We start from the raw sequence: 144,179 nt of genomic DNA, 5'->3' as shown, positions 1-144,179 counted from the left end.
CTGTTTAAATATTTCAAGAGGAAATTGTTGTCTACATTGAAATCCGTTTTCAAAATGGTCGTTTTTCTGGGGGATTATATGTTGAAAAGAATATGAAAGATTTCAAATCATTAATTGACAAAGCATTTCGGAAGACAAAGTAGGATAAGAAAGACATTTTTTTCCGAAAATATAAATTTGTTCTAAAAAGTAAAATCACAAAAATATTGAACTAAGATGGAAAATCATTTCGGAAAGTCCATAATCACATAGCAAAATCACATAACAAAACGCATAAAAAACGTCGGATTTGACAAGAATTGTCATATAACTAATTGAAACTAGTAAACTATATTTCAGATATTTTGAATACGGCACAGATTTGATCGTTGTTTAATTAATTTATCAAGAAAACATTGGTATATATCATATATGTATTTCATATTATACATCTAACTTATTTGGTTTAAGTAATTTTTCGTGTTAGTTATTATTCAACACGACATGTTGTACTCTTTGTATGCATGTAAAACAATCGTACCACACTTGAGGTAAATAGGTGTCTAAAAATTATAATCCTTGTTTTTGTTATTCGAAATAAAGGTCAATGGTGTCAGATTTTGCATAATAAAAAGAAAATTACACATTAGAATTTTAAGATAAACTATGAGAAAATGCTTCTAATAGTAAGGTTAGAGAAGGAAAAATGTGGTCGTTTTCGTGCTACTTTATAAAATAGGTAAATTCACAACAATTCAATTATGAAAATTTCTTTATCTGCGTTATCTCCTTCTGTGGCCATTTTTTTGGTAAATGAATTAAGCAATAATATTCTGGTTTTGTTTGTATAAAGTACGGTCGTAAAGTTTATACATAAAACAAGAAGATGAGGTATGAATGCCAATGAGACAACTCCCATTCCAAGTCACAATTTGTAATTTAAATCATTACTAGAACACAGCCGCGAAAATGTGTGAAATAGAGCGTTTGTAAACTGTAAATAAAATCATAACTGGAGAATTCCAGGAGAGGTATAAAAAGTCAAAGGTACTTGGGAGCTGGGCACATTTATTTGGCCCTCCCCCTTTTTTCCAAATACCGATTTTTATTTTTTCTTGTTTTTTTTGGGGTATACTATGAACATACACAAATATATATATATATTATACTATAATTACTTTATAAAACGTTCACTGATCTCTTAAAAGGCACCCCATTCAGTGAACTATTGGAATTTATAGAAAATTATAGCATGTATACAATTTATTCATAGTATACGTTTTTAAAACGGCTGTATCCGCCCCTAATAGTATACAGAAAAACGCAAAAAAAATATTGTTCTGTCCCAAGTTCTTATGCAAATTATGTTTACTTTCAAAACAGGCCTAAAGGGCAGCGGAAGTCTTTTATAATTCTCAAAAAGTCAGTCCGATGACGGAAACAATATATGTACGCCTATATTTTCATTTTTTCCCCAAAATAACCCAAACTGAAATATTTTAAGCAAGGATGGTAAATGCTAGAACATAGCGGGCTTCCACCAGAGCGTAGCTGTAAGTGTTGTAGGATAAATTTTTTGTAAACATAATAATAACTGGATAATTTCAGGAAAGGTTCTAAAAGTTATTGGTACTTGGGGGGACAGGACAATTGTTCCCAAAACTTCCAATTTTTTGTTTTCTATATATTTCAATATGAACATACGTTTAGTATATTATGAACATATACTATAAATAGAGTGTATTTGCTATTTATTATCAATTTTCAGTTAAGTAATCAATCCACGGTGGTCATTGATATATTTATAGACCCTCTCTATTTAATATACGTAGTGACCAGATGTATTTTTGTAAAATATTTTATGAATAAAGAATTTCAGAAAAGGTATCAAAAGTTATAAGCATTTTGGGATATGAAAATTGTTTTTCTAGCCCGACTCCTAATTTTTTTACCTCCAAAACTCCTATCATTTCTGTTCTATTGATTTTGATAATGGTAGCGTTAATATACTATAAATAGAGTGTATTTGCTTTTAACTATCAACTCTCAATTTACTAATCGATCCGCGGCGGTCATTGAAATATTATATAGACCCTCTCTATTTAATAAACTCAGTGACCGCCGTGGATAGTAAATTTGAAAAAATGATAGTAAATAGCAAACACACGTTATTCAAAGTCTTTGGTATGTACTTCAAAGTACAGAAAAAACGCAAACCGGATGTCTAGTATGACTTACAATTTCGTCCAATGACGGAAAAATGCCCGGATGCTTTTTTTTCGTTCTTCGCCCAAAATAACCCAAACTGAATAATCAAAAGAATGGGTGACAAATGCAACAATACATTGTACATATAGGACACCGAGGCATGATGATTAATTCATTGTGGAAGGAAGAGAAGCGACACGCAAAATGAGGTTTAATAGTATAGAGAGGTCAAGTTCGGGTTTCTCCACGGAGCTCTAGCTCATACATCAAGCTATAAAAACCCAAAAACACTAGACTAGTGTAACACTATTCAAACGTAAAAACAAACAGTCTAATCTATATAAAAATACACACTTATGAACCACATCAACAAACGACAACTACTAAACATCAGTTTCCTGACTTAGGACAGGTGTTAACAAATGCAACGGGTTTAAACGTTTTAATAGGTACCTAAAATCATCCTTATTTGAAGCAATAATGCAACATCACAACATAGAAAGACACACTATATTATATCAATTGAAATGCCTTAACTCAATCAAAAGACATATTAACACTAGTGAACATATACTGAATGAAAGAGGGACGAAAGATATCAAAGGGACAGTCAAACTCGTAAATCTCAAACAAACTGACAACGCCATAGCTAAAAATGAAAAAGACAAACAGAAAAACAATAGTACACATGACACAACATAGAAAACTAAAGAATAAACAACACGAACCCCACCAAAAACTAGGGGTGATCTCAGGTGCTCCGGAAGGGTAAGCAGATCCTTCTCCACATGCGGCACCCGTCGTGTTGCTTATGTGATTACAAATCCGGTAAATAGTCTAATTCGGTAGGTCAAATTCATGAAAGGGAAGGGGATTGTAGTTACGACGTAAGGAACATATCCGATATCATTTTTGAAACATTTGATATATGATACATTGCAAATACACAATGAATACAACCAGGGTAGAATAAATAAAGACAACAGTTGTATATTGCATTGAGTTGTTTCACAATTTAAAAAAAATAACCTTTAACAAAAAAACGTCGTATGCAATCATATACACACGTAAATGGAAATTATATATTTTGTGGTAAGGTATACCAGTTAAATGAAGAATATAGTACAAAAAAGTGAAAATGTATAGTAATACCAAACCATTATCAAGCCGATGTATACACGAGATATAACTCCGAATAAGTCAAAATAAGATTACAAAATTACAAATTAACAAGAAAGTACAATTTAGGAGTGCTTGCAGTTACTGACAGCTAGCTAAAATCCAAAACATGTACTAATAAATAATTATGCTTTAGAGACTACAGCACAAACATTCTATATTAATAGGAAAAATCTCTCACATGAATTACATTCTACTCTCCAAATTGGTTTATTGCATTAATGATCTAGATCGATTGTTACCTGCTATTTCAAAATCTAAGATTGAGGAAGACACCTCAGTTCCTTGCCGACCATGCGGTGGCTTTTTACCCAGTCAAGGTCGTAACAACCCCGATAAGTAAGTAAACTACTTGAACAGCAGCAAATGAAATCGCCGGTGTAAACTACATATAAACTTAGAAAATATCTACTATGAACAAAGAATCTTGTGCCATTATAAATAAGATGGTTGATTGAAAGTACGGATGGTGTACGTTATGCATTTTCTGAGGTTTTATTTACATTCATAATATCGTTTGAGTGGTTGTTTTTCAAATAAATACCAATTAAGAGATGGTTTGTAAATGTCAAAGAGTCAGCAACGTTACACAATAGTTGATTTAAGAGAGAATGCTTTTAAACTTTTAAAAATGTCAGTCATTATTTATTTCGAGTTCTTTCCAGTTATTCTGATATTCATGTATTTCTAATTTTTATTTGGAAGATAGTTGGGATAGAATTCTACTATCTTTTTAAATGTTGGAAGTTAAATTATGAACAAAAATATTTGAAACTTTTTTTATCTAAGTAAACCAACACATATTGCACTTTCATGATTAAATGAATACTAGAAGGCATTTGCAAACTGGAAAATCTTTTTATAGTTGCAGGTCATATATATGTATTAATTGTGGTAATATGATTTAATATCAATATTTATAATGTCTCTGTACCATGAAATTATGATAATAAAAATATATGCAAGACGGAACTTGATATCTCATGCTCATATTAGCCTTTGGCTAGATGAACACACAAACTTATAATTGACAAATCAATAATTAAGAAGCAGACTTGATCAATCAACGTGTATAGTTCTGTTTCACTGAGTAACAATAAAAAAGGGGAAAATATACATTAAATCGAATTGTTCATTCAACATTCACTTCCGAATAATCAATAACTAGTGGATGGGGTGTATTTAAATGCCATCTGTAAAAGCTAGCAAAGTATTTATTATAGATGCGGACATTTAAATATACACATCACATACACATTCTAATTATTAAAATACATGATTGATTTTATACGATCGGTAAATTAAATGAGCTGTAGTTGTTTTTAAAACTGAAAAGCATCTTCTAAATATGGAGGCGATTATTTGTGACCTGGATTATCATAATTTTGATAATTATATAACAATATGTCTTGGGTTGCATTTCTTTACTATTGGAGTATATGATTTCGTGCTCGATAAAATAAAAACTGAACATAACAAATTGTACAAGGTATGTGCAAGTGGTGTGTGTACGAAACAGAACTGTAGTAAAAACTTAAGGATGTTTAGAGATTGGTGCAAAAATTGCAGTGACTGGAAATCAGAACTACAAAAATTAAAAAGCAATGAATTTCGCCATTGGAAAGATATAAAATGGTCGCAATTAAGTTCTTCGGACTGGCCGCAATCAATAGATGAAATGGCGAAAGTATTTGTGAAGAACACTAGTATTGATTATAGGCACGGCATATTTTACGATTTCGGGGCCGTTATGTCTATATTAATAAATATGAATATATTTACGTTCGATAAAATAACACTGCAGGAACTCCTAAGAATAAGAAACGATTACTATGGTCATAATTATAAAACTAGTATTGACAACTCCGAAAAAAATATGTTCTTTAAGAAATTGTTGCATTTTATTAAACTTCCAACCGTGTGTAAATACCAAAGTGCTCAGAATTCTATTCTTGCTTTGGAAGAGCTACAAAATACTGAACATCTCTCGCAGAAACTACTAAAGAGGCTCCTGGATAAGGATGTTTTAAACAATGTTCATGATATTATTATGCATAATGTCCAACGTTACGTTTCATCCGAAAAAGCGATAGTTGTTCGAGACGAAATGACTGCAAATACCAAATTATATGCAGATTTCGAAAGTCATTTAGACGAACTTATAGTTCAAGACGTAAAAACAGATTGGAGTGGCGGACATTTATTTCGAATACTGAATAAATTCAAAATAAGACACAATCACATGTTTCGTTTACTGTTGTTAACCACGCTATTTGTTGTGTTGATGAGACCGACAACTGATCCAAAAGGTATTTAAAACGTGCTAAATAATCATGCTCTAAAATGTTGCGTTTGATATTATGCAGCTAGATCAAAGTTAGTGAGTATAATAAAGCTGTACATAACATTTATCTCTTTTGAAATTGTAAAATGTTTATTTTATGCTTTTTTTCAAAATGCACTTCTTATTTGTAATTTATATAAGTGGGTTTACAGAATAAACCAGAAGTTTGACAGTGAACGGCTCCCAATAATATGCTTACGTCGTTCTTCAAAGCAGAAGAAAAGTGTGCACTCAACAAAACAAAGCAGGTTGAAATCCAAAATAAAAAAAAACAAAAATTGACTTTACAGGTAAAGAAGGTATAAATTGCGACGTTGGTATATTAAATAGTTTACGAATGTTTTCTATGGTCTTTAAAAATTATATGGAGATGCATAATTTAGTTTCTTTCTTGCACCTTAATATACTGTTGTTTTCAGTTTTCCTTGTACTGAATATTTATTCTAAAGAAGTTAAATTAATGATTTTATTTTAACGTTTGCACTATTGAAGATGTCCGTTAAATATGAACTGCTTTCAAAAGAGTGGCGAAAAATACCAGAGAGACATTCAAACTCATAAATCGACCATAAAGTGATATTGCCAAAGCTAAGAAAATACAAACAAACAGTAAAACAATAAAACAATAATACACAAAACACAACATAGAAAATAAAGAGTAAGCAACACGAACAGCACCAAAAACTTGTGGTGATCACAGGTATCCGGAAGAGTTAGCTTATCATGCTTGCTCCACATGTGGTACCTACCGTGTCGCTCATGTTAGTACAAACCCGGTAAAAAGTATAATTCGGTCAAACGTACTTCATTAAAGGTAATAGGATTCGAGTAACGTCATAAGGAACATATAAGGAACACAACATTTCTATATTGCTATGAATCTCAGTGTATGACCAAACTCAGTAAAGACCCATCATTGTTATATTTGGTTGATACATTCAAAAATACCTACCGTTATCTGGATGATATTTTTCCATTGAATAGTCCAGAATAATTCAGTTACGAATAAGTTATCAAGGTGTATTATTAATTAATATCTAGAAAGTATCGAACATTTCATTTCTAAATAGCTCTTTGTAGTTTGGCATACATTTGTATTGTTCACAAATTGCTCAACGAGCTTTGTTTTCTTTTGAAGGATGTATGAGTATGCGATTTCATCATTACTGGATGAGCGCAATAGATTTCGATTTTCATATAAGAGAACTGAACAGAAGCAGTAAAATAGACCGTGTGTGGTTAGAACCGCTTATAACGTTAAATCTAAAAGCACAGAAGCATGTGTTATTATCAGCAAATCTTGGCTATGGAAAGACCACTATTGTTTCACAGATATTGTGTGCAGAGTTGTATTCACCTTGGCATAACCTTAGAAAAATGACTGTTGCCTATCATATGTGCCGCTTTAATTATAAAGACTCGACTCAGTCTTCTAATTTCATTCGCAATCTTGCAGGAAAAATTGTAAATGATGTCCCTGAACTTGGTAACGCTATATTAGCTGATGTGTATGCACTTGACTATTTAGGTTTCAAATGTGAAAAAGATCCATTTTCATGTTTAGAAATTGTTATATTTGCTCCTTTAAAACATATACAAACTGATAAAAAGTATGTTATAGTTATTGATGCATTAGACGAATGCGACACACCAATGGGAAACGATCTATATGACTTACTATCTAAAACATTATCTGGTTTTCCATCGTTCTTTCTGTTTCATTTTACATCCAGGAAAATTAATAGAGTACTTTATGAATTCAATACACTTCAAAATGTGAGGGAAATCGACTTGGAAAGTTACATAGAAAGGAATATGATCGATGCACAGAGAGTCATTGAAATAACATCTAATTCAACCGAAGAAATGACATTTCAACTTCTGAATGTATCTGATGGAAATTTACTTCATATAAATAAATATATTGGCTCCTGCGGTACAAATATATCGTGTGATTTTTCAAAAGTACCTTTAACTCTGGAAAATATCTACCACATGAATCTACAAAGAATTATAGGAACAACTAGTACATCGTTTGAAGAGTGGAATGCCTTGTTTGAGGTGCTATGCTCTGCAGCAAACCCTTTAGATCTTAATGAACTCTTCTTGATTGCAGGATTAGACGATGGTAAACGAAGAACATTTTCAATACTTCTGGATAACGAATTGGGTCACTTCCTTGAGTATTCTAACGGTAAAATCTCTTTTAAACATAAAACATTTAAAGGTTTTTTGACAAACGGTTCGAGAAAACATATGTTATTTTATACAAACAAAACAAAAGGACACACTTATTTCAGCCATTATTATCTAGATATAGGAAGATGTGGTGTGAGTGCCAATGAGACAACTCTCCATCCAAATAACAATTTAAAAATTAAACCATTATAGGTTAAAGTACGGCCTTCAACACGGAGCCTTGGCTCACACCGAACAACAAGCTATAAAGGGCCCCAAAATTACTAGTGTAAAACCATTCAAACGGGAAAACCAACGGTCTAATTCTACATATAAACACGTCACAAAATCAAATTGATATGAAGGTTTCATTAGATATTGCATATCATGTTGCCTTGACATACAACAAACAGATTGTTGATGATTTTCCTCAGTGTAACAGGGCACGTGTGAATGACTGTGAAATTTTGAACATGATCGCACGCGATGTTAACTGTTATGAAACAGCAAGTTTAGTAATTCAGTTGGTTAACCAGTCTGGTTTAGACAGTTCAAATATGCCAAGTGCTGAATTTATTTCCTCTGCAAATGGCAATCACGAAACATTGAGAGCATTGCTCGAAAACAAAGTGCACTTCATGTCAAAGTACAACCATGTTGTTGAACATACAATGAAAGGGGCTGAATTAGTGAATATGTGTAAATTTGTGGTTTTCTGTGGCTATAATATATATATTCCATATTGCAGCCCAGAGAAGATATGTTGAAATAGTGAAGTATTTACTGAAAAAAAATACCCATACATGCTTTATGAGCAAAACAACATTCAGATAAATGCATTTCAACTTGCTGCAGAAAACGGACATGATATAAATTCATCTCTTGCGGATCCTCATTCTTTATATTACGCGTCAAAACAAGGACATGATGAAATTGTTTCAGTCTTGCTAAACTATGTTAACGATACATGTTTACCATGTAACGAGACTATGTATTGGCTACCCACCTTATCAATCAGAACACAATTAAATGTAACATTACAAGTTGAGGCGTTGGATACTAATTCAGTTTACTTTAGGACTCTAGACTTGATAAAATTTGATGAAATGAGTCGTAGTACAATACTCGTGGACGATTGGCGGTTACTTACTTGTGAAAGTGCTTTAAACGCAGCTGTAAGGAATGGCCACTTAAGAATAGTCAAATTATTATTAAAGGAAAAGGTAAATGCGTTATATTGTACAATATTTGATGGGAGTACACCCTTAATGACAGCAGCGAAGTTTGATCAAGCAGAAGTATTTAGATATTTACATGATAACGGTGCTATTCTCTCTGGTCGATGTAAGAATAACTTTTCATATGAAGACAAATTATTTATGTATGTGCCTGTCCCAAGTCAGGAGCCTGTAATTCAGTGGTTGTCGTTTGTTTATGTGTTACATATTTGTTTTTCGTTCATTTTTTTACATAAATAAGGCCGTTAGTTTTCTCGTTTGAATTGTTTTACATTGTCTTATCGGGGCCTTTTATAGCTGACTATGCGGTATGGGCTTTGCTCATTGTTGAAGGCCGTACGGTGACCTATAGTTGTTAATGTTTGTGTCATTTTGAGTTTTTTGTGGATAGTTGTCTCATTGGCAATCATACCACATCTTCTTTTTTATAAAATCGAAAAACTGAATTGGCTTTATTAAAGGTGAAGACGTGCCCAGAAAATGGGAACCTTGCACATTTGTTGGCAATTTACAACAGCTATGGTATTATCAAATATTTGCTAAGGAAAGGTTTTGAAGATTGGGAAACATGCGACATCAATGGACTAACCTCTTCGCACTATGTATTTTGTTGCAATATCAATAATTTTATAAAACTTGTAGCGTTTACTGATAAATACCAAGTGCACTCAGATCTAAAACTCAAAGTCAGCTAATGAGTCTACTCCCTATCATTCTGCTGCAATCTGTAAATCACTTATTCTATCTCATTATGTTGATACGACAGTCAGGAGGCTTCCCGACAAAACAGATAACAGCAACCGCAGTATTATACACTACGGATTAATGCCTCCAGTTAGTCAGGAAGATGCAATAAGAATTGATCGAGTTGGAAAGGATTATTTTTCTGATTTGCTGTTAAGAGTAGCTTTAAACAATAAGCATGACTTTATGAGAAAAGACAACGATGGAAGAAATGTATTGCACTATGCAGCATCCGGTGGTAACTACTGGGTATTCTTGAAAATATTACAAATTTTGAGTAAAGAAGACATTAGAGCACTTCTATATTGTAAAGACAAAAGTCGAAATACTCCCCTTAAAGAAGCATTCAATTCGTTAACACCTAGACAAGCGTTTGAATCGCTGCAGATACCAGTCAACTGTAGTCTAAGCGAACTATTCTCCACTACATGTAAGACTAATTTGTCGGTTATTCTTTCTCCACATGAATATTTTATATTTACTGTTTCAAAATATCTTGTTTCTACAAACTACTTTACATCACATAATGTAAAAGACTGTACGATTCTTGCTATAAATAAGTCACGTATATATCCAATTTTAATCTTGAAGGCCATACGCAACGCAAGAATTCAACCTAATTGTGTCATCATCTATCGAAATACCTGCCATGTTTGCCAAATCAGACATACATATAATAGCTGAGTATATATTTAATGCTAATAATTCATTACGGTGCAATGAAACTGAAAGTCCGCTGCACCAGTTAGTTTTTAATGCAATGAGTGGCTAGGTTATTTTACCGTTACATTTATTTCTTATTCATTTGTTTAAGAAATTTCCGTCTCAGTATTTATATGAATGTTATGATAAAAATGGATACAACTTATTACATAGAGCCGCAATGGGAGGCAACCTTCAAACAGTTGAACTACTGTCGAGAAAAGGAATGAACGTTTCCTATCCATCAAAGAATGACGATAATACTATTGAATTATGTATTTCCTCTTCTCCATTCTTAGGGAATGGGCGGGTTCCTTCATATCATGTTAGTGGTCCTAGATTCCATGTCATAGAATATGTTTTTCAATCAGAGACCTTGAATGTATCTTTTGACCGAAAACGGAATATTGACTTTGATAGTACTGCCGAATTTTTAGTGAGCACAATGTCAACGTATTTGGAGAATAATAAGCTCAAACAAAAACTATGTGACAGAATAAATATTGGTCTTTTGCATACTGGAGCAGCTAAAGGTCACTTAAAATTTCTGAAGCGCGTACATTCAATCTTTGGTAAGAGCATTCTGCATTGTAGAGATAGGTTCAATGTTTCATTATATTACCTTGCTGATATATACGGCCAGACAGACATAGTGAAATGGATGAAAAATATACAAATTAGGTTTGATACACCTGCAAAGGTTGTTCAAAACATACTTATTTACAATTTAGTTTCGAATTACTTACCTGTATCAAGGCATGATTGGACTTGTCTTCAGGATTACACATTCAAATACCGTGCACTTATAAGAAACCAAGCAATGAAATGCCTTAGTCAAGTTTCCACGAAGAAGATACTGTTTACAAATCATTATTTTAGGAATATTAGTGAATTTCTATACCGTAGAACTTTCTTCGATTTTACACAGGTGAGTGAATATATGACTGGCAAACAATACAGGCATTTGGTAGATATTATAAAAAACAAGTATCCCACAACCAATGTTGACTTTAAACAGCTATTTACTTTAAGTCGCATGACCAAAATGGTTAATATAATTCGGAGACAATTGCTTCTTTTTAATGTAGATGATGGAGAATTTTTCTACCGCTATTTACAGACGAAGGGTAAGGACACTGGAAAGCCATCAAGTAATAATGAAATATACGAACTTTATCACACTGTCATTAGTAAAACGTACCATGAATTTAAAAAGTTACAAGTAAAGAGGGAGTATCACACAGAGTGGCTTCATGCATTAATTACAGAACAAATAGGAACTTACTTTGATTTTCTTGGGTTTCATCAGTTTATTACAAAGCGCTTTGAAATCATTTTTCATCAGTTTAATGATGCTATACAATTGGGATTACAACGCTTTTTGGAACGTGTCATATTTGAAGAACCTTCGATTAATATGAATGCGTTTACTATCAAAGAAGAATGTTATCTAGTATTTTCTTACGTTCTTAAAATGTTATCTGCAAACGATAATTCAAGGCATTTATCCTTGAAAATATTGTTTCGTGATTATACTCAAAAAGAGGTTGTTGCATATGTAAAAGGCTTTTTCGAAATAGTCTTGTATCAAGGGGATGATATGTTTACACAGGAAATGGAAGATTTTAAACCTTTAGTCGATAGAGCACTTGAAACCAAAAACTGGAAGAAGGGAGACTATCTTTCAAGTTCTTTCCATTTTGTTCTTACTAAAATTCGTGACCTTTACATAAGGTATTTTGAAAAAGGGATAGCTTTCAACATTGTTTTGTGATATGTCTAAAAAAGTGTCTTATATATTTAAATAAAAGATCGTTATATCACTGTTTTTTAAAAAGAACACAAACCAATGCGTTTCTTTGTTACGCTTGAGGTCCTCGCCTTAAAAAAAGAAGGAGAAAAAACAAACGCTCATCTAAAAACCCTTGGTCAAATAAAAACAGACATTTAAAAAAATACTAATGCAGACAAATAAACAACAATAACAAACATTCAATAAAACAACACGAACCCATAAAAACTTGGGTCAAAAGCAGAAACTGACAGACAACAGGTTCGTGCAGCTTCGGAGCTTTTTTTATTCCTTCTAACTTAAACTGCGATTTTAAGACATAATATTTTGAAAAAGTCATGGCCTATTGCTTGGTCTTGTGATATATGTTATAGATGTTGTTGTTTGGGTTTTTTTTTCTTGTTTTTTTTATCCAAATAAATGATTTTGTTTTCGTATTAATTCTACAGTTTTGTGAGTATTATGTGGTCTGGAATTATATGTTGATAGCATTGACAGTTGTATACATATTCATGATCGCATAGCGCTACGACATAAGCAAAATTTAAATTTAAAAATCTAATTGTTTTCCTTACTTAGTTTTTGTGTGATGATTTGTGCACATAAATGTAAGATGGCGATCATCGGATCAGGAATTTAATGCATACTTTAACCGCACACCTACATCTATTGGTTATTCTTATTCAAAACAAAAAGTGTATACACATATACGATTGCTGGAATCTGCTTTGAATGGAAGAGTGTATTGTTTTTACCTAGAACATTTGGCTTTTAGAAAATATGTTTGACTTTCGTTACTAACAGGAAGATATTACTGTATTAAATTATAAGTCTGGTACATTTGAACTATTTACTGCACATCCTGTGACTGGTGAGGTCTTCTTGTTACCGAAGGGAATACCTTATCGTATCTCGTATGATTAATTTTCTTTCTTGTTATGTTTCTTTATCGGTCATATTCCGAAACACCTTCAAGAAATGTTATATTCTCTACTGTTTGGAGCATCGGTGTTCCAGATGAAAGTTGGTTGAAAGCTCACACATGCCGTAACCCAACAATTCGTTATGTACCACTTCAAATTCGTAATCATGTAATCAAAGGTTTTCTTTTGTATGCTATCGATTCGTCATGCGTGTTTTTCGGTTTTTGTTGAAACATAAATCAGACTGCTGGTTTTCTATTTTGAATTATTTCTGATTTTGTCATCCCGGTGAGTTTTATAGCTACGACATTATACGATATGGAAATTGTTAATTGTGGAGGACATGTATTTGTTTGAATTTTTGTCCTTATGATTATGGTGGATAATTTTTCTCTTTTTTTAATAACTTCAAGTCATTAGGAATCATTACATATCTCCCTTTTGATGAATAATTCGGAATCGACATAGCGGACACAACTATCTTTTATTGCGGAGTGTTCGTTCCGAGAGTATGAAATCTGGTAGTCAGTTACCTAACACAGAAGCAATACTTGATTAATGAAAACAGAAAAAAATATATGTTCTCTGACACACGATTATAATTTGAATTATTTCAACGTATTTCGATAAGAGATCCGCATACGGCATCACACAGCATAACTCGAACAATGAGCTGAATACAAACCAATGATCGTCTTAAAACCAGACCACGAAAAGGTCACCGTAAACATTATCTTTCCATCATATAAGGGATAAACGCAGAGTTCCATATTTCGTTTTTTTAATGTTTTTGTGCAGTAAAAATATTTTGACTTGTTTTGACGAATATGCATTACAGTGATGTCACACTTTATAGACAGACATAAGGTATGATTCCCGTTTATTTACTGTGGGTTCGTTATTTTTCATAGGATATCAAGTTGAGTGGATGTTGGTGATATACAAAATGTAGATAAACCACGAACTAAAATGATCAACGAAGTACAAATTATTTATACGCTCTTATATATGCAGACTTTTTCCAAACCTTGAAATCAAAAATCTTAAATTCGAACATACAAATATTCCATAATATAAGAAAATGAGTACCCATTCAAAAAGAATCTACAGTTTTACTTTTGTACTTTGAATGTAATTGAAGGTATAACTATTTTCTATTAAGAGAAGTTGTAGTTTCTACACCGTTAAAGGTATCTTTTTAAAGCATTAATTTGCATCTATGTCATCGACAACCGTTTTTTGGCGAAATCCTAAATACGGGAAATAATATTTCCGAAAACAGAAAGTCGGATAAAACTTTGTTACATCAAGCTTGTATGAGTTAACTGTTTTGTCTTGTAAATATGTAAAGCAGAAATATTTTAAACATCATTTTGTTTCAGATTCTATTATTTTCATATATTTTATTATTCATTGAAAAAATTATTTAGAAAATATACATACTCTTTCCAAATGGATTGAAAGAAGAGAGCAGATATCAAAGGTCAAGAAAAAGATTATGACTAGACTGATCATCATGAGCTCCGAGAAAATTCCACTAAAGCAAAATAACTGTTTGAAGATCTAGTTGTTTAATGTGAAATAACAGTAGTTTACTGATAGTTGAAACTTGTGAAACCATTTCAAATATATGAACCAAATCAAACAAAGAAATTATTGCATACCAGCCACGAATATTGATACCTTAAGGTCGTTTTTATGTATAAACCTCGTTATGGAACTTACTTGACAATAGGTATGAATATTGTGAAAATGGTTTTAAAAACCTAATTATACCATATTATCAATATTAACATTTGTAAATGAAAACACTCATATGTTTGTTTTATGTATAAAGGCAAGAAGCGTATTTTTGTTTAATTTATATGAGGCTTCATACAGAAACTTCTTAGGAAGAAAGAAAAGAAGTTAGCAGTATCTTAAATTTCTCATTCCGCGATATAGATGATGTTCTCTCATTACATATTTCACAATTTGGTGACTACGCTGAACGCATCTATTCAATCGACTTGCGATGAAGGATACAACAGATACAGTTAAGTCTGCTTCATAACTTGACTTACAACTAGAAATTGACAATAAAGGTCGACAAAAGAGATAATTTCAGTTTCCTAATTGTGAACTTTCAATTTCTATGTAGCAACATTCCAGCAGCGCCTGCATACGGAGTATATATCTTCTTGTTAATACAATATTCCAGGGCTTGTCTTTCCTGTCATGATTTTCTTGATATAAGGTACTGCTCACAAGGAAGCTATTTAACCAAAAGTTCGAAGTGGTGAAGTTGAAATCATCGCTATGTAAATTTACGGACGCCATCACGAGATGGTTGGCCGTTAAGAAATATCTGTTTCACAGATGACGACTGATAACCTTAGATGGGTTTGGCTTATTTGTATTGTCTTTTTTTAAAGCCCTTCAACTGTTTCGGTACTTACACATCCTCGGCTTTCAAATATTCGACTTTGAGCGTTCCTGATGAAGGTAAATCCAGAAAGAGCTTCGAACACATGGAATTAATAAACGTGTTGTTTTCATTGTTTCCAACTACATTATCGTCCCTTTCCCCAAATGAGGCCACCGTATTAAACATATAAACGGGTTTGTACTTACATTACGTGTGCAACTGGAGCAGGATCTGCTTACTCTTCCGGAGCACCAGCGAACACCACCAGTTTATTATGGGGTTCTTGTTGCTCAGTCTTAGGTTTTTCTATGTTGTTTTGTGAACTGTTGTCTGTCTGTTTGTCTTTTTTTGCCATGGCGTTGACAGTTTACTCTCGTCTTATGTGTTTAAATGTTTCTTTGGTATCATTCGCCTCTTTTACTGTGATGCTACCTACTCTACTGGTTTCGTGAATCAGCATTGAATTCTAGAAAGCTTCAAAGTGTTGTCATAATAACTCTAATCCGTCTCATATATTGCCTAGGCAATGTGACGTATTCCAGAGGCACGTCCTATCACCTTGTATGTAAGAAGTTCACTCTAAGCAGAATTCATGCAATCAAAAAAACACTGCTATTACAGTAGTATGAACTAAATCATCATTCTCTTAAATATTCCTTATTCTAAACTCAAACAGACAAATAGAATTACTTCTATTTTTTTTCAACATTTTAGTCAACATAAATACAAAATATATTGTTAAAGAACGAGACAACTATTTCTTTTTAAAAACGTAAAAGTTCTCCGAAAGGTACAACATCGAAATTTTATTTGATTGCAACTGTCCTTTGAACTAACAATTAAGGAGACCACAAGTACAACTCGGTGTTTTTCTTACCTTAGCAACAGTGAGAGCCTATTGAGAACAATTAAACAGTACGATGCGACTCTTAGTGTTTAATTTTTTTGAATTTTTCATTTTATATAGCAACATTCCATTACCAATGAAATATGCAACACAAGTCACATGACGTTGGTGTTTCCTGTAAGTATACCATGAAGGTACTTTATAAGCTTTATTTAAAGTCGGCAAGGTATATACACAGAGACCACATAAGCTCTAATGAGCTTTTAACCGATTTGCTCATTTCCACGTGTATGACTCATCAAGAACGACTGGTCACTGGATTTTTTTTATACCTTTTATGAACAACAAGACTGGGGCCACTTTAAAAACAATATATATGAAAGCCTCTACAGGATCTGCGTTCCTATAGGTTTTTGTGGGAGTTAGTGATGTTCAGCCTTTATTTGAGTAAGCAATGTGTCTTCAAACTTTGAGTATATTTTCTATTTTCCCATTTTGAACTATGACCAAGTTTTTCTTTGACTTAGATTTGAGATTGTGAAATGTAAAACAATGTAATACATGTAGGTTAAAGTTGTCTTTTTGACATAGAAACATCTTTTTTATTTATATTGTTTCATAGATCAAACTTATTCGTTCAGTGTATATTTACTTGTTTTTGTGTATTGTCTTTTTGATCAAGTTAAGCCATTTCAATTGATATGTTATTGTGTGTCTTTTTATGTTGTTATCTTAAAACACTTTGTCAGATTAGGATGAAGATTGGCGCCTGTTAAAATGTTAAAATCCGCTGCATTGTTATGCAAGTGAGCTTGAGTCAAGTGACTTTTTCTCATCACGTTGGCGTTCGTCATCCGTCGTCCTTTAACTTTTACAAAAATCTTCTCCTCTGAAACTACTGGGTTAAATTTACCCTAATCTTTGCCATAATCATCACTGGGGTATCTAGTTTTAAAAATGAGTCCGATGACCTCGCATACCAACCAAATTGGCCAACATTGCTAAAAGTAGAACATAAGGGTAAAATGCCAGTTTTTGGAACCGTTATCAAGAGAAAATCTGAAAGGAGCAAAAATTTTCAGAATAATGAGCTCTGCCAATTGTCCATTATACATTTAAACTGTTTGACAAACTCTTATAGGCGTTATTGCCCAAAAATGACCTTTTGTTTTAATCATTTATACCTATTATAATGAAAACTATTATATTTATAGAGAAATGTTTTCCCCGTTATGCCTTGTATGATTTAGATTATTATAGATAAATATTGAAACACTTTCAATCACAAAATTGATAAGCAAGGCAAGATCTATTTAAAAGTCAAATTTTGCCGATATAGTTGGCAGACTGCCACTCTTAAGCTTCATAGGAGTGATTAACATTACATAAGGATTTTTTACCCTCTTGTGTTTTGAGCAAAAACTAAAGAAGATAGGGAGAAACTAAACAGACAAAAGATATGTAATACAAGATCAACTAAAGAGAGATTTTTGTCATGAAGTCTATTCTCGTCTACAATGTTGGAGAGTGTCCTTGATATGCACATGGGCAATGTAAAACAAGGTGAGGGACATAGGCTCTTTATGAAAAGGACCAGACGTTCTTTAACATAACCCTGGCTCATCATCTTTCTAATCTGACATTGTTGACGTTTTATAAAGTCTGAATAGCAGCTGCAAGCTCTTGAATACCGAATGAGTTGGGAAATGTATATCTCATATGCAGTTGAAGTTGGTAATCTCTATTGGTGCTAGGTTGTTGAAGTTTTTCTTCGATTTATGAGTTTTGAATGTGTCATTGATAGCTTTCACCTCTTTGATACTGCAAATTTGAATTTGGTTGATTGAAGGATTATTTCATCAAATGGAAACTTGGAATAAAACAAGCAAATGTACACTGGAACCAAACCTACGATACGGCTAACATGTGATGAAAGTAACAGGTTTGAAAAAACTTATTTGTAGCAATATAATTCATTTCTTATGACTAAATAATATTATTTTTACAACTAATTTGACACAATAATATGGCTTCCATGACATAAGTAGTTGCATTTTCCAGATATATATATACATGTATGCCTATCAAGAATCGTAAAATATACAAAACAACCTTGATATAATACTTTGAAGATATACAAAGAAAAGAGCATTGGATTAAAATATAAATCAAACGAAATGACCTGTTAATTGATAGATGTTGTTCCCTTACTATAACCCAACTATAATAATTGCGTAAACAGAAAGTTGAGTGATGGATAGCAAGTTCACATAAGTGCATGTACATAATCTAGATATATTTAATTTACCACTGATTAGTAGTTCTTGAGTTAAATAGAAAAAAAACGGAGGGGATGTAATAACAGTGATTGTTTGACTTATATATGACAAAAAAGTGATTTTTCAAACATTTCAATATCGTGTTAATTTGACTGATTAATAAACAGATGATATATCAGTGTAGAGGGGCCACTGTTGACCGATGTAGCTTCGATGTGATAAATAGGCATAGTTTACCTACTTGAGATGTTCAATAACACATAGATTTAGTGCACTTGAGATATTGGCCAAAACTTTAACCCCAAAAATACTTAACACAAGAACATCTTTGTAAAATATCCCTTTTTGTTAAGCCTGTACTAATATCAAAATATCAATTACAATATCTCAAAATGAGGTTATTTTTTGCATTTTTTTGCATTACATTTGAAGGACTTTGAAACCTTAATGCAAAAATTTAAGACAAAGTAAACGAATATTGATATTAATGCACGACAGATCAATAACCGATGAACATCTAAATGATGTTATTTGCCTTATGTGAAATGTCCCAATTAAACAAAATCACAAGATGCCAAGTAGTAAAAAGGGAAGAAAAATTACAAAAAGCTACTTACAAATTTAGATACAATATTTGGTCAAATTTATGAAAAGTATATTCCCAAAAAGAAATTGTAGGCAACAGAACCAGACCAAATATTTCATGATTATTTGATTAATTGATAATCTAGGACTGTAATTTTGATTATTTGATTATCTTGTTTTATAAACAAACAAACAAACAAACAAATAATTTATTAGAGTCTCACCTCTTTAAAACATTTGATATAAAACACAATATAATATTAACAATTTATAAAAGAGCCACTCTAAAAAGAGTTATGAGAGACTATAAACACACAGATTAAAATACATTTATATTACATCTATAACATATATCACTATATCTTAGCATAAAACACCATACTATTAAAAACAATTTATACAAAAGAAAACCAACAACATTATATACACTTATTACGAGTATAAAATACACTTCCTCTTAAAAAGTACTTCATGGCAGATTTCGGCTGTAAAATAACAAACTCTATCATGATCATGAAACATAAATAAAAACTTTTCGTCATTACTTAAATGACTAAAACTTCTTTCTATATTACATACACTGTTAAAAAACATCGTTTGAAAATCTGCATATTCTGGGCATTCTATTAAAACATGTTTTTCATCTTCAGTTATATTCAAATCATTTTTTCTACAATTAAAACAAAACCTTTCATTTACATCTATACCTTCATATCTGCCAGTTTCAATTTTAATCGGAGCAACACCTGCTCTAAATTTAGCATATGCACTTCTATATTTACCGGGCATAGTAATACTTAAATATTTTTCTGTACAATAGTTTGATTTAAATAACCTGTAAGTACGCAATTTACTGCTTTCATTAGCTAGTAAAAAATGCCAATTATTTTGGTACATAATAAATAGTTTGTTTTCAATATCTTTAATAACAGACTTGCTCAAAATACATTCAATATTACAATACTGATTAAGCTCAAGTTCTTTAAACTTTGTATTTACTCTACAGTTCCAATTTTTTACTTTATTAAAACTGATATTATTACTCCAAAAATATTTTTTTTATTAAGTCTACAATTAGACATCTTCTTAAATCGTGACCATGTCCTAAATATGGAAGACCATTGTTTAACAATACATGGTTTCCATCCCATATCTCCATAAAGTGCTAAGTTCGGGGTAAATCTACCCACTCCCATAAAAAATGTCATAGCCTTATGTTTAACAGCGTTTATACACGAAAATTCTTTAGTACACCAAGTAGAGGCACCATAGTCAATCACTGACCATACAATTAAATTGAACAATTTTGTAAATACATCATATTGAAAACCACCATGAGCTTTACATTTTGCTATTTGTAACTCTAATGTCCTACTGGCAGATTTGGCAACTGCTTTTGCCATATCCTCATAACTCAAATGTTCGGTTAATAATAAATCTAAATCTGTATAATTTGATACTTTATCAACACATTTTCCATTAAAAACAAAAGGAAAATTAGTACATGGCACAGAAGGTGTTCTAAAATGCATAACGTTTGATTTTTCTAAATTAACCTTTATCATGTTTCTATCACACCAACATTCTAAAGTATTCAAAATGATTTGTAATTCACTTTCACTTTCTGTTAAGAAAACTACATCGTCTGCATATAACATTATACACACTTTTTCTTCACCTATGCTAATACCAACATTTAACTTTTTGACTTCATCAATTAAATCATAAATGAAAAAATTAAACAATAATGGTGAAATTACACACCCTTGTTTCAAACCAGTATTAACAGGGAACCAGTCAGATAAAATACCATTTAACTTAATACAAGACTGAACATTATTATACAAAGATTTAAATGCCTTTATCATTTTAGAACAAACACCAAGTAACTCTAATTTGCTAAATAACAATGCTCTATTTATAGTATCGTACGCCTTTTAAAAGTCAATAAAAGTAGCATATGTAGACTGTTTACGTAGTTTTCTAGACTATATTATACTAGTTATAAACAAAAGGTGATCAATGGTGTTACGATCTTTTCGGAAACCATTCTGCTCATCATGGATAATGTCTGATGCATCAAACTTTTCCCGTAACCGACAGACAAGAACACCACAGTACAACTTGTATTAAAGTAGCTGGAGCTAAAGTAATTCCACGATATGAAAGAGGGTCTCTGGGGTCAGACGACGAACATTTCGGTACTGGTACAATAACACCGTTGGCCCATAGAACAGGGACCTTTCCCGTATTGTAACACACATTAAACAAACGAACTAAAAATGATAACGCAGTTTGGTTTTTCAACATTTCTACTGATAGCTCATCAAGACCTGGCGCCTTCCCATTTTTAGCCTTTTTATTACATTAAATATTTCCTCACTCGTAATTTCGCAATCCAATAAATAATCACATTTATCTTGATCTTTAGAGTCGACATTTTCAGAAGGCTGTATACAATTTTCTACATTTAACATTGAAGAAAAATCATTTTCCCATTTATTCAAAACTGAAATTGGATCTGTTGATACCGAACCATCTTCTAATTTTATTTCCATCGGTATGTTACGTTGCCTTTCTGCACCAATGCCTATCTTTCCAATTTGCGCCAAATTTCTTTCGGATTATCCCATGAACTGGGCAAATCATCCTGCATTTTATACCAATAACGACGTTTTGCCTGTTGTACATTTTTGTCAAATAATTTCCTGTTTTGACAATATAAATGGCGCAACTGTTTTTTAGAATGACAACTTTTGGTTTTAAAATACATAGTTTCCGATTTGCAAACCTCTTTCCAAAGGTCTGTTAATTTTAGATCTGTACTCCACCAAGGTTTCTTGATTCTCCGATGCTTATTACTGGAACCGTTGCTAATATGAATGATCTTATTAGGGATTTTTCCCGACATTTTCGATTTGATACTATTAACAAAGCTTTCATATGTTTTGTCAATATCACACTGGTTAGCTTCAGACTCTTCTTATATACCTAGTATACGATCTATATCCGATATAAATGATTCACTATTTAACCAGTCATCGGGTATTATCCCAAGGTCATATTTGGTTTTAACGCTAGCAGCGCTGGCTTTTGGTCCAGTGTTTTCATCAACAGGAAAGTTCAAGTGCATTGACCAACTTAGTAAAGAATGGTCTGGCATACACCGTGTCGGGTCTACTATACCGATAATATCCACATCTTCAATAAGCGCAGAAACGCGCCTGACATCAAACCTATCAAAAGATTTCAACATTTCGTATGGCACGATACAATAGTCGAAAACACTTAATCCTCTTGTCGATACATAAGTATAGTCATTGTGACTTTTATTCCTACCGTTCAACATACAACAGTTAATGTCCGCTAAAAATTCACAGAAAATGCTGCCGTATTTATTAGTTTTAAAATCAACTACTTGTCTCTCTGGCAAGGTAGCTATACCTTCAACAAAGTCATTTAAATCACCACATCTTGAATTAAAATCTCCACATAAATAAAACTGATTACCCTTTGGAATCGTATACATTTGTGACATTAGCGATTCTACAAATTCATGTACGTACATTCACGGCACGCGTTGAATTTTCTGGTGGTAAATAAACTACACATGCATAGAAAATATTGTCCAAATTTAACTTATCCTCGAACTTTAGCCAACATATACCGTCTATTGAGTCTTCCACAACTATAACGTTAAAAAGCTCCATCAGATCATTTCGAACCAAAAATCCTACTCCGCCAGAGCCAGCCTTTGCGCGTATATGAATGCCTATTCGGTTATGACCAAACCCACTTTATCAAACCACGTATATCCATCAACACTAGTTGTATTGTTCTTAACCAGATGTGTTTCTGCGATACCCAGAATATGCAGCTCTTTATTATTTAAACATGCACATAAAAATTTATCACTGTTCCTGTCACAATTCCTTCCGTTCACATTCCAAAATCCGCATGTAACCTATTGGAATTTTTTACCACGCCCTCTTCCGCGTCAACCTCCTCTGATATTTCCACGATTGCTGTATCCTTGTCGTTGGCCGTTGTTTCCTTCATTCTGTGATTACATAGGCAAAAATGGCAAAAGAAAAATATGTGATTATGTGAAAACTTGGATACCCCATAGGGTGTCTCTTTGTCAAGCCCACTGACCCGTAGAATTAACTGACGCATACACCACACTTCCGTAATAGAAAGATAGGCGTATACACATTTGAAACGTAAGTAATCTCTTTAAATTGTAAATACGCCATTTCTAAGTTAAAAACGATACTCAAATGATCTGATTTTTTTTCAAATGCAAACAAGAAAACCATTTTTGTATTTTCAACTTTATAATTAAAGCACTACATTTATGTAAATATGAAAGTAGATTTGCGGAAATAGGTTAGGGATTTTTTGAAAATGTCACTATTTTGATCTGAGCGTCACTGATGAGTATTATGTAGACGAAACGCGCGTCTGGCGTATAAAATTATAATCCTGGTACTTTTGAGAACTATCAAAGCATACAACGATTGTATTTATATTTTCAATTTTAATTACCATGATTAACGAAAGCCCTAAATCAGAAATTCAGATATCTTTATTGTCCCTTTTTTAGTGATTACAATGTGGACAATGTAGAATGAAGAACATTTTTTTTATATATTTATAATGTAATATTGATCAATTTTCACCTTTAATCACTCATAACGTTTGACTAGTCCAGACAAAGATATCTTTATTTTTTGTTATCATCGTATGCTATTTAAAGAATAACATTTGATAAGGGTATATGTCGATTTATATTTTTAAAGGTCACTCATTATCGGCGTGAAAGCAACATATTAGAAAAAAGCCTTCAAAGACATTGAGTGTACGAGGCGCTGCAGATGTTAATAGTTATCAAAGGTACCAGGATTAAATGATAAATTTTTGGAATACAACAAACAGGCTGATATCCATTTGAAATAACAACTCTTTATTTATAGAGAAAGTAAAAACGCCCCTAATGCAAGTTGGTATAGTTGTATATTGTTTTGCATGTTTCTATGGGCTTCACAAGACATAATGCATCTTGAATACGTGTTTTGAAATTATAGTATGGAGTTTCGAGATATTGGAAAACTTCTAAACTCATAGTTTAAATCAAAGACAAATTTTACAATAATTTCCGAAAAACGGTCGCCGCATACTTTCATATCTTTCGGTGGAATTATTTTCTTTTTTTTCACAAAAAAGATCCACATGTATTTGCACCTACATCAATCGACTGTTATGTGAAAATCTGTCATTATTTTTAAAGTGTACAAATATCTCGAAGATTCATACTATATAATCATTAATTATGCACCTACCGTCGCGTTAATATTTTAAAGCCCATAGAAACAGATGTAAACAATTCAAATATACCAATTTAGCCTTTTTACCTTCCCTTATAAGGTGAAAAATAAAAAAGAGTTCCATTTTTTTTTTTTTTCATTTCAACTGAATATCTGCCTGAGTAGATATAGTTGAATAACAAACTTTTATTGAAAGCACTTAACGAAGTTTTTTTTTGTGCATAAATAGAAAATAAAAAAAAATTGTGTGAGTTATATAGGGTAATTAGTATTTTTAAATCTCTGAACATTTTTAGTCTGCCCTTCCACGCAATATTTAAATATATTTGTTTTTAGTGTTTTTGAACTTTTGAAAATTCAGCCAGACAACCGATCAGGGAATATTTTAAATGTAACAGAAGGCCTAATAAAAAGAAGACTAAATTATGCTTAATAGCTAGTAGATACATTTGTCATTTAAAATACAATTGTCATATATGGATCGTAATGATGCTATGTGGAAAATTTTGATATCCATCTCACTCGTAATAAAAGCCATAATTAACTAATAGTTTTTTTGAAATTTCGTTTTATTTTAAAGGATTTACATGACAATGAGTGTGTCAGGACCTGACGTTGGTTTCACAGACTTTACAGATCTTGGTAAGGGACATAGAGGATATGCCCATCAACTAACATCATTATTTAACCAATGTGACTTTGGTACAGTGGAAACCCATCGTCACACTATTAGCTTCAAAGAAGCATCGAAGAGACTCAGGAAGCAAATGACGGAATCTTTTGAATATATAGAAATACAAACAAGTAGGATGGTTAAAGAATTTAATATTGGAAAAACACATGTTTACTCGCAGTATGCAGTTGATTTCAACCCAACACAGCCATCCACTTGGGCTACCTATGGAGGATTACCTGTGAGTTGGGAAAATTATAAAAAGAAAGGATTTGACGGAATGATCGCGTTGGGTTGTGTTATAAAGGATATTATTCCCACAGTTATTCGCGAAACCAATAAAGCCTTGGAAATGAATTCTCATAGTTATGCAGCTGGATTAGCACAGTCCTTAGTACAGTATTACCTTCTACAAAATCCTGATGACAGGTTACGAAGTGTGACGGTCGAGGATCTGGGAAACAAGAGTGGAAAAGACGAACTTGGTTCCCCAGCTAGTGTAATATATGTAGCATATAAACTAGAACCTAAGACCACCAATGCGGTAAGTCAGAACTTAGTTCCCCAGCTAGTGTAATATATGTAGCATATAAACTAGAACCTAAGCCCACCAATTCGGTAAGTCAGAATTTGAATGTTTTAGCTTTATAATAAAAAAAACCCAAAGGATATGGGGTACAGATTCATGATACATGCAAAGAAAAACAACCCAAAACAAACAAACAAAAGAACAAACAAATACCAAAGGAACAGAACTTTTATTGCTGTTCTTCATCTCAAAGTCACTGTGAGCCCTTCAACATGGAGCAAAGAATCTCACACACCCAGCTTATGCCTTTATTTGTTTTTAAAGCTGTCGTTATTCAGCTAATTTATCTATTCTTTTTTATTATGTAGTAATAATTTTGATAAATTTAGGATTTCTTGTCTATTGTGAAAGCTTTTCGGCTGCGAAGAAGCGATTATGTTTTTAGATTTGAAGTGATAGTTGAACAGTATTACAAAATGCATATTCGCAAATATTACGATAATCAATATATGCATTCATGCTATATTATAAATGATATCAGAGATCATTCTTTTTCAAAATAAAAAAATTACATAAATTACTGATTATATTCACTATAGAGCAACTTTCAGTAGGTACTCTTTGACACATTCCCCTTTTGCATTCTCTATACATTCACCAAAAATAAAGGTTTGCTTTTGGCAAACGACATCCTGAGTTATATAGTTCTTAATTGGACAATATTTGAACAGGATTTTAATCTTCTAGAACAACACCATGACCCTATTCTCTAAAAACTAACACATTCAAAGATACAGAGAATGCCATGCAAAAATATTTAATAAGGAAGTCTAAACAAGTGAGAAATCTACGACAGATCCATCCATTGAATCACCAGTGAAGGTGATATTCGGCCGAAAACAAATGTTTTATTAATAATATCTCTAAATATCAGCACAACAATCTTAAATATGCAAATACAATAATCGCTGCTAAGGTGGTGGTACTATACAAACTTATTTATTACTCAGTGAGGATTTCCAGAATTGTACAAAGTAAGGAGACAAAAAAAAGCGAAAAAAACCCAAAAACCAATAAATATGATAAATGTGGTTCTAGCCACAAGAACCAATTAAAGAAACTACATACTTGAAGAGCAAAGTATATTTATCATACATTGTATTTGTGTTTGGTCAGCAGTATTTTTAACCAAATGTTGTTTGACTAGCCAGAAGGTTCTTGCTTCAAAGAATTTCCCAAAATAAGTTTTATAACACAGGTAATAGAACATACATTCATACTTTTTATTTATGGTATTTAGCTGCGTTTAGTATGTAACCCTGCTTGAGATAATAAACCCATAATAATGGAATTGCTCCAGGTCAGGAAAATCAGATATCATATAAATAATACGATGTGGTATGAGTGCCAATGAGAAAACTCTCCATCTAACGCTTACTTTTATTTTTGTTTTTCTAGTATTGGAAATTATCTGAGGACATAAATTTAACCAAACGTTAGTTTGACTCAGGTTGATCTTTCCAAACCCGGGTTGATCTAACAAGCTTGGAGTTCAGGAATTTGTAAAGGTGCTGGACAAACATGACATTCGTCTGTTGTTCAAAACCGTATGATTACTTTACCTATAGGTGTCAAACTTATATCACCACATCTCCTACTCTTCAAACAAAAACAAAAAAAACATCTGAAAGGAAGCCAATAATCCATTTATTTTTCTCTTTACTCTCAGTCTGATACTTTTTTGTGATTAGATTACAGAAAATAGCAATTGTAATTATGAAAAATAAACGATGTATTTATTATGCATATTTGTATATTTAGCTTCAGGAGCTTGAAATGAAAGTCGAACCTGATGGTAAGGTTTAAAGTTGCCATAAGTCAATATATTTACTGCATGTTGTGTTGTTGGCCTTTTTCAGCTTCCAAAATGTACATTCGAATCAATCAAGTTTGCGGTGACAACCTCATGTAATTAATTCAATTACAATAACGAATTAAAATTTCTAAAAATGTGAAAGTATTTAGGTGTAATACCACCACTGATTTTTCCTATTAAACTTTGTTGAATTTGCACTTTTCAAAACAAATTGTGCAGAATTTAACTTTGTTTTAAATAAAAAAATACTTGGCATGAGTAAAGTTTTATCCTGTCCAGTATTATAGACAAAAAATTCACATAACATTTCATTGTGTATAAGAAAATAACATTCACTGAAAGTTAACCAATCAAATTTTCACCTCTTTTTTTTTATCTGTATACTCGCTTTAGTAACCCTGTAACCTCAAGTTACAAAAATATTCTAAAGAAACACCAAATAAAAAATCAATGGCACTTCGAAACACCCAAGATAATATTTGTTAATGACTCAGAATTTTATTGTAATAAAATGTAGGATTAATTTCCTACATCTGTCAAATTCAAGGGAATATTTCTTTTCGTCCCTTTTTCGTATGAAATCAGATGTGATTTGGTGGTATACTACCTTTACTATTAGTAATTTAAGACGGTAACATTGATGGGTTGATCCTGGTTTAATGGCTAGCCTTAACCAAAAAACAGTATTCAGAGCAACAATTTGAAAGTAGTTTCCCCCGTATTTTAATGATAAATGGACTGAGTTTTTTTTTAAACAATTAACCAGTAGATACAGTCTTATGTCAAAGTTTTTCAGTCATGAACTTTGTAAAACCTCCATGGAATTATATGAAATAGAACAGAAGCTTGTTCATGATCAAAACTACAGAATCCATAACGATTTTTTTAAAATAGCTATTTGCTGCATTTTGCGCCTGTCCTAAGTCAAAAACCTCTGGCCTTTGTTACTCTTGTATTTTTTTTTTAATTTTTGGTTTATTTATATCTTTCGAAGTTTATGTTTAGTTGTTAGCGCCAGCTCCGGTTATCAGATTTTCTCGTTGTGTTGACCCATTGGAAGCCTTTGGGTTGTTTTCTAGCACTTTGGTCGGGTTGTCTCTTTGACACATTCCCCATTTCATTTTCTATTTTATTATTTATCGTATTTTACTGATAAAAGTTTGTTTTACAGCGGACAATTAGATACAGTCTTTGATTAGGTTTTTAGTCATCAATAACTTAATCGAACCTTCGTGGAATTTTAGGAAATTTGAACAGAGGCTTGGTTTGACCAATCTACAGTATTCCGAGCAAAATCTTTAAAATATTTATTTTCACTTTTCCGTATTTAACTGAGAAATTACTTATGTTTTAACATTTATCAAATAGATACAGTCTTGAGTTTAAAGTTTTTCAGTCATCAATAATTTTGTTAAACCTTCATGAAATTTGAACAGCAACTTAGTTAAGACCAAAGTATAGTATTCAGAGCAAAATTTATAATATATTTATTTTCATTTTTTCCATATTTAATTGGAGACAAACATATAAATTACATAAAAATTATCGTGATTGCCTATTGCTTACCTCTGACTTAAAACGGTTTCAATTAAACGTTTACCTTTATTCTTTTATTATATTGATTAGAATTATCTTGTACTTTGATTGGTTACCTTGATAGGGTATTTGAGACTTTATTTCTGCGGGAAAACAAAATTATAATGATAAACCATGTTAAGAATCAGGGTACATTTGCACGTGGTATATGGGCTATATATATATGTTCAAACTCTTTTAGGTCATTTTTTAGTAGCAAAAAACAAAAAAACTATCTTAATTGGACATGCTTTGATACTATATATGCCCTTGAATATTTACTAGATAACATTTTTGTTCGCTTGGGGGATTCCGTATATCTTCAGATTATCGGAATTCCAATGGGGACTAACTGTGCACCACTTATTGCGGACCTCTTTTTGTATTGTTATGAGTTACAATTTATGACAAAAATAAGCAAAGACCCATCAAAACAACATCTGATAAACAAATTTAATAATACTTTTAGATATTTGGATGATATTTTGGCTCTCAATAATGACGACTTCAGTATGTATATTAATGAAATTTATCCTGCTGAACTTACTTTAAATAAAGCTAATACTAACAATGACCACTGCCCTTTCCTCGATCTTGATATCTATATCACTAACGGAAAGCTGAATACTAAAATTTATGATAAAAGGGATGATTTTTCATTTCCTATCGTTAATTATCCGTTTTTAGATGGTGACGTTCTCTTGTCACCATCTTACGGTGTTTATATATCTCAACTTGTACGATTCGCTCGTGTATGTAACAATGTTTTAGATTTTAACGAGAGAAATTTATGTATTACTGAAAAATTATTACACCAGGGTTTTCGATATCACAAACTAGTCAAAACATTTACTAAATTTTATCATCGGTATAAAGACATCATTCGTAAATATAGCTCAACATGCAGACTTCTTATACGTTCAGGTATTTCACATCCAATTGTTTATGGAAATATTCTTTATAAAGCACAAAGGTGTCAGTATTCACCTCAGACACTTACAAAACCTTTGAATAGACTTATTAAGAAGGGATATAATTACGATACTGTTGTCAAGTCATTAAAGATTGCATATTTTGGCGTTGATATTGAGTCACTGATAAGGTCTTTGCGTCGGAACTAAACACATTTATTCTAAAAACAGTTGTTGGTATGACACGGGATATGTTCTTCTCATATATGTTATGATGGTATGACACTAAACCCCTAACGGGAAGGATTGTGCCTGATGTTCATATGATGAAATCATAATCTTTCAGTCAGTTTAATTGAAGTCTGGAGCTGGCATGTCAGTTAACTGCTAGTAATCTGTTGTTATTTATGTACTATTGTCATTTTGTTTATTTTCTTTGGTTACATCTTCTGACATCAGACTCGGACTTCTCTTGAACTGAATTTTAATGTGCGCATTGTTATGCGTTTACTTTTCTACATTCGTTAGAGGTATAGGGAAGGGTTGAGATCTCACAAACATGTTAAACCCCGTCGCATTTTTGCGCCTGTCCCAAGTCAGGAGCCTCTGGCCTTTGTTAGTCTTGTATTATTTTAATTTTAGTTTCTTGTGTACAATTTGGAAATTAGTATGGCGTTCATTATCACTGAACTAGTATATATATGTTTAAGGGTCTGCTGAAGGACGCCTCCGGGTGCGGGAATTTCTCGCTACATTGAAGACCTGTTGGTGACCTTCTGCTGTTGTTTTTTTATTTGGTCGGGTTGTTGTCTCTTTGACATATTCCCCATTTCCATTCTCAATTTTATCATATAACCTGACAATGCTGTATATCAAATTCACTTGCCGACTCAGGGGATATGAAATTTGATAAGGAGTATGACCTCAAACTGAAGTTATATCCGCTTCGAAGATCTCTGACGGTTCATTGAATATAAATTTGTCAAGAAACATAAGCCAATATCCTTTATTGAGATCCCCTAAAAAAAAAACAATATTTTCACATAAACCTAAATAATCTGCCGGCAATGTTGAACTATTCAACAAATAAAAAATTCGGCTAATGAAATTCCGAGGTGTTGCACTACACTCTGGAAATGGTTTTTTTTTTGCAATAACAAGGACCTTAAATTTACATTTAGCGTGAAATAAGAAATCCTCTTAAATCACATACATTCTCACAGTATAACTTTCAATTAATCTTAATCTTAAAGTTCCATGCTACAAAATCAATGAGCGACTTATTACAAAATGCACTTTCTGCTTTGATTTTGAAGATTTCATAGTTAGTCAGTCAGCTATAGATCTATTACAAACGAAACTGTCAGGTGAAGGATTAAACTTCCGTGGTGAGATATCAAATGATGGAAACTCGTTTTTCCGATCATGCAGTGACCAACTTGAAAGATTAGACATGCCGTCCATGGACCATACTGAACTAAGACAGAAGATTGCTCAGCAGTTAAGAGGGATGCCTAGAGTAAGTTGTTTTACGTGATACTAACTTGATCAAAATTACGTTGTTGATTTGGTTAGCTTTGTTTATTCCTGTAAAGTAATAACGGACTTTATGGAGAGGCAAATTGCTATTAAAGAATAAAAGCATTAACCCCGCCACTTCTAAATATGCATGTGCACCACTTATTGCGGACCTGTTTTTGTATTGCTATGAGTTACAATTTATGACAAAAATAAGCAAAGACCCATCGAAACAACATCTGATAAACAAATTTAATAATACTTTTAGATATTTGGATGATATTTTGGCTCTCAATAATGACGACTTCAGTATTTATACTAAAGAAATTTATCCTGTTGAACTTACTTTAAATAAAGCTAATACCAACAATGACCACTGCCCTTTCCTCGATCTTGATATCTATATCACTAACGGAAAGCTGAATACTAAAATTTATGATAAAAGAGATGATTTTTCATTTCCTATCGTTAATTATCCATTTTAGATGGTGACGTTCCCTTGTCACCATCTTATGGTGTTTATATATCTCAACTTGTACGATTCGCTCGTGTATGTAACAATGTTTTAGATTTTAACGAGAAAAATTTATGTATTACTGAAAAATTATTACACCAGGCTTTTCGATATCACAAACTAGTCAAAACATTTACTAAATTTTATCATCGGTATAAGGACATCATTCGTAAATATAGCTCAACATGCAGACTTCTTATACGTTCAGGTATTTCACATCCAATTTTTTATGGAAATATTCTTTATAAAGCACAAAGGTGTCAGTATTCACCTCAGACACTTACAAAACCTTTGAATAGACTTATTAAGAAGGGATAAAGTTACGATACTGTTGTCAGGTCATTAAAGATTGCATATTTTGGCGTTAATATTGATTCACTTATAGGGTCTTTGCATCGGAACTAAACACATTTATTCAAAAACCAGTTGTTGGCATGACACGGGTTATGTTCTTCTCGTATATGTTATGATGGTATGATACTAAACCCCTAACGGGAAGTATTGTGCCTGATGTTCATATGATGAAATCATAATCTTTCAGTCAGTTTATTTGAAGTCTGGAGCTGGCATGTCAGTTAACTGCTAGTAGTCTGTTGATATTTATGTATTATTGTCATTTTGTTTATTTTCTTTGGTTACATCTTCTGACATCAGACTCGGACTTCTCTTGAACTGAATTTTAATGTGCGTATTGTTATGCGTTTACTTTTCTACATTGGCTAGAGGTATAGGGGGAGGGTTGAGATCTCACAAACATGTTAAACCCCGTCGCATTTTTGCGCCTGTCCCAAGTCAGGAGCCTCTGGCCTTTGTTAGTCTTGTATTATTTTAAATTTAGTTTCTTGTGTACAATTTGGAAATTAGTATGGCGTTCATTATCACTGAACTAGTATATATTTGTTTAGGGGCCAGCTGAAGGACGCCTCCGGGTGCGGGAATTTCTCGCAACATTGAAGACCTGTTGGTGACCTTCTGCTGTTGCTAAACATAATGAGCCTCCAATGACTTCAGGACAATTAGATCAATTAATAAAGAAATTTTTTTAAACCGTTGTTTTCTGCAGATTATAATGGTCTATAACTCTGGAATATGTATATTCACGAAAGAGTTATACGAGACATTATTACATATTTGTAGCAACACATTAGGTTCTGCATATGTAATATTCGCAGATACACTAATAAGTAAAATATACTTGCCCGGGCAAATAAACGCCTAGTTCTGAAATCTTTTGTCTGAAATTAGTTCTATCAAATATTTGATTTTTCAACTCTGTATACCACCACTTCTCATGTGAAGTGGGAAAATCGTCTAAAAAATAATCCACAATGCTTTTCGACATAAAAATGGTAGCATCCACAATAAATTTAAACTTTGGGATACCATATATCATATTTTGTTAATAGTGATCAAAAAGGTAAAATTGTCTTTTGATTGAGTTAAGCCATTTCAATTAATATTTTACAATGTGTCATTTTTTATGTCGAGATGTGACACTTTTCAGAAGATTGGTATTAAAACGTTTAAATCCGCTGCATTTGTTTGCACCTGTCCAAAGACAGGAATCTGAGGTCTAGTAGTTGTCGTTTGTTGATGTGGTTCATAAGTGTTTCTCATTTTTTTATATAGATTAGACCGTTGGTTTTCCCGTTTGAATGGTTTTACACATGCTATTTTTTGGGGCCCTTTATAGCTTGTTGTTCGGTGTGAGCCAAGGCTCCGTGTTAAAGACCGTACTTTGGCCCCTAATGGGTTACTTTTACAAAGTAGATTAGAGAGTTGTTTCATTGGCACTACTACCACATCTTTTATATTTATACACAGAGGAACAAGTGATCAGTATACTGGAGTTTCTTATTGACACCATATTTGTTGAATTTGGAAGTAGACTTTTCCAACAATTTGTCGGCATTCCTATGGGCACGAACTGTGCACCTCTTCTTGCCGATCTCTTCTTATTTTCATATGAATCGGAGTTCCTTCCGACATTTGTCCAAAAAAAAAGATCAAAGAAGCAAGGTCATTTAATTTCACTTTCAGATATATTGATGATGTTCTTTCAATTAACATTCTCAACTTTTCTGATTGGGTTCCATTAATTTATCGCCTCATCTATAGACTTATACCTCGAATTTGACATGCAAGGTCATATGAGTACCAGAACCTATTACAAACGAAACGATTGTAATATTGAAATTATCAATTTCCCCCCACCTTAGGAGCAATAAACCAACTTCTTATGGGATATCCATTCCACAACTCATTCGGTATTCAAGAGTTTGAGCTCCTACTGAGAATTGTAAAACGTCACCAGTGTCTGAGCAGAAAATTGAAGAACCATAGGTATGTCAAATAACGTCTCGTCCTTTTTCTCAAAAGGTTCATCGGAATGTACTAAGGCCTTGTTTATATATTTGCCGTATCAACTTTACAAATAATACATGATTGCCTTGTAGTATAACTACAACTAACGTTGTTTATCATCATAATAACGTGTTATAGTATTCTTTTATTTGTCCTTATGAATATTACTTTTACTGTTTAGTCTGTTTTTGGTGATATCTACTTGATGTGGCTCTGCATCCGTCATTGTGTTATTGTTCTATGGTAAACAAGATTTATTCTTGACTTTCATTTTTATACAATTTTTTTAGAAATTAGGGGTCAAAAAGGGCCCAAATAAGCATTTTTCTTGGTTTTTGCACAATAACTTCAGTATAAGTAAACAGAAATCTATGAAATTTAAAAACAAGATTTATGACACAAAAGGAAGGTTGGGATTGATTTGGGGAGTTTTGGTCCCAACAGTTTAGGAATTAGGGGCCAAAAGGGTCCAAAATTAAACTTTCGTGATTTCATCAAAAATTGAATTATTGGGTTTCTTTGATATGCCGAATCTAACCGTGTATTTAGATTCTAAATTTTTGGTCCCGTTTTTAAATTGGTCTACCTTAAGGTCCAAAGGGCCTAGTTTTCAAGTTGGTCCAAAACGGGGTCCAAAATTAAACTTTGTTTGATTTCAACAAAAATTGAATTATTGGGGTTCTTCGATATGCTGAATCTAACCATATATTTAGATTTTTGATATTTGGGCCCGGTTATCAAATTGGTCCACATTGAGGTCTAAAGGGTCCAAAATTAAGATCGTCTCGTTTGTCATAGATTCTGGAATTGAGATGATCGGTTTTGTCAAATCCGAGGTATAACTCTAAAAATGAGGCAGAGGTAGCCGTGTCTGTTTCTTTAATTTTAAATTCTGTTGATATATTAATGGAACCCGATCAGAAAGGATTGTAAATTGGAAGAACATTAATATATCTGAATGTAGAATTAAAGTATCTGGCTTCATTCGTCTTCTTGTTTGTGACAAGTGTCTGAAGGATCTCCGACTAATATAAAATTATAAGAGGTCGGCAAAACCCATATCGGCCCTCTTCTGGTTTGGAAATTCATGACCAATTCGTGAAAAAAATATTTCTGAAATCCTGCCGGAAATAAAACTATGTGACAGATCAACGTTATTAAGTTTAAGATGACCAGATGTTTTTATGTGAAATAATATTGAGGAATAACTGGAGAATACATAAATAAATAAATAAATAACCCCCGAAAAAAAATAAAAATACATTCGAGAACGTCAAATTAAAACAAAGAAATTAAATATACAAACTGTGTTTATTGAATTGTTTTATTCTATTTTTCTCGTTTCAAAGTATATGCTATACACATAGATCATTACATGACATCATCGGCATGACATTTTCCATATCGGTCATTGTGTCATCCCTTGGCCCTATTTATTCCATGCGCTAAAACCGTCGGTCCGATAAGATCAAGAGATTTTATTTCGAATCTGAAAAATTTCATGTTTTAATCTAATATAGCTTACCGCGTAATACTCAACGACGACCTGACCGTACACTACTGTAATGTTTATTCTGATTGTTAATTTAGTATGGAAAGCGTTGTATATCTATCTGATGAATTATAATCATTTTGTCAAATAACTCAACTCGTAATTTGCACTTGTATATCGCTCCAGGATCAAATTCATGATGCACACTTTACTGATGAAGGATGGATCGTATTTCTTAAGAAGATTGCCGAAGACGGAGAACACATTGAAGAAATTGTTGTGGAACAAATGGCAATGATATTAAAAAAGAAAATAGTCATATATTCACTATCCTATGACAATGAAATTAGTAAAAAGTCAATTAATGACGAGGCATCCGGGACTCCTTTATTACTTGGAAAGGAGAAAAGTTATTACACAAGTCTTGAAGGAGGTCAGGGTCCTTCACCTGTCAGTAAGGACAAACAGAAAGCATGTCAAAGTAAGTTGAATTGTTATCTTTCATTGAAGAATTAAATGATTCTTTTGGTAAATTCATTGGGGTGTAAAAGCGTTGACCTAAGTACATTTTGTATGAAGCGCTAAAATATGTGCACGTTCAACGCCTTAACAACCCTATGAAATAACCTTCTAATAACATTTTTTCGCTATAATCTTTAAAATGAAGTGTTTTTCTTTTATTTACCTGTGCACTTTATTGTAGAACCACGTGTCAACATGAATGTTACAATTCATTTTAAAATGCAGTTGATTAAGGAATAACGAAAAATTGCAGTTAGCCAATCAGAATAACGTATTATAATGAAACATACTTCTAATGTAATTATATGGTTTGATTTTATCATTTCGATAAATCTTGCTGGATTTTGGTTAGCACTTAACTGGCAAACAGAATACAATATATTCTAAGAATCTATAAAAAAAGACTTTTGTGATAAAGCATACTTCATGAAATCGCAGTTTAACAAACTGTGAACCTCCATTTAGTATATTTAGCATTTACAAGATGAGGAAATGACAAATTATTTCCTTTGTTTACATTGAATCTAATGAAGGCGTTGTGTGTTACATTACAATAAAAAGCTTACCATCTCTTTACATTAAATTTAATGAAGGCGTTGGGTGTTACATTACAATAAAAAGCTTACCACCCCACAAAAAAAAACTAAAACAACACAACCACAAGAAAGAAACACAAACACATAAAACAGCATCGTTTTTAACCAGAAAAATTCCAAACTTTTACAATAGTATGTATGTTATTTCAGTTTTGTTCACATATCTAAATAATTAAAGTTTGCACCGTATTGAAACTAAACAAAAATATGTGATGAGTATACACATATGAGAGGGTCTGAATGGAGGTTTACAAAATAGACATTAATGAGCAAACAATATAAAGAATAGAAAAAAATATACAGAAGTATGAGGTTCAGTTTTTACTTTTAAATTTATTATGTAGAAATTTGTATGAATTTGAATTCGAAGATGCATTTGTAAATAAAGCAGTCCTGATGTGCTGTGTATTATAAGTAAGAAACTGTTAGAATTATAAGCATTTAAATAAACATCTGTTGTTCTTGTGTTTCCCAGAGAGACCAGCAAAGAATGTTCAATTTGCTCCCGATGTGTCACTTGCTAAACAACCAAAACAAGAAAAGGAAGTAGACAGGTATGATTTCAAGTTATATATACCCAACATATCCTTGATATTTATTTTCTCTGTTTACAATATATCTGTTTTTCTGCACAATCATACATCGCATTTGTTTTCATTGGACTGACAGTTGTATCATCATCATCATCTTCTTCCAATAATGTTCAGGAGTCGTAGACGACTACAAATATTTACCATGTGATCGGACAAATGCATATGGTTAATCGAACAGCCATAGCAAGAAATTAAATGTAAGAAGCGTTAAACATGTTGGTTATCATAGTAAGTTCTACTTTCCTCACAAATGTTCTTTTTTGGAAGTTCTTGATTTGCCAGAGATAGAAAAAAAATGCATGTACCCAAAGTATTCTTAATTTTGTAAAACAGAGTATTCCTTAAATATTGTTTGATTTCAAGCCTTAGATAAATCGTATCAGTAAACAATAATCGAATCATTCAACCACATATTCGTTACAGAGGTGGACTGATAAAACCATTATTGACTGGCAATTTACTTTTTTTTTTTTTTTTTTAAAGCAAAGTCATATTTAAATATGGTAAGATAACAAGCCTTGTATAGCAATAAATCAAATTAGTAATTGATCGTATAGTTTTCTTTTCAATTTAACAACCAACAAATATATCAACCACTGATAATTGAAAGAGGTGGTCAAAACACTTCAGTGACAATCAAAGTCTTCTTTAATGTATACAGACATTAAATTTGTCACGGTCCAATCTTGGTTGCTGGTTTTGATTTTTGTGTTTTCTTTTTAGTCAAATCTTCCTCCTACATGAATTTTTATTTTTATTCATTCTCGATTTTATTTTATCTTATTTGAAAAATTGGCAACAATAAATTCCTCGTAAAATTGTGCATCTTGCATTATTTGTTAATACATTGTTTATTTTAATAAATTGAATTATATATCGGAGAAACAAGGGAAAAAATTACATGCTACAACTATGTTTTTTGTTTTTTGTTTAAATCATCGTTGATTATGTAAAATTGTAATTAATTGTCACACTTGATATCCACAGGAACGCAGAAGTGGCATCTAGTGGAAAAGTTAAACCAGACAAGGACTCTCACAAGTCTACACCAGTGAAGATACTACAAGCGGGACCATCAACTGAAGGAGCGTCAACTAAAACAAACACAAAACAAGTCAATACACCAATAAAGAAAATGACAAAAGATGAAAAGTTACTGATACTACGCTGTTACCATGCATTAGAGGTGAAAGACTGGGATAAATTGGTTGAAATGGTGTACAACAAAAGACACGAAAAATTATCACGTGAAATAGTTCATCATTATGAACAAAATTTAGATCTGAAGACAACACTAAAGAGCAGAATAAAAGATTACGTAACGAGAGTAAAAAAAGACAAAGGAAAAAACGAGAAGGACCCAGACGTAAAGGCTTTAATACAGCTGATTTGATTGCTCACTTATGAATTTCGTATACAGAAAATATTCATTCAATACGCCTTATATATGTATATGCATAGACAATCTTCCGAAACATTATATCCTGATAAATTTTCGGAACGATATTTAATTCACCAATGTGTTCAATTCCTTGAGGTGTTTCATTTTTATAGAACTCATGATTGTTTCGTTTTAGTTAAGTTCAGTGTATTTTTTTTGCATAGTGTTGTAATATTGCATAGATTCATTTATGTCATGCAAGTTCAAATTGCTTGCATTTTTTTTGTAATTTTATATGATTCTTGTTTCTTAATTCATCATTTTAGTTAATGTCATTGTTTCGCATTTTTAAAACTTTATATAATATATAGTTTAGTTAATTTGATTAGTTCGCTTTGTATATCTTTTAATATCATTCATGTTTATTATTTACTATCGTTGATTAAGCTTATTTGTTTGCATCGCTTTGTATGTTCATATAGTTCATAATATCGATATGTAACACACCAAATATTTAATAAAAAAAAGTTGAGAGAGATTTCTATAAAATTTTGTTATATATATACATACATTAAAGGACACATTTGAAGAACATCACCACAGTTAGCACATGCTTCTTATATAAATAATACACATTTGAAATTGATTTATTCATTGGTTGATATATGACGCTACTTAATCGGAACTACTCGGCCTTTCTAGATCTGGTTGCACGAAGAAATGTCGAATATGGCCGAGTAGTTACGATTTTTACGCTACTTTGAGTCCTATTTCCTACATCGGAATGAACCCTGAGAAAATAACCGGATATATGACCAAAACATCAAAATATTTGTTCAAAGACGCAGTTGTTGAATGCTAAATAACTATAGTTAACAAATGTTTAAAAGTCGTTAAAAATTATTAGAATATATGAACCTAAATTAAAAAAATAGATGATTACATAACCGCCGTTTATAATAAAAATTTAATAGCGCTATTCTGTACAAACTTCGTTAGAAAACTAACTTGACAAAATTAGAAAAAAAAAGTTTTAAAACGTAATCAATACCACATATTTTTTGTGTTAACATATCAGCAAGATGCAAATTTTCCTTCATTATAAAAAATATACCCAAAACATATTTCTGCCCAAACAAAATTATGTAATAAATATTGCTTTGTCTGTTATCAGTAAAACACTTAATATTTCTAAAGTTCTTTAATAAAAACGGTTATGATGAATTCCTGTGAATCTCCCTTTTCTACTTGTTTTGTAATTCAGAACAAGATGGTACAAAACTTTAAGGAGTCGTTATTACATAAGCAAACAAAGTTCAACTTCTATTGAAATGGTATGAACACTAATTTTGAATCATTATTCTCAAACAGATAAATGAAATGATTTTGACTTGGTTTTTGTCAACACAATAGTCAATTTAGATACACATATATTGTTGAAGAACGAGTTAATTCTTTCTTTGTAAAACGTTCTCCGAAAGGGACAACATAAACATGTTATTTTATTTCCAACCAGCCTTAAAATTTGCAATTTAGGACACCACAAGTACAAATCAGTGTTTTCTTACATTTCCATTCCCCAAAGAGCAGTGATGGTCAATTGAAAACATCTTTTTGTTTCATTAACCTGATTCCCGAAAGAAATATCGACTTCATAACAGTATCCTTTCCTAGGGGCGTGCAATTACGTACACTTCGCCTTAAATTTTACGGAAGCAATCATGAGTTGGTTGACCGTTATGGAATATCCGTTATACAGATGATATCGGATATGTTCATTATGTCGTAGCTACAGTCCCATTCTCTTTTCACGAATGTGACCTAACAAATTGGACTATTTACCGGCTTCGTAATATAATGAGCAACACGATGGGCGCCACACATGGAGCAGGATCTGCTTACCCTTCCGGATCATCTGAAATCATCCCCAGTTTTTAGTGGGTTTCGTGTTGCTGTTATACACCTATTTTTTGACGTTTTTGACTATTGTGTCTGTTTTGGTATTACCAGCCCAGTTGTCAGCACTTCAGTGTTCACATGAATATCAATTATGAGGGTCTGGATGGGGGGGGGGGGTTCTGTTATTCTGTAAACATTTAATTTCCACCCCTTTTTTTCTAATCTTCAAGGATTTAACCCCTTTTTTCTCTAATCTTCAAAAAATTAACCACTTTTTTCTCTAATCTTCATTTTTTTTGCCCGTTATTCTCTAATCTTCATTTTTTTTTTGCCCGTTATTCTCTAATCTTCATTTTTTAAGGGCATTATTCTTTAATCATTTAACCCCATCTAAACCCTCAATTATGTGGTCATTTTTATGAATTTCCTGTTTACAAAACTTTGAATTTTTCGAAAAAAACTAAGGATTTTCTTATCCCAGGAATAGATTACCTTAGACGTATTTGACACAACTTTAGGGAATTTTGGATCCTCAATGCTTTTCAACTTCGTACTTGTTTGGCTCAAAGTGATAAATATTTTGATATGAGCGTCACTGATGAGTCTTATGTAGACGAAACGCGCGTCTGGCGTACTAAATTTTAATCCTGGTACCTTTGATAACTATTGTTGTCATTGTTCACGCATCGTTATTATACAAGACTGTCACACAAGTGAGAGGTTCAGCTCTTTCAACCAGGTTCAATCCATCATTTTTTTACACTTTGAAACTGCCCGTAACAAGTAAGAAATATGACAAGTGTCGTTCATTCGTTTGAAGTGTTTTATCATTTGATTTTGCCATTTGGTTAGGGACTTTCAGTCATGAATTTTCCTCGGAGTTCAGTATTTTTGAGATTTTATTTTTTGTAAGAAGGCTTTCAAAATGATGTGAAAAAAAAATATTGTTAAAATGAAAAATGATATAGGAAGATGTGGTATGAGTGCCAATGAGATAACTCTCCATCCAAATAACAGTTTATAAAAGTAAATCATTATAGTAGTGATTTGACCGAAATAAAAGTAGGATAGAAAAATAAGCCTACGTCATTTACACAAGATTCAAATTCTACCATTGGACTGGTGAATAATAGGGCACTCAAAATAAAAAGCACTGATGGATTGTCATCAGACAAGCATATTTTTATTAAAATAATTATGGTCTATAAGCAGTTTAATTAATTTCATGTTTGAAGCGGTTCAAATTTGTTTAATTCAATTTGACTTTTATCAAAAAAAGCATTTTAGCAAAGGGGAAGAATAATGGTGGTCAGAATTGTTTTCCTTAGGTTAAATGGGTAGTGGATTGTAATGCGCATTTTATCGTTCATTAAAACGTTTTTATGATTCATTTAAGGTGATTCTAAGTTCTTTGCGAGGAACCAAAATCGGAGACGCCAGAAAATTATCAAGAACTCGTAACTTGAAAACTATTATGATGCAACTTAAGGGGGAAATAAGACCGATCTACGAACAACCTGAGGGAGCTTTGATTTACACTCTTTGAATGATCTTAGAATGATCTTATCTTCCCCTTAATTCAATACTTAAGACCTCTCTTAATAAAATTTCTTGTTACCGGCCCCAGGTCTCCAAATTGATAAAAGAATTCCGAAATTCCGAAATTGGTCATGTCCCCAGGTTAATGACATAAGGTCACAATGTAATAAATACCCTTATATGTAATATTTACTTTCGCTTGTTTAAAAAAAAATCCACTTCAAAGTGTCATGAGTACTTGATAACAATAATTAATCGTTTTTGTATAAACAGCAATACATACCCATTAGCCCCGATTAGGTTACTATAAAGACTAATATCCAGTGACTTAGTAATCAAAGCTAATTCTGCATTTTTTTCAAGCAAGTTTTGAGATTTCAATTGAAAATAAGAAAAAGTATTATCAAAAACGCTTAAATTTAATAAAGTTAAATTTTTCAGTGACAATAGACGGGTCATTTGACATGAACTTTTATCCAGCTAGATGTGGTAAACGAACGCTAGTGACCACCATGTCCCAGAAAAAAGGCAGTGTAGTTTTACAAATGAGGGCCCTCATGGGGTTTTTGATTATGTGATTACTTGGCCGTTTTTTTAATGATTATTTGATTATTAAGCCAAATATTTCATGATTATTTGATTACCTAGGACTGTATTTTTAGTTTATGATTATTTGATTACTAAAGATAAGCAAATATTTAATGATTATGCGATTATATTGGCAAAAAAATTGTGATTATGTGATTACTAGGACCCCCCCCCCCCCCCTCCCCATGAGGGGCCTCACAAATATGAATATACCTGTACAATTTAGTCATAATCAGCTGTATAATCTAAATGATATGTATAACTTAAATAGTGATACATTTAATAATGAAAATACCCACATACGTAAATGTAAGTACGTCACACTAATTTGCTACTAGCAATAACAGTATAGACATTATAGTTCAAGCGTATCGTTTTCAGAGGTTATTATAACACTCTAGTCGACTCTGGATATGCTGTTGAAGGTTAGTGTCACAGTTACAGTATTAGTGCTATAATATTCATTTATTTGTATTCTTTTTAAAATCCGATATTTACGGTTCGGTGCATGTAACTCATTTACAATACAGCGGGCTGCAGACAAGAAAACACACATTTCTGGAACTCATTGGCAGGCACTTGTCTCTAAGCTGCACTCTATAACATGTCTAAGAACTTAAACTTAGACATACAGGTATTTTTTTTCAGAGATTAGGGACTGTGATAAACCCCATGTTGTACCTCACTACATAACTGATTAACCCAAAGAAAACATAACGGTTACCTGTGTTTATTAATCTAGGTTTTTTTTCGTAGGATTGAGGATTTGATCAGTCACATTATAATGATTATAACCCGATGAAAATAGGATCCATTGTACGAGTAAACACACACACACACACACATGTAATAGACAAGGTAAGTGCTATATATGTGTAACTTAATTAATAGTTTATGGTACATTGTAATGTTAGGAAAATATGCTGCTTCTTGTAGAACGTTGTATACATATACAGATTTTTTCATTACTTCATTATCCGTGTTGTGAAATGTGTGCGCTTTCAGCATGTTCAGTTCGACTCATTATCGTTGTTATATATCGTATGTATGTATACGTCATAACTTACTTCCGCATTCTCCATATTTAAAGCATTTTGGCATCATATGTATAGGGTTGGATTCACAAGCACTTGTCTCAGAAAAAATTTCCTATGTACCTTATTATAACGTTATATTAAGGTATATAGGACAAAATTTTCTGAGACAAGTGCCTGTGGTTGGATTCTCATTCAATGTTCGATTTTTAAAAACTTATATTAAAGACCTGTAAGACTTAATCAAGAAAATTCAAGAATGAAACATTAGTCTACGGAGACTCTCCACTATTTAAAAAAATAGGTTACAAGGCACCGAAAACGTTTTGGGAAGTATTTTAAAATACTTATTGCTATCATGCATGGCTAACGAACCGCGGCGTGTACTGTTGTATTCATAGTGAAGTTTAATCCAATGCATCGTAAATTGAGAATGCAACGCCATCCAGTCAATCGAGGGTACAAGTCAAATCGGCACCTGATCAAATCGGCACCCATAGAAAAAGTCAAATCGGAACCTAGTTGAATCGGCATCTAGTCAAATCGGCACCTATTTAAAGTCAATTCGGCATCCAGTAATATTTGATATGATAGAGTGGAATATGGGGGACACAATTTCGCCGTTTTATGATTTTGAGGTGTAAAAACTTCGAAGGATGGCTGAAATTGAAGATATATACCGGTAAATGATATTGAATAATAAATATGGTTATTTTTTTAAACTGAGACATATTGCGGTACCTACTGAAAAGGACCGAACAACGGACAACGATTTTCGGCCAATTTCCTGAAGAAAAAACACGAATTCAAAGAAGTATTTCTAAGTATTTCTTTAACCGAATGCCCTAAATTTCAGTTCTTTTAAAACACCTTTGAAATGTCTGCTATTCATCTATAAATCAATGTTGTTTAAAGCTGCGGTTATTTGGTTTTAAATAGATGTGTTAAAACGGCGAATATGTGTCCCCCATTGACAAAAAATCAGGAAATTTCAAACACCCTTTAATCTTACTTTTCAGATGATCATATTCAAACAAATACGTTATCAAGCTTAAGAATATTTTGCATTTGAAGTTATCTTCATATATATATCAGTATACTTCAAAAACATATAGACCTGAACATAATAGTCAATTGTCCCTGCATACAAAATTCCTGTCCCTATCAAACATATTTCAATTTTCCGTTTGCGGTCGAATTTCCAGCTCTTCATCGCAATCTATACAAAACTTCTTTTTTGCTTTTTGCATTAAAAAGTAATTTGTTTTCATCCTGAAGACGTGTACAATACTTGCCACTGGACAATAAGCTAAAACAATCAAATTTGAGAAATAGTAGTTAATGGTTCATTTTTTTTATTCATCAATGACTGGCCGAACATGATGAAGTAGGTATATATTGCATGTGTCACCATTCTTAAGACTTATAAAAATAAACTAGCAGAGAGTATTTGGGATGTTTAAAATTGTAACTAAAATCATGGTAGATTTCAATAATTCGATCATTGATAGCCAATGTGATGATCTTGTTTTCTACTCTCCAGATCACCACTGATCACATGATCACTAGCTAGTTAACTGTTGCGATTCTGGTCCTTCCTCTACATGTGCTGTAACTATAAGCTCACAAAGATTAACATTGAAAAAAAATGTACAATTGTAAGCCTAATCATGCTTATATCAATGACAGTAGATGTTGTAAGGCTGTTATGTACAAAGACCTAAACATTCACAGCTAAATATACGACCTTCAACAATAAGTGAACCCAATACCGTATAGTTAGCTGTAAAAAGCCTGATTGACAACATATGAAAACAATTATTTAAATAAAAACCAACCTGTCTAAATTATACTATTGACAAGAACGAAAAACAAACATAGCTGACAACATAAAGGCCCACTGTCGACTTAGTTTTTAGTCTTTAAAAAAAAGTCTGTAATTTCATCAAATAATATTATTATTATCAGCCTTTAAAACAGTATATTTTTTTTATTAAAGAAGCTATGTCAATGATGCAGCATTGAAGCAAAAACGTACTCATAACCAAAGTACATCATTTATCTAGAGGCCAACTCACTATCTTTTACACTAATTCAGCAACTGACATTGTGTCCAAAACAGTTTTCATTTAATTAACAGTAACTTTTGAATATCTGCAATTAAATGCCCAAATAAATCTTAAAACCCCAATGACTGATATTCTTGGCATGGCGTAGGCACATATTTGAACTATTCCTATCTAATATCACTGTTTTCGTTTCGTCCTCAATAATTAATAGCACCAGACCAGCAGTCAGCACAGATACAATTTCAATTATATGGTCATTTTTATAGATTTCCTGTTTACAAAAGAATAAATTTTCCGAAATAACTAAGGAATTTTTTATCCCAGGCATAGGTATATTGTGAACTTTCCATTTCTAAGTAGCAACATTCCAGCAGCACCTGCATACGGGGTATATATCTCTCAATTGATACGATATTCCCGTGCTTGCATTTCCTATCATGATTTTCTTGATAGAGGGTTACTGCTCACAAGGAAGCTATTAAATCAAGAGTTCCAAATGGTGAAGTTGAAATCATCCCTTCGTAAATTTTACGGACGCCATCACGAGTTGGTTGACCGTTATGGAATAACCATTTCACAAATGATATCGGATATGTTCCTTACGTCGTAACTACAATCAACTTCCCTTTCATGAATTTGACCTACCGAATTAGACTATTTACCGGATTTGTAATCACATAAGCAACACGACGGGTGCCGCATGTGGAGCAGGATCTGCTTACCCTTCCGGAGCACCTGAGATCACCCCTAGTTTTTGGTGGGGTTCGTGTTGTTTATTCTTTAGTTTTCTATGTTGTGTCATGTGTACTATTGTTTTTCTGTTTGTCTTTTTCATTTTTAGCCATGGCGTTGTCAGTTTGTTTTAGATTTATGAGTTTGACTGTCCCTTTGGTATCTTTCGTCCCTCTCTTATATTGCACAACTTTGGGGAATTTTGAATGCTCAATGCTCTTCAAATTTGTACTTGTTTGGCTCAGTTTATAACTATTTTGATCCGAGTGTCACTGGTGAGTATTCTTGTTTGAATGGTTTTACACTAGTAATTTTGGGGCCCTTTATAGCTTATTGTTCGGTGTGAGCCAAGGCTCCGTGTTGAATGCCGTACATAGACCTATAATGGTTTACTTTCATAAATTGTTATTTGGAAGGAGAGTTGTCTCATTGGCACTCACACCACATCTTCCTATATCTATATAATGTAGACGAAACGTTGGCGTATTAAATTGCAACCCTGGTACCTTTAATAACTTATTATAGATACTTGCATAAAGGAAAAAGGTAGTTTTGATAAAAAGTTATGAACATTCGATAAACCAAATTGTTTCTCGTTTTTTATAGATAAACGGTAACCGTTTGTTTTCCTGTTTGAATTGTTTTACACTATTCATTTGGGGAGCCGTATAGCTTGATGTTCGGTATGTGCCAAAGCTCCGTGTTGGAGGCCGTAGTTGGACCTACATGTATTATCATGATAATTGTTCTTTTTACACATCATATATATAGTGTGACTTGGATGAAGAGTTATCTCATTGGCTCTCGTACGACATTTTCTAATCTCTACTAAATACGTTAAACAAAGGATTTTTCATTTTACATATATACAAGTTCTATAAGCAATGACATCAAGAGATAACTTGTACAAAAGGCAAAAATCGTTGAAGAACAGTCACGTATTGTCAGTCAAAAAATAGTAAAAATAGTAACTTCAGAAATGAATATTTTTCGCAAGCACGACAAACCTTCATCGATAAAATCGGGGAAAATGTTTAAAAGGGGTTTTCCAAAAAGATCTAATCAGAATAGTCAAAACAGTCATCGAACAATGACGTTGCAAACCAACTTCTATAAGGTTATAACAATTATGGACTAGATCATTATCTATAGATTAAATTGCTTAAATTAGTCAATGGCAGTATGTAACATAGTTTATATTTGTTTATTTCCAGTCCCCACATGGCTTCAAATAACTTTTGTGGACCTTGCAGCAGAAAGGAGACTTCGTCTACTGCTCTGTCTTGGTGTAGCGATTGTGAAGAACCGTTGTGCAAAGAATGTGTTGATGCTCATCGCGTTATAAAAGTATCGGCTGCGCATCACGTGGTTGACTTGGAACATGCGCTGTCTGTTCCTGGAGCTATAACTACCTCTCAGCAATATTGCGATAATCACACAGATCTATTTTTAGATTTATTTTGTACGTATCACGATGCTTTATGTTGCCGAGCATGTATGACTGAATACCATAGAAACTGTGAAACAATTGTGCCAATTGATATTGCATCAAAAGACATCAAAGATTCGACTCTGCTGACTGACTTAAGCGAAGAGTTGGATAATATTATTACTTCTTCTAAACAGATCGCAAACGTACGCAAGAAGCATAGCGATGGTATTTTAGAACAAGAGAACACACTCAAGCAAACAATCAGGAAAGCCAAGGATAATGTTATCGCATATGTAGAGAAGTTAGAACGTTCATTGCTTAACGACCTAAAAGAAAGGAAGGATGCGCAGCAGGCAGAATTACAAGCTGAGAAAGAAGCCATGTTGAATATGGAGAAAGAAGCAGAAGAACTTCAACGGCAGATTTCTTATACGACAACTAATGGCTCTAAAAAACAGGTGTTCTTGCTTCTTCATAAAGTAAAGACTGGCAGTGCAAACATGGACCAACGGATAGAAAAGACAATACGAACAATGCACAAACCAATATTACAGTTCAAAGAATCTAATAGTGGGTTTACCTTCAGGGAACAATTAGGAAATATACAATTAAGGAACGATACGTGTTCAATCACATATAATTCACCAAAACTCAGATTTGCTCAAGTCTTGCCAGATCCAAGCAACACATTTAGCACCTTAGAATTCGAAAACAAATTCGATGTTGATACTAGTCCTCAGATGCAAATAACTGGTATGACAGCAACAAAGGATGGTAAATTGTTGTTGTGCAATTACAGAAATAATAGCATCTTAGAGTATGACATGAGCGGGACATTCAGTTCGAGTTGCCCATTGTTCGGTGCTCCTTGGGACATTACCACAATTCCAGATGAAAAAGCACAAGCCGTTACTACTATGCCGAAAAGTAGTTCTATTCGTTTTATCAATGCGGAAAATCTAAAACCCGGAAAAGCTGTTGAGTTACCGGGAAACTGTTACGGCATAGTGGCATCTAAAGACAAGATTTTGGTCGGTGGCATCAATGAATTTTATATATTAACCACAGAAGGAACTCATCAAACTACAGTTAAAGTTAAGAAGCCGACAAGAATGTGGTACATGAATGTAGTCAACGACAATCTTATCTATTCAGATCAGAACAAAGTAGTCTGTGTTAATCTTGATGGTCAGGAAATATTTGTTTATAGTTCACCCGGTCTTTCTAGACCAATGGCAATCGCCATGGACAACAAGAGTAACCTATACATACCCGGATGTCACTCAAATAATATTCATCGTGTAAGTTCAAGTGGTTCATACGTGGATACTGTTCTTGGGCAAATCGATAATATTTCGAATCCTTGGGCAATATGTTTCGATCAAATCTCAGGAAAACTAGTCTTTGCCAACGACGACGGCAAAACAATTTGCGTCTTTAAGTGCAAATAAACATGTTTCAATTAATGGTAATTGTTTCTTTATATAAATTTTCATGACGTATGAAAAATACTAAACAACTGGTTTTTTTTTAGGTTTTCATTTGCATTTATGGTATTTCTCTCTTATTTGTGATGAACATTGTAACAGTTGCCTATGATTTCCAGAACACAAATGTTAGGTGTGATCAACATACGTAATTGTTTTATTTACCTTAAAAAAATTCGAAAAGCGGTCATGCTACGAAATTGATATTTTTAAATGCAAATTTGTAATCAGTATAGTTTTAATGTAACAGCTGTATAGAGTTGCATAGTTTAAAACAAATTTATTTATAGCGGATTTGAAAACAAGTTATTGCAACTTGTATCAATCCCTTCTCACTTTGCGGGTGTGAGTGCTGCCTTGTAGCGTCATTAGTCTGCTCTTCTGATTTCGAAATCTACAAGGAGTGTGTTTTTAACGTGCAAGAGATATGACTCTCTCGTTACACGGATCAGCCATTTATAGTTGCATAAGCGTATGGTCCAAAAACTTATGGTCAGGAACATTCAATGATTGTCACAAAAATTTGACATGCACTTAAAACACTCACAAGAGAGGAACAACTCTTCCATTGTCGTTGTCAAGCTCAGTGATGTTTGTTTGGTTGAAGATGTCTTTTCGTATTGTTTTACAAAACAGTAATTTGCTATCCAAATATTCTACTTTCACCACAATGATACCATTCAACGAAAAACAATCGCAATGATACTGAAAATCGATAACAGCTGTCAGAAGAGAATATCTGCCATAATCATACATTTCTTAGTTTGTTAATTTCGTAATTTGTAACATAAATAAAGGCAACAGTAGTATAACGCTGTTCGAAATTCATAAATCGACTGAGAGAAAAAAAAACAAATCTGGATATCAAACAAAAACTGAGGGAAACAGATCAAATATTAGAGGAGAACTACGACACAAAAGAAACACAACTAAAATGTAACACAAAAACGAACTATAATATAACAATGGCCATTTTCCTGAATAAATACACGACATTTTAAGAAGAAAAAAATGGTGGGTTGAACCTGGTTTTGTGGCTAGCCAAACCTCCCACTTAATGGCAATGTTAAATATAACACTAAAATGACACCATTACATGACAAAAATACAGTACAAACAAATGCATGAATATTCAGACCGAGAATTACGCAAATAAACAATACAATATAGTACATTTCAACAACGAAGCAACAGAAACACTGAAGTGAACAAAAATAAAACTACAATGCAACACACACAGAAACAAACTATATTTACTCATTTCCCATTTCCATTCTCAATTTTATACGATAACAATTGTCATTTTCCTGACTTGTACATGACATTTTCTTTTACAAAAAGTTGGATTAAACCTGGTTTTGCGGCTAGCAAACCCTTCCACTTAAATGGCAATAATAAATATAACACCAAAATGACAAGACCACATGATAGGATCAAAGCACAAACAAATGCAGGAACACCAAGGACAATTTGTAAAATGATTGTTTTTATTTGTAACCTGTTATTTTATATCTGATACATGAATTCCTACATTTCATGATTTATGAAATGTAGCTTTTTATCGTGTAATTGCAAATTTGTCTTAATTTGTTAACAGATTTTTGTTTTCATTCGTTACATGCAACTCTATATTTGTTAATTTATGAAATGTAATTTCTTTGAGTCATGTTTTAATTGTTTTGGGGCACTCCGGTTTGCGCACTATTTTCGTTGTGGTTTATAAATCTAATGAATATATCAATTATAAATAGATTTTAGTTTAAACATATTTATTTATAGTGGATTGGGAAACAAGTTTTAAACTTCGTGTAGTTTGAAACTAGTGGAAAATAGTAAAGAAATCATCAACGCTGTATCCAGAAAAATCTGCTTATTTCCGTTACACTCATATTAGAACTATTTCCCTAATACTATGCATAAGGAGGGCTGAACTTATTTTCGTTCAAGTTTTTGAAGGGTCATAATTAGGTCAAAATAAAGACACTCAGATTAATCTGACACTACTTAGTGTAAATAAATATATATATTTGAAAAAAAAGCCAAATATTTACATGGACACAAATATAAAACTTAACTTTGTAGTCTGTTAACCCATTGCTTTCTTTGAGTTAATTGTAGCCGCTAGGGTTATATCAGCGCAGTCAAAAACAAAAGAATAAAGTAGAACGTAATAGAAGAGAAACCTATTTTCCAAGGTGTCTGTGTAAAAAGATTTGTTTGACTTTTTAAGCGATTGTCGACTGATGCCAAATGATGAGAAAGGGCATGTAAAACAACAATTTATAAATTTCATTGAAATTTGTCAGATACAGTTTATTGTATGATATCGGAAAACTTTTATTCTTATTTTATAAAGTCTAACTTCAATCTTAGGATGACTTAAAATCAACATCCTTTCAGCACTTGTATGCGCATATACCAAAGATAAAGAAGTATACTCTTACTTTTGGTCCTTGTTCTAAATCATAACATTTTTAATGATTAAACTATGAGTCATGACTCATGGTCAATATACCATTTTCAGATTATTCTCAAATTTAATAAAAGTGACTGCACAAACAATAGATCAATGATCATCAATGGCTATATATAGATGTGCGTACTTTAATGAAAGACGAAATTTAAAAGCAACCGACCACATTTTTCTTATTTTCACCAATTAAAAATGATTGATTGTTGGTTGCTTAACGTCCAATGGCAAATATTTCATGCATATTCAGGACGAGAACAAGTTCACAATAAATACAATATGTAGGTCTTGTCATAATAGAGGCAATTTAATTAAAGTCCGTTGCCCTTATGCATACATATAGAATGCTTATCGCAAAAGCAGCAAACAGCCTAATTTGTCCAGTTAGAAATCAACCAAATGACCTCCCACATGTTATACCAAGAGACCAACAAAAAGATTTCGAGGACAGGGGAAGATGACACAACACATATGAAATAAAGCAAGCCAGTTTTCCCGCCTTTTTACAATTTATATTATGTCAATTATTCTTGTAAATATTAAAGCATTTTAAGTGTTTAAATGTAACTGACGGAACTTGACTCTAAGAGGTATGAATATTATATATAACCAGGACGGAACAAGATTAAAATAAACTTGACACGTCGCCAAGTTTTTAAGCTGTAAGCACTTTGTGTGTTTGAATGATACATCCACATAAACAACGTTTAGTCATAGATGCATTATAACAAAAACGATCAGTTCCCATTTTATTGCTTTAACTTCTAATATTCTGAGTATTATTGGACGCAATTGTATAAAAAAGAAGATGTGGTATGATTGCCAATGAGACAACTATCCACAAAAGACCAAAATGACACAAACATTTACAATTATATGTGTATCTTTTGGCGCATAGACAGTTTGAATGATTGGCATTTTTGATTTGTTCTATGATCATAGACGCAAAATGATGAGTAATATAATTTCAACTCGTCTATAAACAAGAACGTGCACCTTACTGACTTGGAGATCAAAATATAAAAACAATCTTCAATTATTATACCTTACAATGAATCAAAGTAAACGCGACTATCTATCAGCGAGACAGAAACTCCACAACAAAAATAACCAAACATATCTGTCGACAATCTCGAATAAGTAATCCTTCAAAATGTAAACGGTCAACAACCGCAAATGCGCCAAGTGACACGCAATGCCTACCATGCCATGCAATTATTTTTTCAGTCCCGTGATCGATTCTTGGATTGCACCCTCCCTCACAGTAGACTTTGTGAACACTAATGGTCCGGACCATCGTTATTGTTATGTATTAAAAATGTATTTGTAGAAAAAGTGATCGATTGTGCTTTCTGGTAATCTTGTTTTTGTTAAACTGTTGAAAAATACGTAGTAAATATTAATATATAATTACAAGAACATACCTTCAAATACCCACTCTGGACCAAGTGCTCTGGACCTGGTAATGTTTACCCACTCTGGACCAAGTGCTCTGGACCTGGTGCTCTGGACCTGGTAATGTTGATGGACCTGGTAATGTTGATGGACCTGGTAATGTTGATGGACCTGGTGCTCTGGACCTGGTTGATTTTCTGACATGAAATCTCATTCAAGGAGGTTGTGATGAAATAAAACCACAACACAACCAGTTTGAATAAGGACACATGTTCATGTTTCTTTTCTATAGGGCATGTCTAGTCCACACAATCTTGACAAGCTGTAACTGGTGTACAAAATACAAGCGTCTATTCTGATGGCAGCAAGATCACAATGACTATTTCATCCGTTTGACCTTCAAGAAACACATGCGTTTCTAACTATTCCATTCTTTTGACCTTCAAGGAACACATGCGTATCTGGGTAGGAGGATGCAACTGAAACCGCAGCACCTCATTCAAGCAGGTTGTGACCCAATCTTTTTGTCTCAACCAGGTTGAACAAGGGGCAGCAACTACATGTATGTTTAAGCAGGGTCCACATGGCACGTGCAGCAAAGGTTATAAATAAAATATATTTTTTTACTGAATCCAGATTAGAATGGATGAACAATAAGAGACACAGTTTGTATCAAACACATGCATGACTTTATCTGAATATAACTATTTTCCAAAACATTTGAATACATATAAAGTTTGATTATAGTTCGCAAAGCATACTGATTGAGTAAATAGGATTAAGAAGAGTGTGGAACTTACATCGCATTACATTTCTTGTCCACCAAAAAAAATATGCACCGGAATTTATTTTCACTAGTACAGCTATAAAATAAAAGGCAAAAATTATGATAAAGAGCATGCGACGTGCAATTTAATACATATAATAGATTTCTAGAACTAAAATTGAGATTGTTAATTGAGAATGAGTCAAAGAGACAACAACCCGACCAAAGAGCCGAAAACAATCGAAGGCCACTAACGAGTCTTTAAACACAACAAAAAAATCCCTCACCCGGAGGTGGCTGTCTAGAAGTAAGGTTGCAATATTTAATAATTATTTAACATAAAAGAGGTTTACGAAAACGTGATTTTTTTGTGTGCAGTTCATGATTTGAAACAACAGTTCTATGATATAATATCAACTCTGTTTTTCGGTGGATACTTATGAGAGTATATTGATTAAAAGAAGTAGGTAAAATATGTTAAAGCGATCAAATTATCAATGAAAAAACTGTTCCTGCTTAAATTTGAAAATCAAAGGAATTCAAATTATAAAAATTAAAGAAAAAACGGATCAGTCTGAACAATAGTTTTGCAACATTTCACGAATTATATATAAAATATGCAAAGGCAATATTTTGCTTCTTTTGAGAATTCAGTTTTAATTTCAAGCAGCTAATACTGCGTCTAAATGAGACACAATTGAATTTGTTTTAAATGTATCAGTTCTCAATAAACTTTGTAAAACTATACTAAATAAAGTGTAAGAAAAAGAAATAATTAACATTATTTTGAGGAAAAAAATAAATCAGAATCTAATCATGCCTATACTTACATTACCGTGATGTATTCAGATTTGGTCGGGTTGTATATTTTCAATATGGACACTCATTCAAGGAGGTTGTGATGATTATTTTTCAACACCACAACCAGTTTGGATAAGTGCTCACGCTGAAGACTTTTCTCGTAATGAATATTTCCCGCTCTTACCAGCAAGACATCGATCAAGTGATGAAAATCATCCGCGCCGCAGCACCTCATTCAAGCAGGTTGTGACGTATCAAGACCCGTCATCAACCGATTTGAATCAGGACCCGCAACACAGTCAACCACAAGTTAAAATGTCTCTTTTAAAATCCCAATGTTAGTAAAAATACACAAAAGAAATGAACAAATCCAAATCAAATTGTGAACTGATACAAGTTGTTGGTCGAACGCAACTTTTATATATTTTCCGGACAATTTAAAACACGTAATCCGATTGGAGAGCTTAAATTTTCGTAAGTCAGGCTTTCTCTACAAACTAGAATATTCTACATCCGCTATTGTAATATCAACTAAATCCAGACATTTCGCCAGAGTATCAATACATCCGCCGGCAGTATAGTCTATCCGGCTTGTCAATACATGTACTAGTTTTGACGTACATAAATCTACTTAACATTTTTAAGTGTTGCGGAAACTGGATGAAATGCGATGTTGTTGTACTCAAGTGAAAGATTCACATATAGTATAGTCCACGTAAAATAAAATTGTTTTACACACACTTGTGTTATATTTTTTTGCAATTTAATGTCCTAGATAAAAGATTGATACACACCAATTAAAAAAAAACAGTTTACATCATGAAAACCTAACAATATCGCATCATGACTTAATTTCTTTTCGTAGATGGCCGTCTATTATTTATAGCAGTCTTAATATGTCTCTTATGCTGTAATATCTGAGATGTTTTGTGTTCAGTTACTGTCTTGCTCAGAATTTTACAGATGACAGTTGTTAATTTGATGCTTTGTCCAGATGCATATCATCGTCTTTGCAAAGAATAACGAAACTGCAAAAAATGAAAAAATACAAGTCCACAAAAGGTCAACATTAGCCTGACCTTTTTTTATTTTGAAAACGTTATTTACCATACAATTTTTGTAAGGGGTAACATTCATGATATCAAAAGGTTTATAACTTATTAAGGTTTCAGGGTTTATAGGGTGTTCCTCGTCCTGCAATATGTCTTTTAATTTCGTATTGCAACTTTTATTAGTTCTTATAAATAAAATACTAATTCTCCCTTTAAAGGCATACGCAAAGTTTGATTTGATTGGGTTTTATTTGTTTTATATTTTGAAAGGGGAAAAAGGGGGGGGGGGGGGGGGCTTTTCCAAATTTGTATTCTATCGATTACTTTTCTAAAATTTTATTTAATGATTTATTTTCTTAACTAAAATGACATATCAACCTCCTTAGGAAAAGTTTATTATAAATGTACAAATAAAAATGCCATTGTGGCCTTAAATTCTGACATCATCTGCTGTTGCCTGTACTATGGTCGGGTTGTTGTCTCTTTGACACATTCACCATTTCCATTAACAATTTATTTTTTTGGTATATCATTTCGGGTAACGTGTGAAGACGAAGCGCTGAATCTGTATCATAACTCGAAAACATTTATTTTGAAGAATCAAATAAAAAATTGGAAAAGTGTCCAAGGAACCTACTTTATTTAAGCTAATAAATGTTTAGGGACTTTAACTGCAGATTGTATTTAATGTTTACTAGAAGAATTATATGTACTTAATTAAGTAACATTCGGAAAAGAAGGAAATATATTTTTACAAAATTTCCTCCTAGGTACTATCTTTTGTTCATATATATATATACAAGCTTTTGCACTTGTTTTGATTGTAATCGAGGATACATTGTAGTTTCAGTGGCGGATCTAGGGAGTGGTTGGAATCCCTTTTTTTGGACGATAAATGCATTTGAATGGAAACATATAGTTGGAACCCCCACACCACCCTAAACTCTGGGTTGGGAACCCCCCTTTTTAAAATGGCTGGATCCGCAACTGAGTTTAAGAAAGTTATCAAAATTTCAAAAACTTTAACCACAGAGTGAAAGTAATGTTAACTGGCAGAAAAACTAAGTCCATGTATTAGGAAAATACGGATGAAGACGATTTTTTTTTTACAAAACTTATTTCTGAATACTATCTTATGATCATAAGCAAGCTTCTGTCAAAGTTTGGTAGTTCTAGTTTTAGTTTAAACATATTTATTTATAGTGGATTGGGAAACAAGTTTTGCAACTTATATTTATCCCTTTCCACTTTGCGGGTGCGAGTGCTGCCTTGTAGCGGCATTAGCCTACTCTTTTTCGAAATCTGCAAGGGTGTCTTTAACGTGCAAGAGATATGGCTCTCTCTTAACACGGGTCAGTCATTTATCGTCCCCGTCCGACGGACTATCATCGTCTCCTCAAGACCATACTCGCAAATGGTGTCAAGGGAGAACCGAAAATTGAGTTCCTGAAATTTTCATCCCAAACGGGAATCGAACCAGGAACCTTTGTGTTAGTATAGTCCGATGCACTAACCACTACACCAAGTTTGGTAGAACTCAAGGATAGTGATAAAGAAATATACCAAAACTTTAACCAGAGTGAATATTTGTGGACGCCGGCGACGACACCGACGACGGGATGGCTATGTCTGGCTTTTATGACAAAAGTCGAAGGCTCGACAAAAATCATTAAAACCGAAGAAAAAGTAATACTTTTATTATAACGGAAAATCAAAATTGTCCATCAGTTATATTTTCAAAATGGTATATGATCTAAACAAAATTTTGTATGATAAGAAAGAAATAAAAAAATCGCAAATGGTTATACAGAACACTATGTTACGGGGGCGTTGGCTGCTGATAGTTTAAGTTTGAGATTGGCTGCTTTTTATTAAAAAACTATACATAATTTTTTTTAAAGAGTTTTGGAGCCGCTGAAGGCCCAAGAAGCTACTGAACAAATGGTTCAAAATCATGCTTTCTTGATGTTCCGAAGACCCTTTCATCATTTTAAAATGCAAGTTTTGGTCTCAAAGCAAAATTTATAAATTCAGTGTAAGACTTAAGTTTGTTGGGAAGTGTTTCCCGATTGTTTTTGGGGGAGAAAAGATGAATTTATAAAGAATCTGGTGCCATCTCATACTTGTGATTAGACCTGCTGAGTTATTTATTTTCAATACATTGCAAGTCAGGTAATTTATTTTCAAACTACCACAGAACAAACCATTCATTTTTGTTATTATCAAGGGTGACTTATTTATTTTCAAAATCCTCCTCCCCCTCTAGAATATCAAATGGTCGTCCCCTTATTGATAAAAGACTGAAAACGAAAAAAGAATGAGTTCTGCATTTGTTTATTTGTTTTTCTTTGCGCCAAAATAAATTTCTTTAATTCCATTACTAATGCATTTGTGCAAAACCCCAACTGCATAGCAAGCTATAAAGGACCCCGAAAGACAACATTTAACAATTCCAACAAAAAATGTCTATTATTTACTTTTTGTCAATTTCTCATTTTTTTTTTTTAACTTTTTGCTCATTATTTTTATTCTGTTTATCCGACCTAGACATTTATATTTGATGCTGTTACCGAAAGAAATTATCAATTTACGTTATCAACGAAACAGAATGTATAAAACAGAGAAAATTTGGGACCTATTCATTTAAATATACTGATAAATAGATATTTCAGGATATTTTATTTCAATGAGACAAAAGAAATCTATGGACTCTAAGATGGTAGGATTAAATTCTTATTTGGGGCAGATTTTTTTCGAAGAAAATCTGTAACTGATTTTGTTTTAAGACAACAACAGTGTTTCTGCTAATATAGTTATAATACATATCAAATTTATTTCTTTTGAAAGTTCGACTTATAGAAATCACCAAAGAAGTCTCATTAATTAAAAACATAAATATCGTCCAATTCTTAAAAAATAAATATTTGAACAAAAATAATTACATATTTGTAATAAAACTATTGTTTACAGTCAGGATTCGGATATCATCAAGTTTTTGGGCGGAAACAATAGATCGATCACATTTCCTATCAAAACAGTCGTGTCTCGAGAGATTTATTCGATAGTTTAAAATTATATAAAATTAGAAAGGATTAATTTCAAGATGAATATAATCATTTGCGGAAGCGTTCTATCCACTTCCTACTTCTAGAAATGTACTATTTCCTACTTGTATATAATTCTATGAATAAAGCTGTAACGACAGATTTGCTGATGTCTGAACTCGATTAATCCGGCGTCATTTATTTATGTGTAATGTATGATGAGTTTTTTCTCCTATTTTAAAATATTTCATTTTCATGTTTTATTTCTTTATTAGCGTTTTTTTTTTATTCTTTGTTTTGTGGTGATTCGTTCGTAATAACAACTTTAAGGTATAATATTTATGTTAAGCTGGATTGCGATGCAACCGAATAAAAGCACCAATAGACAGTGTAAAAATTATTTGCTTGTATAAATATGTAAATTACATAGCTTTTAATTCTAATCACATTAAATAATAATTATATGTACAAATAAAAACATTTCATCATCATTTTACAAAATCATTCGCATGCATAGGAATTTAGAATTTCGATACCACGAAACTGATACAGAAGAATAAATATCTTATGCTCATGACGCTCTCCATTAAAATAATGATACGAAGTATTATATTGTATCGAAAAATATATGGTTGCCACTAAAATAAATATCGATACCTTCCACAGTCTAAATGACATGGATGTAAGTAACAAAGGTCGATGGTCTACAGTGCCTCTAACGATTAGTAAAATATCCGTATAGTCGGCTACGAAAGTGAAATGTTCAAACAAAAGAACAACGACTGGATTTATTACAAAACATAAGTGAAGAACAATGACAGACAACAATCAACAATCAACTCATGATTTTGACCATGCACATACAATTTATATCTTGTAGTGTGTCTTTCTATGTTGTGATGTTACACTATTGTTTCAGCTAAGATGGATGGTTGGTATACCTATAAAACGTTTAAACCCGCCGCTGCATTTGCGTTTCTCGTTTTCTTATATAGACAAGACAGTTGTTTCTTTCTGTTTGAATGGTTTTACACTAGTAATTTTTGGGACCCTTTATAATGTTGTGTGTGTGTGTGTGTGTGTGTGGGTAATGTTCTGTGGCCACAAAGGGTCCTTAATGAAACAACAAATATTCGTTCAATTCCCCCCTAGACAGTTGTCTAACATGAGAACAAAGTTCAACAGTTAACATCATTTGCAAACGGTTGTACTCATACGATTGACAGAAGCATATTAACAACAATAAAGACAACAGACAAATAGACACTCAATATCAATCTAAGAGGACTCGCAATTCCTGAAGTCAAGTCACAATATTTTTTTAGTTTGCTGTGTAGATTAGATCGTTGGTTTTCCTGTTTGTGTGTTTTACAGTAGTCATTTGGATCTTTTATAGTTCGCAGTTCGGTGTGAGAAAAAGTTTTCGTTTAGAAGGCCTTAATTTGACGTATAGTTGTTTACTTTTTATACATTGCTGTAGCTTGGATGGAGTGTTTAATTGCCTCTTATTCTTAAAACTATCATACAAAGTCAGGGAGTTTTGGTCTGCTATTGTCCTTGTCATGCAGTAACATGTTACCAACGATTTTTTTTCGAAGGGCCCTATTTGCAACAGCATTTTCATGAAATAGTATTAAAGTTTATAAACTGTTCCAAGCTACATAAACCATACACACATATATGATTACGAGCTAGAATTGACATAGATAAATGATTTTTTTTGTGATTGTATTATGAGAAATCCCATAGATTGTTACCAATTTAAGACATACTGATATTGCATGTACAGACTACATATCATTCAATTCTTGATACCGATGTCAAGTTCTTGGTGTACGCACTACGTGTGAACAATTCAATTATGTCCTTGAAGCTTGAAAAGAGATCTAAGATATGGGTGTGTTTTCATGAATTGACACCAAAGTTCCGGAAGTAAGATATAAGCACTTCTCAAATTTAATCTGCAAACTGATAACACAAACATGAAACTTTCGAAAGGAAATCTTTGTTGTTGGTGGGAGGATGGGTTTTAATTATCTTTTTATTCATCATTTTGCCTCTTAGGGGATTGATATATACATGTATATGGTATGGCAAGCCGTTTTGCTATTTATTCTTACTTCAAGATATCTTATATAGTTTACAAGATATCTCATATAGTTTATAAGATATCTTATATAGTTTATCAGATATCTTATATAATTGTCTTTATAAGATATCTCATAAACTATGCAAGATATCTTATAAACTATATGAGATATCTTATAAACTTTATAAGATATCTTATAACCTATATAAGATATCTTATAAATTATATAAGATATTTTATATACTTTATAAGATACCTTATACACTTTATAAAATACCTTATAAACTTTAGAAGATATCTTATATAACATTTAAGATATTTCATATAACATTAAAGATATCTTTATAATATAAGAATGAAATTATATAAGATATCTTATATATTAAAGGAGATATCCTATATATCATATAAGATATCTTATATATTAAAGGAGATATCTTGAAATTCGAATAAATAGTAAAACGGCTTGCCATAATATGGTAGCATTAATCTTCAAATCCTTCATCATCATTATCCATTATGCAATTTTTTATTTCAAACAAGAACACGTATATTTTTTTGAAATTGAATGTTATACTCCCATTCACATTAATTTCCAATGCATACAAATTTATTCATTAACATCCCTTATAAAACCAGTTATTTTTTTTCTCCAAAAAAATTATTTAAGAAATAATTCATGGGGGCTTGAATATATCGTTATTTTACCACGGGTTGGCCCTTTATGACAACTATTTTACCCTGAGCGATAGCATAGGCATAAAGGGACAACCCGTGGTAAAATCTAGATATATTCAAGCCCCCATGAATTATTTCGATTCTAATAGGACAATTACGGCAACTTTTTTGGATCGAAGCGCTCTAGGCGGAGGTCATTATTTGCCGTTCCCATAAATTAACGCACTTTTAGATTGGCGTAAAAGAACGGAGCAAACAGAATAAGTGACATGCTCAAGCTATTCACAAAACTTATAGATAGATTTGGATGTTATAATGATAACTTACTTATATGTCTTCTATGTATATAAAAAAATGGGCTGATACCACATTTTAGCATCGTTTGTTTACGTTTCCTTGTTGTAATGATTTTCGGTATCAAAAGCGTGTATTTTCCCGTAAAATGCTTAAATTATAACGTCATCATTCTATGACGTCGGGTACTTCATTCATTAAAAAAAATATGACGTGGGAGTACGATCGGAACAGCCAATGCAATATATTCATATTTTACCACGGGTGTGTACTCAAAGCGTTTGAAGGACGTCATGTTAGAATATTTGATTTCGATCGAGATCCAAACAATATATCATGAATTAAAACCTGCCTTCAAACCACCATAAAAGATGAAAGGTCGATGTTTTATTTTTTAACTGTTCCTTCTATTTACTTTTCGTGAATTGTACATGCATATTATTCACAATCTTAAAATTTTTAAAAATAAAGTAATCAGATTAATGGGAAAACCATCTTTGGACACATTAATATAAGAAATTACATTTTTACTCGTTGTTGAAGGTCGTTCAGTTGTATAATTGTTTACATCTTTGTCCTTCGGTCACTAGTTGATATATGTTTAACCCCGCCGCATTTTTGCGCCTGTCCCAAGTCAGGAGCCTCTGGCCTTTGTTAGTCTTGTATTATTTTTATATTAGTTTCTTGTGTACAATTTGGAAATTAGTATGGCGTTCATTATCACTGAACTAGTATATATTTGTTTAGGGGCCAGCTGTAGGACGCCTCCGGGTGGGGGAATTTCTCGCTACATTGAAGACCTGTTGGTGACCTTCTGCTGTTGTTTTTTATTTGGTCGGGTTGTTGTCTCTTTGACACATTCCCCATTTCCATTCTCAATTTTATATATGCTTCAATAGGCAATCATGACATGTTTTCTTATTTCTAAATTGTGCTAGATGACTAATATAAAACAAAATTGGACGCTCGTGAACTTTTAAAGGGTTAGCAGCTCCACTAATTGCACCCGTCGTGTTGCATACAACGTGCAAATCTCCAAAAGTGGTTTTATGTTAAAAAAAAATGCTTTTAAAGCTATACATCAATATATAAGCAGAGACAAAGCAGCCACGTGATTTATGAAAAGAAATATAAATTATTAACTACATGAAAATGACTGTAAAATGATAAAGATACAAAGATGGTCCTACATGTAACAGTAATGAATATTTTAAATGTGCTTCTACTTTCAATAATAATCTAGACTTTACCTGTTGGCCATTTTTCTTCTGCATGATACAAATATATGAATATGTCACTATGATTACTTTTTTTTTTTATATACATATATAAAGAAGTAGTGTTATGATAACAGAACAATTCAACGTAGCTTTTCAATTGAAATGGATAGTCAAGCTATTCAGTTGAAACAGAAAATTTGTGTTAAAATTGCTGTATTTACTGTTTATTTTTTATAATATCGCGGAAATTTCTATAGATATTATTTCCTGAGTACACATTGATAAGTGAAGATTTGAGTATTACAGACTACAGAATAATGAGATATTTATAGAAAGATATTTTTATTAATTTCCTTATTGTAAGCCTTATTTAAAATTTTACCAGGACGTTAACGCCCCCTCCCGTTTGATATTTTTAAATTGCGTGCATAATTCTAAAAATGCGTCTCAGTTTAAGTATTTGGGAAATGTTCTTGTATTCGGAGAGAGAGCGAAATATTTAAATTATGAACCCAGCATAAGAAGCAAAACAAATACTTAACTTTAAATTTGGAGAAAATAAGGGAGCATAACTCTTGAACATTACATATCAACTCCACAAGATTCAAACTATGTGTATAATATGGTCTTTAACCATGTGTTAAACTTTCAAAACGATTTGGTTGACCAGTGCAGGAATAAAAGGAATAGTTTCATTTTTGTCACAGAAAGCTCGAAATAGGGATAGTGATCCAACGGTTGCGGTGGCAGCGTAACTACGTTCTTAAAAGCTTTATATTTTAGAAGGTGGATGACTTGGATGCTTCCTACTTGGTATATATATGCCTTAGGTTACGAAGTGTCCGTCTAACACATGTCCATTGTCCTTGCCCTTATTTTCATGGTTAAGTGACTACTTGAAAAAAAGTTAAGATTGTTTGTAATGTTAATTATTCTAGATCTATTATTATGAAAATGATGAGTTATAGGATAACTATATTTGATTTGTGCATACCTTGCAAGGTCCTTGTGCCGTCAGACAGTTTTCACTTGACCTCGACCTCATTAAATGAATCATTGATGAAGGTTAAGTTTTGATGGTCAAGTCCATATCTCAGATACTATAAGCAATAGGGTGTTGTATATTTGGTGTATGGAAGGATTGTAATGTGTGCCTGTACAACTGGCAAGTGTCATCTGACCTTGACCTCATCACGGTTCATGGTTCAGAGGATATAGTTAAGTTTAACGAATTTTGTCTGTTTTTTGTTATATACTGTATGCAAAAGGTCTGCTACATTTGGTGAAAAGAATGATTGTCAGGTGTACATGTCTAACTTGTAGGTGTCATCTGACCTTTATCTTTTCATTGTTCAGCGGTCAAAGTTAAGTTTTTAAGTTTTGGTCTTTTTTCTAATGCTATATGCAATAGGTCATCTCTCTTTGGTGTATAGAAATATTTTATGCTGAACATGTCATTTTCACGTGATTATTTGACCTTGACCTCATTTTAAAGGTTCATTGCTCAGTGTTAGGCTTTCGTGTTTTGTGTGTTTTTCTTAAACTATAAGCAATAAGCCAACTATATTTTATTGTATGGAAGGATTGTAAGCTGTACATGTCTGCCTGGCATGGTTTATCTGACCTTGACCTCATTGTCATGGTTCATTAGTCAATGTTTTGTTTTTTTGGTTCAGTCAGATTCTTAGAAACTATAAGCAAAAGGTCAACTTTTTAGTGAATTAAATGATTGTAAGGTGTACATGTATTTATTGTATGGTTTATATGAGCTTGCCCTCATTTTCTTGGATAATGTTAAGTTTATGTATTTATTTATATTTAGGACTATCAAAATAATATCAATAGTTAGTAAAGAAGGCAAGAAATTTTAGCATGTGCACTCTTGTTAATTATAAAACTGCATCAAATTTTAAAAGATTTTTTGTGTTGAAACAAAAAATTATTATGAGGAGGCTGAAACAGTTAACAGAACTGAAGGTTCCACAATATACAACTACTGGTAAGTGACAATTATATAAAAAAAACAAATACTAGTATTACATATAAATTAATAGTTTATTCATTCTAGAGTCTGCATAGTAAACATTTACCTGATCACATATATAAAACAATACACTTATTTATAGCACCTTAGTATCTATGCTATGTGACATATTATTAAGAGGAACATTTATAACATTGTATCAACAATAATGAAGCTGATATAAATATGAGTAAAAAATGATGATTACAAATGCTATGGTCCCATATACATGTAACTAAAACACAAGTTCATTTTTATTTTGATCTGTAAAATTAAAACCCCAAAGTTTTTTTTTATTGAATCAATCCATCTAAGAATAACTCAAGCCAAACCTAGATAGAGCACAGCAAATAAGAAATAAGATTTATGAAATGAACCTGCTGAACATTAAATTTATTTCATTAAGATTTTGAATACTTTTTTAAGACAGCAGTACACTGAATTTCATTATTTGATGAGTGCAAAGGAGAATTTTCACAAGTTATGATATTTAATTAAATTGACATGAGATATTACAGAGTTGTTTTTCTTGACAAAGGATTGAATTCTTTAAAGCTAAGTACTGCTTGTATCTAAAACATGATTCTTACAATGTATAAAACTGTTATATAGGGTTTTGTTTCCTTCATTTTTTTTCTAAAAGGATTTTTAGCATGAATTAACTTTAGATACTTAGCATCAAACTTAATAAAGTTGTATGTCCAAATATGGTTGTCCTAGTTTTAGGACATTATATTACTGTTGACACGAACAGGATTTATTCTATAAGATTAACTAAGTACAGTGACTTTTAAATGTAGTACAAGTGCAAAAGGATCATGCAACATATCAAAGTAACAATTACTTTCCAAAAAAATCTTATTAGTACAATTTTATCATGCAATTTCTCGAAAATAGAAAACTCAGTTCAGCCCTCTTCAAACTTTGAAAAGGAAAGAAATGGATATTCTTGTTGCTTGATACTTTGAAACCATTTCATACCACTTAACTTAGGTCAATAAATGTGTAATCAATTTTAACATTCTGGTTTGACTTTTACAACCAAATAATCATTAAACTGAAGAAACCCAAAACCAATCACTTTGTTAATTTTGAAATTTGTTTTTCTTCAAATTGTTAACAAAACGTAACATTGAAAATTTGTGTGACTCCATTGGCCAATTGTCCTTATTTATACATAAGGTATCTAATCACAGCATGAAGCAATCTTGTCCTCTACAGGCCGGTAGCCAGGAATTTCCAAGGGGGAGGGGGGGTTTGTTGGACTCACAAACTCAAATTTAACAGTCACAATTCGAACAGAACATTGACTTTAACAGTGCTTATTTGTTTTCAAGGGGGGGGGGGGGGTTGTCTGCACGGTTAGCCACTAAACTGATGCCCCAGACTAGTAAAGTTTCATTAGAACTAGTAAGTTTGTTTTGACCAATGAAATGAGAAATATGTTGGAATATTGGTCTTCGGGCTAGTAGTTAAAAAGTGTTTGGTGCAGACTGCCTCTACACCCAAACTTGAACAAATGATAAATGTCTTGCCAATGATCAGCTTAGTTTAGGGTTTAATTTACCCAGTGCTTTTTTCATAAAATCTTTAAAAAATATTCGACTTCTCATAAAATTGAGAATGGAAATGGTGAATGTGTCAAAGAGACAACAACCTGACCATAGAAAAAAACACAACAGCAGAAGGTCACCAACAGGTCTTCAATGAAGCGAGAAATTCCCGCACCCAGGGGCGACCCTTAGCTGGACCGCAAACATATATATACTAGTTCAGTGATAATGAACGCCATACTAATTTCCAAATTGTACACAAGAAACTAAAATTAAAATAATACAAGGCTAACAAAGGCCAGAGGCTCCTGACTTGGGAAGGTGCAAAAATGCGGCGGGGTTAAATTGCTTACATGCTTCAATATGAAAACTTTTATAAACCTGTTTTAAAATATTTTTTAGTTAGTCGTCTGCTACAAACAATGTTGATGACCTTATGACCTTGTCAACAGGAAACAGATGGCAGGCTGTGAGATCACATTGTATCCTTATCAACAGGAAAACATCTCCAGTCACAAACATCATCACAATGTTTTACTTTGGAAAGAGTTCTTTTAACTCAGATTTTACACTTAAAATATCTTCAGTTGTGAATTATTTCTCTCTATTCAAAAGGCTTTTGAGAAAAAGAGGTTCAAATGTATTTTTTTTTCTCATCAAAACATTCTGTTAGATTTTATTTCCTTAAATGTATACTTATCAGATAAATGTTTTAAGTACTTAATTTCCTTTTCTTTATGCAGGATATACAAACTTAAATAATCTGTTGAAATAATCATTTCCAAAATGTGGCAGAACAGCTTTATCCTAGACAGGGCCAGATTTTATATCTAAACATGCTAAACAAGAGTGCACATGCTGAAATGTCTCAACTTCTTTACTAATCATTTATATGATATGATATTTAATTGTTAAATCTTAAAATGTAAACATTAGATGTAAAGACACGCAATGTCAGAATAAGATTTGTATTTTTTATAAGGTAGTCTTTTTTCCTCTTATTAAATGATTAAAAAGTAATAGCTCAAAGACTCCTCTCGTATCTGACAGGGAACTTTGCAGCAGTATCTCCAACTCAGACCAGCTCTACAGTAAGATGTTACGGCTAAGAAGATTTGAATATGATATTACCCAGAAGTTAAAAATAGTTCATGTTACAACTACAGACATACTCAGAACTACTCAACCACAGGCACATGTTATATTAAGGTATGGAAAGGAACAAAATTTGAGTCAAGTGCCTGTGTACTTTACTTCTAAATGGTGTGCTCTGAAAATTCAATATTCAAACTGGTTTCCAGTTTTAGATTTTTTTTAAGGAAAAAAGACCTACATATGATAATCCTGCAGATTATAAGTAAAACGCATTTCACACAAGATTACAATATCTCTCTGATCATCAAAACATTTGACTCAAACCTGCTTAAAAGTAACATTATGATATTTAACATCAATTAAACACTGTTTTTATCATATCTCTTCACCTTCAACATGACTACCATTTTCAAGTTCACAAACTTATTATGCAAACAAATATTTGAGACATTTTATAACAATAATTAAACAAATGTATACGTTATATACACTTTTCTTTAAAATAATCAATGAAGTAAAAATAAATGATTTTTTAAATGTTTAATCATGAAGTCCATGAAAATATAATGGAGTAACAAAATTTATTCATAAATTCAAGCAATCACAATTCAATAGCTTTTGCATAATAAATACAATGTACAAACATAATTCAATCCACTTATAACAATTTAATTAGTTACATCTCTAACAACTTTAGCTATAACAACTATTTGGTGGGAATTAATATATGAGAACATTTTATGCAATAAAATTTCCTGTTTAAATCATTAAATATTTCCTTCATTCATTATGAATGTATGGTTACATAACTGAAAGACTCGCCTTCTACACATATAAAGTGTAATTTAATAAACAAAATTATTTGAATAAAAAAAAAATAAAAAAATAAAAAAATAAAGTGGTCCCATAACCAGTGGCAAGCACTTCATACAATCGTCTTAAATAAACTCATCATTATGAAGCTTAGCTTAGTTATAATGTTTTTTTAGAACATTTTATAACAAATGTTCACTTTTATAAATGAAAAAGAGTTTTAAATGATAAAGGTATGGGTTGTATTTGTAATTTACTACTTTATCTCACTTTTGTAGATCTTCCAGAAACTACATGTACATGTACAAAACAGCCTGAGTGGATTTTGCTTTTTCCACCTGCCCACCCGTGCACACTCTCTTTTTTTTGTAAAAATATTGATTACAAATGCCTTTCTACTTTTTTCCAGTGAGTGTACTTGCAAGTCTTAAGAATATACAAAAGAAATTGCATGCCCACTCCTATGGGTGGAAAATAAGGTAAAAACTTTGTCCACCCGATGCCCACCCCCATGGTGGGCCGGTGGACAAAGCAAGATCCACTCGAGCTGTAGTGTATCAAGAAAAGTTTTGTCTTTCTATTTATTGATTTATGTGTATGGCTATTTTTTAGTATTTTTTTTCATTGTATAAAGACCATTCATAATTGCTCAATTTTCATGATAAAGACTTTAATTTTTTTATAGTGTCTCAATTTTTTAACTTAATTTTGTATGTGACAAATATATTTCTATGTTTAATCTGTAAATAGCTCTTTGTGTTATACAGAAACACAGACTTAGCCTAGTCATATGACATATACCATATGAGCATGACTAATAAAGATATAAGTATATACATGTATATTAAGTATCTATTAGATAAGATGGTTCCAGGACAGATAAAAGTACAGGATTTCTATCTAGATTTCCACTTCACTTTTCAAAGGATACATATATAAGTTTACAATTAAAATAAGCCACTACAGACATGACAGGTCATTCATAAATACATGTACATGTATTTCTGAATCTGAATTTCATATGGAAAACAACCCACTTCAAAAGATATGAATGAATTTAATCTCATATTCATTATTTTAAAGAATGTAAAAGACACTAAAATCGTCAAAAGGACATTGAGCAATATAAGGTTTGATAAAGTCAGAAAAAAAAACAAGCCCAAAAAACACTTTTCACTACAAAAATTTGATCATGAACAGCATACATACAGTCGTGGAAAACTAAATAAAAACTTTACACTCATTTGACAATAAAATGCATGACTTTTTAATAAAAAAAAATACAGATGAAGACAGGATCTACAAAAATATTTGCCTGACTCATTGAAAGAATACAGATTTCTTATACAATGTATCTAAAGAAAAATTGTCATGAAGGGTCTGGAATTTAGGAGCCCTAGGTCCTTAATCATGTTAAAATTTTTGTTTGCCATTTATTCTCTTTTCTGTAAACTCCAATTCAGTACCTCACTAATGAAGCATTTGTTTAAAAGTAAATACTGTAAACCAACTTATTTTCGCGACTTTCGCGAATTGAAAAATAACGCGAATACAAATCTTCGCGAATACGTCAATCTTTAATCTTTCCTTAACAAACTTCATCAAGTCAATCAAATTAAATAGCCGCGAAGTGGTCAAAAAAGGGTAAAACGCGAAATAAAGTATCCGCAAAAATAAGTTGGTTTACAGTAGGTACATGGTTGGGTACTTGAGAAAAACTCTCAAGTCATGTAACAATGTTAGTCTAGAAAAATTGCAAATCACCTCAATGAAAGTATTATAAGATAGAAAATAGCCTAGGTCCTTTTAATTTTGCAAATATATTGTAAACAAATGTTTATTGAACAACGTTGAACTTGTCAGGTTCATAGGCCAAATAACTTTTGTTTATCTTATAATGTTTGCGTGCGAAAACCTTGCCACAAATTTTGATACACTTAAAACAATGTAAAATATGTGCAAAATGGTTTATTTCAGAAAAAAATTGTTTAAGAGTTTTAAGCTTCAGCACTATAAAAAAAATAACAAAAAAAAACCTGCTAAAATGCAAAATCAAGCAGTATTATCTAAGTGTATTTAAAATAATAAATTATAACTTATATTGACCTTTGAAGTTCAATGAAGTTATTTGAGTGACAATTGTGAAAAGTGTGTATTTTTATCATGCAGGATCGTCAGAGGTCTATTATAACTATTTTTTCTTTACTTACATGACTTACACAATAAATAACATAATTGTCTTTTAACTATCATGACTATTTCATAGCAGATTAAAAGTTGAAAATCTTAAACTTCTGGCTTCAGGCTTAAATGAAAAAAAATTTAAAATCAAGAATTTGAAGATGAGAGAATTTTTTTTGTATAAATGAAAATTATATATATGTGAACTTTTTGTCAAAAGTGTGTTGCCTTTAATAAAGTAATGTGTGATGTAGATAAAACAGACAGGAATATCAACATCAAACCATCATATTTCAACAACGTTATTTAATTAATGAAGTAGGCAAAGAGGCAAAAATAATTAACAAATACATGTATATCAACACATTAAGTATTTTCATCAATTTTTTCATCTACTTGACATGTCGATGAAAACGTTAAAGAAGCACCTGGAGACGACGATAATGAATAATATGACGATGAGGACGATGAGGCAGATGAATTATTCGGTGAGCATGTCATAAACTTGTGTAGTCGTTCGCCAGATCGACATACATATAGCTGATTGCACTGTTCATCAGTCATTGAAATATCGGCACTGGAACAATTTTCTTTGTCTTCAAACTTTTCATGAGAATCAAAATAATCGTTCAAACTTTCCATGGATATGTCCTTTTTTATGCTAATGTCAGAGCTATTTATCACAGGTATATAGTTGGGAGAATTTAAAGTTTTATCTCTTATGCTTGTTTCCATGTTTAAATCCTGAACTTTATTACATTCAGAAGGTAATTCTACTGTTACATTTTTTTTAGAATCTTGAACTTCATTAAATTCAGATGATAATTGTATTTTAATATCCACAGAATATTGATTTGATGGAAGATTGTTTGAAATATCACAGCTTTGGTTATCAGTCAAGTCAGCACTTTTAAATTTATTTGCATGTCTTTTAGTTTGGTCGGAAACTTTCAAGTCATTTCCTTGTCTATTTGAATGATCCATTTCTTCAAAGTCATGTGCTTGTCGTTTTGAATGTTTGAGTTCCTTCAAATCTTCAGCATATCTTTTTGAGTCATCTGGTTGAGTAAAATCGTTACCATATCTTTTAGAATGAGATGCGACACTATCTTGAAATAGATTGAGTCTTGCACATTCAAATTTCGTATCTTTATGTCTTTCTGAAGGTACTTCTTCACATATAGAAATGTCTGAAGGTGTTGATTTTTCTGAGTATTCAGATAAATTTGATACATCTGATATGTTGATAGATATAAGCTCTGACGGTCTTATAATACTACCATTCATGTCACTATCACTCCCAGAATCCTTTGTGGTATCAACACTGTGTGTATCATTATCCGTCTCTTTATCGTAACTTTTACCGTTCGAGCATGTTTCTTTGATATGATATTTTGTGGCTGGTGTATTATGTCCATCTCTTATAGAGTAGTAATATTCCACTGGGTTACCACAGAGATCAGGTGGAAGGGGTCCTCCATGTTCTAAATGCAGGAGTAAACTGTCTGTTAAAACTTCTATTTTTTCAAATGATGGCCTGAAAAAAAAATAACATACTATTATTTTTTCATGAAACATCTTACAGAAAAGCTAGAAATGATCCATGTGACTTTTGATGAAATTTTCTTTTTTACTTTTTCTATACCCATTGTTTTGATATTTGTTTCTTTAAGTCTAGTTGCAGTTAATCCATGCTTATTCGTGACAGAAAACTCATTAAAACTAAAAAGACCTCAATATTGCATTGGTTATAATCATTTTTTATCTTTCCAGTTATCCTCAGTTCAGTTTTTGCTAGTTTCTATCTTTCTCAGATTTAAAAAAAAAAAGAAGCTATATGGGAGATAATCCATTCATATCCAGAATTTCAAACATTCAAAAAATTGATGCATCTATTAATATTATAATGCAATCAAATTTCAACATAATAATATCCATGGTAATATATACATGATTTGAACATTCCAAACAATAGAAGGGAGATAATCACTAAATAATTATCAATTGAAATAGTTGATCCACAATTTAGTGTATTCAACAAATACACAAATTTCCTTTAGGCAGTCAGATTTTGAAATGTTATTAAATGTTGCTCATGACTAATAAGATATTAAAACTGCAGAAGCAGTTGTTTTCTTGGTCTTAGCATTACCTTTTTTCTGGAACAATTTGACAACATGTTACAGCTATTTTGTAGAATGGGTCAGGACAGGATGTTTCTATACAGAACTGTTTATAAAACATATCAACACTGAGACCGTAGTCTATGGTCCTCGGTAAGAGATCTGGGTCTGCAAACACTCGCCCTATTACCTGTAAAGGATAAACACTTTTTTTATACTATGATATACTAAAATAGAAAACTATAAATAGCTTCTGTAAAGTGGGAAATTTATGAATGTTTTTTTAATTTTTTGCATTAAAGACAAAATTGCAGAAAATCAGGACAAATCTAAATTTATGTGAAGATCATTCAAATTCATATTATCAACAAATCCAACACATTTTATATATCAATATTTAACATAAAAACATTATGTTGTGTTATAAAATGTCTGTGGAATCCTGTGAATTTGGAATCTGTAATTTGACCTTATATGTTAACACTGCTAATATTACTTGTTGAAGTTGTTCATCAATTGAAGGAAATTGTCAATAGTATAAGCCTTACCTCACACAGAACAATACCATAAGAAAATTGTCAATAGTATAAGCCTTACCTCACACAGAACAATACCATAAGAAAATTGTCAATAGTATAAGCCTTACCTCACAAAGAACAATACCATAAGAAAATTGATCGACTTTCTCATCATATTTCTGTCCATTTAACATTTCAGGTGCCATCCAATAGGCACTTCCAACAATCGTGTATCTTTTCTTGCGTTGAAATCTCTTTTTCCCATGGAGTTTTGGTGGTGATGGTTTTTCTGAATGCCGGAAATAAGGATCTGGTATAACCCTTGCTAATCCAAAGTCTGCTACAACTACTGTCATATTCTATTAATAAAGAATAATATATCGTTCATTTAAAAGCAATACCATTCATAGTAGAAAAATTATATCAGAATTATCCAAATTGTCAAAAGCTAAAACGACAAGAACAAATTCTAAAATGCTGTATAAAATATTTAACACTTTCAACACTATACACTACATATGCCACAATGATGTACATCGTCCACCACTGCTTTTCTCGAAACATGCCACGATGACAATGGATTTTTATCAGGACTCTCAAACCATTCGGGTTGTTATTTTTTTTGCTTTTACCTCACAAATTCCCACATGTTATTCATTTACACTTCACAGGAACCATTTTAGTATTTTGAATATATTCTATGGGAGATAACTCTGGTAATCAAATTAATATTTTTTTAATATGAGAACTTTATTGTTATGTTGAGAATATTCTGTTTCTAGTTTTTCTATTGTAAATGCATTTGTAAAACCTACCTGTTTAACAAAACAATTCTGTGAGTTCAAATCTCTATGGATAATATCATTTGAATGCAAGTAACTCTAAAAATTAAAATAGTAAGATTTAGTATTAACATAATGATAATTAATATAACATTGATACCATATAAGAATTTTACTTTTAATATAACAGTATATAATTTAAAGCAGAAATCATAAAAGAAGAAGTATTCTTTTACAGCAAAATTGATACACTATGATTTTACTTTTTTTTTAAATAAAATTCAGTCAAGTTTGGGAATAAAGAAGGGTAAAATTAAAAGTGCATCTTTTCTGAGAAAGAAGCAAGTTAGATATTTAATATTTTTGCTTCCATATTCTTTAAATTAAAATTTTTTGTGTATCAATGAGTGAAACAAAAATTAAGTTAAAAGAAATCAAACTGGCTACCAAAAGTTTTGATCGTAAAACAATATATAACACGTTAAAAATAAAAAAGGGAAAATAAATAATTCCCGTTTTGGTCAAGTTTTGATATTTCCAACTCAATGAGTGCTGAAACATTGTGTATTAGATTTTTTTCATATAGAAATGCGTATTGATTTCACGGTCCACCAGGAAAATTTAATACAAAAATTATCATCAATGTAAACAAAATTATCAAGTTATCATTTTATATGTACGAGAGTTGTGATACTCAAATAAGATTACTTAAATTTACATCTCCTCTTTATAACTGTCTTATCTAAAGAGTATTGACGCTCTTTGTCATATGCGGTTCATGTATGTCTTGACTTCCAGAGTACTGTCTAGTACTATACGTCACAAGTATAATACCACAGAGTATCGCCACTCTTAGGTTATAGCTCTTTTTGCTAAAAAGTATTAAATTTTTTGGCAAATATATATTCAAGAGTAGCGATACTCAATTAGGCATTGTCTACCTCCAGTTTTAGAATATTCCGGTAATAAAGTTTTATAGTCCAGGAGAGGCAGTATTTTAGAAGAATTTTTTTTAACATCTACACTTTAAATAAGTTTATTTTTGAAGGAGTATCGATACTCTTTGTAACTGTTTTCTACCTCAAGAGAATCAATATTCTTTTAAACAGGTTACATTGAGTATGTTGAACATGTTGAGAGTATCGATACTCTCAAAAACCGTTTTCTAACCTGAGAGCATTAACAGTTTTTTTTTACCTTTACTGTTTTTATACCCTTTAAAACAGTTTTCTACCGTAAGAGTATCGATACTCTTTTAAACAGGTTTCTACTTTGAGAGTATCGATACTCATTTAAACAGGTTTCTACTTTGAGAGTATCGATACTCATTTAAACAGGTTTCTACTTTGAGAGTATCGATACCCATTTAAACAGGTTTCTACTTTGAGAGTATCGATACTCATTTAAACAGGTTTCTACTTTGAGAGTATCGATACCCATTTAAACAGGTTTCTACTTTGAGAGTATCGATACTCATTTAAACAGGTTTCTACTTTGAGAGTATCGATACTCATTTAAACAGGTTTCTACTTTGAGAGTATCGATACCCATTTAAACAGGTTTCTACTTTGAGAGTATCGATACTCATTTAAACAGGTTTCTACTTTGAGAGTATCGATACCCATTTAAACAGGTTTCTACTTTGAGAGTATCGATACTCATTTAAACAGGTTTTTATCTGAGAGTATCGATACTCATTTATAAAGGTTTCTACCTTGAGAGTATTAATACTCCTTGAAATTGTTTGTGACCTAGTTCATTCTTGAACACCGTATGGTGACCTATAATTGTTAATTTCTGTGTCAATCGGTCTTTTGTAGCGATATTGGTCTCATTGACAATCATACGACATCTTCTTTATATAATTGTTTTTTATTCGATCCATAGATGATAATGGAATACACTAACTTTGAGGTACTGCTAAATAAATTTAAAAAAAAGGGCAGCTTTAAGTATTTGGTTAACAGGAAGTTGATAAGTGATGGATGTATATAAGGCTCACATAAAACACCATTAAAAATTTCGAAGACCTTGATGTGTGATTTCTGGGAAGAATGCAACAAAAAAATCCTACAGAACCATTATTAATAAAAATTAACCAGTAGTAAGAAAAGTTGAGGAGCATTGTTTTTTTTAAGTTCATGACAGTGTAAAAATTGATGAAATGCGGCTTGGTATCACATTTTTTAAAATTAATTGAAAGAAGTTACTGAAATAAATGAAACTCATGTTCTCCTACATTCGGAACAGGGGAATACAAACATATAACAAAACCTAATAAATATATACACATTTATTAATTCACATTTTATATGGATTTTGACTGCAAAAGTATCATCTTTTTCCAGTCTTCTTCTTTTTTATGTCCTTTTGCTTTAGAACTCTCTCTACTCCATCGAGTACAAATTTAACAAAGTATCCTGTAAAAAAAATATACATAATTTAGAATTATGATTAGTTTATAAGTTATTTCGAATCTTTAAATTGATAACATTACTGAATCAAAGAAAGTTGAGAGAAGCATTTCATTCTATAATCTACGATATTGGACTTTAACGGCTATGCTGGTGAAAAAAAGTGTTTATATAATTTTCAACCTTAAACTAATACCGTTTGTATTCTAATTTCTTAATTATATTTTTACTTAAAATATCGATCAAAGGTAAATTGATACTGTTGGTGATGCATTGTTTGTTGTCTGGAGCTAAAAGTTTATTGTACTGAAGACAACACCTACCTTTACTCCTTTTCTCTATGATATCAGCTTCATACCACTTCTGGTCCTGCTTCCAAAAGCATAAAACGTTTTCTCCATCCTTGTACTCAGTGTTTTCCTAATAAAACAACACAAAATTAACATAGTTAATTGTCAAGTAACTAAATTCTATGTAAAAGGTATCACTTGGTTTTTTTTCTTTCATAAAATAAACTCCAAAATGTCTATGAAATATATGAACAAAGTATTTTTTATAACATAAATCGTATTAATTATAAGAAAAAGTAGTGGGTATCCAATATTCTGCACAGTTAGCGTGAGATTATAAAAAAGCATAACGGTATAATGAGAGAACTGATATTTTTCAACCAAATATATAGTTTGATAGACTAAACAAGAAGTAATTCATTGTAATCTTTAAATTTTACCGAGTATAGCAACATGTAAACATATGATTAGAACAGAAATAAACGTTGTGATTATATGCATTTAATCTTTAGAAAACATGATAGTTACTGTAGGTGATGATTATTTTAAGTGTTATCCAGTATATTGGGATTGGTTTGTACATTAAGCAAGACCGAGTCAACACAAAACCTTCAAATATACCTCATTCATTTGACGTTTCCTTTTCCCATCATTGGTGTCTGTGTTATTTTCTGTACAGAGTTTTTTCCTTGGAGATGGATTAAGATCCACAGAGATAGTACTGGCACAAAAATCTGAAAAGAAATTATTTATAGTACTTGTTTCCAGTTTGAAATTGCAAAGGAAGAACATTCTTAAAACAATTCTCATAGATACATGAAGTATGACTTTAATAAGCCATAGACATATTGAACATATAATTTCCTCACAGATCATAGACTTAAACCATAGTTATAGTGAACAGGTAATTTCCTCAGAGATAACATGACTTATAATTAAACAATTATATGCATATTGAACATACATGTATAATTTGATAAAAGATAAAGAGACATAAACCATACCAATGACATATGAAACATATATCTTTTTCAGAGATAGAATTACTCAACCATGCATAGACATATTGAATGTTCAATTATACTTGATATATACATTTGTGTACATCAAATCTTCTTTCGTCATAATTAAGGAAATAAAATGTCACTTAAGAGTACAAAAAAAATTGCAATTCATACCTGTCACGGATGCCAACTTCCGTTTGTTTATGTCTTCTTTCAATTCTTTGTTTTCTTTGAAGATATTACCTAATTTCTTCTACAAAAGATAATTAAATATTACATATGTGTTTACTCAAGTCTTACGACAAAAGGAAATACTGTATTTTCAGAGAAACATCTTTAAAGTTAAATTGTGTCTCATTATTTGAGCACCTTAAACAAACCATTCATTGTTTGAGTTCAATGCATGCAATGGAAACTATATTCTTTAATTGAATGATAATCAGGCAGCTGCATAAAGATAAAAACTTATTTGAGACTGGACTGGCAACAACATGTGCCTATTGCAATTCCAGTGTTAAAAGAAAGGTTAAGCAGCAATTATTGTCTAGTGATTATATCTCAATTAGGATTGGTTCCTAGAACTGTAATACTGTTGGGAGATTTGTCTAGCTATAAGTCTAGTAGTTGGCAAATGTGTTTATACTTTTTTTATTATTGATTATCCTTTCTTTGAAAATACTGTCCAATGCTGATAATTTTCTGCGAATCTGTATGCTAAATTAATCAACTTAATATCAAATTTACCTTCAGATCACTAACTTCTTTTTTAAGAGTATCAGCTTCACATTTACAATTTTGGCTACTCAACTTTTCTTGTTCGAAACTATTTTTGAGTTCTGCATATTTTTGCTTCATTGATGTGTTTTCTTTGTGTAGTACATTGATTTTCTTTAAGCTATCGTCTAAATGGGTCTACAAAAATATGGAGTATAAAATTCTATCAACAGAAACAGTAGCATGAATAATTTGACACTAAGCTATACTTTTAATTGGTTTATACAATATACGATCAATATGAAAAAATACATTTTAAAGTTTTGTTTAAGGCTAAGAAACTTAGGAAGGGGTTATTTCACCGACCTCTTCAACAGTTTTGTGCCAAATACAATAAGGTGTTATTCTTCTGACAGTTAATGCTTGTCCTAAATACGGCCACACTTAAGCAGTTGAAAATGTTTAAAAATGAATTAAAGATATTTTCCGTCCATAAACGAGTCCAAAATTCCAATGACTTGTGAGATGATATTAAATTGAAACCATACGAGGTATAATTTTGTAATTATGTTTAGAAGATAAGGACAACAGGTAGTGTTCCAACTGCTGGAAAAGTGTATAGAGGATACTAACCATGAAATTTATGTTCCTTTGCGATAGACCAATACGATATATTTATTCAAAACAACACACATTAATGTAAAGTTTTGTATATATAAATGTTGAAATTCTCACTGAACGGGGTTTCAATTGAAAAAAAAAGAAAGTTTCAAGTTGTGTTTGTTTTGAAGATCTATTAAAACTACATTTTATCGAGGTTGTTGGATGAGCCATGAGTTGGTATTTAGACATTGTTAGGTTGATGACAGCTTATATATGCTAACTTTATATTTGTCAATAAGAAAAAAATCAGTATTCGGTTGCACTCTTCAAATGCAATCTCTACCAGACACGTAGAGATATACTATTGTTTACTACTTGCCTTATTTTTTAAGTACAGAAGTTTATACTCGTCTCTTTCAGATGCATCACTTGCACTTTCACTAGCCGCATCTTCTTCAGCAATAGTGATAATTCTTTCTTCACCATCCTAGACAACATTTTTTTTATATTATTTAATTGTGTTCATGAAACTCCAGTGGTTATGACTTAATTACATAGGTAATCAAAATTCGCATAATTGAAAGTTAACTGTATGAAAATAATATACAATTGCCAAACATATTTATGTACAATAATGTCTTTATAAAGAGAGGTGCAAATTTGATTTTTTTTTAATTTCTTAATTTTGTGTTGGTGTTTTGGACTTTATTAAAACATTTCTATTCTAGGCATACACTTTATTGTTACTGCACATAGTTATTTTTCATACATTGTTTCATTGGAGATTCAAAATTGTCATATTGGCAATCATACCACATCTTCTATGAAATAAAAAGCAAATTGCTATTTTGTTTGAAATACTAACGGATAAAAAATGATAAGTGATGTCTTACGGGTTCAGTTGTTTCTTCTTCTGTAACAGCATTTTTTAATGTGGCCTTGTGCTTCCCCTTTGATGTCCTAAAATAAACATGTTATAGTTTACTAGATTTTTAGAATTATAAAATTATACCATGCAATTTAGTATTCTGACATATTCATTCATATTTTGTAATTCAATATGGATGTTAACATGAGTTGAAAAGTAAAAGACAAGGGCCCAGTTTCACGAAGCTGTCTTAGGACTAAGACATGTCTTAGGATGGTCTTACGACATATCTTAGTCCTAAGTGGGTTTCACAAAGTGGTCCTAAATTAGGACATCTCTTAAAGTTGGTCATAAAGTTAGGACACCACGAGAGGTGTCTTATGATGGTCTTAGGATAGTCATACGTTCATTTATATAAATTTTACTCATTTTTTATATTAATTTTGCTTATTTATCTTATCATCATCTAATTATCTATTCTCCTTTTCCTGTTTATAACGTAAGCTTTACAGATTGACGGATTATCGTGATTTGTAAACAATGAAAAATTGATATCAAGAATGCATGATTTTATCCTTTAACCTTAAAAGTTTTATAACCAATAGAGTGGAAATTGAAATCAACTCACTTGTATCAAAAAAATGTCTTCAATTTATATTTATTTTTTATCAATTTTGTATTAAAAATGTCATATGTATATTGGCGTATTATTTATAAATAATTTTATTTAAATAACATTTATTTTTTATATTAATTTTGCTAATCATGTCATTATACAGTTAAACAATACATTTAGTATAATTTATTGGAAAGACATACTACATTTACATGAATTTTCCGTAAATCAATGTTTATATTTGAAAATTTTAAGAACTTGCGACATGATTAGGATGTCTTAGCTAAGATCATCCTAAGACAGCTTCGAGACGAGGTCTGAGATATGTCCTAGGATAGTCCTAAGAGGATCATAAGACATGTCCTAAGATATATCTTATGACATGTCTTAGGATAGCTTCGTGAAACCGGCCCAAGGTGTACTAGTACTTCCATGTTCTATAACGGACACTAACATTTATTAATTTATTAATTGACAAAGTAACATATGTGTATAGATTACATGTATTTGACCTATAGTATTTATTCAAACTTAGCTTTAGATATATAAGCTCAAATTAAATCTGACTGTATATTTTTATCATAACGGCACCAGTACACAGTAAATTTTAAAGGTTTGAAACAATGTTACCTTAGTGATAATAACCATGCATTGCCTTCAGTGGGTTTATCTGAATGCTTATATTTTAATTAATTAATTATCTTTAATTGATTATATGGGTTCTCCTTTTCATGTTGTTTTATGAAAGAACTGTAACAGTTTAAAAAAAAAAAGTGGTTTTAAATTGAAACAGCATTATCCAGCCAGATATAATAACAAGAAATATCTTCGAACATCAAGTATTACATCATTATAGCCAAATCAGCCAAAGGGCGTACACAACGCTTGTGCTATTACATAGTTCACAACCAGACAGAGGTAAAAAAAATGGACAACACTACAGTACATAGACTTCATTTTTTTACTGCAAGATTGTAGCACGACAATGCAAATTAAATAGTTTTTCTATTTGGTGTGATGAATTTCGACCATAACAAAAATCGCAATAATTTTTAATATAAGAAACGTAATCGTATATACATACACTGACGATGACTTTGATTTATGTTCGTCACACATGGCTTTGAATTTACAGAAGTCAACATGCTGGTTGTTGTTCTTCTGAAGAAGATCCAAAATAGTCTTTTCCTTTAACCCATCTAAGCACCGTAACTGTCTTCCACTTATCTTATTTTTTTGTTTACGTTTGCTACCTTTAAAATTATCAATAAAGGATCTCAGTTGCAACCAGCATGGGGTTGAAAACTGGGCCAAAAACAATTCGAAACGAAATTTATTATTCAGTTTCTTCCTCTGTAAAAAAAATAATTAAGCAATTATATAAAAAACGTGCATATCTTAATATTCATTTTTTTACAAGGATTTAGTGAGTAATATTTTAAATGATTGTAAACAAATGTCAAATTGTTCTGAATAATTCGGCTGGCCAATATTTCGTTTTTAACATATCTGAATCGTAATAAATTTAGAAATTTGTACATAACATTTGCCTTGATCCTAAAATTGAGAATGAGAAATGTGTCAAAGAGACAACAATCCGACCACAGAACAGACGACAACAGAAGGTTACCAATAGGTCTTCACTGATTGAGAAATATAATGGATTGCATTTTTTTTGTGGATCCCGTCCTACCTTATTTGTGTAATTTAATTAGTTGTACAAATGTAATGCGTAAGGTCAACTACAACAATTAGTATAAAGTTTTTTAAAATTCTGTTTAAAATTCAACGATAATGATAATTTATAACTTACATTTTCGACTCCTGTTATCATCTCTAAGTCGTTTTTCCATTCATTCAGTAAATTTTTGTCTACTGGTGTTTCTTTAGTTTGTATGTCTGATTTTTTATTGAATCCAGCCCTTTGAAACAAGGTTGAACGAAAACACTCAATTCTTGCAAAGATATCTATATCCTTTCCAAATCTGTGAATTGTATTGTGCTCCAGTCCAACTCGCTTGGCTTCTTGTGGTGTTAGAGAGCAGTATACGGCACACAAGCGTTCCTCGTATTTTTTTCGTTCTTCTGAACTCAATTCTTTGTCTTTCAATATGTTTTTCAAGGCTATTCTTGAATGGTTACCACCTATGGTCTCCAATTTACAAGTTTGTATATTATCTGGAATATCAGATAATCCAGGTATGTTTACTACCATAAGTGTGTAGTAGTTGAAAGGTTTTCTCCTAAATTCCTTTTCTAACTGTTTAGTATGGGATTCATCTGGAACTCTCACGAGATTTGTAGATGATGGCTCTTTGAGGTTTCCTACCGGCAAAGGAAAATATCCTAAAGTATATTCAATTAAAATTGAGTCAATTCAGGCAACCTGTTGCATGTCTAAATTTAAGAAATATGTGTTCTATACAAGAAAATATTTAAATAAATATAATTAAGCCATTTATTTACACTAGTTGAAGCTTCTGAAATCCGTTTGTTAGCAACCAGTTGTGAGTAATTTGTTGAGTATACTGTGTATTTGAATGTAAGGTTTGATTGAGATAATATATATAGGTTCGAATCCCGGCGAGGGAAGAACCAAAAATTTGCGAAAGCAAATTTACAGATCTAACATTGTTGGGTTGATGTTTAGACGAGTTGTATATATATATATATATATATATACACCACTCTGAGTCCCCTGTTTCGAGAGTACAATTTTGTGTATAATGTGATGTCTGTTATGGTTGGAGGGATATATAAATCCAATGGTAGTAATTTTCACACTCTTCCTCATGATTAAACTCTATCATACACACATGTAACTTTCCTATTGCTTCTTTCCAGGGACAATATAAGCCTTTATACCTTGGATTTACAATTAGTTTTAAAAATATATCCACATAATGTTAGAAGCATCTTAATTTCAACATAGCAAATAATATATAAGATACCCGCACAAAAGATGTACATTTACTAAAATACACATTTATACTATAGCACTTTTTTTATCATTTTGGTATGAATGTATTTATAATAATTTTAGAAAAATTACCTTTTCTCAAGTTTTTACTTTATTAATTGTACTTTGGTTTGTTAACAGTTAAACATCTGAAACAAATTGTTACTTTACGTAACAGACATAATTGCACGCAACCTCTACATACCTCTGAATTTTCTTTGAATTCGTTCTTCGAAGCTAAGTTCCTTTTCTGGTGTGTCACCTATAAAGTATTGCATATATTGTTTTAGCTACATGTAGCATGTTGTCAGGTGGTAAAATATTTTAGCTCCTTAATCTATTCACTAAATTAAATATGAGATGGTATTATATTATATGGAGTAGACAATGACTTAAAATAAATCAACATGTACATGTATCTTACTTTCAGTGTCTGTCTCTTCTGTCATTTGTTCTAAGTCACATGTATCTGAAGACTCTTTTTGGTAATCTCTTTCTGAAATAATGAAACAATAATTTACTATTAGAGAAAATATAGTGGATGCACGATATTGCATGCATTACTGATGAAAGATATTCTATCACCATTTTTACATTATTGAAATTTGGATCCAAAGACTTTACATACGTGCAGCAAGCCACATGCGTGTTCATGCACTTGAAGTTGCAGGTAGTTCATTTACTAAGTTGTTCAAAATGTTGCCGTTTCATGTACACAATATCTGAGTTTGATCCTTAATTAAAACATACCTTTAGGCTCAAGTGCGTCATCTTTCATATTCTCTTCGTTGTTATCTGTTTCATCTGTTCTATTCTTCTTCTCTGCGAAATATTGTTTTATTATAAAAAAAAATATCATCTTATTTATTCGTACATACAGACGTGAAATTTGTCTACTATTACTAATTATAGGTTGAATGTTAACTTTGTATGAAATCTCGTAATATGATTTGTACCTAGCTATCATAAATTATACAAGTAAGAAGATGTGGAATAATTACCAATGAGAAACCTCTCCACAAGAGACCAAATGACATAGACGTTAACAACTAAATGTCACTATATGACCTTCAGTAATGAGCATACCCATACAGCAAAGTCAGCTCTAAGAGCTAAGGGGATAGGAATAAACAGCAAAAGACAATAGAACATCAATATGATAAAATATGTAGACAGTTCTCTCACAAGACAAACCTTACTGTTGACAAGTATAAGGCCATACACTTAAATACGCTGTACTTAAATACGTTCTACTGCAATTTGTAATAAAAATAATTGGTTTTTAATTTCGAAATTTCTTTATTAATAGAAAATTCCATTCGCTTTTCAGAAATTTATTGTATTTAAGCCAACCTACAATGATCTACAATTTGAGCTTCCACTGCTATTATATAACTAAGTACCTGTTTGTTCCTTTGCATTTGTTGCTCTATTTTTTTCTGCGTCGATATCAATTTGGTCTTTTTTCTTTTTTTCTGCGTCGATATCAATTTGGTCTTTTTTCTTTTTTTCTGCGTCGATATCAATTTGGTCTTTTTTCTTTTTTTCTGCGTCAATATCAATTTGGTCTTTTTTCTTTTTTTCTGCGTCGATATCAATTTGGTCTTTTTTCTTTGTTTCTGTTAAATAAAATTAACAACAGGAAGTAAAACGTGTCCAGCCTCTTCGATCCAACATTTACAATAAAAGTGAAAATGCAAGGAATTTAAACAGTTAAGCAGACTTATCAGTTTTATAAGTGAAAATCTGAGAAAGGGGTTTTATGTGATGCATTGTATCAGAGACAAATACTACTAAATTATTGCATAATTTATCTCATAATTACAACGTTCAGAATTTTTGTATGTGATATAATTCGAACTTTCGTATAAACTTACAATCTAGACGAATAACATTTTACATTGCAATTACACATGAATATGTGTATTATATCTCGTACATGAAACATACAGCTTTCAGTACAATTTCAGTTTCCACTTATAGATGTGACTCTGATATACTTTAATTATTATTACAATAGAATGTATGTTGTTATCATTTTTTGTTTGTTTTTGTTAGGTTTTCCTTAAATATTGTCTGAAATGTCCGCTGTTAAAAGTACCTGTTTGCTCCTTTACATTGGTTGCTTTATTTTTTACTCCGCTGTCAGCAATTTTGTCTTCTTTGTTCTTATTTTCTGTTATGATAAAACAAAGCACTAGTTAGACAATAAATATACTGACTTGTCTATGGAATATTTCATTTTTGCCGTAGAATATGAATTTACAACTTACAAACCTGTTTTCTCGACTACCATTAAAGTAAAGGTAGATGATAAATATATAATATTATACGATTAATTAATTAATCGATTTATCAAAGTAGTTGCAAACCACATTTTTAAATGTGTGCATGTACATGTAAATCAAAAGAAAAAGTTTGAACTTTCTAAAAAGCTGAGGACTGCTTCTCTCTATCCTTATTGAAGGGAATATGTGTGCATGTGGTAGTTGGTTGAGTATTGGAAATGAGATATTTTTAGATTTATTGATTGATATAAACTGAATTTATTTTAATCAAGGGTGTGTGTTAAACACCCATTCTTTAAAAAAAAAATCATTTTAATAATTACTTGTTGAAAAGTAAAACATTTACGAAAAGACACGACGCTTCTCTGAAGGTGTGCCTAGATTGGCAGAAATTGTATTTCAGCCGCATCAAAAGGCAAACAATCAGAATCTATTTGTGGTAAGTAATTAAAAATAATAATAAGATGGCGAGTGTGTCGACCGAAACTAATAGCTCCGCGTGGTGATACAAAGCAAACATTCTGTGACGCGTTCATTTTTTAATAAATATTCAAAATCACTCGGGTTTGTTTTTCAAATTCAAAATAAATATTAGGTCATTTAACAAACTTACCGGTATGAAGATATTTCCACATCTCCACAAAGCTTGATCTACTGTTTAAACAACTTTTAAATCTAGTTGCAAATTGTGTGCATTTACTGTCAAATTTTTCTAGTCTATAAATTTTTGTTTCTTCGAAAGTATGTATCTGAAATAAAAGTAAAATAATGATAGAATGTAAGAATTTTCTATAGTCTTTTAAAAAAAAACTTTGTTTAAATATTCATACAGCTTCCTCGATGCATCAACAAGAAAGACATTGTGTTATCAAAACATTTAAAGCTGTGGACACACCTTAACGGATAGCACGTACGGACGCCAAACGGATGAATATAAAAACGTCCGATAGAAGTCAAGTTCAAATTCTTTCAGCATCCGTTTTGTCCGTTATACGTTTGATACAAGTCCGTTGGTGAATTTGTCATCCAGACCTCCAACGTATGTATAACGGCCAAGTAACGGATAAAAAACGAAAACGAGACGGACGACGGTACCGTGCCTTTTCTAGCTGACTATATGCGGTGTGGGCTTTGCTCATTGTTGAAGGCCGTACGGTGATCTATAAATGTTAAGGTTTGTGTCATTTTGGTCTTTTGTGGATAGTTGTCTCATTGGCAATCATACCACATCTTCTTTTTTTATATATATGAAACGGATATAGACGGACGTCTAACGGATAAGAACGGACGTCTAACAGACATGAATGGATTGAAAAATACCATTCTAGCTATCCGTTTAGGTGAGACCGAAGTTTAAGATTTGAAATTTCGACTATGAAAAAAAGTTTAATGCCTATTTTTTTTTGCAACATCACTAAAACTCTATCGTAGAAATGATCCTTGGTTATCAGTTAGTTTTTGAATATTTTTCATTAAATATTATTTATGATAATTAACATATATATATTCTTACATTGATACCTGTGGATTATCAGATTTATCCAATCGAGATAGTTAAATTGTCAATTTTAAAGTCCGATCCTCGGCGAGGACTTTTCAATTTATAATTTAACTATCGTGACTATCTCAGTCTTCTAAAAAAAATTATACAATACATATTATGCAAACGCGCAAACTCATATGAAATCCGACATTCTAATTAAAACTTTTAATAAAAAAAAAAAAATATCCTTTTAGTTCCAAAATAAAAAGTAACATTCAACAGCCTAAAAAAAGTCGAAAAGGTTTTAACATGTAGCCACATACTAGTTTATCGTTTGTGCATTCATAGTTTCAATAAATAAATTTCTGAAATAAACAGGCAAAATTAGCAAAGCTATTTTTTGCTAATTTTGCAAAAGCCAATAGCCCACTGACAAACTTTTAACATATATTTTTTTGATATTCATATAAATCAAATACTATTAATAGTATTTGCCATTATCTTCAATGAATTCACAAAATCAGCAAATAATCGATAATTTTCGTGTATCTTTCACATTTCATTCCCTATCATATGATAACTTATTAGAAAATTGGTTGCAGGTACGCGCAGACACTGCCTTATAAATGCTTGCGTATATTCTTGGATATATTCCTTTAGTTTGTTATTTGAACTAAGCTAAAAGGTTCATATTCTAAAACAGAATTGATCAAATTTGCGGTAATTTCGAAATTTCAATAACTATGCAAAAATGGCTAAGTACATTAATATTTTCACAATGAAAACATATTTTGCATTTATGAAATAATCAACCTACCTTGATACAGTTAACATTGTTCGATTTTTCTAAACCAATGATTTCTTCGTCTGGCATTCCATTTCTTGTTAAGAGAGTTAAACCGTTCTTCCTGTCAAACGACCACATTGTAATGGCGGTCAATGTGAAAACTACAACTTATGAACAAACTGACGAAAACATTCAGATTCGAGAGGATCTCATAGTACTTTACTCTTATCATCTTTGAATCTCTTCTCTTACATCAGGATTAATACAACTGACTGACCCCAGATGCAGGACATTGGTTATCTGATTAAACAATCTACATGACGTAAATTGAGCCTGCTGCTATCGTAATGTCAAGTGGATCGGATTAGCTTTCAAAAAATATCACCATAGTGCATAGTCGGCTGGCCTTAATATCATCTTTATCTAACTTGGGGAATGCATCTTCATCTTGCGTGTTGATCACATTCTCTATTTATCTTGCAAATTTATAATATTTATATTTCAGAAAGTGCAGACAGAGTTGAATCAAATGAAATTTAGTAAAATAAAAAAATAAATATTTAGGATCTAGATTTGATCTCCTGGTACGGGTTTTCTTGCTAAGTTGGAGACTTATTGTATTGCTTAGTGGCTGCGTTGGATATCTTCTCTTTGGTTCAGTTGTTGTTTAAGAAATAATTCCTTCATGTCATGCTCTATGCTCATTTTAACATGGGTAGGCATTATATTTGTCGATATTTTACACTGAGCGTTAGCGAGGTGTAAAATGCGGTCAAATTTAATGCCTACCCATGTTAAAATGAGCATAGAGCATGACATGAAGGAATTATTTCGATTCTAATAGGACAAATATAGTATTTTTATAGGTCGAAGCGTACGAAATTATCGTAAAAATGTTTGGCTGTTCCCGTTTCCTCCTCGAGGAATTTGTGCATTGCATTTCATATTTGACAAGTTTAAAAACTACTAGCAGGATAAATATATGTTGTTTCATAAAAACATATAATAAAAGTTTATGTTAGCTGCCTAAATGTATATATTTTAAAGGATAACGATGGAAATAACGTTACTATAAGCATTAAGTCCTTGCGCATGTGTCAAGCATATTTTTTGTGCTCATTAGAACACGGATTTGTTAACAAAGCGTAATAAGGACGTCATATTAGAATGATAGTTTGTCCATTGTTAAATATATCATATAGAAATGTACCAATAAAGATACCCTCCCCAAACAAATCTAAAAAGAGGTTTAACAGGTGCATGCTGGTACCCAATTGACCTATATAGATATAGGAAGAAGTGGTATGAAAAGGAAATCCATTAAAGGTAAAACCCAAAAAGGGGGGGGGGGGGGGGTAGCTTTCAATTATTGGGTATACGGGGATGTGCCAAAAATATGGGTCATAATTTTGCGAGATTTTATATGAGAAAGACCCTCTTTTTTAATGACATCCTATATTAAAATGCATTTACGTTTGAAAACTGTATATTGATTTGGAGTATAATCTACATATCATATACATATGCTATTGAGAATCTTACATTATTAATGGTCAATTATTAATTTCACCTTTCAAATAAGTTCCCAAATGAACCCCGGAAATTTGTCTCTTGATTTGATCTTCAATAACGTTTTAACGTCATATTTTAAATATTGTATATAAGTATAGGTCATTCTTTCTTAAATATTTATATAACTATAGGTGAATGTTATATTAAAATGGGTACGTTTTTTGAGGCAAAAATGGCACACCCCTTCAGCTTCAGATGACCACTTAACAATAATGTATACTAGAATATCGAAATAGACGCCACACTAAACTTTAATTTTAAAATGAAAAAAAGCAATAGTCCGCCTGTCTCAGATAATTTTTTAAACCACTCGATGTATTACATCTATGAATTAAACATCTTTCATGAACATAGCACACCATTATACAATTTACGTGAATATTTCAGCACACAATATGCAATGCAGAGTTCGGAAACATAATTATATGAGATGAAATAAAAACGTGAATAGACTTTTTGGAATGAAATCCGGGGGTCAAATTTCCAAAGTAAAACATGATTGTTTTAATAAAAGGTTGAATGGTATAGTTTGTTTAGAGAATACTGAACAGTAACAGATGGCTGCGTTAAGAAGTGATATGATTTACTGCCAGTAATAGTATTTAGTCATAATTTAAACCCATATATGTCAAGCAAACACAAATACAAACATTTCTAAAACTACAAATATAAAAGTACAAAACATAGTTATAAATAGTACTGTAACCTTTGATGGACATGGACCTCATTTTTTGTAAAGATTGCTTTATAAAGTTGCTTTGATATGATTTGTCTTTCTTCTAATGTTGAAGTAAGATCGCATAGGTCGGTGTACCATCGTAGCGAAAGCGTGATTCTATTCGGAGATACTGCACTACGATCTCACAGCGATTTAGTATGAACTCACTACGACCATCACGTTCTCACCGCGAAACAACTACGTTTTTACTACGACTATACCACGTTTACACCACGCAGTTCAAGACCGTAGTACGATTCTGGCATGCCCTTGTCGTACTCACCACTCTCTTCTTACGACCTGACTACGTTCATACTACGACCATATTTCTCATTGCCATTTTCACATAGAATATATTATATATCTCTAAGTTTTGCTTGTCTATATTTAGTTCTTGTCCATTTTCTCTAACAGCTCAACCATACTTCTCGTTTATATAGATTAGACCGTTGGTTTTCTCGTTTGAATGGTTTTACATTAGTAATTTTTTGGGCCATTTATAGCTTGCTTTTCGGTAGGATCCATGGTTCCGTGTTGAGGGCTGTACCTTTGCCTATAATGGTTTACTTTTATAAATTGTTACTTGGATGGAGAGTTGTCTCATTAGCACTCATACCACATTTTCCAATATCTATTGACACATCTATTCAATTCTTTATTACTTTAAGCACATTATGCTTATCAGTGCAATAAATACAAATACATTTTTATAACACCACATGACATAATACATCAGAGAAGCAAATAAATATCAAGTATTGACCAATAACAGTTTGGTCCTATGATTAAATGCATTAAACAGGAATTTACACAAATTACGCAAATCTTTTACATTTTCAGTGCTGAGAAGTTGCACTAATTTGAAAGACGATGGACGTCTATAATAATAAGGTTTAATAAACTGTCTCCTTAAGTCTCTATAACATTCACATTGTAAAACAAAATGGAATTCATCTTCAGTAATATTCAAAGTACAAAGAGTACTGTGTCATCTCTACTATCGTCCATGCACTAACATATTGTAAGTTTAGCTTTATGAACCAGCAAAAGGTTGTAATTTTGGTTGAATTGGTCGGTCCGAAATCTCTGCTTCACCAGAATTAGTTACTATCAGAGCTCCCTCTGCCTCTACAGCAACCCCTACAACGACGCCCACGTGTTCTAGAAGATTGTTGTGACATGGCTATAAAAAGAAGATGTGGTATGATTGCCAATGAGACAATGGCCATAAGAGATCAAAATGTCTCAGAAACTATAGGTCACCATACGGCCTTCTCTGAGAAGTTTGTGGAAAGTAATATCTATTACGGGTTGATGAAAATCACTCAAGGGAGATATACTTAGTCTAGTATTTGATAATAAATTTCCCCCAACACTTTTTAATATTTTTATTATTCACAACAAAAAATACATTCATCCAACTTCCGTTTATACTATTTTTTTAACAATAGTAGTGCAAATAAAGCTTATAGAAGGGAGTTGTTTGTGACTTCATTGAACTTTACATAGATATAGATAATAGATATAAGAAGAGGTGGTATAAAGAGTGCCAATAAGACAACTCTCCATCCAAGTCACAATTTGTAAAAGTAAACCAATTACGGTCTTCAATTCGGAAGCTATTATGGGCCCCAAATAACTAGTGTAAACCCGTTCAAACAGGAAAACAAAAATTAAATCTTAAAAAAAACGCGAGAAACTAAAAAAACTTATGAACAATATACGTCAAACGACTTAGGACAGGTGTTTATTTTAATCTCATTGACATTAACCACACATTCGTTCGATTTCAGCACATTATTTCTTATTCTTTAAAAAGAAGTAAATTAAACTACACATAAAAATACTTTCCCGTAATATAAAATGTTGAAACTTAGAATTTGTATCTGAACCAAACAGCCGAGCGGATTGAGGTTTACACAAGTAGATAAGTACTAAAATGTAGTTGCTGCAGGTAATATATATGTCGTGTACAAGTTGCGATTTTGTACAGGTTATAACATGTACAAAAATGTTGTACATGTTATAACTTGTATAATGCAAAAATACAAGTTATAACATGTCAGAAGTACCTCATACATGTTATAACCTGTACAAAATATTGCTTAAAAACGGTTTTACAAAATTTAAGAGAAATCTTATTGAAGTAAACTTTACATTAAAATTCACCAATGCTTAAAGAACAACAATATATATGCCATAACGTGTCTTTTTCTGTAGAGGACAATGATCACAAAGTTTAAGAAATATATGTTTCATGACTTATGTTAGCAAAATGTGTTTTCATGTAATTGACGTATGTTTATACTAACACATAGGTTCCTGGTTCGATTCCCGTCTGGGATGAAAATTTCAGGAACTGAATTTTCGGCTCTCCCTTGACACCATTTGCGAGTATGGTCTCGAGGAAACGATGATAGTCCGTCGGAAGGGGACAATAAATGGCTGACCCGTGTAAAGAGAGAGCCATATCTCTTGCACGTTAAAGACACCCTTGTAGATTTCGAAAAAGAGCAGGCTAATGCCGCTACAAGGCAGCACTCGCACCCGCAAAGTGGAAAGGAATTAATATAAGTTGCAAAACTTGTTTCCCAATCCACTATAAATAAATATGTTTAAACTATGCAGTTCATAATGGCTTAAATAAGAGTGACACTATTTACTAAAAGCTTGCATTTCCTCAATAACAATTACTTTAGATATTAGTCATTTAATTCTACCTAAAAAATTAAGAACAATGCCTAATAATTTTGGGTAATACTCCTCCCTCTCGTTTTATACCATGCAAGACTAAAAAAATGTCTTATATGCTTACTCTGTAAAAGCAAGAGAGAGCTGCAATAGTTTTCAACGGACCACGCTTCATTATTAATATCTTTGGATCTACTCTTCAACATTTTTGGCCTTCAGCATGACTTATGTAAATTGATAACTCATTTTTTTATAAACTTTAAGATCATTGCATGAGGCGAATGTCATTTTGATGTTTTAAATATATATCCTCTACTTTGAAAGCATGTTTTTGTGGCCTTTGGATGATGTTTGTTCCATGGGCAGGTTGTTGTCTTTTAGACACATACCCCATTTCCATTCCCAATTTTATTTGTAGTCACATCTATCCTGGCCATCCTCTTATGTCTTATAGTGTCAACTAAAATGAAGTATATTCTTGCATGTTTGAAAATATAGAATCCCCCCACCCCATATAAGTATCTTGCATTTGGATACCCCCTTTTAGTCCCAAAAATGTAACCCCCCCTTTTTTCAGGTAACAAAGTATCAGTCCTTAGTAACAGATTCATTATTAATTTTTCAGTACACGTGTTGCTTTAGTCATGAGTTTTGATAGGGTAGATAACGGTAAAGTGTATGACATCAATCAATGCGTATTAGTCCAAGCCGCGGGACATGTGGTTGAAATGAATATGCTAGTGCCAATCCCTTCTAAATCTACAATGGTTCCGTTATCGATCTTAGAGATCATATCTATACTGACACATTTACAGGGAGAAATAACTATAACTAATGCGTTTAAGGATTGGTGACAGATGTCAAACTAACATTGAACCCTCAATGTTATATACATGTACATTTTAAAGGCATTTTCTAAGTTTTTGCATTTTGTAAAATGTTTTATTTACATATTGGCTATTTTTTCTAGGCATTTTACAAAAAGCTGTTTTATTTATTATAATTACTGAATATAAAAACTTGCAATTTACTACATATATAAATTTGTTGAGATTCTTCTTGAACGAAATCAGAGTAAAGACAGTAAAATCTTAGTGGTCGTAATGGGAACGACAAGCGCGTATAGTAGCAGCCTATTATAGTCTTCCTCTTCGTGGTACAGTCATGGAAAGGTCTTCATGATCATGATGAGCGTGACCTTTGAACATGTTAAAAAAATTCATGGTGTGGTAGTGGCTAAACTCCGGTCGTACAGTAGAAACATCACGAGATGAGCGTGATCAGATCGAAGAATGATCATGGTTAGAGCGTGCTAGCTATTATCGCCGAAAAAGCGGCATGAAATCGTTTTGCAATCGGATAAATTGTGGTGTGGTTGTACGTCCACTTGTATTTTTTGTCTATCTGATGAGTTAAGCCTTTTTCAACTGATTTGTATAGTTCGTTTAAATGCTGTACTGTTATACCACTGTCCCAGGTTAGGGGAGGGTTGGGATCCCGCTTACATGTTTTACCCCGCCACATTATTTATGTATGTGCCTGTCCCAAGTCAGGAGCCTGTAATTCAGTGTTTGTCGTTTGTTTATGTGTTACATATTTGTGTTTCGTTCATTTTTTTTTTACATAAATAAGGCCGTTAGTTTTCTCGTTTGAATTGTTTTACATTGTCTTATCGGGGCCTATTATAGCTGACCATACGGTATGGGCTTTGCTCAATGTTGAAGGCCGTACGGTAACCTATAGTTGTTAATGCTTGTGTCCGACAAGTCAAGGTACGGTCTTCACTGAGCCTAGTCCTACATTGAACAATAAGCTATAAAGGATCTCAAACACTACATAAAACAATTCAAATGGGAAACCCAATTGTCTAATCTATAGGATAAACGAGTAACGAGAATAGTTATGAAACACAAAAAAGACGACAACCACAGAACATCAGATTCCTGACTAGGACAGGGGCAAACAACAGTACCGGGATTAAACGTTTTAATGGTACAAAATCTTCTCCCTTTTCTGAAACAGTAGTATAACATTCCATCATAGAAAGACACATCGTATGTTTTTGACTGTATGCAATTTAGAACTAATGTCCATATTTCTAACAGCTCAACTATGCATGCATGCATGACACATCTATGTTAAACCACGGTTGGATTGGTTGATCCGACATCTCTACTGGATCAGGACTCATGCCAGAGGTTACTTCGCTATACCCCTACCTCTACGCCAACGAGTTGTGATATGTTTTGATGGCATGTTTGCCTGTGTTGTTTTCGAGAACTCTACGTATTAATTATGACAATTACAAGGAATGGACCAGTGGTTATATGAAATATGATGATGACGTTACATTATGTACCTGCATAGTATTGTTAAGAGCGTAGAAAGATCGCGAGATGAACGTGATCAGATCGAAGAATGATCATGGTTAGAGCGTGCTAGCTATTATCGCCGAAAAAGCGGGATGAGATCGTTTTGCAATCGGACAAATTGTGGTGTGGTCGTATTGAGAACGTAATGAGCTAGCGTAACCGGCCACGTCCACTTGTTTTTTTTTTGTCTATCTGATGAGTTAAGCCTTTTTCAACTGATTTGTATAGTTCGTTTAAATGCTGTACTGTTATACCACTGTCCCAGGTTAGGGGAGGGTTGGGATCCCGCTTACATGTTTTACCCCGCCACATTATTTATGTATGTGCCTGTCCCAAGTCAGGAGCCTGTAATTCAGTGTTTGTCGTTTGTTTATGTGTTACATATTTGTGTTTCGTTCATTTTGTTTACTTAAATAAGGCCGTTAGTTTTCGCGTTTGAATTGTTTTACATTATCTTAACGGGGCCTTTTATAGCTGACTATACGGTATGGGCTTTGCTCAATGTTGAAGGCCGTACGGTAACCTATAGTTGTTAATGCTTGTGTCATTTTGGTCTTTTGTGGATAGTTGTCTCATTGGCAATCATACCACATATTGTTTTAGCTCACCTAGCCCGAAGGGCCAAGTGAGCTTTACCATCACTTTGCATCCGTCGTCGTTTTTTTTGTACAAAAATCTTCTCCTTTGAAACTACTGGGTTAAATTGAACCAAACTTGGCCACAATCATCATTGGGGCATCTAGTATAACAAATGTGTCCGGTGACCAGACCAACCAACCAAGATGGCTGCCATGGGTAAAAATAGAACATACGTACGGGTAAAATGCAGTTTTTGGCTCATAACTCAAAAACCAAAGCATTTAGAGCAAATCTGACACGGGATACAATTGTTAATCAGGTCAAGATTTATCTGCGCTGAAATTTTAAGATGAATCGGACAATCAGTTGTTGGGTTTCTGCCCTTGAAGCCAATCTAAGGAAATTTTCCTGTTTTTGGTTATTATCTTGATATCATTAGATAGAGATAAACTGTAAACTGCAATAATGTTCAGCAAAGTAAGATTTACAAACAAGTCAACATGTCCAAAATGGTCAGTTGACTCCTTTAGGAGTTATTACCCTTTATAGTCAATTTTAAAACATTTTTCGTAAATCTTAGTAGTCTTTTACAAAAATCTTCTCCTTTGAAACTACTGGGCTCAATCAATCCAAACTTGGCCACAATCATCATTGGGGTATCTAGTTTAGAAAATGTGTCCGGTGACCCGGCCAACCATCTAAGATGGCCGCCATGGCTAAAAAGTAAGATTAACAAATAAGTCAACGTGACCAAAATGGTCAATTGACCCCTTAAGAAGTTGTTGTCCTTTATAGTCGACTTTTAACAATCCATAAAATTTGTAAATTTTTACTAACCTTTTCCACTGAAACTACTGGGCCAAGTTCATTATAGATAGAGATAATTGTAAGCATCAAGAATGCTCAGTAAAGTCAGATGTACAAACACAACACCATCACCAAAACACAATTTTGTCATGAATCCATCTGTTTAGACCACATAGACCAAGGTGAGCGACACGGGCTCTTTAGAGCCTCTAGTTCATATGTAGTAAGATCGTGATAATAGTACCGAGGTCGCAGAATAAGCATGGTGACAATGTGGTTTAATCGTAATTAATAGAATCGTTGTAGAAATGAATGAGGACGAAGTAGCATAGTGAAAATAACGTAAATCTACATTTTCTTGCCGTTCATACCGTCCATACAGCGACCTCTATGATTTGAATTTATCTTAGATATAAAAATATAGGTTACCGTATTTCCTTCAACAATGATCTAAAACCTATACCACATAGTCAGCTTCAAAAGGCCTCGAAATGACAAAGGCAAAACAATTCAACCTAGATTCATGTACGATACAATGAATGAAAAACAAGTATGATATACAGAAATAAACAATGTGACTGTATAATACCTAAAGTAAGAATGTATAATTAATAAAGTTAAAAAACTTATCGTCCAGTGGCTAATATTTCATGAATGTTCAGGACTATAGGCAAACGCAATAATACGCTCAAATAACCGTTCCATTGCTCCGGTGTATCACATATACACATTGAGGGGGCAATGAATATTACGATGATTCAAAAGTTATTAAACGAGCACCAGCATATGGCATAGTAAGACTCAGATCATCTTGTGTTCTTCTTTTTCATTTTATTATTTTGAGCGTTGCAAATTTTGAATCCAGGAAGTATTTGTGTTTTATTTTTTCTTATTTTTCTGTAAGGGAAGAAGACAATGTATTTGCTTTGACATTTTCTTGGTTTAAACCGTGCAACATTTTAATATTGAAGAGTATATGAGGGTCTGTTTTCAGTATTTAAGGGGCATTTTATTCGTATGAGTACTAGACAAAATACTAGGTGTATTTAGGATACTTTGTAGTGTTATCTCCTCCGACCTAGTGGTATCATATTTTAACCTATCGTACGTCCCGAAATTCTAAAAAAAATTCAAGAAAAGTCCATTTTAATAAGTGTCGTTGCATGTAAGATAATTGTCCGAAATTCCACGACTTTTATTTAAATATGTCAAAATAAAGGATCCCTAAAACGGGTCTTCCGTATGATTCGTCAATTTGTAAGAAAGCTCTATTTGTACATTATGTGTCTATCAATAAGTAATAGGATCATTAAGTAATTTGTTTGAACTGGCATTTACAGTTAGAATAAAAAAGGTCGCTGGTGACTTTGCAACGTTCTACTAAGAATGCTTCGAAATTGGTTTCACTTATGGGAATACTCAAATAACTATTTGAAATCAACCGGGTCCAGGACCAATCCATATACTCTTCATTTTAAGGTTATAATATTATCTTATTCTATTCACGTGCAAATGTAGAGTGGGCACTCCCCCTATTTATGTTCCACTGAATAAAGTGGCAATATGTCTATAAACCACTTTTATTGTTACAGTATAGCATTGAAATGAGTGAGATCAAACGCTTAAAATAAGAGAAAATACGTTGAAATATGAAATAAATTTGAGAATGGAAATGGGAAATTTGTCGTGTTAAAGAGAATCAAGAGACAACAACCCGACAAAAGAGCAGAAAACAAACGAAGGCCATCAATTGGTCTTCAACACATTGAAAAAAATTAGCACTAGGAGAATTTTAAAATGAAAATTTAACACAACAAGAATGTGTCCACAGTACATGGATGCCCCACTCACACTATCATTTTATATGTTCAGTGGACCATGAAATTGGGGAAAAAATTATAATTTGGATTTAAAATTCGAAAGATCATATCATATGGAACATGTGTACTCAATTTCAAGTTGATTGGACTCCAACCTCATCAAAAACTATCTTGACCAAAAACCTTAACCTGAAGCGGGACAGACATACATTTTGGATTCTCAATGCTCTTCAACTTTGTTCTTGTTTGGCTTATTTAATTATCTCGATATGAGCGTCACTGATGAATTGTATGAAGACGAAACACGCGTCTGGCGTACGAAATTATATTCCTGGTACCTTTGATAACTAAATACATGTAAGGACAGAGGAACGAAAGGACAATACAAACAGAAAACATAAAGCCCCTCTACTAATGTAGGTGGGGCATAAAAACAATAAAGCTGCACCATGAGCTAGAGGGCATGATACGCCTTACGGTTTTCGAGATAACAGTTCAATAACTTCTCAATGTCATATCAGAACTTTTTATATATATATATATCAGTCAACAAAGTTTAATCAAAAATGGTCAAAGCACTTTAAGGTTATTGTCTGCAAACTGGAGAATCATCCCTTTTTATGAATAAAATCCCATAACTCGGAGATGTGAAAAATAAAATTTATAAAAAGCAAAGGGAGCTTAAATAAATAGACATTAACAAGTCACCATACTAGTTTCATGAGAACTGCTGAAACCATTTTTCAGTTTTTTCTCCCAATACTAGAAAATGTTGATGTCTGACATGTTAAAGACCGATGGACAAAGATTTACCATAAGATTTCCTTTCATCAGGCGTATAAAAAGGGGGAGGGGTGTTCTTATCCCAGACTGTCTTTGTTTCATGAATATATTTTATAAAAAAAATTGTTAAAAAACCAAGAATATTTTGTTTTATCATTTAATCAAATTTATCAAACAAATGTGAAAATTACAAAGAATATTGATTTCTTATCAAAATTAATCTTCAAAATGACAATTATGATATCAATCTATAATTCTACATTAAAAAAAAATGAAAATTAATAAAAGATATTCATAATTTAATTTTATATTACTTTAACTGTATTTGAACATGATTGATAAAAACAGTGACTTGGTTGTCAAAATCTTATGAAGAACATATATATACATGGATAATGTTACATGTAGTAGAATTTTTTTAAAAGTTTTCTAGTAAAGACAGAAAATGCCCAGGAAAATGCCAAAATGTTGACTTTCTTATCAGATAATCTATGTGTAACATCTGTGGTCAGTTTATTGGGAATAGTGATATATAAATTACAAGGACTTCAAACTGTGAAGGTAATCAGGTGTGTAATTTGAGATTCCCTCAAATCTGAGGGCATTCTTCGGGCTGTAATATAAAGTAATTATGGTCCATTGAATGTTCTTCTTGTGCAAACAACTGTGTGTTGGTGAATTTATCAGATTAAAGGCAATCTGCTGCTTATCATAATTTTTTCTTTATACGTAACATTGATGAATGTCTTATGAAGTTTACGAAGCAGTTCTATGAAGTAGAATGCAACTTCTAATGTTACACGAACATGGAGATGATACAATGGTCATGTGACTAAGGTACTATGTTTCCTCATTGAGGTACTTTCAAAATGGTGGTTCGTTATTACTCAAACTAAAATTAAAATATATAAGATTACCATGGAAAATACTGTAAATGATTCAAGCATAACAGAAGTTTCATGTTTTGAAGTGTCTTATAATTTTCAAAATAGTGAAACCTTGGATGTTACTGAACACGAGTGTTCTATTGAAGAAAGATCAGTCTTTGTGCAATCTAGTGAACAAATTTTGGAAAACAGTGTGGGTTCATTTAATGGAAGAAATTTTCAGGAGAGTGACTTAGAAACATCAAGTATTTGCGAAAACAGTACTGAAGAATTATCACTTATACAAGATAATGTGGAGAGAAGGCACATCCACATACTGTCGCCAATTGCTGAAAGGTTTCCAGCAGTTTACGATTTTATTGATGATGAACCACCGCCACCCGTAAGAGCACCTGTTTTGTGCGAAGAAGATCTTTTTGAACGAAATTCGGATTCTAATAGTACAGATAATTTGTCCATCATTAGCTCAACACTGCCAACAAGTGGATCTTCCACACAGTCGGAACCTTTTGGGCATTTGGAATATGAGCATCCTAATTTCAAGACTAGTACACCAGTTTCAAAGGGACGTAGAGGTTCGTTGCATTATTGATCAAAACCAATTTCTTGGTGTTATAAGATTATATTACAAATACAGTTTGTTTTATTAAGCATCTTGTTCAATCGTTAAATAGTACGGGGAGTAACTTTTTTTTCTAGTTTAACAACTTATTAACTAAATTCAAGTTATAAAAGAATCAATCCGGTATATCTATTAGTATCAATAACAAACTATTTGATACATTGTTATTGCTTCTTGTATTTTATAAACATGATAAATGATTGACATAAATCTAAAATTAATTTTCAAATTCAAATTCAAATTCAAAGTTTTATTGCCATATACACTTTACAGCATAACAACAACAAAAACAAATGAAGACAATAATTACTTAACTCAATATATATATTAATGTAATAGAAAAAATAGTTTATTTTGAATGTTTTATAGTTAATAAAAACAATTATTCTTTTTTTATCTTCATATTGTTTATGGAGTACAATTTTTTTTATGGACCATTTCTACATTTCCCCGTTGCTGTCAATCCCTTAATTGATATTTTAACCAATAACATGGGCTTTGCTCACAGTTGAAGGTCGAACGGTATAGTTCTATAGTTGTTAATTTCTGTGTCATTTGGTCTCTTGTGGAGAGTTGTCTCATTGACAACCATACCTCATCTTCCTTTTTATATTTAACGGCTGTATATTCTTCAAACACATGCAAGCATCATATAAAAAAAAGAACACACAGGTGTTATCTTCCAATTTATTATTGCCGGTTATAGCTAGATCACTAGAAGTATTTCATTCGCAACTTATGTTATACAAAAGTAAAATCAATTTTCAAAATAATAATAATTTCTAGTATGAGTATTTTAAAAAATAAAATTATAAACAAAAGTTTCATTTTACCATTTCAGATAAAACCAACACAACGACTATGATAATGAAAAAAGCATGTTCTTTGGCCTTAAAGAAAGCTACGAAAAAGTGTGGATGCGAAAGAAAATGTACTTCTAAAAAATTCTATGAAAGAAAAGTTATAAAGAAATTGAGAACATTATATTGGACTCTAGACACGGAAGAAAGGGAACAGTGGTTTTCTGGAAAATTTGAAGACTTTCAACCATCATCTGAAAGTACATGTAATCAAAGGTTTACTTTTCGTATAAATGGGAATGTGGTTTGTCAACAAGCATGGCTACAAGGACATGGTATAACAAAGAGTAGCTTTTACAGATACAGAACAAAATGGCAGAATAGTAACCTAACAAGAAACTCGAAAGCGGGCCAATCTTTCAGTGAACAAAAGCAAGCAGCTATCCATTGGTTGGGAGAATACATTGCTCAACGTGGAGAAAGGCCACCTCATCAACAAGAAGTCTGGTTGCCTTTTGGAATGCGGAAGAAAGAAATTTATATAGCATATAGAAACGAACAGATAATGGATTTCAATAATTTTATGTCTACAACATCTTTTTACGCCATTTGGAGGAAGTTTTATAGTCATGTTAAAATCAGATCAGTAAGTTTTGTTTATGATACATTTTGATTGAGATTAATTAATTTTCAAAATTCAATTCTAAAAAGCAGTCCAATCAGTCATTATAAGTACACGTATGTTTTTGAGAAAAAAAATTGACACGAACAAAATTCATAAATAATCATGTACTTATAAATATCTTTATTCTCAACTGTCCATGTTTTTGACAAAATTTTAATAATTTTAAGCTTGTGTTCTTTTCTACGATGGAATAAGCTTTTATATATATGCAAAAGGTCCTCCGAGAATGAAGTCTTTAGTTGTGTAGTTTGTTCCATATTTCTGTCTCCGTATAATTTTTCCAAAAGACGACAGTACAAACATTTCTAGTGAAGAGACAATATATATCTTATACATATAGAAACGTTTTCAGTGGTTATTTTTTTCTGTAATATTTTTAAACAGTGTGCATTTTATATACAAAAAAAAACATATTTATTTCAGACAAATCTTTTTACAAAGTGCACAACATGCGTTAAACTTGACAGAGCACTACATCTTCAACTGAATCCGCAGAAAAGACAAGCTATTTTCAGAGAAAAACAAGCCCATCTTCATCGGATCATGTAAGTTATCGTATATCTAAAGGCAATAATTTATTACTGTGTGTTCATTTTCTTTTTTTTAAATCCTAAATGAAAATTGGATAATTCATACAGAAGAAGAAAGATATATTTTGATTGCTAATTATGGGCACTAGTGGCGTAAACATTACAACATCAATAATTTTCATAAAACAATCCAAACTGTTACAATGAAATAAAAAAAAAAGATTAATAAGAACTTTTATATTTGATTGTCATTTTGTTCAACACTTGCATCCGCTATTTTGATATGAAATGGGGTATGATTGCCAATGAGTCAACACTTCGGCAAAGGTCACTATACGACCTTTAACAATCAGCAAAATCCATACCCCATACTCATACGAGAAAACTAACAGCCTGATTAATGTACGGAGCAATGAAAAAATAATATGATCGATAACCACCGAAGAATAGGCATCTGACCTCAGACAGGCACATACAGAAAGTGGTGTGGTTAAACTGGCGCCTTACACTCCTCTTATTAACTCGTCGGATTGATGCAAAGCACAAAAGGAACAAAAACGAAAGAAAAAAAAAGATACAGTACATTTCTGATCATACTCGCTGTTAATGTTTCTAAGCACAGCTAATCTCTGTTTCATCATTTTAAGAATGGAGAAACTGGCATATTACCGTAGGAGAACGATATCTCGTAGGCGGCCTGACAGGTATCTCAGTTTGATAATTGATGGAATGGACAATACTAAGACCAGTTTACCACATTTTAAAGATAGAAAAGGAAAAGTAAGTAAGCATGTTTGCTCTTCTTTTTTTATATTTGCTGTTATAGAATTTGGAAATTATCTTAAATTAAGTGATATTTCTCCCTCAATTAAAGCTCTGATTACCTGTCTGTAATAAGACTTTTCGTTTGATATCATAAACAAATTAATGTTACATGCAAAATCGTCACGTTTAAATGTAAGTAATTTTTTTACTAACTTTTTCCTCAATTTTTTTTTATAAGGCCATGAGAGTTTTTACCCAGGAATATAAATGACATTGACATGATTTCCAAGGGAAATTAGTCTGGGGCAATTGAAATTGATGCAAAGCTTTTAAACAATTATAAAACACAACATTTATCAAACCCTTTTAAAATAAAGGGCATGGACTTTTTTACTTAGGAATAATGATGACATGGACATGATTTCCTATGAAAATTAGCCTGGGAATATGTGAGTTTTATTAAAAATCAAAATGCACATCTCTTAAATATTTATAGAACATTTGAAATTACATTGTTCATATGTTAATGATTTGATTCAAAAATAATTTTATGATAAAAAAAAAAGGACATGGACGTTTTTATCTTGGAATACGATGAACTTGAATTACTAGAAAAATTAGTCTGGGGACATAAATTACCTGTCAGTTCTGTAACCATGGACTTTTTATACTATTAATAATGCAAGTGTTGGTTTTTTTTCGTATTATTTTAAGTTGTAGTAATTTTAACAAAACAAAAGATCATCTGAATGTGTTATTTATATACTCATAGTTATTGTAGTATATATTATAAAAACACGACATTAAAGGAAAGGATATTAAAATGAGACAAAATTGAAATGTTATTTTATTATGATTTTTCAACAAAGATAATTTTTAAACTCGTCGTGGTAAAAATTGAAAACAATCATGTATTGTATTTTTATAATTTAGCTGAATTTTAAATGTCTTAGGTCTGATAGAAAAGTATGTAAACATGTTTTATTTTGTAGGACCTTGCTTCAACCATTCCGATGAAAACACACGTAACTGGTGCCATTAACCATGGCACACATCAAAAATTTGTTTTCACTGATATTTATCAGTATAAACATGATTCCAATCTGACGTTGAACATCTTGATGAAGTTATTGTGGGAGGCTTCAAAGGTAAATATTAATTTGTAACAGATGTTGACATACATGCACACTTGTCTAGTATATTTGTGGATTGTAATTGACACAGTTTCCTCATAAGGAGCACTCCTCCTATATTTATATAACAGGTCAAAATAATAGCTCATCTTTTATATTACAGCGTTAAGTAAAGAAAACTTGTTTTTAGTGTTGTTACGATCTTTTTCTAAAATGAAACATATTGTTCTATATTTATACATATTTCTGAGGTACAATGTGCAAATGGGTACGATGCTTGAAATCTTTAAGTTGAAATATATTTTTTTAATTTCGTAGGTAGCAGTCATTTTTTTTCAATTTTGTCAAAATAATCATTTTACCCTACGAAGAAAAATGCATTTGCACGTGCTTGTCTGTCTATTTTTGTCAATCGGTAGTATTACCATCGGCAGTTGCTATGGAAATTAAGATAGGCGTACGCATTTTGTCTTAAATACCGAAGAAATGCAGATACATGTACATTATGATGATCATTAATGTAACATATATATATATATTTGCTTATATATTTTTATTTAGATGTTAAGATATCATGTATAGTTTATAAGATATTTTATAAACAATATTAAATGAGATATCTTAAGTATTGTATAAAAATTTGTATAAACCATAAATAACGTACCATGTAAACTGTAATAGTAATCCCATGAACTATATACGATATCTTATAAACTAGATAAATTGTATTTCTAAGTCTGTTAGATATAGTTAGAACAAATTAAGAAGGATACTGCTTGTCATAGTACATTGTTAACATAAATACAAATACAATACAGTATTACAGTACTTCCGTTAGTACATCAATAGTTTCAAGATTCAAGATTCAAAGTTTTATTTAGAGTCGATATTCAATAAACTACATAGTGAAACGTGATTCAAAATGATGTGATTTATTATTTTATTTCCATGTTTATTTTAATATAATAATTTTGATTCTAGGGACGTCCATTACCTCCAGTATTGTACCTCCAGGCAGATAATTGCTTTAGGGAAAACAAAAACAGATTTATCCTTTCATTTCTAGAACTTCTGGTCCATCGTCGAGTTTTCTATGAGGTAAGCCAAATAAAATAATGCGTGCCCTAATGTAAAAGTTAGAAGTCATATTCTTAAGTGTTTCATATTGGCCTATAAGCATACTTGTACTAAGTCCGTTACATCAATATCATTAAAAGAAGATACAATATATACGTTGATAAGACTGTAACGAGATGAAAAGAAAAAAATAAAGAAAGAAAATACATATGTTCATTTCATGAAGATATTCTGTAAACGCTATATGATTATTATTTATTTGGTAGGACCTGGGTCCGACTATATTTTCAAAGTCGCGGTTTGGGCTACATCCTGAGTATTTTTAGAATGCTGTACAATTTTTATACATGATTCTATTGTCAAATCAACATGTATATAAATGTAAATCATTTTATGACGAAATAGCTGCGAAAAGTAATGTTTTTTTCCCAATCCAAACAAACATACTGTCCAAATGTAATAACACATTTCAGAAAAACACGGGCTCACATGCATATATATATGAACAGAACTGACAAGACTTTAAAAAAATTACCAGAAGCATCCTACTTATCAATTTTATAAATAAGTATATCAATGTAAAAAAAATCTCCAGTCTACCCACTCCTTTTATTTTAAATAACGGATACATATAACAGCACATACACTCTTTAGCATTTATTTATGATATTAAAACCATGGAAAGTATAATACTGTAATATTGTAAAAAATACTTTGTAGATTCAGTTGTCCTTTCTGTATGTTGGTCATACGCATGAAGACATTGACCAAATGTTTAGTGTATTTGCTGATAGACTGAGGCACACGGATGCCACAACTCTTCCTGAACTACATCAACATGTGTATAATGCACAGGAACTGAATGGGTGCTATAATGTGAGCGGTTGGCTAGACCCATGCATAGCTGGAGTTAAAAGCCATTCCAAGTCGAATATTTTTAGATACAGATATGATGAGGCAAAGAAGTTAGTGAATGTATACTATCGAAAAAATTCAGAACAGCCATGGAAAACTCTCCGAAGAGGATTTTTCAAAGTGAGACCAAATGGGTTACCATTGCTACCAAATTCAAATCCACCAGTACTCATGGCCTCTTTTCACCTTTTAGACATGGATGTTTTAAAAAAGGGCAATTCTATCTGGTCAACATATTTGACGCAAGAAGCCAGATTATGGTGGACGAATAAACTGTCTTTTATACAGAATATGCAGAGTAACAAATACCAACTGACACAATATTCCAGAAAGGGATGTATTTGGCGACTGAATTCGTTTAAGCCATATGACAAAAATGCACTTGAAGATTCTGTGGATGGCACTGATCCCGTGCCATCCGATGTAAGACAGCTTCTAGCGGGCGAACAGGAAACACCGGAGGTAAGTCATCTATGTGTTGTATCATATGACCAATTACACAGCGTTTATGACAAAATAGGTGTTCTTATCAAATCAATACAAAATACAAAAGGGAATATTTGTCAATATTTTAATGCAAAACAATATAAGTTATGAAAAAATACATACACATTCTCAATGGGTTGGTTGTACATGTCAACGGCCTGTATACATGCATGACGTGTAACATGAATAATAATATGATATCACACTGTGTATTCTGTTTGAAATTGATTGCTTTTATTTAAAAGGTGAAATAAGTAGTAATTGCCTTTTTTCGTCCATTCTCAGACCGTCAAATATGTCGTCAAGCTCAATTTTGCACACTTGATATTTGTTTTTGCCAGAATAATTTAAAAAAAATAAAACAAAATAATCTGCTAACCAATTAAAATACTATTCATCAGAATAACACGTAAATCTGTATATATAGTGAGGCATTCTTAACGTCCAGTGGCAATTATTACGTGCATACTGAGGACGAAAAAAACTTTAAAAATTATACAAAAGGTATTGCTATATGAGTAAGCACGACATGTATAGTTCGGAAAATTTAAACTAACTCTAGAAAACTATAGTAGATAGACCAGAAAGTTTACCTTTCAACAGACCTCTGAAAGAATAGTTGTGATGGTAAAAAAGTTACATTTATATCGGGTATATGATCGGGTTTAAATTCCATGTTCCTAAAGGCATTGTAATTATGCACCGTTCTATTTTCTTATTCAAATTGATATATACAGACAAAGATTCAATTTAAGACAGTTTTACTGTTTAGCGGTTTTCAGTTTCTCGGACAGTATTATACAATGCAAGTCATTGCAGGACGCAACATCTGCAAATATTTTGATAACATTTTGTCCAAAATATAACATTTATTTTTTCAGATTATTGTCAATAATTGATGATGAGGACACGTACTCACGATCTAAAGGAATCAGTATTGATGGACCTTTTAATCCAGATATGGAATCCAGTCTTGAGGAACTTTATTATCCATCTTCGAACATAATTATGTGTTGTGAAACTTTTTTTTATTCATAAAACATTGCAGAAAATATTGTTGAAAACACATCTTAAAAGTATAATATAAAAATCTGGCATCAATCGTACTTGGATTGACGGCAGAGATTGACGATTACTATCGGCAATTATTTCTAACGTGCAGTTGTCAAACAGATACAATGTTGTATAATGATGTATAATATTTTATTTATCTTCTCTTCGTTATGTTTGTTTTTGTTTTTATAATTCTATCAGATTAACTTATTAATATCAAAGCAATCATGATTAAAAGTTTATACATTGTTATGTTTACACCCAAAATACAAGATATAATATTTAATCTTTATTTCAAAATAGCGTTCATAATGATCAAGCAATAAAATATGTACTTATATACAACAATGAATTTATTTGTTTTTTCCCTAATATTTTGCATGCATAAAACGTGGAATCATACAGAATAAAGGTTGAATATTGGAGCGTGTGGCATAGTTGATCTAGTTATAATACATTTGAGACATAAAAAATGTGGTTCATACTGAATAACGTGCGTTATTTCTTATAATTTCTATTTTAAACCGTAGAAAACCATGAAAAAACGTTGATGACGTCACGGGCACATGACTAAATTATGTTTATGAGTTTATAACAAAATAACGTCAGCCAATCAGATGACGCTTTACACCCAAAATTAAATTATTCCTTATTGGAGACGATGATCACTAAACGGGGACTCTATTAAAAAAGTTGAAAATCCAAGACACTAAAATAGCGATCTTGTCTAAAGTTGTATTATTCTCAATTAATAAGGTAGTAATTTTACACGCATCAAAGCTCGACTCTTTTTGCATAATGTTCAAAGAATCGAAATAGAACTCTCTCCAGTCAATGTTTACATAATAATATATATTCTATTGTTTTGATAGTCATTGAGACCCTTTTAACCGGAGCAAGACGACAGGTGCCACATGTGGAATAAATCTGCGTATCCTTCCGGAGCACCTGAGATACCTCCTGTTTTTTATGGGGTTCATGTTTCTTAGTATATAAAAATTATGAACTTCATTTATATTCTTGTTTTTACCACATAGAAGCAATACATTTGAATGTGTTGCTGTCCGTCTCACGCCATTACATTTTGGTTGCATTTTTTTTCAAATCTTTCCATATTTTTTTTTAAAACGGAAAATAGATAAAATAATATCTATTCTCTCATCATACCCAAGGTAGAAACATGTTTAAAAAGAGTATCGATACTCTCATCATACTCAAGGTAGGAACACGTGTTAAAAGAGTTCTAATCATACTATGTGTTAAAAGAGTATCGATACTCTGAATATGCTCATGGTAGAAACCTTTTAAAAGTGTATTGATACTCTCAAAGCAGAAAGCTGTTTAAAAGAGTATCGATACTCTCGAGGTGAATACCATTTTTCAAAGAGAATCGGTACTCTCAATATATTAATGGTATAAAACCTATTTCAAAGAGTATCGATACTCTCGAGGTGGATATCTATTTCAAAGAGTATCGATACTCTTAATATACTAATGGTATAAAACCTATTTCAAAGAGTATCGATACTCTCGAGGTGGATACCTATTTCAAAGAGTATCGATACTCAATATACTAATGGTATAAAACCTATTTCAAAGAGTATCGATACTCTCGAGGTGGATATCTATTTCAAAGAGTATCGATACTCTTAATATACTAATGGTATAAAGCCGATTTGAAAGAGTATCGATACTCTCGAGGTGGATAACTGTTTAAAAGAGTATCGATACTCTCAAGGTAGAAAATCTTTTAAAAGCATATTGATTCTCTCAAGTTAGAAATCTATTTCCAAAAGTATCAATACTCTCATTATGCTCATTGTAGAAACCTGTTTTGAAGAATATCGAATCTCTTAAAGAAGTTACAAAGAGTATCGATACTCTGTCAGAAAAAAAACTCTAGTCTAGATGCTAAAAAATGGTTCTAGAAAAATAATCACCGGAGTGTTCTAGCGCTTTTTGGAGTATTGCTACTCTTAAAAAATGTGATACTCTTTAGTAAAAAGAGCTATAACTAGAGTAGTAGTACTTTGCGGTATTATAAATGGTACTAATAGTACTAGGCCGTACTCTTGAAGTCAAGAAATAAAAGAACACCACACAACAAAGAGTGTCAATACTCTTTAGATAAGACTGTTATAGAAGTAAACATATCAAATAATTTGGAGAAAATCTGTTTTATAAAAATTGAAGTAACTATCTTTGAGTATCAAAACTCTTCCAAATAAAATGAGAAGAATCTGACGAATTGTTTAGAATTTATGATTATTTTTGTATTTAATGTCCCTATTGTACAAATTAATGTACATATTCTTCATGTAAAAAGTAAATATCAAAACTGGGCCAAAATGGGAATTATTTATTTTCCCTTTTTTATTTTTAACGTGTTATATGTGGTTGCCTCCCTTTGACCCATTATATTCACTCTCAAATACTTAAATAACTACAACATACCATTCCAGCAGCAATATCTTTGGCAAATTTAACTTTCTGTAACCATGACAATGGTTTGTTCATGTCATGTAAGAGATCTTTAAGTGTTCCACATGGCACATATTCTGTAAAATACAAAAATCATTCACCATGTATTAAAGAATTGTTATAAAATATAATTTTTTAAAATCTTGAAAATATATTGTGTTATCCGTAAGTGAATTAAGATACACCATCACAGTTATCTTATTTAGCATACTTATATAATTTGATGATATGAATAAAACAAGTAGTTATTGAAATCAGAACAAATATCAAACATTCATTAAAATTGAAATGATTTCTGTTGATGTCAGTTAGAACTTTCTGTTATTTACACTGCAGAGACCTATGGTACATGGATAATTTTCAGCAAAAGGAAATGCATGTAGAGTTGTTCTTAACAGTCTCTGTTGATCAGATAAACATGGATTTATTTCATTTCAAAAGTGTATATTTTTTTATATAAAAGAAAAATTGTGTTTCTACGTGTTCTATAGTTGCATGTTTTTCTTGTATACAGGAGGAACGAAGAAAATATATAAAGTTACATCTTTAAATTGTAGTTCCACAAAGAATACCTACAAACAAGAATGTGACCCCAGTACATAGACGCCTCACTCCCACTATCATTTTCTATGTTCAGTGGACCGTGAAATTGGGGTCAGAACTCTAATTTGACATTAAAATTAGAAAGATCATGCCATAAGTAACATACATGTATACTAAGTTTCAGGTTGATTGGATTTCAACTTCATCAAAAACTACCTCGACCAAAAACTTTAACCTGAAGCGGGACAGACAAACGAACGCACAGACCAGAAAACATAATTCCAATCGTAGGTGGGGCATAAAAATGAATCCACATTAAATACCTATACAGACATGAAGAAAAATTTGGTTACATTTCAATCATGAATCATCAAAATATGATTCCAAAATAGACTAACCTGTGACTAAATTCAGCTTCTTATCTTTGTAAAGCACACCCATAAACTGTAAAACATTCGGGTGATTCAGACTCCTAAGCACTGATACCTGAAAATAAAAATAAAATTAATTGCATACCGAATAACACTGAAATAAAATAATAATGAGAAAAATATTTATTTCAGGAGTAGGTTTAAAATGACGCTTGTTTCAAATATGAATTATTGATCATTATTATACCTTACATATATAACAAACAATTCTATTGTATTTCATACTTTAATTCCACTAAAAAGCACATGGTCAATGTAATAAACGAATTACTAATCAAAGAATTCAAATATCAAAAAATATTTAACGTATGAGCTATGAGCATTCATGAAATAATGTGCTGTTTGATCACTCATTGAATATTTTTCTATATTTCAATTCATTAGTTATTTTTCTATATTTCAATTCATTAGTTATTTTTCTATATTTGAATTCTTTAGTTAGTAATTCGATGTTATCATGATGAATCAAATTAAAAACAAAACAGATAGGAAATAGGTCTCATTGTTAAAAAATTATGAATAATTGTTCTTCTCATGACATCAAAAATGGATATTTTTTTTACTTGAAGTTCTATGAAAACATAAATTTCCATTTATTTTTGTGTTTTTAGGACAGGAAGCATATAGTTCATACGTCAACAAACTGTAATATCTTGGCATCAACACAGTCTCCCACAAGAGATGTCTTTTTGTTTACTGTATATTAAGAACTAATTTTCCTGGACAGAGCAAAACAATATTTCATGAATATTTGTTCCACAGTTTTGCCAAAGTCTGCATACAAGCATTATACAAATTTGTACTCCACTGAACTATTAAAATTTAAGCTTCCCCTAAACCCAGGAAATCAACCAAAACAGAATTCACAGAAATCAGTTTGATAATATTTTTTCTTACGGAAAAACAAGTATTTGTATTAACAATAACTGTTAGATGATAAGATGATAAAACAACTAACCTCTTTTAGAGCATAATTTGTTTTTGTGAATATTGACTCAAAAGTTTTCCCAATGTCTCTATACAAGCCTATTCAAAATTTGTACTCCACTGAACTTTTTTATTTTGAGTTTCACCGAAACCCAGGAAATCCAGAAAAAAAACTATTCACAGTAATCAGTTTCATCGTAAAAAGTAAAACAGTAACTGTAATTTAAATAAAACAACTTACCTCTTTGAGGAAACTTTTCTGTGCTTCCTCGTCAAATTTAATCATTTCTTTTAGCACCATAACTTCCCCCGTAACTTTGTGGACAACTTTAATGGCTTGTCCAAAGAATCCAGCACCTATGACTTCTTGATGAATTAGATCACTAGCTCGGAAGACACGATGATTAAGGTTCTGTAATCGGAAGGAATGAGCACGAGTGAGATCAACACTTTTTTGGCGACTAGTCGGTGAAGGTGATGGCGATTTACTTCTTCTTCTCGAAGGACTCAAACTGTAAAGAAAAAATCCTATTTTACTATTTCTTTAGATATGTAATGCTGGCCACTTATTTCGAATCTTATTAAAGTTTATTCATAAATTATTATGTCAACAAAATACACTTATTTTCTGACAAATAAATAATTGAAATAAGCATAAAGGTTTTGTATATACATCAGGTTTTTATTTTCTTGTTTGAATGGTTTTTCATTTGTAATTTCAGGAGCTTTTATAGATTACTTTGCACTGTGGCTTGTGTTCATGTTGTGTCATGCTTGTGTTGAAGGCACTTTATTTGTAAATTTCTATATCATTTAGTCTCTGGTGGAGACAGAGTTTTAAATTATTCATGAGTCGTTGGTGTTGAAAGCAAGATTTATTGTCTGTTACAAATACTAGGAAAATGTAAAATATATTTTGGAAAGGGACTTTTCACATTAAATATTTCAGGTGTTCTTTAAAAATTTTAACAATTAAATAATAACATCTGTACAACAATACAAAAGTTAAATTAAAATTTTAACACATCTTTAATACAATGAACATAAGTGTAAAATTAAATTATATTCTAAAAATATAAATAATCACTTACAATATAGACATTACATGTACATGAAGTATGGGAAAATTATATTTGTAGGATTGAAAGGAAGTGAAAAAAAATATCAGTTTCCTGTCTTGAAATTACAACTTTTACGTATTGTATTTAACTTCCCTCCATAATATCAGAGTCCTTGTTTCACAAACATATCAACATTGAAATGTGTGAACCAATACAATAAAATATAGCAAAGATTACATTACAGTAACAAAGTGGCAACAAAAATACAAAACTCAAAGGTTAATCAACCCTAGTTTTTGGTGAGGTTCGTCTTGCTTATACTTTTTCTATGTTGTGTCATGCATGTCACATGACTATTGTTTGTCTGTTTGTCTTTTTCATTTTTAGCCATGGCATTGTCATTTTTTTTTCGATTCATGAGTTTGACTGTCCCTTTTGATATCTTTCTCCCTCTTTTATTCAAAAAGGCAAAAAGGCAAAAATACAAAAACCTCACATAACTAAAAGTTCTACATTATCAATCAACAGAAGGACTGGACAACAACTGTTATATTTAAGTCTTGCTACCATGACAGCTAGTTGAACCTTTCACTTGTTTATAGTTGTATATTATGTTCATCATGTAAATCACACAGTTCTACAATTGTTGTACAAGCAAACATATTTTGATTAAAAGTCCACTGAAGTATTTTATCTCTTGTAGAATAAATGACAATAAAATTCACATTTTTTTGGCATCAATTGAAATTTTTCTCTTGTCAGCTGAAACTCAAAAGAAATCACATGCAAAACTTTGCATATTAACAGCTAATTTCCAAATGCATGTAGAGCATGACTTTGGTTAGCTTGCTTGCTTTGTTTGTATATTGTACAATTGTAATTGGTATAACATCAAATCAAATTTAAATATAATATATATACAGGTTTAATTATGCATATATAGTATATATATATATTGTTTGAAGATGTTAATCTTAAATAATTACATTAGATGTATGTTTCATTATAATACATTATTTTGATTGGCTAACAACACATCACATGTTATACTGTAAACAATTGCATGAGACAATAACATTTATCATGCATGATGACACAAGGTCCCACAATAAAGTACACAGGTGAATTAAATAAAACTGGATAAAAATCGTGTTTTCATGATCCTAGCTAAAAAATGTAATTATAAGTATTGAATGCTTCTTTTTGTAACTTTATAGGGTTGTAAAAGCGTTGACCATGCATACATTTTTAGAATGAAGCGCTTCATACAAAATGTACTTCGGTCAACGCTTTTACACCCCAATAAATTTACAAAAAGAAGCATTCAATTCTTAATTACAAAAGCCTAGGTAAATGTTTATATAAATAAAGCAAGCAAGCCAGCCAAAGTTTTACTCTACAAGCATTAGGAAATAAGCTATAACAATCTAAAAATTTTAGATAATAAAAAATAAGTTTGTTGGTTTACAGAACCAAACCTTAAGGATGTATTCTTCTGACATTTCAGTCTTGTTCAGTCTCGTTGAAATCTCGTTCTTGAATTAATTCCAAAACATGTGATGCAGGTGGAAAATATCAATGAATTCCAAAAAATATTATAATCAATATATCTCTGTGAAAAAATTGTGTATTTACAATGAACAGTTTTTGAGTAATGCAGTTTTCAAAATTTTACGCCCATTCAAGTCAGTATTTTTAGCCATAATTTTGAGAAAATGGGTGTGGGATACAAAAAATGATTTTACAAGAATCATGTACATCCCATTTCATTTTGGTCTTTTTAAATTTCTTAGATATGTTTTCTATCAATCATTTATAACAAAAAAGTTGAAATAATATGCATTTTGTTCTTTAAACTGAGAAAAATCACAAAAATAGAAAAATGACAGCATGGTAAATTTTACCCCAAAAAGCGTCAAAGTATGATAAAACTTTCTTATATTAACACCTACCTATAGTTTTTTTTGGTTAAATTTATTCAGATTGGTCCACTTCATCTTTATAGAAAGTATGAAAAAAAGGTTTAATTGTGGAACTGGGATTTTTTTCCAGATAATAGCCCAAAAATAGGTAAAAATCGATGAAAAATGGGAAATTTATCAAAATTGGGCATTTTCGAAGGGCCGTAGCAAAAAAAGAAGTGCACCACCATATGATTTTTTCATTGTCAATTATTTTGTTACAGTCTTATAAACCCCAAAATCAGGTTAAGAAAAAAAGTTTAATTCTAGAAATTTTTGGCTCCTCAGAGGTGTACATCCTTAACTACATTGTCAATATCTTACTTCCTGAGATGTGGTTTGAGCCTCTTTTTGACAGAGACCCCATTAATGATGACAACATCATCTGACTGTGCTGGACTCTCCCGAGGACTACATGGAGGTGTGTCTGTCAATCTAGGAGACTTTACTGGGTCATGTTCTACTGTTAACTGGAGTGATTCACTGGAGTTCTTTAAAAGCTTGTCAATCTGAAATAGACACAACACATGTAAATCTTTAGGTTTGAACTGTGAAATAGACACAACACATGTAAATCTTTAGGTTTTTACTGTGAAATAGACACAACACATGTAAATCTTTAGGTTTGAACTGTAAAATAGACACAACACATGTAAATCTTTAGGTTTGAACTGTAAAATAGACACATCACATGTAAATCTTTAGGTTTGAACTGTAAAATAGACACAAAACATGTAAATCTTTAGGTTTGAACTGTAAAATAGACACAACACATGTAAATCTTTAGGTTTTTACTGTGAAATAGACACAACACATGTAAATCTTTAGGTTTGAACTGTAAAATAGACACATCACATGTAAATCTTCAGGTTTGAAATTTTCTCTGTTTATGTTTAGGGAACTCAAACTGCATTGTAAATATTTAACACCCTCTTTTGAAGTTCTACATCTCAGTATCCAGTTTTTACTGGGGTCTGCAAAATTTAATTATTCTTTTGTTTTGTTTTACTGGAATGGCTTATTAATATTGTTATATGAAAGAATATAAATATTGGTACATATCATTATGATTAAAAGATTTTTTGCCTTGTAACATATGTAAGTATCTGATATTTCTCAATATTTAAATCAGCTAAATTGTCTTAAATTTTTGTATGTTGTAATATATTTATCATATCTTTTAGCATTTCATTTTTTTTCATACATTTAACAAGCAAAAATCAGACAATTTCAACCAAAAAATACAATTTCAAAATGTATAAAGCATAAAGCTGTCAAACAAGCAGAAGATGCTAATTTAGAAAAAAAATATTATCCAACACACATTAATGCATTAGGGGTCATCCATATTTGTCGACAATTTTCCAGTCTACAAAACGTACACTTGGGGGGAGGGGGTTAAAAAAATCAACATTTTTACTGTACACTTTTTTTTTAAAATCTGAAAATGGTTGATGTACACTTTTAGAGGAGGGTGGGGGTGGGGGGTTGAAAAAGTGTACGTTTTGTACACTTTGGAAAATGGTTGACAATTATGGATGGCCCCTTATACAGCATCTATTGCTAAGGTATATTTGTAATTCCCAATTTCCATATATCTTTCTGCAAGATAATTTCAAACTTTTCATAGTCTATAAAAAGTTCTGCTACATGTAGATCACATCAAAGTTTAAAGGTAAATTATTATATTTGACCTTTAACCTTACCATTTCTATAGAATTGTCCTTGACACTTATACCATTGACCTCTAATATACGATCACCAACGCTGAGTGTATCTAATTCTGGACTGAGATCTAAACTGTAAAATAGAAAATTTGTATAACAATAACACATTTCATCATTCCATACTTCAAGCATTTGAATTAACAAATACAAAATTACACGTACTCTTGAGAATGGTTAACTTATTTCTTACTGGTTGGACAGTTTTAAGTCTTTGTGGATTTTGAAAATTTTATCAAAAGTGCATGAGATTGTGACTGGATTTTTTTGTATTTATAGTTGTCTCTTGTTTGTTTGAATCAAATCCTGAGATTGATGATCTGTTTTTTTTATTTGTTAGTGAATACTGCAGATTCATTATTATTTGTGGGCATTATAGATTTTACAGGAATAGGTTTGCCACAAAATTATATGTTCAACTGCCGACTTTGGTAAAACAACGAAATCAAATAAACAAAAATAAAAGTCTGCAGTGCATTACCTGTGTACACAACCAGTGATCAATATACTGTATAGCGGGTTATTTTCGCGGATAGAACAAAATCGCCAAAATAAATTCCGCCAATTTAAAAGTGTACATGCAAAGGTATTGATAGAAGTTTCGAAACCGCAAAAATAATAACCGCAAAAATATTTCGTATACCTTATTCAATGAAAATCGCGAAATTTTACACCCGCGAAAATAACCCGCTATACGGTATATATAGATAGATTAAGGGTTATCACTGATGACAAATTGAAAGCTAAAAAGATGAGGTCAGACCCTCCATGCTGCAGCAATATCTTATCCTTTTCCTCACGTCATCACCATGTTATGAAACAAAAGTTTTAGAGCTGTATTTGGCATTCTTTTTTGCTATGACTACAGGTAGATCTTTCGCCAATTTGATTAGTAGTTTTCCTATAAGCTTTGGTTTCACTATACCAATAATCAAATTTAAACATAATTTTCTTTATCAAATGCTTAAGAGTGTGACTACTAGTCTCTACAGAAACTTACTTAGTAATAGTTAGTTGAGGATTAAACTGTAGACTATCCCTGACAGACTGACTGTATTGTGACAATCGTTTCTCCAATGTATAATCTAGGCCTCTCTTTTTATCAGGTGTGGCTGGTATATCCAACAGTTGAATAGAATGTTTATTTTCACTCAATTGGATGTTAGAATCCTGATTCTTGGCCTTTTTGTAACATCTCCCACTAAAATGATAAAAAAATATTAACAAAATTATTGATCTCATTCTAGGTTTATTCAAAAATATAGAGATCCATTAAATGTGACAAAGTCAAGCACACTACTTTACTATCAACAGAACATATCCAAATAAAACATAATAAAAAAAATGAAATTAGAATATCAAAAAACTTTGTAAGGCTCTTTTCAATGTTTCTGTGCCTGTCAATAGTCAAGAACTTGGTCAGTGCTCTTTTTATATTATATCTGGTTGTATGGTATCATTAATTTTGGTATATTGGTATTATGACAGATCTTTACCTTTTACTATGTTCATACATTTTGTAATCCCTGTTAAATGTTTTCAATGCTAATTATTATGGGGATCTAAAGCTTGACATTGTCATACACATACAAAGTGAAGTTTCATTTGACGACCATATTTTGACGTCTTGTTTTTGTGTAAATTGTTTTGTTTTACACTGTCTTGTTGTTTTATAACTCACATCTGTTTTTAGTATATTGTATATGGGTATATCATTTTTATCATGATCACAAGGTTCCCATTTCCTACATCTTGTGGTTCACATGTCAGAAATTTGTACAATAACTTAACATGTGACTTCTCCAAAATAAAAATTCAGGATATGATTATAAAATGTTTATCACAATTTTCTGAAATCAAAGAATTCTAACAACCTATAGTTGTTAATGTTTGTGTCTTTTTGGTCTTTTTGTGGGTAGTTGTCTCATTGGCAATCATACCACATCTTCTTTTTTATATTTAAAAACATCTAAATCTTATATAATTGAGCAAGTTTACATTTATATTCATGATATCAACAACAATGTTGTGCATGTGTTTATCAACTATATTTCTTCATTTCTCTGAAAACTATTTGAGTTGTGGTGTACTTTTAAATTTTGAGTGTTTCTATAGATGACATAGTTAGATTTCAGAGTATGTGTCGTCTCATATATGCCATGTGCCATATATGTGTAAACAATAAAAAAAAGTTATCCCTTACCAACAAAGAATACAGTAATTGTCCAAAACACCTTTTAACACATTTTTCATTTCATTCACAGTTTTCATAAGTCATATTTTTTAGAAATAAAGTGAGAAATTCTGGTCAGGAAAACCATTCCTATGTCATATCCTAAAGAACGTGGAAAAAGTTATTTATAAAATATACAACAATACCACATCTTATCGTCTCATTATCCCCTTACATGATATTAAACAAGTACCGCCTAATGTGTGAGTAAGTTTCCTGTATAATCACCAGACATTTTAATCTAATCAAAATTAATTTATATTTATATAAAATGTAATTGAAAATAATTGAATTCTTGACCTTACTTTTACTATATCAAGAAGTGATTCATTTTTATTCAGGTCAGCTGCTCTTTCGGGTTATTTATAGGTCAATGTGACTTGATCATTTAGTAAAATCATCATTTCATTTGTTCGAATATGACTTAAACTTAAGTGCAAATGCTATCCCAACCAATTATAAAGAAGAAATTAGTAAAAACTATGAAGGGGAATCTTTCAAATTGATTATTTTTTTTCTATTTAGAGTGTAAAGTTACAATTTTTCTTACACCATCCACCATGTCATTGGATATAGTTGTTTATCCTGCATTTGTCATGTTTTTTCACATAAGGTCAAATTGCTACTTTATTCCCCCCTAAATTATTAAAACTTATCATTTTGTGTCTAGCCTGATATCTTAGTGCAAATTAAATACACCCAATGATGGCAATCAAGGTTAAGGGCTTATAGGTGTATTTAGTTCTTACATTACAGATCTTCTTTTACTCACTGCATTTCTAAATTCATCTATCATCAGTTATGATCTTATGAGTACAAATGTATTTTCTTTCATCATGTTCATTAAGTATACGTCTGTTATAGTGTAATGGTCACATCGGTTATCTTATATAGTGTTGCATGAACTTTTAAAAAACTCAATGATGTTACTTTCAAAATTTAGATTCAAATAATGGAAACAAAAAAATCACATCTTTATGTACATCATCCATCAGAACATTCATTTCTAACTTAAGTGCCTTCCTCTGGGTATGGATGTAATATTTTTTAAAGACTTGAATCCTTAAAATATATTATGATTTCCTGTCATTGTTGGCCTAAACAAATGTTGTTAGATACTGAATTAGACTATTTACCGGATTTGTTATCACATACATGTAAGCAATAAGACCGGTGCCACATATGGAGCAGGATCTGCTTACCCTTCCGGAGCACCTGCAACCATCCCTAGTTTTTAGTGGGGTTCGTGTTGCTTATTCTTAAGTTTTCTATGTTGTGTCATGTGTACTTTTATTTGTCTGTTTGTCTTTTTCATTTTTAGCCATGGCGTTATCAGTTTATTTTAGATTTATAAGTTTGACTGTCCCTTTGGTATCTTTAGTCCCTTCTTTGTTAAACTCTACCTTTTTGTACTTAATATAGTTCAATTATGAAAAAGTAGTTCACTTCCTTAAAGCTTTATACTTATAATATATTATGATTTCCTGCTTTTATTAGCCAAAAAAATATTGCTTCAATCTGCCCTTTTTGTACTTAATATAGTTAAATTATGAAAGAGTATCTTTTTAAGACCTTGACATTTATATAACTTTTTAAAAGTCCTATGTCTGCTAGTTGATTGATCAGGTGTGAATGAAAATGATTTAGATTTGACCTTGGCAGCATATTTTATTTCCTGACTATCAAAAACCCTCTAAAAAAGTTCAAAATCTTCTTATGGTCCGATGATACATAATCAAAATGATTCATATATAAAACTTCCAATAAAACAAAATTAAAATAGTTAACTTTCAGTTTACACCTAGATACCAATGCATTTAACAAAACCTTTAAAATTCTTCAAAACTCTTGTCAAAAATACATTGAAAAGCAAAAGTCAATTTATTAAAAGTGTATTAGATTATTTCACTGGCGGGTTTTATCCTTATTTTTTTAACCACAATTTTGAGCTATTATAATAAACCTATATCAGTCCAAGTTATGCCAACTTCCTAAAGACTGAAAAGTCTAGAAATTCCCCTTAATTCCAGTCTTACTTTATACAAATTGTAATTGTGAGTACTCTGCATGTATCATCACATTTATAATAATAAAGCTTTCAGCCTCGGCCAGAGCCCCTGACCTATGACAATCTGTTTGGTCTTTTTGATTTTGGCAAATCTTGTAATACAATCTTAAGAAATATTTGATGAATCATGAAATGAAACAGACCTGTAAAAAACAAAACCCCATATTATATGCCTGTCTTATTGGCTGAAATGTTTAAAACAGAATAATAAATGCTATACAAAATGCACAGTTGAACAATTTTTTTGTGAAATTACCAGAAGAGTTTTGATCTTTCTACCAAACCATAAGCGTCACCATCACCAATGTAACTACGACAACATATACACTGGAAACACTCAGGGTGGTAACGATGTTCACCAGCTACCTGTAATAGACAATTAATTACTTCAATTAACTAATTACAATTATTATATATTAATATGCAAAAAATCAATTATGACATATGAACATGTGTTGAAATATATGTGTACTATGTATTATCTTTAATTTTGAAATTGTACCTTCAAGGTCATTAAGTGGATTGACAGGATGTGTGAATACTTGTTAGTTTATTAAAGATGCAATTGACAAGATTTGTCTGACAAAAGATTTATTTAAAACTACAAAATCAAAATAAAGTGTGACATTAACCTTTCAAGGGCAATTAGTAGAGATGAAAATATTTAAACCTGATTTACACAATATGACATTTCATATTTTCATACCATTATCATCTGACTCAGATCCTTCATAAATAACATTTTTTTATTTTTTCTCAAACTCAATGTCTATATGTAAATAGCTGTCAACTTCACAAGAACCGTTTCATTACCAAAGTTGTATGACATAATATATTATTTCACTGATGGCAAAATATAAAATAATACTAAAGATCAATGGAGATAAGCAGGACAGTCATTGAAACTGTACATGTAAGTGGCCTGAGAACACAGTTATTTTGTAGTGCATTTCTTTTAGACAATAAATTCAAATTAAAAATATCGCTCCTGCTCTTTCTCAAAAAGATTTTTACAGCGAAGTACATGTACTACCAGTGAGACAAATAATATCAAAATTATAGAAACTTCTACAAGCTCTAACTCAAAATATTGACAATTCTGTGTTAAGGTGGTGTAAAATTCAGTTTGACAGCTTCAGACGTGATAAAATTTGACCTTTTAGAACTGGACCAATCCCCTACTTAACATTAAGATTCAGCACCCAAATTATTTTGACCTGTAATTAAGTCTCCCTACTTAATATTTCATGCATTTAATATCAAGAAATAAATTGGGAAAGTGTATCAAATAAAACATGCAAGTTATTATACTGTTTACACTACGGCCTAACAACGAAAACCAAAGGACGATAACTTGGACCAAGTGATTCCTTGTAACCAAAACAAGGCTTAACAGTGATACTAAAACCAACATCATATATAAATGTTGAACAGTATTCTTGAATTGATCAATTTATGCAATATTAAAGCTGAACCATCTGCAATAAAACTGCTAAAAAATAACTTAGTATTTGTGAAACTTATAATAACCTTAGAGTCTGATAGAAATCAACATGTAAAGGAAATTTGAAGTCTTCTACTCACCAGGTCACAAGAAATAACAACACCAATACACAAAAGAAAATTCCCCAATTAAAACATTTACAAATACCACATCCTGCAGGAAAGGGGTGTCACTCTAGGTACCTGTCCAGTCTAGTCTTGACCAACCAATTAATGATCTTTTAATTAGCATGTATTCTTGACAATGACAGATGGTTATATAATTAAATCAATTGTTTAATGATATTGATTCCCCAGAAGTACATGTATTTTCACACCTACTTAAATAGTTAATTACCAAATTATTATATAATTATCCCTTTCATGAAATAATACACAATGACAGTATGGGACTTAATATAGATCTATGTTTTATTTATTTGATAAATGTTCTTATATATAAACTAGATTATTGCTTATATACCTTTAAAAGTTATATACAAAGAGAGGCACCAAATCTGTCAAATATAACACCTTTTGATTTAAATTCATAATGGCATAACTCTTTGGACACTTTAAATTTTCTTGCATGTTTTATGTTATTTTAGTGTTTTAGTTATCAGAACTAAATTTTAAGGACAATGCCAATTTCTCCAGGTCACACAACAAAATGACTAGTTTCTTCTTTAACTTTCAACTTGAAGTGCGACAAACTAAAAGAATACATTACTCATACAGTTATTTTGACTATATATATATGCACAATTTGTCTCAGTAAAAGGGTCTATTTTTGTTGGTTGGGAGAAAAATCTAATATCTATATATTTAATATCAGAATTAAATAAAATCTTTAAAAAAAAATAAGCAGAAAAAACTAACCTGAATTCAGTTCTCAAGTTTTGAAATTCTGGAACAGTTTCAGAATTAATTTAAACATAAGTCTGATATAAACATCCTGTCTGTATATATACTTTATAGAATATGAAATTTTCCTGTTACAGAATAATTAGGCATACATTACCAATAATTATGTGGGAGTAGCTAAATAGGTTGTATATTTAGGTATTTAATCTATATTTAGCAATTGTTTATATAAACTGTTCATGTCAATACTACCTTGATTTGTTCTTTTTTGCAATTATAATTATGGAGGTTGTTGTTTCAAGTTTTTATTATGACCACTTTCTCATGTCTTATTGCATGCTACAAATGGGTTTGAAAAGCCTATTTTAGAAGGATTTTGGAAGGTTAGAGAAGATTGGTCAAATCAGTTTTTTGGGGAAAAATTTGGTTGCTTATATAAGGAATCACTGAAGTATGACTGGAGTGGGCCCCCTCTTATAGAATTTCTGGATCCACCTCTGCATTCAACCAACATTTATCAACAATTGATTGTCTTTCCAGGGCTTTACAATCACAAGTCATGTTGCTAGTAGATGCTGAATGTCATTTTGCTTAGTTTTTTCTATTACCTGTTCTGACGTCATCTTCATAAAGGTTTAGTAATTTTCTTTAAACTAAGTTTTACTGTGCATATTGCTGAGTGTTTATAAAAAAGAAGATGTAGCATGATTGCCAATGAGACAACTATCCACAAAAGACCAAAATGGCACAAACATTAACAACTATAGGTCACCGTACGGCCTTCAACAATGAGCAAAGCCCATACCGCATAGTCAGCTATAAAAGGCCTCGATAAGACAATGTAAAACAATTCAAACGAAAAAACTAACGGCCCTATTTTTGTAAAAAGGTTAAATTGGTTATTTTACATCGGTTAAAGGAGTTTAGTGTGACAGCCATTTTTACTGAAATAGTACATAGTTATGTCTAAGGGGCAGCTGAAATCCACCTCTCAGAGTGCCTGATTTCTTGCTGTGTTCAAACCCATTGATGCTTGAACTGTTATTTGCTCTTTGGTATGGTTTGATGTCTCTGTGACTAATTCCCCATCTTCTTTCAAAATTCTATTGTATTTTACCACCTTGTATTACCAATAACTTTGGTCAATGCCTTATATGATAATTATGATTCAAAAAGGAAGGAGAAACTGAAAGTTTTCGGTTAATTTTTTAAATTTCTAATTTATTTTTCCTCACCGATTTACTGTAAAAGTATTTCTATTTTAGTATTAACAAAACAATGCAAATAAAGAAAACATCCTTGTTAGATATATATCTGTAATAAAATGATTGTTAAATATATTGGAAACCTCAGAGATCTTTATACAATATGAAATTTAGGATTATCGTCAAAAGTTATGTTCAAAATTCTCATATTTATAGTTAAATTATTTTTTTGGTGAAATTTTCAGTAAAATACCATGGTAACCACAATCTCAATGCATTTTATATCAATTTATCTAGATCAGAGTTACACATGGGTATATATCATGTATATACAGATAGTGTTAAAACATCACCTGCCTTCAGGAAAAAAACATGAAGTTGATAATCAAGTTAATTATGCATCAGATATTAGAAAACTTGTAACTTGTTAATGCATCAGATATTAGAAAACTTGTAACTTGTTAATGCATCAGTATTTTCTCTTGATAAAAAATAAAATAATATGTTATTGCTTTAGTCATTTTAGCAGAAAGTTAACTAGAGGCTCAAAAGAGCGTGCATTGCTCGCCTAGGGTATATTAGTGGACTAGAATAGAATTCATGACAAAGATCTTTTTGGTTTATCTGGTAATGCTGATAATCTTTTTCTCCTATAGTTTCTTTCTCTTTTTTAGTTTTTGCCCAAAACCCAAATTACCATTTAAGGACAATCAATGTGTCAGTCAAAGTGCCCTGCCGATCTTTTTTGCTATTTCATGTGTCTAGCTAGCTTGTTAAGATTTTTTGTAAAGTCTTGTCTATTGTTTATTGCTATGTAAAGTGTTTGTCAATGTTTTCTTTTGCTATTTATAATGTCTTGTAGACTGCTTTTGCTATTCAAAGTAAATCTATCTGTTTGACATGAAAAGACACTAACCTACATTGTAAAACAAGATTTGGTATGATTGCTATTGAGACAACTTTCTCAGTACCGGTAGTTTTAACCCAAGCACATTCTATATGTACCTGTACTGTAAATCTACATGCCTTGATTACAGTAAACTTGGCCAACATAACTTACAATTGCTTACCCAGTTTACCACCAAACTACTCCTAAATTCAGGACTTTGACCCAGGTCTCTGCATCCATTATCCATACTATTTTGGAAAACTAAACATTTCTAGTCCAGTTATCACCATATCATGTCCTCTATTATAACCCTCTAAAAACCTCTCCTGACAAACACCTTGCCTTTCAAATAGTATACTTTTGGCAACAACTTCAAATTGACATTCCAAGATATCATCGAAACACATCCAAAAACAGACCTTTTACTCTTCAGGTGCATAATCCATAGACCATTGGCAAAGACTCTAACTTACCATAACTGGTCCGGTGATCACCAGACCACATCTATTGCAGGCCTCTCCATAAATGTCCCAGTATTCCCCCTGTCTAAGACTCTAACTTACCATAACTGGTCCAGTGATCACCAGACCACATCTATTGCAGGCCTCTCCATAAATGTCCCAGTTGTCCCCCTGGCAAAGACTCTAACTTACCATAACTGGTCCAGTGATCACCAGACCACATCTATTGCAGGCCTCTCCATAAATGTCCTAATAGTCCCCCTGTCTAAGACTCTAACTTACCATAACTGGTCCAGTGATCACCAGACCACATCTATTGCAGGCCTCTCCATAAATGTCCTAATAGTCCCCCTGTCTAAGACTCTAACTTACCATAACTGGTCCAGTGATCACCAGACCACATCTATTGCAGGCCTCTCCATAAATGTCCCAGTTGTCCCCCTGGCAAAGACTCTAACTTACCATAACTGGTCCAGTGATCACCAGACCACATCTATTGCAGGCCTCTCCATAAATGTCCCAGTATTCCCCTGTCTTAGACTCTAACTTACCATAACTGGTCCAGTGATCACCAGACCACATCTATTGCAGGCCTCTCCATAAATGTCCCAGTATTCCCCTGTCTTAGACTCTAACTTACCATAACTGGTCCAGTGATCACCAGACCACATCTATTGCAGGCCTCTCCATAAATGTCCCAGTATTCCTCTGTCTTAGACTCTAACTTACCATAACTGGTCCAGTGATCACCAGACCACATCTGTTGCAGGCCTCTCCATAAATGTCCCAGTAGTCCTTTTTACAGTATAACTTGCCATCTTTCTCAAAGTACCAAGTCGTCAAACATTTGTCACATTTTGTGCACCTAAGATTATAAAACATATTCATACTTAAACCACTGCATTCAAATATGTTGTAGATTTATAACAATATTTTGGCCTGAGGATAAAAAGATACAATTGTTAACCGATATTGTTGTACAATATTATCTGTGGACAAATCAGCTAATTTTTGTTGTTTTGTGACATAAATTGTTCATCATGTCAATATATAATTGTTCTCACACTTTTGGCTGTTAGTCATCCACATATCATATGAACAATACTAAGTATATATGTTGTCATTTGTATGTATAATAATGGACAATTGAAAAATATGATTTAACTTTATTAAGTGGTCATTTCCTCAAAAATTAACCCTGCTGATCATACAACTTTTTTATACAGTACATTTAAGGTAACAGTGCTAACTTTAACTCAAGTACTATACAAATTCGGAAATTAATGCATGTATTTTTGCAAATCACAGGTTACTGGTTTGGACTCAAGGTCTTATCAATTGCAAAAATATTGTGAAAGAAAATGTAACACTCTTTTTAAATGTTAAATGGAAGCGTTTTTTTTTTTATCATTTTGAACCAAACACTCAATTTATTTGCTCTCATAGAAACATCTCAATTATTTCTGAATTAACAATTTATGATTTTTCAAAGGATCACCAATTAAAACAGAAGTTAAATACCACATGCATGAATCAAAAAGAATTATATTTTTTTTTCAAAAATAGATCACCATGGTCAATATAATACATACATATTTCAAGAAACCACATTCAAACAAACATTTACAAAGTCTGGTTATGTAATGATTAAAGAGCAATAAACATGACTTCTTCAGAATTCACCCACCTATTTCCTATCAATTTTTCGTAATGACATCATTATTTAAAACACAAAACATTGAAGTAGTGTTTCCGGATTAACAATGTGCATACTTTGCACCACCCATGCATGCATGTCAAATTGAAGTGCAGACGGAATTTAATACAACAGATATTCTTTTGTAACTAAATGTTCATTCAAATAGTATATTGTACTTTTCGATAACTTTTCATTTATATTCATATACCTTTTATCAAGTGGATAAATATCTTTTTACTTAGTTTTGGACAGACCAAGAGGTTTATTGTATCCAAATAATGATACAAGATAAAGAAAGTCCAATAAAAATAACATTTAGTAGAAGATCTAGGTTGTTATCTTTCCAATAAAATACTAAATTTATGGTAAATCAAATACATTTATCATATAGGTTTTAGAAACAGTCGCCAGTACAGCTATTATACATACAACTGTCTAAATTCCTTTAAGGTTACATATGTAAATACATTGTTATAACATTTTATTTGATGATTGTTTTAAAATTCTTAAGATATCTTTTATAATTTTGAGATTTAAGTATAGATGAAAATACTTCATAAATGTTTTAAAGGACATTAGTTTCACTTTTACCAAAATAAGGCTACTGACAATGACTGACAAGCAATACAGTGTCTTCCAAAAAGTACATCATAAATGTAGGCTTTAAACTTCAGAGACAGCACATTTTCTGGAGCTGGTGTTGAAAAACTTTCATCATGTTCATGTTGTCCTTTAAGGCATCTTTGATTTAAATTTAAAACTTTAGGAAAACCTTAAAAAGTGCCAAAATTTACTCCCTAAAACAGTTATAAATTATGATAAAATTGATTTTAAATGCATTTGAATCTAAATGCCAGTTTTAATTATCCTTTGACCCTTAAATCCTTAGCAAACAATATTTCCCTGATTTAATGTATTTTGATACCAAATTGAAGGAATTCATGACTGAATATTCCTTTCAATAAATTGTACATGTACCTATGACAAAATTAGTGATACAATGTATAAACTATTTTGCTAATTTATTTCTAATACTTTATCATTGATATGCTATTACATAAATACCCTTGATTCTTAAATACATGAATGATACATATAGAGGTCACCTTGAATCTAGTCTTCACTTTTAATGGTTAAATTTGATTTTCCCCCATGGGCTTTATAAATCACAATCAAATTATCAAACAGGAATAACAAACATTCATTTACAGAAAGATTTATCCAAAATGATTTCAAATTGATTTGTTAAAGATTGCTAAAAAAAATTAAGACTTTCTTCATTTAAAACAATAAATAGAATGACAAATATTTGTATATATATGTATAGTGGTCCAGTGGCAAATATTACATGCATATTAAGTATGAGAAGAGCAAATGTGGTAGAGTGTCAATTAGACAACGATCAACTTCTCCTTATTTTATATGTATATGTCAAAGGAATCTACTACAAAATTACCTTTACACCAAATATCAAAATATGTGAATCAGTTTATAAAAAGCTGTTAAGTATCAATACAGGTGTGACATTTAACCTAAATAGAAGGTAAACAATAATTAGTAGTAGGTAATGAGTCAATGTTTACAGTATAACATTTCTGTGATAACTTTATCAATGGGAAGTTTACATGGTAAATATTTCTACTAAAATATGAGTGTGATGGTCAGTAGTACAATACCCTGCATTTCACCTTTTATTAATTACATGTACTAGTAAGACAATTTATCTAAGGTCACATTAGGGTGAAATCATAGGTATTCATTTTTTTATTAATTTTAACTTAAATAGTTCACAGACGCCTGTTTATAAAGCATATTATACCTAGTATATTTATGATTTTTTAACAATCGCAATTTTGTAAGGTTAAGTATACATTTTGGGTTAAATGATGGGTTTTCTTCTTTATATCACATTCAAGGTTAATTTTGGGTTGAACTGATATGACTTTTCTTTTTAATTTGTTACATATATCTTAGGTTACTCAGGTTATACCATAAGGTTTATCTTTTATATGGAAATATCTGACATTTTTATGGACAATATATTTTACCACAAACCACAATTTATTTAACCAATCTTCAAACAAAATCTTTTCTGTGGATTTATAATATGCCTCATTACCTATGTACAGTGGATATTTTGTCTGTATTAAACTTCCTAACATCTAGATTGAATACATGTCCCATAGGAAGAAATAGGAAGGCACTTGTCAGGAACCTTGTCATTGGTTCTTTTCCTGATATTTTTGGCAATTTAGGAAACTGTTGACAACATATCAATATTTGTAGGAAGTCAACTTTGGTTTAATCAAAGCTGTGCAAGACTCAGAGTCGGGATAAAGAGATTTGATCATTTACTATATCGACAATACTTTTCTTGAAGACAATATTGTTGACCTAGCTTTATATAAAGTCATTTTTTTAGTCTCTGTTTGCTGTCACATTGAGGACACTATGTAGGTCTCTATAATTTAAACTATATTGTAACTGCATTTTTCTAGCTATTATACCAAGATGCACACAAAATAGAAATATATACAATTTCATGAAGATGAAAAATGTTGGCATCCCACCTGCCTAAATTCAGATGTGCATCATTTTATATCTCAAACATCCCAAGAAATAGTAAATCAAAATCACTTTTTTTATCTATCATTAACAAAAGCAGGTTTTGCTGTAAACATATAAAACTTTAAATTCTATTCAAAGTTTGAAATTTTGAATACTAGTATGTACATTTACCATACAACCATGACAACATGAACAAGTTCATGAAAAGTTTTTACAAAGCCATGAAGTCTATTCCCATACATTTGAATCTAATACAACATATTAAATTTAACATGTGAAACATTGGATCCTGTATGACTAATATTAAAAAGAAATATTTCCTTCCTCTGGTTAATTTTAAATAAAAGTTTTAGTCTGTGAGGCTAGTGAATCATATAATTCATTTAAAAATAATATCCCTTAGCGGCCTTGCAATGAAATAAGACAACTCATCATTTTGATATTTTCATAACCAGTTTTTGAGATGTATAGTACATTTAGTTCACTACAAATTAAGTATCTCAAGACTAAATTAAGCTCAAAATAAAAAAGAAGTTCCCTATAATGTGCACAGATAAGCAAAAAGCTTAACATGTATTTTATTCTAATTAAAATGTTTTCATATATATAGGCATGACAAATCATCTTTTTCAAAGAAATGGTTAAAATTTTTAGGGGGGGGGGGGGGGGTTAATGCTTTTATTCTTCTGCATTTAACATGAATAAAGCAGTAGCAAGTTATTTCAAATACCAATACCAATTTGGTCATTTGAATTTCGTCCTATCATTTCACACAAAATTTAAGATATCCATATCCTATTTAAAACTTTGATTATACATGTACATCTATCATGAGGCATGTCCAGAGAGCTACAATAAATACTGCAATCTAGTTGCATGTAATAAGAAATTCATGTACATGTATATCGTTACTCCTTATTTGCCTGTTCTTATCCTCACCACAACGGAAAGGTGAAGTTGACTTAAAGCCTTGTTAAAAATCATGTACTAACATCCTGTTATTTTTTCAGTTTTCAAGTGTCAATTAACGTGCAGTAGCTTAGATATTTTCATGAAGTGAGAAACTATATAAATTGATCTCATGTTGTACCAAAAAGGTTCATGACTTTCAATTCTTTTTCTCTTAAGATTCTTTTTCCTTAACTAAACTGTGATTTTACATATTAAATATATAATTATTTGTCCTTTCTAGAACTGTTAATTTAGTTGGCATGAACATCAGGGTGAATGATGAATGTACATATATACCATTATAAAGTATGCAGAGAAAAATGTAAGCTGAGGTGGCTACATAAGTAATTGGAGATCTCAAGTTTTGCTGGCACTACAGCTTTTTCCAAATAAATATTCTTGTTATGAATGGATAGGGACTGAAAATTTAAGGTGTTGTAGGGGTGACAAGCACCTACCCTTTTTCTAAATCTACCAGGCCATAAAAAAGAATAGGTTTGTTTGCCCAAATGCTACCTACCCAGAAAAAAGCTGCCTACTCAAATTCTTTTATTGTCCTGATTTGAAGAAGTTTTTTTTTAATCAGATAGGCATGAAGATAAACACCTGATACTTCAATTTCTTTCTTTGAAAAAAAAGAGAAGAAAATGCCTACCTACCTAACCACTGTCTCAACCTTTGGGTAGGGTTTGGGCAAACCAAAATAATTTTAATTGTGGCCCCAGTAACTGGCACTCTACCTTCACACTTTGGTCTGCATAAAGTTACTCACTATACTCTTTAGTCAAGACTGTATCCCCTGTCAACTATGTGACCTTTAAATATTTGGTAATCTCTTTTTATTTAGCATTTTGTCTGGAGCCTAGAAGTGAGTCTTGGAGATTTTAAAGCTTATGATGCAGAATTTGCAGATACACTGGTACTTGTCTGTTGTTGAAGATCTAGACAATATGTCCACCTCTAAAAATCATTTTGTTTATGGGTTGCTGTCTTATTCAAAATGAAAACCACATCTTTTGATACTTTTAAAATACTTACTTGTGGTTTAACATGATGGTTATTGATGAATGAAATCTGACTGTACACAATTATCTATAATATATCTGTTCTCTCAATCAAATACTATGTACAAGATATAAATTTTATTTTTATGATGTGTCCATTTGTTTGTAGGTGGGGATGTTGATTTTAGATTGTATAACAGATATAGGTTTACCACAAAGCATATCAATCAAATCTTTTTAATTGTTAATGCACCATTAAATTCATTGTTTATAAATCTGATTTATGTTGTTGTATAATATATATTTAATAGGGAATTTAGGAACAACTTTTTTTAACAATTTGGAATTAAACTTTTCATTTATAGATCTAGCTGTACACCAATAAGTCAAGAGAACTGAGGAAAAGGGACACTGGACTATTTACTGTAATTAAATTATTGTGTACACATACAACATTTGTACATGTTTATAGATTATTATGTGAATTTTAGTTATATTGTCTACTTATTTTGTATAAATATTTATAATATAAATTGCTATACTACATAACATATATCTGAGACAGTATAAAATTATGTAATACAAAAATACTATGAAAGTCCATGCATGTACATGTACATGTACTTCATTCATAGAGTACCAAATTCCATTATTATGCATGATAAAAACCCACTTTGACATACTCGAAAAAAAAATTTATGAATGATAAATATTTCCATTGTCTGCACATAGATCTAACAGATTATATAATGCATGTATGAAGTATAAGATAGGAATTTAAAACCTCACACATTGATAGCATTCCCCTAACCACAACAATTTAAATCAATGAACAAAAGTCTTAACATTTAAAATATATATACCTTTGACAAACAATATGCACAATATATATAGTTATGTTCAATTAACTCTTGCTCCCTGCCATTGTGTGCAGGGACGGATCCAGCTATATAGGATAAAAGGGGACTGAGTTCCAACTTTAATGTCCCCATTCAAAAGCATTTATCATCAAAATAAAACAACTATCATGGAAAAGATAAACTTAAGCAAGCAATTATTCAAACTGCATTTTAATTTGCTAGTGGTGTATACATTTACATGTACAGTACTAGTATAAAGTGTATAGTATAGAAATAAGATTACAGTTTATTTTGCATCATAAACGTCCAAGATTATAGTTATGATAAATGCATGCATTACAATCTGAACTTAGAATGACCAACGCCTAACCTGTTTTAGACAGAGTTGTTAGTCATTTTCTGCGTCAATTCATTTTTAGAATATATTAACCACAATATTGTTTACCTATTTATATAATATATATGCATACAATGTATATATAATTATACATTAATTTTCAAAACCATTGTAGAAATATACACTAAGCCCTAAAATGATATGTTTATCTATAGATGTGGTCAAAAAGAATTTGTATTTTTAAATAGTTAAATTTTCAATTACATGTATCATACATAAACAATATTGCAATCAAAAATACTTATAACTGGTCAATCTCAACCTTTCTAGTTTCTTTACTATAATGATAATATTTAAAATAATAACTTAGTATAAAGTAATTTCTTACCATTTAGAATATCCCTTCTTATCTGGCTTCATATTTGTAAAATTTTGAAATTCATTCAAATTATCTTTCAAAATCAGTAATGAAATACAGGTAAAATATACTTCTGTTTTTAAATGTCAGCAAAAAGTCTGATGACGGAACTCCTACTTCAAATTGGCGACAAAACCACAATTATGTAAACATAGTAAAACAATCAAAAGTTGTTTATATTTATTTAATTTGATATGTTCTGACTTCTACATACGTAGACAAGCAAGTTTTTAAAATTTTAATTTCTTAAAACACGTACAGCAATAGAATGTTAATAATATGTTACAGCTACTAAACAAGTTATTCCTTAGCAGGTGTCGTAATGTTAAACAGGCTCTGTGTTGAAGGCCGTACTTTAACCTATAATGGTTTACTTTTTAAATTGTTATTTGGATGGAGAGTTGTCTCATTGGCACTCACACCACATCTTCCTATATCTAATTATATGTTACAGCTACTAAACAAGTTATTCCGTAGCAGGTGTCGTAATGTTAAACAGGGTCTATTACAAGTATCCTGTACTAAAATCTGTCAACTACATCGTATATGTACATGTATGTAGTAGACATGATAGGTATACATGGCATATGAAGAGGTTGTTTTTGTTAATCTCAGTTTCGGACCTGCCCAGGTGTAAATAAATTAATTTAATTATACAGTGTAACCTCTGTCATCTGACACACAGAGGGGGCAGAAAATAATGTCTGATGAAGCAGAGTGTCGGAATAGTAAGTTTTTTTTTAGCAATGATAGGCATATTTTGGGACCAAGAAAATATGTTGATTAAGCAAGATGGAGGACTACTCAGGTCTCGGATTAGGCAGGTTACACTGTTTATATACATATATACATATATGAAGATCTTGTTTTTGTTTATCTCAGTTTCAGACCTGGCCAGGTGTAAATAAATAAAAAGATTAAATTAAAAATGGACCGGGTTATATATCCATTTAGAACCAACACACATTTAAAACTCACATAACAGGGAACTGTATAAACATAATTCACTATTTTGTCAATAACTTGGTTTACATCAAGTTAATTAGTGTAAATGTGTATTCATGTGTTGTTTTTGTTTTTTGTTATCTAAATGTACTTTAATCATTCTAATCATTTTCTGTGCTTTATTTTGTAATTCATTCATTTGATTGTATAGCTCAAATTTTGGGCACCATGATTGGTTAATAAAAATTATCTTATCTATCTTATCTTATCTATTGTTTACAAAAATAAAAATACTTTAAAACTGGGATAGGTAGAAATTTGTAAACTCAATGTTTTAAATTTTCACTGAAACTTGACAAACTTTACATGTACATATAACATGTATAAACTAATGAGTTATCTAGACATGCAAGAAGGATGCAAAATAAAATTCTTGGAAGCCAGTAATCAGTTGTAGATTAGTTTTTTTTTAATTGTAATTGGAAATTAGTATGGCGTTCATTATCACTGAACTAGTATATATTTGTTTAGGGGCCAGCTGAAGGACGCCTCCGGGTGCGGGAATTTCTCGCTACATTGAAGACCTGTTGGTGACCTTCTGCTGTTGTGTTTTTTTATTTTGGTCGGGTTGTTGTCTCTTTGACACATTCCCCATTTCCATTCTCAATTTTATAGTTTATACATGTATATCATGTATATAATGAATCATTTGATATCTTCGCCAAAATGTTACTGTTTATCAAGTCTATTAAGCCGTAAAGAATTCCAAAAACATATTTAATTTGGATACAATATATGGAACTTAATTGATATGGGTTAAACCATAGATTTTATGGGTATTAAATCTATGGTTTAACTTAATTTGTTATCTACTATACTATCATAGACAGGTCATAAAAACAAGGTTTCCTCTGGCGGTCACCAATTTTTCTACCTATTGCAAAAAAAAACCACTGGCATTTATAAGATACATGTAATTCAAAATAGCAGTTTGGCTGCGTCCATCTTGTAAATTTTTTACGATAATAATAAATTAATAAAAACAAGAATGTGTCCTCAGTACACGAATGCCCCACTAGCACTATCATTTTCTATGTTCAGTGGACCAGAAACTCTAATTTGGCATTTAAATTAGAAAGATCATATCAAAGGGAACATGTGTACTAAGTTTGAAGTTAATTGGACTCAACTTCATCAAAAACTTTAACCTGAAGCGGGACAGACGGATGAACGAACCAGAAAACATAATGCCCCTCTACTATCGTAGGTGGGGCATAAAAATCTGATCTGATATGACATATGCATGTATGAATGGTAATGCCATTTAAAAGAAACCATGATATTTTTTACTAAAAGTTAAAACAAATTTAAAGCACATCAAAGACTTAAATGAACAGAACTAAATTTTAACAGGTATCTGGCCCAGAAACACAGTAGACTTTAAAAATGTTCAAGAGAGTTGAAGTTATGATCGATTGACATTGACAACACTTGAAACAGCAAACAAAATGTTTATATTATTTGATATAAAAATCTTATCTATTTATGAAGTTTATAAGCTTTAATACAAAGTATAGTTACGTCAAGGAAAACATTCACTAAAGATATGACATCTGTACGGTGACGGTGACGTAAAAAAAATATACCTACATGTACAGGGAGCTTTAAATTATATCATCATGATCATTTGATTTATTGAATAATAAGGTCAATTTAAAGGTCAATTGTAATGAATAGGTGTCAATACCAGTTATACCTTGTTTAATTAGACCCCCTACAATCCATTACAATCAAACAGATAAAAGCTAGAATACTCCTTAGTAGAATTACTAAAATCAAACCAGACTGGAACTGACTGGACTGAATATGCATTGTACATGTCTAGTATGGTTTTAATGAGCAATCACTTTAAGGGGGTTCAGGGGCATGGCTTTCCATTTGGGAACCTACATGTAATAAATAGAACATACATTTATGACATTGTATATGTAATTATAACAATATGTTTGCCATTTTACAAAGTATTTTTCATAAGTGATCTCCCCACTCAGCATAGGGTCTTTTAGCATTAAATTGTGGTAAACATGGTAAAGTGCACATGTATGGGCATTATACATGTTATATATATATATATATATATACATGTTTCTTGTTCTGTGTGTCTGTCTGTCTGTCCTGCTTTAGGTAAGTTTTTGGTCGAGATAGTTTTTGATGAAGTTGAAGTCTAATAAACTTGAAATTTAGTACACATGTTCCCTTATAATGACCATGTATGATATGATCCTTCAAATTTTAATGCCAAATTAGAGATTTTACCCATTTTCATGGTCCACTGAACATAAGAAATGTTAATGTGGATGGGGCATTTGTGTACTGGGGACATGTTCTTGTTATTCTTATTTTTGGTTTAAAATCCGTAAAATTCACTGAGTCCAGTTCCTACATATTTATAACAGACATGAACACTGAATCACTTCTCAGAGGTCACAGTAAGTGAGGCCATATAAGTTTAACAAAATTGAAAGAAAGAATGATTGTGCATGCATGTCACAATTTTTAAGGCAGCCTATTTTGCCTACATTCATTGACACTTGTACATGTACATGTAGTTTTATTGAACATAAGCAGAAACATATATACACATGTGTATAAAACATATATACACATGTGTATATATATGTCTCTGACATAAGATAGTAAAACTTTATTTTGATTCAGCACATTGGCATACAATTTCAATATAAGCTTTGATGAGCTTTTCACAAAATAAAACAACAATACATATATTTAGTACATGAATGTAATGATGTATTTAAAATTGTTGATCCATATCAAACAAGGAAGAAGATACATGTACCTAATGTCAGTAATGAACATAATACTTTCTAACTTCCAACTTAGACAATTTAAATTTATTGATACAAAGATATCAAACAAATGAAGGTTACAAATGAGACCTTGTATTCTCTCAAATCTGGTACACTTAATTTGGGGTAACACATCTTGTTTACATTTACCTGAAGCAGGTTTGATGCCAATCGAAATTCAAAGCTTGTACGTAACATTCGCTTTCTATTCCTTTAGAACACTTAGCACAAATTCGTCCCTGCTCCCCGACAGAAGTCATTCTTCACAAATGCAGTTCATGTCTATATTTAACTTTTCGCATGAATAAAATCAGGTATTTTCTCGTTTACCTGGCGAGTCATCTTTCGACATTTATTCTCGCCCTATCTGATCAAACCTCCACACTCGAGAACATTTAGTCAATTTGAATTATCTCCCTTCACCCGCTATTTTGAGAAATCGCAACCGCAGAATATGTATGGATTTTTTTTGCAGGATGTTATAACATTGATTCCTGAATGGTCCAATATAACCAAAATGGCATGTCCCTAGACCGCCTGTTCAACATTCATACTCTAAAATATTGCAATATTATAATATATCATAGTTATTTAATAACCAAAACATGGATACAGAGCTTCCTAAGTGGTAGACAACAGTCAGTAGTGGCTGAAGGTGTAAGCTCTGGTTTCATTGATGTAGAATCAGGTGTACCACAGGGTTCAGTCATTGGACCAGCACTCTTCCTCTACTACATTAATGATATGCCAGAAGGGGTTCGATCCAGAACACGGTTGTTTGCTGACGACACAATCATTTATCTTACAATAACATCAGATGCAGATACCACAACACTGCAGGAGGATCTGAACAAATTATCAGACTGGGAACAACGATGGCTCATGAAGTTCAACGCAGACAAATGCAATGGCATGACCATCAGCAAGAAAAGAAAGCCAATCACAAAAGATTATATCCTTCATGGCCATGTACTGGAGAGAGTATCAGACGCAAAATATCTTGGAGTTACAATCAGCTCAGATTTAAATTGGAGTACCCATGTATAACATCTGCCAAAAAGCAAATAAAACTATTGGGTTCTTAAAAAGAAATCTTAACATCAGTAACAAACAACTAAAAGAAAATGCATACAAGTCATTATAATTAGTCAGACCAACACTAGAATATGCAAGCACAGTCTGTGACCCCCATCAACAAAACAACAAGAAAAAAATTGAGATGGTACAACGCAGAGGGGCTAGGTATGTTACCAACAAATACCGTAACACATCATCAGTAGACGCCATGATAAAACAGCTCGAGTGGCAACAACTAGAAGAGAGAAGAATAACAACAAGAATGTGTATGATGTACAAAATTACTAACTGCCTAGTTAATATAGATGCAACATCTAGGCTCATTCCAACAAGCCGAGCATCAAGAACAACTAGGACTGGATGTTTCCAGGTTCCTCTTTGCAGAACGGATATGAGGAAAATGTCATTCTATCCGAAATCTATACGGGAATGGAATGCCTTACCACTTTCAACTACCACCGCCCCGAGTCTTGAATGCTTCAAGGCTCGGCTAACAAAATAGACATGAACACTTGTTTTTAATGAGCACCTGTATATAGGATTTTAACTTTCACAAAATGTAAATATATTAAATTCTCTTTGGACTTTCATGCGCAACACACAGTTGCAGAATAATCAGACAGTTGATTGCGGCCGCTTAACTGGAAGAAGAAGATAATTCAAAAGTAAGAATAGTTCCATCAACCGTTACCAACCGTGCGAGGGCTGAAAAGCCAGTCAAGGTCGTTTAAAACTTCCATTTGTTGTTGTTCCATCATATTTTAATAAACAGCTTTTGACACAGGATTTTTAATTTTAGAAGGTGTGTCCTTGACAAAATGTCTACTACGAAACTAAATCACTAAGTTAAACTTCGCAATAAGCAGTACGTTTTATAAAACCAATGTAATTTTTTTGCAAGAGATATAAACATAAAGGACTTACATAAGAAGTGATGCAATAAATTAACTTTAAAAAAGAGGGGTTTGTATTTTGGCGGAGTCAGACAATTATTTTTTAGTCTTTCGACTCTTTCAATCATTTTTCCCTAAATACTTCAAGCAACATTGCAAATGAGAGGATTTCTAACACAAATGCTAATTGTAAGCTCAACTTTATAACATACAACAATGGATGATTCCATACTAGTAAACAGTATCTAGATTTAAAGTGTCAAATATTGGGGATATTTAAATACTTCAGGATCATTGTCTTTATGACTTGGAAAAAAAGGAACTTCATGATTTTCTTTCGGGCTACAGCTGTTTTGTTAAGTGTGATGATGATGTATATCATCTGCCACAATCGCAGCGTCCAAGAGAAAACTAGAGCACTGATTTCTGTTATAAAAATAATATTCCGCATTCTATAGAGTAACACCAAGATGGTGTTCGTGTTGCAGTAGTAGAATTAAATTGTAGGATAAATAAAGGCAATAGTAGTATAACAGTGTTAAAAAGTCAAATATCGATTGAAACCACTCGTAATCATTGGTGTATTTATGCCCTGCAATGGTTCAAAAAATAAAAAAAAAAATGAGTTCATAACGGTTCTAGAAGAAATAGGAAAAATAATATAAACCAGTATGTGATATGATAATGGCTGCTGACACAAATGTATCAATAATGAAAGGAAATATGATCAGGAAAGACAAGTTGATTTTAGATTTAATGCATGAGTCTGCACTTCGAAATAAGCAGTACGTTTTATAAAACCAATGTAATTTTTTTTGCAAGAGATATAAACATAAAGGTCTTACATAAGAAGTGATGCAATAAATTAACTTTAAAAAAGAGGGGTTTGTATTTTGGCGGAGTCAGACAATTATTTTTTAGTTTTCCGACTCTTTCAATCATTTTTCCCTAAATACTTCAAGCAACATTGCAAATGAGAGGATTTATAACACAAATGCTAATTGTAAGCTCAACTATATAACATACAACAATGGATGATTCCATACTAGTAAACAGTATCTAGATTTAAAGTGTCAAATATTGGGGATATTTAAATACTTCAGGATCATTGTCTTTATGACTTGGAAAAAAAGGAACTTCATGATTTTCTTTCGGGCTACAGCTGTTTTGTTAAGTGTGATGATGATGTATATCATCTGCCACAATCGCAGCGTCCAAGAGAAAACTAGAGCACTGATTTCTGTTATAAAAATAATATTCCGCATTCTATAGAGTAACACCAAGATGGTGTTCGTGTTGCAGTAGTAGAATTAAATTGTAGGATAAATAAAGGCAATAGTAGTATAACAGTGTTAAAAAGTCAAATATCGATTGAAACCACTCGTAATCATTGGTGTATTTATGCCCTGTAATGGTTCAAAAAATAAAAAGAAAATGAGTTCATAACGGTTTTAGAAGAAAAAGGAAAAATAATATAAACCAGTATGTGATATGATAATGGCTGCTGACACAAATGTATCAATAATGAAAGGAAATATGATCAGGAAAGACAAGTTGATTTTAGATTTAATGCATGAGTCTGCACTCAAAATACCAGACAGGAATGCATGTGACACTTATTTTCATCACATTTTCGTCTAGCATTGACTACATATATAATACAAAGAAGTCATAATCTTATTGATCAGTTCCTCAAAATTGGATAGAGAATATATGAATACATCTCAGCACGATCCTGTCATGGCTCTTGTCAGAATTTTTATCACAGCTAAAAGTAGAAAAATTCAAACGGAAAGTTCGTATTCAAATGAAAAAATCTAAAGTTCAAACACATCAACCGAATGGATAACAACTGTCATTTCTGACTTTGTGCAGACATTTTCTTATGAAGAAAATCGGGGATGGAGAACACGACCATATTGGATAAAAAAAAACTAAATTTAAAAGACTACATGTATCACAATAACTAGTTTATATTATCTAAAAAAAACTCTTGTTATTAACAATCTTGCTATTACCATGAGCAATGTAAATATCTTCACGGCAATGTTCTGAAACATCATATATACACTTCAGCTAAGGAAAGTGCAATACAGATTTTTTTTTAAAGATTTAAAGAACGTTACCTACGACAACCATGAATCGATAAGGAGGGGTGGGCGGATTTTTTTAAAAGATCTGGTAACACCTTTATACTCAAATAATGATTTGATTTCTCATACATAAACACATTAATTGGAGCTTGACCGTCTGTTATTTGAAGATATCTCAACATTGCAAACAAGAGAAAAATATCTGTGACTCTAGAGCAGGTCGAAAAAATGTCCAAATATTAAAAAATTGTAACGCACCCGATTGTGCTAACTTGGCAAGTGAACATACAAAGAGCGGAGGACCAATGATAACTTCAGCAGTTACTAAACTTATTAATATAATTGATTAATGTTCAATACAAGATTTATTGAAACTTGGTAAAGCAACGCCTGTGTATAAGCGTAGAGGGAAGCAACTAAAAGACAAAACGCTTATCTAAAATTTACCATAACCATTACTAGTATTCTTATTAAAATATAAGAAGAACATATTTGGAAAAGGAAGACGAAACACTCAAAAACAACCCTCGCTAGCTAAGTATTACGATCCAGAGGAGATGAGGCTACTGGATCGTAATCCTTGGCCAGCGAAAATGCTCAAAAACGTACTACTACAAATGGGTTACACTAGGGGCATATTTAGTCTTAAATTACTTGCACATTCCATTATATCTTACTTTTTTTGACAACCAGCGGTCATTTGATTTAGTTTAGTACAGCTCACTGCTAAACAAGTTTCTTTAAAGTGCCATTCAAAATTCTCATGACTTATGATTGAGGAAGATTTTAACATCAAGAATAAAACGGAAAAATGAAGCTATCAAAAATCTTCTCTGACCATCACGGGATACAAAAGATGGAGT

The 144,179-nt window shown here is 31.7% G+C and overlaps 5 protein-coding genes across 13 annotated transcripts; 3 read left to right on the top strand and 2 right to left on the bottom strand.

The window, feature by feature from the left end:
* The first annotated feature begins 23,508 nt into the window (after positions 1-23,508).
* LOC134728170 (uncharacterized) lies at positions 23,509-39,805 on the top strand. 2 transcript variants are annotated; one of them, XM_063592657.1, is made up of 8 exons: positions 23,509-23,628; positions 24,208-24,301; positions 25,313-25,949; positions 27,756-27,789; positions 31,613-31,815; positions 36,371-36,665; positions 37,778-37,856; positions 38,883-39,805. In XM_063592657.1, the coding sequence occupies exons 3-8, from the start codon at positions 25,320-25,322 to the stop codon at positions 39,286-39,288; spliced, it is 1,647 nt and encodes a 548-aa protein (XP_063448727.1). In that variant the 5' UTR covers positions 23,509-23,628; positions 24,208-24,301; positions 25,313-25,319; the 3' UTR covers positions 39,289-39,805. The 2 variants fall into 2 exon arrangements, with proteins under 2 accessions (XP_063448727.1, XP_063448728.1); XM_063592658.1 differs by lacking the exon at positions 24,208-24,301 and having other exon boundaries at positions 23,514-23,628; positions 38,883-39,804.
* A 3,754-nt stretch (positions 39,806-43,559) lies between these two features.
* LOC134728168 (uncharacterized) lies at positions 43,560-50,080 on the top strand. Of its 3 annotated transcripts, none has more exons than XM_063592656.1 (3): positions 43,560-43,611; positions 44,059-44,160; positions 48,352-50,080. In XM_063592656.1, the coding sequence occupies exon 3, from the start codon at positions 48,359-48,361 to the stop codon at positions 50,018-50,020; it is 1,662 nt and encodes a 553-aa protein (XP_063448726.1). In that variant the 5' UTR covers positions 43,560-43,611; positions 44,059-44,160; positions 48,352-48,358; the 3' UTR covers positions 50,021-50,080. The 3 variants fall into 3 exon arrangements, with proteins under 3 accessions (XP_063448726.1, XP_063448725.1, XP_063448724.1); XM_063592655.1 differs by lacking the exon at positions 43,560-43,611 and adding an exon at positions 43,650-43,727; XM_063592654.1 differs by lacking the exon at positions 43,560-43,611 and having other exon boundaries at positions 43,940-44,160.
* Positions 50,081-71,819: 21,739 nt separating this feature from the next.
* LOC134728167 (LIM domain kinase 2-like) lies at positions 71,820-139,632 on the bottom strand. Of its 4 annotated transcripts, none has more exons than XM_063592650.1 (13): positions 139,404-139,632; positions 128,334-128,469; positions 122,960-123,069; positions 119,403-119,603; positions 118,385-118,478; positions 117,003-117,187; positions 113,898-114,168; positions 112,697-112,784; positions 111,729-111,832; positions 74,987-75,052; positions 74,300-74,530; positions 73,683-73,843; positions 71,820-73,067 (listed from the first exon to the last, which is right to left on the bottom strand). In XM_063592650.1, the coding sequence occupies exons 1-13, from the start codon at positions 139,511-139,513 to the stop codon at positions 71,897-71,899; spliced, it is 2,928 nt and encodes a 975-aa protein (XP_063448720.1). In that variant the 5' UTR covers positions 139,514-139,632; the 3' UTR covers positions 71,820-71,896. The 4 variants fall into 4 exon arrangements, with proteins under 4 accessions (XP_063448720.1, XP_063448721.1, XP_063448722.1 ...); XM_063592651.1 differs by lacking the exon at positions 139,404-139,632 and adding an exon at positions 135,412-135,483; XM_063592652.1 differs by lacking the exon at positions 139,404-139,632 and adding an exon at positions 129,197-129,260.
* On the bottom strand, positions 77,232-89,367 carry LOC134681605 (uncharacterized). Of its 3 annotated transcripts, none has more exons than XM_063541253.1 (16): positions 89,010-89,367; positions 87,323-87,458; positions 86,523-86,597; positions 85,825-86,040; positions 85,172-85,243; positions 84,846-84,917; positions 84,627-84,683; positions 83,276-83,787; positions 82,547-82,815; positions 80,872-80,938; positions 80,358-80,465; positions 79,406-79,573; positions 78,836-78,914; positions 78,279-78,391; positions 77,691-77,787; positions 77,232-77,373 (listed from the first exon to the last, which is right to left on the bottom strand). In XM_063541253.1, the coding sequence occupies exons 1-16, from the start codon at positions 89,115-89,117 to the stop codon at positions 77,288-77,290; spliced, it is 2,235 nt and encodes a 744-aa protein (XP_063397323.1). In that variant the 5' UTR covers positions 89,118-89,367; the 3' UTR covers positions 77,232-77,287. The 3 variants fall into 3 exon arrangements, with proteins under 3 accessions (XP_063397323.1, XP_063397322.1, XP_063397324.1); XM_063541252.1 differs by having other exon boundaries at positions 83,276-83,808; positions 89,010-89,364; XM_063541254.1 differs by lacking the exon at positions 86,523-86,597 and having other exon boundaries at positions 83,276-83,808; positions 89,010-89,366.
* On the top strand, positions 101,045-109,179 carry LOC134681458 (uncharacterized). Its single transcript, XM_063541093.1, has 8 exons — positions 101,045-101,783; positions 102,672-103,276; positions 103,739-103,860; positions 104,493-104,625; positions 105,603-105,758; positions 106,725-106,841; positions 107,541-108,197; positions 109,103-109,179. Exons 1-8 carry the CDS (start codon positions 101,240-101,242, stop codon positions 109,118-109,120), a joined length of 2,352 nt encoding a protein of 783 aa, XP_063397163.1. The 5' UTR covers positions 101,045-101,239; the 3' UTR covers positions 109,121-109,179.
* Positions 139,633-144,179: the final 4,547 nt, after the last annotated feature.

Source organism: Mytilus trossulus, chromosome 8 (assembly GCF_036588685.1).
Source record: "Mytilus trossulus isolate FHL-02 chromosome 8, PNRI_Mtr1.1.1.hap1, whole genome shotgun sequence".
In the NCBI taxonomy this organism is placed as follows: Eukaryota; Metazoa; Mollusca; class Bivalvia; order Mytilida; family Mytilidae; genus Mytilus; species Mytilus trossulus.
This window is presented reverse-complemented; position numbering and strand designations above follow the sequence as displayed.

Excerpts from the sequence above, each read along its gene's own strand:
- LOC134681458 (XM_063541093.1), top strand. The coding sequence starts at position 101,240 with ATGGAAAATACTGTAAATGATTCAAGCATAACAGAAGTTTCATGTTTT. Across the intron at positions 103,861-104,492 it reads GCCCATCTTCATCGGATCAT|AATGGAGAAACTGGCATATT; the intron begins GTAAGTTATCGT and ends CATCATTTTAAG. Across the intron at positions 104,626-105,602 it reads TTAAAGATAGAAAAGGAAAA|GACCTTGCTTCAACCATTCC; the intron begins GTAAGTAAGCAT and ends TTTATTTTGTAG.
- LOC134728168 (XM_063592656.1), top strand. The coding sequence starts at position 48,359 with ATGGCTTCAAATAACTTTTGTGGACCTTGCAGCAGAAAGGAGACTTCG.
- LOC134681605 (XM_063541252.1), bottom strand. The coding sequence starts at position 89,117 with ATGTGGTCGTTTGACAGGAAGAACGGTTTAACTCTCTTAACAAGAAAT. Across the intron at positions 87,459-89,009 it reads ACAATGTTAACTGTATCAAG|ATACATACTTTCGAAGAAAC; the intron begins GTAGGTTGATTA and ends CTTTTATTTCAG. Across the intron at positions 80,939-82,546 it reads AAATCAAAGTCATCGTCAGT|GACATCAAAGGGGAAGCACA; the intron begins GTATGTATATAC and ends TGTTTATTTTAG.
- LOC134728170 (XM_063592657.1), top strand. The coding sequence starts at position 25,320 with ATGACAATGAGTGTGTCAGGACCTGACGTTGGTTTCACAGACTTTACA. Across the intron at positions 31,816-36,370 it reads AGTTAAGAGGGATGCCTAGA|GATCAAATTCATGATGCACA; the intron begins GTAAGTTGTTTT and ends ATATCGCTCCAG. Across the intron at positions 37,857-38,882 it reads CAAGAAAAGGAAGTAGACAG|GAACGCAGAAGTGGCATCTA; the intron begins GTATGATTTCAA and ends TGATATCCACAG.
- LOC134728167 (XM_063592650.1), bottom strand. The coding sequence starts at position 139,513 with ATGACTTCTGTCGGGGAGCAGGGACGAATTTGTGCTAAGTGTTCTAAA. Across the intron at positions 128,470-139,403 it reads TGGCATCAAACCTGCTTCAG|GTGCACAAAATGTGACAAAT; the intron begins GTAAATGTAAAC and ends TTATAATCTTAG. Across the intron at positions 123,070-128,333 it reads TGATCACTGGACCAGTTATG|GTAGCTGGTGAACATCGTTA; the intron begins GTAAGTTAGAGT and ends TGTCTATTACAG.